Below are 137,374 nucleotides of genomic sequence, written 5' to 3'. Positions count from 1 at the left end.
GAAGATGGAATTACAGCCAGCAACAGACTCCTGAGCCTGTGACTACTACTGAGAGCCTGGTCTTGAACCAGAAGTGAAGAACAGGAGCCTCTTCCCTCTGGGGTGAGGGCTGTAATCCCCCCCCAGCTACAGTATCATTCTCTCCATTAGTAAAGCAAGGTCTGGTGGGCTCCCTTTCATTCAGATTTATTATCATTATTTCTCCATGTGAGGAAAGGGATTTATCTCTCATCTAGCCTAGGGCTGTAGCAAGGTTCCCATGGTGTGGGGGTTCTGTTGGGTTATTCGGGCGGGTGGGGGATGCTGGTGGTTTGTTTCTTTCTGGAAGGCACACAACAGTTTGCATAATAGTTCACCTGCTCTTCTGAGCTTCCAGAGCAACATCCTCTCCAGTTCCCCAGCTGGTTGTTGCTGCTCACGTTGTAAGCCCTTTCTAGAGCAATGGGACTTGAACCAGGCTGGTCCCCAGATGTTCTCTGGGAATTTCACATGCCAGGAGTCCACATCTGAAGGTCCTTTTTTTTTTTAGAAGCCTGGACTCTTGTGAGATGTAAGGCAGACATCAGCACTGACAGCTCCCACAGAAGTGCTTCCTCTTAACCAGTTTCACAGGTGACTCACATTTATAAAGTAAGCGGCACCCCTTCAGTTTCCAACACAGAACAAGGTTAAAACAAATAAACTAGTTGCCGGAAGTAACTTGCAAGAGATTTGTTGCTTTGTCAGTCACCCCTTGCTGTTGCCATTTCTTTCCCATGTGCAGTTCCTTGGAGCCTGGCCTTTGCCTGAGGAGCTCTCAGCTATGGGTGCTCTCCTGAGATTCCAGGTCCCTCCAAAGGGGCATCCCACAAAAGGTGAGTGATGTCACTTTGCCAGAAGGGGAGATGTGTGGCCTCCCACTGACCTTGGGATCCTCGTGTTCCCCAGCTCTCTATTTTTGAACTGATTGCTGACTTTCTGGTGCTTTCATCCTCACAGTATGCTCTGTCTATCATGGCATCAAAAGCAATATCTCTGGGAAGCACTGACACTACTGCACGTGTTTCAGTGTAACACCTAAATCAGTCAGTTCTTGTGAATTTTGAATGAGTGGTATCTCTGATCATTTGACATATGGCAAGAGCTGGTACAATACCAGCATGTGACCTCCTTTTTCTCACTGTAGTTTTGATGACTCTTGACTCCCTGGAACTGGGGGCCTCAAGTGGGCATTAAATTCCAGGTTTATCCTAACAAGTCCTGAGTAGCTGTGGCCTGATCAGTATGTTCATGCAGATACTGGAATAAAAGGATAAAAAAAAATTCTAAAATTCAACTTCGATACACAGAATTATTTTTTTTCCATACCAAAACAAGTTTAGAAACAGAGATTAACTCTCTCTTATTGCAAGGTTCTTATACAAAGATGAGACCTCAAAAAAAAAAAAAAGGACAGTAAAGCAGTGAATAATTAGTTCAAATAATATAAGAAATCCCAATATTCAAAGTGTAATAAAATTCTGTAAAAGACAAAATTAATGGACATTCTGAGGAAAAAATTCTCCCTATCTCTTCTTAAATTCCTTGTGGTTGAATGATAGAGTCAGTGTACTAAAGTATTTATTTATCTATTTTATGTTTGCATTGCCTAATGTACAGGAGATCCTGGAGGCAGAGGGAAGCCTGGATGTGCACTAATGAGCTGGTGTTTGTAATTAATGCCTTGAGTGCTGAACTGTGTCCAGCCTGATTCTAAAGCAGATTTTTAGTGGGCTAAAGGTGCTGCAAGCCAAGCTAAGAATGAAACCCTTATGATGATACTTGTCCATTCTCTCTTAAAGGAGAAGGGAATCCTGAGAATAGAAAATTAGAAGCAGAAGGAAGGAAGGACACAGGGAATGATTCAACAGGTGATGGAAATTCAACTGAGATTGCATATGTGCAACATGATCTTGTTGGAAAAATAATTAGTTGAGCTGGGAGCAAAGTGAACCTCTAGTGGAAGAAGCTGGCTCAGTCAGTCAGGAGATAAAAATCTGATGCTGGGGTGAGTCTGAAGCTGAGCCTGATCAATCTGATTTGATTTTTTCAAAATACAAATTCCTCCTGCTCAGGGGGGCATCTTTTAGTTAACAGAGCATACTTTGGGTTAAAATAACTCCACTTGACTTGGTCTTCAAAGTGAGAGTTTGTCTCAAGCAGTAGCTGAGCTCTTGAGAGTGTGAGATTCTGCAAACCAAGCAGAAGGATCTCCTGCAATTCAACATTCAGCAGCTGTCAAAGCTTTTCAGTTCCTCATGTGAAAGAGGCAGTCATGGAAAACAGTCAGGGGAAAAGAGGTTTCAGAAACACAGTCACTGAATTGCAGGTGTCGACATCCACAGGAGGTGGAGGTACAGGGGAACTGGCAGGGACAGCCTGGGAGAAACAAGGGGAAGCTGCTCAGAAAATCATGTTTCAGCACTGCCAGGACTGTCAGTGTGTCTATTAAAGATGGCAAGAATGAAAAATTAAATACTAGATTAATGTAACCCAACGAGTTGAAATAACCTTGATCTGGATATGAAGAGAAGCTGGGGAATGATCAGCAGCCACAGCAGGGATGGATGGATGGATGGATGGATGGATGGATGGATGGATGGATGGATGGATGGATGGATGGATGGATGGATGGATGTGGAAGTGTTATATCTACAGATGCATCCCAACTACAAAACAAACACTTCAGTGTCCAGACTTTGGGAATCTGGGGTAGAGCTTCAGCTGCCAGACTTGTCTGAGAATCTGGGAGATGCACGTGAAGCTCTCTGGCAAAAGGTAGAAACTGAGGCATCTAAAATATGAGAAAATTCTGTTTAAGAAAGTCCCTAAAGAAGCAGTATAAATCATAAAGAACAACATTGAAACATTAGCTGTGACTTACAAACCCCCAGTATGATTCTGCCTTAACATCTTCCTTCCTCTCTTCCTACTAATTTAACAAGTTTTCCATGTACAAAATGCCTTTTTACAACGTTTCAATTCTTTTGCAGCAAGTGTTACTGACCTAATGTAAAGATGTTCTTGGATAGAAGTTACTTTCCCTTTCAGCACTTCTAAATAGTTCTGGTTTGACTTTGTGCTCCTTTCCCCCCAAAATCTGAGTTACAAAACTACTTCCTTCAGTCCCCAGTGGAGGCTCGTTTGTATTGGCTTTGATGTGAGCAGTTTAGCTGCTTGGTTTAGTCCTTTAGTTTTGTCCTTTCAGGTTTAATTTTAACCCTTTAAAAGTTTATTCAAAAATAATTACACAGCATGAAATCTTAAAAGGCACAGTGAGATGCTCATGGTAAAAATGTATCACAGGTCTGGTTGGGGAAAAATGTTACAGAACTGATGTTCTCCTTGTCTAAAAAAGGAAAGTACAGGTGGTATCGTTGTCAGTCTCCCCAGTGGAAATAATAGGCAAGATTTTAAAAGCTGATTAACTCCTGCAGCTAAAGAGACAGTCTTACAGTCACACCAAAATCAAAAAGACCAAAATACTCTTCATTAAGAGCTGTATGCCTTCTAAAATTATAAAAATTAACATCATTTGGCTTCCCAAGAAGTAATTACAGGTGATAGAGACTTGAGATAAAATCTCTGTGGCATCTACAGTGTCTGGGTAAATTAGGAAGCCCAGATGTAATGTTCAGAAATGAGATGGATAGGCAAAGCCCCTGGCCAGCTGGCTGCCACTGATCAGAAATGTCCTAAGCAGCAAGGAAGTACAAAAAAACTCAACTGCTTTGGCTCATACCAACAGAGAGGAACTGCAGCAGCAAGGAACTTGCAAAAGGAAATTAAAAGCTGTCAAGATTCCTTTACAGGATCCATCCAGTATTTCAAATTTTCTTTTAATTTGGCTACAGATGTCAGTGTTTATAGACCCCAAAATTACTGCCATAAGAAAGAGTGGAAGGCCATTACTATAAAAATCTAAATTTTCTAGAAGCACAGCATCAGTTGAGACTGAAGAATGATCTTGCTGCTCTTGCTTTGGGAACAATAAACTACAATGCACCTCAAACATAAAGAGTTGGAGTGGGAATAGGAAAGATGGAAGCAATTGCTTTACCTCAAAATAGCTAAAAAAGGCAAGTATTAGCTGTAGAGGAAAATGTCTTATTTCAGCATATAAGCAAAAGCCTGCCCTGAAGTTATAATCCCTGCCTTGCTACCAGCCAGATGTTCCCCATAAAGGAAAATTCACTAACTTTTCAAGTACCACAGGTAGATGAAAACCACTAATTTTGTACTGGCTGATCAAGTTAAAATCATTCCACAAAGTCACTGTAATTTAACTCATCAATGCTCTAAAATGGCTGGGATGAGTAGGAGTACCAGTGCCAGATAAAACCCAGGAAGAAGGATGGAGACATGGAGTTTCTGTGCTTGTAAACCCAGCCCCAGCCCACCAGATGCTGGCAGGAGAAGCTTCTGGGGTTGGTGGCCACGTACAGCGTTTTTGACTCTCCCTTATACAGTGCAGAGCAACAGGTGATGGTGTTTTAGGTTTCACTGGAGGGATTTATGGAGAGAAATTATATTGGGACTGAACATAACAATGAAAAACAGCACAATGTCTCCACGGGTCAGAGCACGTGGAAGAAAGTACAATTTGTTGAAGTGCAGAAACATGTCGGCTTTTTCTGGGAAGGCTGCAAAGATATGTAAGATGCAAACAATAAGGACAGTATAATTAATTTGCTTAACTGACAACATAAAGCCACTCGAGACAAGCAACCCAGAAAGGCTGATTGAGTGCGAGGAGGGAGATCTGACAGCCTGTGCAGGAAGGAGTCTCTCAAATTGTGGTGGGTTTTTTTTTTTTTTTGTGAAAAGCTGTGCAGGGAGGAGGTTCTCAGAAGTGGCTGAATCAAAGGATTCGGAAATTTGTCTCTGAGGGGATGCCCCTTTGGCCTGAGTGCACAAGGGAAAGCCTGTGGTGTGGGCAGCTGGCTCAAGGGCTGCCTCCCCTGGTCCCACGTAGTGTTTTGAGATGTGGGTGAGATCATTTCTGTGTCTCTCAGCGGGGCACATGTGTGTGCTCTACCCACCCTGCAGGCTTTGGGGCTGCTGGTGACAGGAAGCTCAAACCCCTCTGGGCTCACACCACCTCTTTGTACACCCCTAGAAAACCCCAAATACTCCTGCAGCTGCAAGGATTGCTCAGTGTTACCTTGCCAGTAACACACATGGCGCATCCTCATTGACTTAGACTTGTGCTCCAACCAGGATAAACATTTGTTCATCCGGGACCCTTCCAGAGCTGTGTTACAGCTTTCCCCGTGATTCTCATTGGGCAGAACTGCAGTTGGTATCTCAGTAACGTCTGAACCCCTCATTTTCCTGGAACATCTGTTTCCAGCTGGACAGGAGGGCGGGAGAAGAACACTTACTGACATTACTGTGCAGCTAAAACACCCTTCTGGCCTGAGTGTCAGGGAAATGACAGTCCCGTGCCAGCCCATGGCCTCTGGACTATGGGGCATGGCCTTTATCACACGCTGCAGTCAGCTGCAAATTAATAGAGAAAATAATACTTTTTGTCCTGTGAACCACATTAGCCACAGAATTACACCATTATTTCTTTCTTCAGCTGCTTTTCTGGTTCAGTTCCAGTTCAGCTCTGCCTCAGCAGAATCTCAGCCAGGCTGAATATGGATTTCAGCTGAACCAGAATCTCTGCTGGTTCAATGTTCCTTTCTTGTTATGATACACAAATTAACTAGGAACCAGAATGCAATTAAGATTGATGAGTACAAGGATTATTCCTTTACTCTCACAGCCGTATCTGTTCCAGCTTCTGTCTTCCTGTCTATAGCAGCAAGAATGAGGGATGAGCAGAACATGTATTCTATGTCAGCAAGTTACAAAAGCAGAAAGAGAGTAAAGAACCCCTGCAAGCACCTCCTACAAATCTGGGAAATGGATATTACCCATACCAGAGGCCTGTGTAGAGACAAACAAGAGTAGACACTATCAACTTTGGATGTTTTAAAGCCAGAACACTACAATCTGACTGAAGCTTTGTGACTCAAATCTTCTTCCACCAAAGACAGGATTCGTTTTGAAAATCTAACATGAGCTGAACCCCAATTTCAATTTGCAAAAAGTGAATTTTGTTTTTCATCCACCATCCTGTCACACCAATAAAACTGGGAACAAATTAGCAATTACTAAAACACAAAATGAAGTATCTTTTGAACAGGAAGAGGTCAACTTACGTTTTCCCAAGGGTCATTATACACCTTTATGGCACCAGGCTATATACGACTTGAAAACTGTATTTGTAAATGAAATAGTTTTGGAGTTCTCACATTTTATGTGGCTGTTTTTCTGCAAGAGAAAATGAACTGTAATGCTGGTTTCCTCTCAGCTCTCTCAGTTTTCCATACACACACACACACCTGTACATATATACACAGCGTGGTGTTAGTTCTTGGTATGTTAATGAAATGCCTAAGTCGTAACAGCCTATTTTAGTAAATTTGACCCGCAAGTCTACATTGGAGGATCTCTTCCCCGTAACTTTCCTTGGCATTTAACACTACCTGCAAAGTTAATAAATAAATTCTGACAAAATCCTGTGGTGCAGAGGCAGGTATTGTTACTACTGCTATTACTGACCTTTCTGGAATAAGGCAGAAGGAATTGACTTCAGTCGACCTGTACTACAGAGTTACAGCACAGAAAGATTTGGGCCCACATTCTCCCCCTCTCCCCCATCCTTTGGACCCTGAAACCTTTCTGCATGTAGTAATTTAGCAAAGGTTGTGATTCTGTGCTGTCGTCTGACTTCTGGGTCACCTGTGCCTGGACACAGCCAGCACGTGGCTGGATGAGAGCCAGGCAGCCAACAGTGCCACAGTGTTCCTGGTGTAAATCCTCAGGCAGGGCATCGCTGCTCCTCGGGGAGGATGGCAGAGTATCTTGGACTGGGGTAAATTACAACCATGAGCTTTGCCTGTGCCAACTAAAACAGCACCAAAAAAATAAAACTCCCCCCCAACGCCCAGCAGTGGCGAGGCTCTCACCAGAGCGAGCACAGCCATCCAACTATAAATAGCAACTTCCCTAAAATTAGATGGAACTGGCAGGCTCTGGGCCATGAATGGGAGCACTGTTAATATGCTCATCAGGTACTGGAAGGGCTCCAAATCTGACAAGGCCTGCTACGGCACAAGCGTTCTGTGCCTGGAAAAATGAGCAGGAATGGCTGAATGAATGGGGCCAGGGATGTTTTCCTAACTGGATAATAATGTCACAGGCTGCCTGACGACGCTGGTTACATTTAAAGGAGTACTGCAAGTCAGGATAGTTCTCCATATTTCTTACTGCTTTGCTTATGCTAACAGAAAATGCTGTTAAATCTAATGAATAAAGAAAGGTGGGAAGTCATTTAGGGGGAAATTAATACCGAGATACTCAGTGGAGTTAAACCAAGCTGGGTAACAGTGTAAATTTTAGTATGTAGCTGCTTTTGGCTGATTTCATTCAGAAATGGCTAGGGCTTCTCTGCCCTCCTCCATGGTGATTTTCTGAACAGTGAATAAAAATATGAGTTGATGGTGCACCAGGTACTTGGTACTAATTGGCTGTTCCCCTGCTATGGAAACATCAAAAATGCTGTTTGGCTTTCTGCAGTTCAAAACAGACCCCACAGCATAGAAGGTGCCATTGTGGTCCCAAAATGGCAGAGAAACTTCTACTGCACAGATGATGTATGCTGACCTTTCCTCTAGCGTAGCACCACTGAAATCCAATCACTTCTGCACCTGCCATCAATCACCCACACTTCCATATATAGTCTTTTTTTCCCCCTAAAAAAATTAAGTTACCTCATACAAAGGCACCTTGAGGGCACGTTGCATTTCCACAAGGGAAGTCAGAGCACAGCAGCTGATGAATTGTGAATTTACACCGAGCTTATTGTACAGTGTCTCTCCCATGTTGATAAACCATTCGTTCACTTCAGTTTAATTCATTTTGAGCGTGAATTAAGGTAAGGTAATTATGGCCAGCTGACTCCGAAATGAGTGTCCATAGAGAAATTGTGTATGTTCGAGTTATACTCACTTTAAATTCACATCTTTTTTTGTTAATTCACATTGACATCCTGTGCAGGACAAGCCATTGGGTATCTTGGGCTTGTGCCAGGGCACCTTGAAGGTAAGAAAGGAGATTTTGAACTAGTCTCAACAGAGGGCAGAAAAATCAGATTCTCAGAGATTAAAAATATTGCAAAATTTTTTTTACTGGATAGAAAACATATAAATGGCTGAAACATAAAAATTTTTTTGCACATAACTATGATAATTTAATGGTTTTTATGAGAAACATTAAAATTAAACAGCATAGCACTGTTTCTATGCCCTTCTCAAGTCAGTACTTGTCGGCCATAAGGAAACCCCAAATTTACCCCACCATGCCCCAATTAGTGTGATCATTTAAATGGGCTAAAATATTTGCACAGCTTGGTTTTTTGGGGTTTTTTTTGTCTGAAATCATCTCTTCATATGGCCCTATCAACTTGTTTCTTATGTACAGAGTTCTTTGAGTCATACGTAGATTCATTTTCACCATGGCTTCAGGAAATAAGAGTGAGTTATTCTAACTCCAGCTGGAAAATAATGATGCCATTGCTCCAGTCCTCCTGCAGCTTTGCCACTGTCACATTAACAGACTGCATTGGTGGTCTGAAGGCCTCACACAGCTGCAATGAAAAGTAGGTTTAACCACAGCTTCCAGACAATGGTTTTTGCTTTGGAGAAATTTTGTGTAAAGCCAGCACTTTGAAATTTAATCCTGCAGGGGTTAAAAACAAGACTGTTTTTTCTCCATGAGGGGATTTAATATTTGGGTTAACCACTTGATTAGCAAGGTTATGACCTTTGTTTATGGAATAGCTACTGTATTTTTAGCCCAATGGGAAGGAAAGCTTTGATGTGCAGACTGCTGATAGTGAAGTATGAATTTTCACAGGGGAAATGTTCTGTGTCAGTGAGGAGCAGGAATGAAGTCTAATGAGGACTCAAATGGGCTTCTTGAATAATTGTGTGTGCATGGGGGGGGGGGGGGGGGGGGGGAACAACCAAAGAGACAAACCTACCAAAAGCTTTCTGTATGAAGATGTAAAACCTGTTAGGATATTGCTGTAATTCTTTTGGAAAACTGTGCACACACTTCTTAAACATAGTGATAAACGTGAAGAGAAGTTTGAGAAAGAGAAATGCCCTGGATTCTGAACTGAGATTTCAGTAGAAAAGATAATTAAACAAAAACTGACAAGGCAAGTTCAGGCTCTCCTTCATAGTTCCAGCTTACTCCATAATCCCTTTTTTCCTCACATTTCCAGCTCTCTCCCTTCCCACCGAGCCCGGAGAGCTGCCACTAGAGGTCAGGTATTTATCGCTCTCCTCACTGCCATCAATCCCCTCTCGTGCTGCTTGGTTAGAAACGAGCTTGCCTGAAGACAAATTAGAAATCAGAGCAAGGATGAACTGTGAATTTACACCACGGTTATGTGTTCTTCACCAATCACAACGTTTAAAATCTAGTTATGATTTCATGTGAGAAATCTGCGGTACAAAGATGGGATTTCCCAACAGGCAAAGAAAACATTCATTGATTCAGGTGCTGCACCAAAACCAATTGAGAAGCTATCAGTAATGGTGATGAAAATAATGGTTAGGTACAGTACATGCAGGTTTGGAATGGTATAGGGCAGGTTCTGCTGTGATTTTTACCAGTAATGATTATTCTTCTCACACAATTAATGTTTGTCTGACCAATTTTTTTGGTCTCTGAAAAAGTGAGTGCCAGCTGGACAGGCAGCATGAGCTGGGGGGCAAATCAGCTACTTTGCCCCAAAACAAAGGATGCTGGGGGATATCTAGGGCTGGGTGCTGTTTTCAGTCTAGGGCTGAAAACAAAGGATATGGGGCTAAAGGAACCGGGGGAGAGGATGTGGCCAGCTGAAGTTCCCATCACACAAAATGCTTGGGAAATCAGGCTTTGCTTGTTTCCTGGCACACGTGCAATGTGTGCATGGCTAGGAATAGTTCTATAGTAAAGACACAGTCAATATTGCTGCCTCGTGCAAAAATACAAATGTAAAATTTTATGAGGTTGGGTCTTTCCCAGTGAATGCAGTGAATAGTCATAGAAACTGACACACGTAGAGCAATCATTCCAGGTCCAAATGTAGGCCCATTTCATCAATTTTTATGTATTTTATGGAGGATGATGATGATTTGCTGAGCAAGAGCCTAAGAAACAAGAGCCTAAGAAAAACCAAGAATTTAATTGCTTAAAATGAGGTGTTATTTACATTAACTGAGCCAGCACAAGGTGGTGACATCAGAGAACCCCACTTAAACTATTGCCTCCCAACTCTACATCCCCATAGGGAGATGCATTAAATGAATTTATGGGGATGGATCCACAAGCCAAAGGCATGTGCAAGGGTATTTAGCAAGCAGCAGTTGCAGTCTCCTGAAAACACAGCTCAAGAAACTCCAGCTCATTCTGAAAGGCCCAAACCCAGTCCAGCATGAGGAAGGAAACTTCTCCCTGATACTTCTCTTTCACAGAGGTGTTCCCATGACATGCCCCTGTTCCACAGATCCAGGCAAGAGCAGGGATTTTGCTTTCTGCAGAAGAGATAAAAAATTATCTGCTATCCTTCCTTTGTTAAATAAAAGAGTTGGGTTCAGTCTTCTTTCAGAAACCATTCCGTAGCAAAGGAAGAGCTCTAGGCTGTGTGGATGCAGCCCTGATCATCCCCAAGCATCACTGCCATTCCAGCACTTGAAACTTCTGGTCTTGTAAGCTTTTCACTTGAGACATCTCCACAGAAAAACCTGGAGAGTATCCAGCTTCACTTTAAAATGTATTTCACCTGACATACAGAAAGTCGTGTGTAAACCACACTGAGGTGATCTTCAAAGCCTGTTCTTTCCTTCACTGCCTCTTTCAGAGTGCAGCAAATTCTCTTACAGAGATTTCTCTGGTGGTACAAGCAATCATTAAACATGCCCCAGAGCACAGTCTTTTATTCATTGGCATCACTATGTTTTCAAAATATTTTCAAGGTGTGTTTGAAATAGCTAATTGGAATTTGATATTTAATCTGTACCTCCGTGCCAAATTGCAGGGGACCTTCAGTGCAATGTCTTAGAACTGTGACAGGGTGAGAGGTGGTATAAAATTTCATCGTTGAAAAATTCAAAGCACATCAATTCCAAATTTTTGGAGAGATTTAACTTTATCAACAACTGGAAAAACAAAATAATCTAAGAGTAAAAAGCTTGAAGTACCAATCGTACACATTAGGAATAAGGAAGAACTATGTTTATTTAGGTTTGGGAGGGTAGGCTTTGGGGTTTTTTGGTAGAAGAAGTAATCTTTTTATCTTTGTTCAAAGGGTGAGTGGCTACTGTTCTAAGCAGCAATATGGAAAGGGAACAAGCAGTTTTGTCTCGGGTGTTTTCTATTCTCTCCTCCTTGTTTTTTACACAGTGCACTCACCGGTACAGAAGTCCACAGTTACTCAATGTCCATTTACTGCATGCAAATATTTTTGTTGTGATAGAAACATTATTTTAGAGGATGGCACAATGGCCGTGTTACTATTTTAAACCAGCTGCTGGTAATATGAAACTACTTCCAGAGTACTTTAAACTGCTACTGTATGGTTTGCTAAAACTGCATTTAGGGTTTGTTTCGTGGCTTTGATGACTACGTAGCTCAGATCCTGCTGTGCCTTATGCTTTGTCTGCTCAGAAGAGGGACTACAGCTTTTCTTTTCAACCAGAGAGAAATTTAAACAGCAAATATTTAATTTTTAGGCTTAAGTAATTTCCAGGGGATAGTCTTTGTTATTTGTAGATACAAAGTTTTATAAGGATTTAAAAAATAGTTTATGGGAAACGACCTATTTGTGTTCTTGTAATGCCATAAGACAAATGCAAGGAGAAACATTCTTAAATGAGAGAGGACTGGTTCTATCAAGCAAATGTGAAAATAAATTCAATAAGTAGGTATTCATCCTCGTTTTGCAGGGGAGTCATGTATATACCTTGAGTGTTAAGAGGTCAGTCTAAAAGATCACCTGTTATATCAGACTTTCACTAATTTGAGGGCAAAAGATCTGCACTCATGGTTGCAGCTGTTTTCTGCAGGGCTGAATTCTTAGCAAATCTGATGATTCTACAGGGCCTGCACAGTTCTGAATGCAGCCCTGCAACCTTTCTGTGCCCGCTGACAAATAGGAAGAATAACTTTGTTAACACTGAGTGACTGCACTTTGTAAAGCCGAGCCACTGCAGGTGGTTATGAGGCCTTTCTTTTCTGAAAAGCAGTGCTTTTAAAATGCATTCAGTGCTGGAAGAGGTAGCATGCAGCAAGGTGCTCTCTGCTGCTGCCTTCATCTCTTTGTAAGTTCTGGCCCAGGTGTTTGGAGACACATCAGTCAAGGGTGAATATATACAGGGAATAAATGCATCCATCTACTCCTGACAAAGGGATAATGTGACTGGTATATGTGGAGTGCAGGAGAACTGGTCTCTTATCAGCTGCAGTCTTGCTGTGTTGACCACTTATACTTTTTGTAGTGATACAAGAGGAAAGCAAGAATGCAATTTTGCTGTTTGTTAAGATTTTATAAAATAACTTTCTGGCTGTGTCTCTCTCCTACACCAGTGACTCTGGCAAGGCAAAAATAACGACGTTATTCTCTCACAGCACACCCCAAAAATAGGTAACAACGTGCTCACAAGGTATGGGGTGGACAGGGTGCAGGGTACTGATAGAGACAAAAAGGTGGAAACGTCAGTAGCCATTCTGCCTCCCAGCTCTCAGAGTTCTTCACTGTCAAAAAAGTACAATTTGAAGGCCTCTGTTTCTTTCCTCCTCAATGTCTCTGCATTTGATACGTCTCAGCAGTCCATTACTTTCCTTTTTTTAATACCAGCTTCCCACTCCTGAGCCTCAGTCTGAGTACCATCCATAAAAATTGATGGAGGTGCCAAGTCCAGCGTGGCATTTACAGAAGAGAGATGCCACATCAGGCTTTCATTGTGACCTTTATTGTGACCCGTGTGTCCTCAGGCTCTCCCTGGCAGTTTGCTGCTGCTGTAGCACAAGCCCCTGTGGGAGGAGCTGCCCCTTTTTTTTGCTGCAGAGCACTCTGCTCTCCGTGAGGAACGAAAAATAACAGTGGTGGGTTCCAGTATGCACGGCATGAAGGATGTGGCTGCCAAGAACAAAGGCTTGATCCTCGTGCTCCACAAAAAGAACGGCTCAGTATACTTAGCACATTGCTCTAAGTGATTAATCCGGGGAATAAAGGTGGGTTTTTTTCCTGAAGCACATGAATATTTTTTAAAAGTACAATTTTATTCTCTTGGAGCAGCAAAGCTTTAGAATTGAATAGCATAATTTCTACTAGTGCTATCATGACTTGTGATAAGGAATGGAAAAACAATATAAAATAGTAGCCTACTGTATCAAACATATTCGTTCAATAATCTTTTTGATATCCAGGAGCTTATCAGAAACCTTGTATCAGGTACAGACTGCACTGGGTACAACCTGCTGTTCTGCTGGAGCAGGTGAAGGCAGAGCAGCTATGCAAATTCAGAAAACTGCACGTATTGCAGGAAGCATTAGGTATTTTCATACATTTGTATTATCAACCTTTTCTTTTAATGTAGGGTTTGTCCCTTCACTCCGAAGTAACTCTACCTAGAGGCTATTTAGTGAAGAGCCTTGCTGGATTCAGGCCCACTGGAAACTATTTATCACTGTTTACAGAAGAGAAAAGCAGGGCTGCCAGAGTAGCAACCAAATCTAAAACTGACTTCAAAGTACATACTCCGATAGCACAGCACACATCTCTCAAATTTATGGACGTGAGTGGATAGCTGAGAAAAACATGAAATCATCATTTATCCAAAGACAGCCTGACTCTCATGAACCATGGGTACAAATAAAATGTGCATACCCTCCAGAAGCAAACACTGTAGCCAGGTCTCAAAGGTAACTCAAATCTGACTAGATTAATTTAACATCTGTTAGTTGTATTTCTAAATCAAAGCATCATTAGTGTAATATACATACCAGCTGCAAAGTTTTTATTTCTGGAGTGAAAAAACCAACATAAGAGCTAGAGACAGAAAAAACAACAAAAATTGGTTGGTTTTTCCACTTGGACTCTCCAAGGATTTACAGGGTTTAGGGAGAAAAAAAATCAGCATTGTATTTTATTTTTAATCAGAGATTCACTGGATCTGGATTAAGTGCATTTTGATACCAGTTTTTGATTGTCTAGTTCACCTTTATTTGTGTAATAAATCATATTTTTCTGCATATAGCTAATGGGATTGATAGTGGGGTAATGACTAACTTGAGTCTTTCCTCTAAGAGCAAATAAAAGTTGCTAAAATGTCTTGGGATCTTTAGCTATGCATAGGCAAAGAGAATTTTACAAAATTGAGAGAATTGGTAAGATTTAGCCCCAAAGAATTGAATAGTCAGGTAAACAGGAGCAAGAATTTAGTATAATAATGTTAGAAGTAGTCAATGAAGAGTTTGCCAATTGGAAAAACAAAGTTTGCAAAAGAAATAGGGCTTGAAGGACTGATACAAAGAGAGCAGGCAAGGACAGAGTGTGCTTGTGAAGAGGGACATTGGTCCAATCAAGGAGTTTGAAGATGGGGGAAAGAAAAGAGGAATAAAACTAATACTGGTGCAATGGGAAACCAAACAACCCACCAGGGATTTCAACCACTCTTTGATCTGGTTTTTAATATCCAGAGAAAGTGGATATGGCCTTTACCACCTTCTTCCAAGGTATGGTTTAACAAACAAGTGAATTGATGTAACACCTTACAGCTGCCAGGGGGAAGATCTCTCTTCCTTCTGCCCTCTCCCAGTGTCCTCTCCTCGCCCTTGTGCCTCCTCTGGTGTTCCATGGCTCCCAGCTGAGGCAACGCAAGTCCTTAACCTACAGACAACTAGCCAGTCTTTTAAGGGGGTTGAAAAATGCCACGAATACTAGAGCCCAAAGAGGGTAAATGGTGGAGCCTGTGCCTGAAAGAAGGGGTAGGAGAAGGGAATGTGGTTTTCCGTTTTCAGCAGCACTACACTGATATTACCCCAGAAGGCTCCTCTGCTGCCAGAACACCGTGAAGTGCAGTTGTGTGACACCTGGCTTTGAGGTTTTCTTCCTGACTCCGTTTCCACTCCGAACACTAGCCTATGGCATTGCCCTTGATAAGAAAAAAGAAATTCACTTTTTCACTTTGTGTTGTAATTAGAGTTTTACTGGGTCAAAAAAAAAAAAAAAAAAAGGAGGCTTGTGTTTGTTTTTACTTACAGCTCGTGCTGGAGCACAGTCAGAGGTAATAGCTAATCTAACTGTAAAATCTGAGTGGAGACACAGCTCCTGTAATTGCAGCGCCAAGCAATCAGGTGATGTCAGCGCACTCACACCCTCGGTTCGCCTCCCCTCACTTACCCTGTGATAACATAACAGTGCCTTGCCTTCCCCGTTCGCAGTGCCACGCGTGCCTCGCTCTGTGCGGGGCATCTGAGGCTTTCTGTGCGTGTCCGCGTGCCGTGACAAACCTGCTGACATGTGGGACAGTGACAGGGCACTTTACCTGCTGCACAGCTCCGAAAGGCAAACTCCCAGAATGTAAACATGAATGAGATGTACAGGGCAGGTATATTGACAAGATCTTTTTTCTTTCCAGATTAAAGAGAAATAAATTTGAGATACACTGAGATATCAGAAACATTTGAAAATCCCAGCCTGGACATTAAACAAACATTTGTAATGCTGAACCTCAGGATAAACAGCAAATATTTTGTGTTCTCTAACAAATATTTGCAGAGTTGCACACAGATGAATTAGGTAATCAGGGCAACTGCTGTCAGACAGCAACTCAAAATGGGTGCAAAACTCTATGATACAGCTCTAATTAACCACTCTTGTGTGATGGTTCTTGTTCTTGGAGGCTCCCAGAATGCCATCCATGATCTGCCTGTCCTGTTGTCAGCATTTTCCAGTGGCTTGGGAATTTCTGGGGTCTCCAGCTATGGCTGTAGAAAGGGCGAAGCCAGACAACCAGTCTGTGTGCACCCTGAAAGACAGGCAGCTGGCAGGAGACCAGCTTTGGTGTATTTGCTGCTCTGCCTTATGGATTTTGTCTGCCAATTCCTAGAGACAAATGTACCTCAAGACATAAACAAGAGGTAAAAAGGGAGAAAGGGAGAGAATTATATTAATGCAAAAGATAGTTACAATTTTTTTAATGGGGTAAGACCTGTAAAATAATTCCGTTAAAAAATAAATATCTGATAACACCAGTACACAAAAAAGCAGACTTCACAGGCTGCTCCTTAGACAAGTTCTTGTTCTTGCCGATTTTAAACCATACACCCAAATTTTTCTTTTGGCTCTTGCTGCATTTGGAGTGAATGAACTGATATGAGAAAGACAGTTTCTTCACATTTTTGGGTTTTTTAACTGGAAAGACATTAGCTGAGGGACTATTATGAGAAAAAAACTGTTTGGAAAATATGCTGAATATTGCAAATGTATAGCTTAGAAAACATGCTGGATTTAAATCTAGTTCTGAACACAATTTCTATTTCTTGCAGCTTCAGCATCAAATCGTTTCCACAAGGTCATGAGGTTTTCAGAAGCAAATGGAGCATTTCAGGCTCGGTTTCACTAAAGAGAGATGGGTCTTGCTACACAAGGATCTGTCATGTGCAATTTTGTTTACTTGGGACTGTTTGCTAACCTCCAGCTTCAATGAGTCACGGTATTTTTACTACCATACTGTCCATTCCATAGGCTTTAACACACTCCTCCACTTAATTATTAACAAAGTCCAAAGGTATCCACCCCTCTCCCACACAGATCTTCCAGCTAAACACAGCTTTCAAACCTCTTCTTATTTAAAATTGTTCTTTACGGTTTGGATAAATACAGTGTTAGCAGTTGATGCTTTCGTGTTGCTGCAATGACGTCCTTCCCCACGAAGGCTCCTGCTGCTGTTTACATTCCTTATGTCCAAACAAGCCAGACTTGCCCACACTCCAACAGATATCCTCTGGCTTGGCTCCTCGTGATCCAGCTGAAAATCACCTCCTTTCCCAGGGTTCCCTGTAGTCACTGAAAGAAGCTCTTCCCTCTATTTTCTTATCCCACAGGTTCCCTGCCACAGTCACCTTTTCCATGTCTTTGGTGAGGCTGGACCAGGGTTTGATGCCAGGCTGATTTCCAGGGTAGTGCAGAGGGCAGGAATTCAGCCAGTGCTCCTCCCAGACATGAGGCACATGCCATGAATTTGATCATGAAATTATTCTTATTTTATGCTGCTATTTTCTATTATTTTTCAGTGGAACACGTTCCCTGATCTGGTTCACAGCACAGCCCTGCAAAAAGCTGGAAAGATTGAGGAGTGATGCAGCATGGCATGAGGACAAATAAGGTGGTACTGGATGTTGGGATGTTTCTGAGGCCACAGTATCACAGAAAATTGTGACCTTTCTTTTGCTGGCCTGGGGTAAGCCTCAATTTCTAGCCAATAATGAGCTTGTTAATCTGTCTTATAAAAATGTGTTTTCAAGTCTCGTCTGACCTCCCTCTCCTGTTTTTTAACAGTTTGTTTACAAATTATTTTATCAAACAATTTAAACAATTTTAGAAGTACAGTCTTGCTTTAAAAAAACCTCTCTAGGACTTAGTTATGAGCAGCTCCTATTCACACAGCAAAGCTGGTCAGTGTGAAGAACAGTGAGTACTTGAGCAAGAACACGCACAGCCAAAGTTTAAAGGAAAAACTGGTACCTACAAAGCAGCGGCCCCATTGTATGTGCTTTTTGTTTTGAAGTCTGACTTTTAGCTGTGCAATGATTGAGCAGAGAGTCCCGAAATGAGCTGTGTGATTGTTCATCCCAAGGCGGCTGTGGCTGAGGCTCGGTGTATCAGTTGTGAGTGCTGGAAAAGGCTGGGTGTGTATCACATCGGGTGTTAATCATGGTCTGGAAACAGGGTAGGAAAACAATTTAAGCTCAATGGTTACTCAGCTAATTGCTTTGACTAAGTCTCACATTTACACACCCAAAGCACCCAAACTCAATTTTTACTTGACATCACAGTAGAAATACTTCCCCTTCCTCCGGGGGAGATAAGTACAAGCAGTACAAGGGAAAGAAACTGCTTGCATTAAGGACCCTGGAGAACTGCAAATCTGTGATTAGATGAGCTCTGGGAAACGCACTGGTGTGGACACACAGCACCGCTGCAACCCGGGAAACATCCTACCGTGTGCCACATGCTGCCAACTCCGGCAACGGCAGCAGCCTGTACTTTCCCTTTAATTGTCTCAGCTAAAAGCAAACAAACCCAAATCGGCTTAGCTTTGAGCTCCCCTCCAGGAGCCACCGGACTTTGCACCAAAACAAGCACACATGCACGATTGGCACTGCATCTCCTCAGGTGCTCTGGAAGTCGTACAATGTGTGCACAACCACCGCACCTCCTTGGGCGCTCTGGCAGCAGTACAACCTGTAGAACCACTGCATCTCCTTGCTAAAGGTGTGCTTACACCTCTGGTGCATGAGGTGTCCAGGGTATGGAGGCAAACAGAAGCTGCAACTTCAGTTTTAATTCCTGCACTTGGACTGAATTATTTACAAAGCAAAATTATTTAGGGCAAGCTGATATTTTCACATCAATTCCTTCTTGAAATCCGCATAAAACACGAGTGAAGGCCCAGGAACTTCTGCAATTTACATTGAGGCTACAACTAAAGCTAGACAAGGATAGATAAGCATTGGTGCTGGGAAAATTGACCAGTGACAGCATAAGCTGATTGAGGCAAGCAAGGGAATAAATACACACTGCAGAGGTGCATAGGAATACACATTAAAAAGAAATTGCTAATAATTGTGTTAGGAAACACAATCCACTGAACATTCTGTCTTGCTTTGATGTGCTGTGTCATGCTCACGTACAGGCTGTGCAGGGAAGGAGCAGGTTTCCTGCAGCATTGGTAAAGGACAGTAGAGAGTGCACCGGAGGTTACCGGAAAGAAGAGTTGGGAATTGGAAGCAGACATCAAAGGGGGTACAGAGTTGACGTAAATAGAAAAGAGACTTGAGAGGGGACAGTGAAAGTTAGCTTTAGCTGGAGACAGGGGAGAACGAGGGCCAAAAGATGTGTTGCAACAGCCACTCATGAGTAAGATTTGAATCACAGTTATGGAGGGGACAACAGGGACAGATTTTAAGTGTATCACCCAAGAAGAGAATCTCAGTGACATAGATAAAACACCAGCTGGGAAAGTGAGACTGGGGAAAAGGGGGCAAAAAAGGCTTCACTGAGCCAACAAAAGTAGGAACAAGTGGGAAACCTGGATCAGAAAGAAACTCTTTCTTTGAAACAGGAAACATTCAAATAGTATTCAGTTCAGAGGACTGGAAATACAGGGATAAATAAATTACAATGCATTAAACAATTAAATTAAGAGAACATTTCTTTCCAGGGATTATAGGGAAAAATCTGCCAAAAAAGGAGGAAACTTTTTCCCTCAGTTACACTATGGCAAGTACTACATTCATCAAAGAGAGGAAGGAGCAATCCACCCCAGAAAGAGAATAAAAAAACTTCTCCCCAGTCCAAGATATCAAGCAGTGATCTGTTTTCTAAAGATGTATACATTTATTATATTAAGCTTAACTGATTTTTAGCAGTTCTCAGGGACCAAAAACAAAATGCACAAATAAATCTGCTAAATCCTGCTGAATCTGGTAATGCAGTGTCCCGCACAAAAAGAAATGCATAGAAGAGGAATATTACACTGGAGAAAGAAATTATTCAGATGAGAAGACAGGGCAAATTTGGGAAAGAATAGCCACACTGAGTTTTAAGAGTAATTGCTTATTGCCATAAGGTGTTTTCAAGTCAGTAATTTTCCCTCTTCTTCCTCCCCATCCAGCATGGGCTCCCCCTCAGAATAAAGATTTGGGGCATTCCGCTTTACTGTAAGAAAGGTGCTTGCTCTGCTAATAGTTTTCTTTAAAGAACTTTTTTTATTAAATCAAAGAAATGAAACACACTGGCTGTAATAATGACGAGGGGGTAAACACTAAAACAAAATTAATTCACCAGTTCTCAACCTGGCTGGCAATCATGTGGTGAAAACCCATAGCAACGATGACAGCACCAGCATAAAGAGTAATGAGAGGAATTCTAAACATTTTGGCTTAAGAAGGGTTAATAAGTTTAAAGCACCATGATCTTACATGCAACTGTTCTGAAGTCTTTTTGACACAGGAAGAGATGTATGGACACCTGCAATGTTTGATCTTGACGCTCTGACAAGTTATGAATTGTTTCAGTAAGTGAAGAGTAACGAGTAAAGTATCTTTCAAACATGAAAAGAAATTATCTGAGTGACCAAGGTTATACCTTATATAGATGGGGTGGCATGGTAAACATCTCTAACAGAAATTAAATGTAACTAACAGCTTCATTGCTTATTTTGTTGGGAAATATAATCTCATCTTAGATTTTTTTTTTAATTGAATGTCTACATAGTTTTGTGGAAGAGTAGGCTTGTGTAAACCTGTAAGTTGCATCCTGCTTCCATCCAAAACCTGTCATAGTAAAATGAGGCAGATGAGTCTCATGTGACTTATCTAAATGTTTTCATTTATCACCTTTAGCCTTAGAGCTTTGTTCTAATCCAGGAGAGAGACATGCATCTAAAAACAACCAGCCTCAAATCCAGCCTGACCTAAAACCAACAGCAAAACAAAGCAGCGCAGATATTTCTGTACCCAGACTGCTATGCTGAGAGAAAGCTTCATAAGGAAAGCTCAGGGTGGACACACCTCACTGTCTCCTCTGCTTCACCAGTTTTCTTGGCTGCTGTTTGGGGTTTTTTAAGGGGCTTGATTTAATGAGAGAGGATCGTGCTTCTAACAATGATTTGCATACTGTGTATATTAAATAAATCAGATTTAATCCTCTCCTGTTCATTATCACATGGGACTTTTGGCTTTGACATATTTTGACCAGGCACAAAGGGGCAGGATCCAGCATGCACAGAGAATCAAGTTACACTCTGACAGTTTTCTAGACTTCTGCTAGTAACCTCTGCTTATAAAACTTGTTGCTTTGTGATCATCCAGCCTCTTCTATTCTTTTAATAAGATTGATTCAAAGATTAATGTGATTCATTTTCCATTAGTACATGTTAGTTCTGTAAAGCTTCAGTAGGCACTCATAGAGGAACAGAAACCTATGTGTGCTATTTCAGCTGATAAAGTGCTGGCTACGATACCGGGTCTCTGCAGTTCCCACTTCAAATAAATACTCAAATGGGAAGGCTCTAGGGCTCTATCGACTTTGTAGTGGAAGTATTTCATGATGACCCAGCAAAAACAAGGCCCATTGTCTGTTAAAATCTCTATCATCAAATCAGCAAGAGAAACCACAGCAAATATTTGAGCGCAGGGTCAGCCCACTTCCTGCATTCTACCCGTAGCTGGAGGAGCTGGCGAAGGCGCTGCCAATTTTTCCCTGGTGTGGTCTGTCCTCCCAGACTTGTGAATGAGTCTGTGCTGACTTGGAGCTGCTCATCTGCTCCCACAGACTTGTCATGAGAGAATCCATAACTGGCCTTTAAATAAATGAAAAAGCCTTTCTCTTTTGCAAATTAAAATGTTTTGTGATAGAAATGCTGTGCGTGGCTGTGCAGGCCTTTGACAAAGCCAGATGGCTACTGGAAAGATGGAAGATCAACAACTGCCCAAATCTGGCTGCTTCTTCCACAACTGTCGAGATGTTAGGCAATTGTAATAAGGTTATTGCATATTAATAGAATATAACACTAATTGAAGGTTATTCCAGCTAAAAACCTAGTAAATAATCTAACTCCTGATTTCTAAAAGCTTGCACATTTAAATAGCTAATGGACTTTTATATTTAGTATGGGATTAAGATTTGAACTGTGATACAAATTTACACAATCCATTCAGTAATCTACATTTCAAAAGCTCTTTCAGTACAAAAGGAATTGCTACACTCTCCTGTGCAAGTATTTTAAGCATGCAATAGATTCTCCTCCTTTACCACTTTTTGCAACACCAGTCATTTTTGTGGACAAAATGTTCCCAAGTTCTTCAGAAGAATCACTTCCAGAACAGGGGTTAAGAGAGCTCTCCTCCACGCCTGGAGTAACACAGCCCTCCTTGCTGCAGAGGGAGCTTGCTACATGTTTGGTGTGGGCTGAGGAGCCCACAGCTCATAAACAGGAAACAACCCACAACTCATTTTGAATTCCAATAAATATTTTGTGCTTTACTGCCTTTGGGACAGCGCTTGTGCGTGAGTCAGGACAAGATGAGGTGTGGATAAAAAGCTGAGTCAGCCTGGCATGCCTCTCACTGGCAGCTGTGGCAAGTCCCTCAAAACGTGCAACATTCTCCAGGCAAAAGCCTGCATCCATTCCAACATCTTACTCTAGAAAATTGTACTGCAGCACTTTGCATCATGTCACCTCCCCTGTGGTGAAATATGTAGGTGTTAAACCTTGGAATTAACCTGCTAAATCAACTGATTCTTGTGGCATTGGGTGTTGGCCCAGCTTGGGACAGACGTGGAACAGCTTCCGTGGATGAGAAGTCGAACAGTGACCAGAACCAGTTTGAAACAGTCTGAAATGCTTGAAATCAATATAAGGCTTTTAGTTGGCTTCTGTTTTGCATGGTCAGTATTGCCTTTTGCTGGCTGGTCCTGAGCCATGCCTTTGGGGACTTTTCAGCCTCTGCCGTTACTGCTGTTTCTGCACCGAGTGCTCTGGTGTCCAGGGCCATGTGCTAAACCCAAATTTATGAGAAATTTATGGAATTAAGTGTAGTGCTCTCTGTGGTATGGACCAAACCCCCAAAACACTGCTCTCTTCCCTTTCTAGGCTTCATTTAACTTCCCATTGGAAACATCTGAAGTGAGTCTTCTTTTATCATCCCGGTACTGTGCCATTGACTACTCAGCTCACTAATTAAGTGGGGTTCCTGATTAAATTTTGGTTTTGGTTGGTTCGTTGGTTGGTTGCGTTTTTTTTCTTCCCCACACGGAATGCAAACGTGAAGGCAAACACGCATTTATATGATTTGGGGAAGCGTTTCGTAGAGCGACGGATGGGCACAGCCACGGCCCCTCCTCAGGCAGGCGGCGCTCACCGCGCCCGCGGCCGCCCCTCAGGCTCGAAGCCTCAGCCCCGTGTCCCGGTGAAAATGCGGGGGCACGGAGGGAACCGGGGCCAGGGGACTGAGGGGTCTCAGGGGAGCGAGAGATGTGAGGGCAGTGAGGGGTGTGAAGCGTGTGAAGGGAGTGAGGGCACTGAGGAGTTTAAGGGCAGTAGAGGGAAGTGAGGGCAGTGTAGGCAGTGAGGGATGGGAGGGATGCGAGAGCAGTGGAGGGGTGGGAGGGGTGTGAAGGGAGCGAGGGCAATGAGGAGTGTGAGGGCAGTGAACGGAGCGAAGGCAATGAAGAGCGCGAAGGAAATGAGGAGTGTGGGGGGTGTGAGGGCAGTGAACGGAGCGAAGGCAGTGAGGAGTGTGAGGGCAGTGAGGGGTGTGAGGGCAGTGAACGGAGCGAAGGCAATGAAGAGTGTGAGGGGTGTGAGGGCAGTGAACGGAGCGAAGGCAGTGAAGAGCGCGAAGGAAATGAGGAGTGTGGGGGGTGTGAGGGCAGTGAGGGGTGTGAGGGGAGCGGGGCCGCCCCCGCCCCGCCAATGGCGCGCGGCCGCGGCGGGAGGTGTGTGCCGACCTCACTTCCGGGACCTGTCACCGGCCGCTCCCGCCCCGCTCCCGCTCCCGTTCCCTCCCCGCTCCTTCCCCGCTCCCGCTTCTTCCCCGCCGGCAGCCGGGGAGGCGGCCCGGCCCGACCCCGCCCTGAGCAGCCCGTGGCAGCGATGCACGGTACTGCCTTAGGGGCGGCCTCTGCCCGCGCGGTGCCCGTGTCCCGGCCGGGGCGCCGGCAGGAGGCGGGAGCGCCCGCCCGGGGTTGGGTGACGCCCCCGGCTCGCTAACGCGGCGGCGGCTGTGCTAATGACCTGTCCTTTCTTCTCCTCCCCTCCCTTGCTATTCGCTATTACTTATCTCTCCGGCCCCGCGGTGCGAAGCCCTCGGCGGAGCGGCGGCGGACGGCAGGAGGAGGTAGCCGGCCCGCGGAGATGCTGTAGCGGCTCCCGCTGCTCGCTCGGAGCGGCGCCCGCCCCCGGCTGCGGGAACGGGGCCGAGGGGCTGCGGGACGGGCAGAGCCGGCCCAGCGCAGGTAAAGAGCCGGCCGGGAAGCCCCGGGGGAGCGGGATTTCGGGGCGCTGGAGGTGGGAACAGGGAAAGGGGTAGTGCGAGGGGCTGTCACACGAGGGGCTGGTTGGCAACTGTCGTGTCTCCTAAATGGAACATCTGGATTGCCCTTAACCTGGAATGAACTCGGGCACTAGGCGGAAAGTGCGTGCTCGGAGGTTCCCGCTGCTGGCTGGGCTCAGTCTGGCGGGTTGTGCTGTTCCCGGCCGGCTGGGCAGAGGAGGGTGCTCTGTCCTGAGAGCGAGGAGCGGGTCAGTGGGAACGCCTCCGGGGCTCGCTTTTGTGGTTTGCCGCTTTCTTGGTTGTCCCTGTGGGGCTGGATACTTGCTTTTCAAAAAGCATTCCAGAAGTAACAAAGGAAAGGAGTGCGAAAAGGTGTTGCCTTGTATTCATATTAAGATTGGCCCAGTCTCACTCAATGACACGGGAAGCTAAGCTCTCTGATGGAAGTAGTATGAGCACAGGATTCGTCACACAGGATTATCTGGAATGATAATGTTTGGCACTTCTGGCATTGGGTGTCTTAGTAGTACTGCACTAATAAAGGTGTTGCATAAGTTTTGTTGTGAAGGAAAATCGTGGTCAAACTCCTTGTATTACAGAACATGCACAGACTTTCTCATTGGCATCTGGCACTGCTCACCTATTAAAATTTGCTTTGCAGGCAGCAAAATGGATCAGCTGTAAAAACTATTTCCTTTGTAAATCCTGAATCACTGACTTAGCATTGAGGCTGCTACCTGGTCTCGTGCTGGAACTGAGGCACTCGTGGTTCACGTGATGTGGTCACACGTCTGCTGAACCTAAACCAGCACCATCACTTTTTTTGTTGGCTGCCATGAACTACCGAGCAGCCATTGGCTCCTAGTGACTTTGAGTGGCAACTTTGGGAATTTCAAGTAATACAGTGTAGTGTATTGGAAGGATGAGAGTATGCAGACCTTAGCAGAGGTTTGTGGAACTCCCCAGACTGCATGCTTGCTGTCTTTTCCCATGTTTGGAAGGAACTCTTAGCATGGTCCAAAAAAACATTCTTATCAAGCTGTTGGTTCTTTATATTGACTGTCATCCTCTACAGTCAGGTGCATAGAGAGTTTTGGCTACCTATTGGAAACACCTTGCGGGTTTGTCACTTGCTTTTCAGTAGGTCTTTAATGTCTTCATTTTCTGTTAATACCGTAGTCTTCATAAAGGGTATCATGAATTTTAAACCATGGAGAGAGTGTTACACTTCAGTTGTGATTTTGTCTTGTTATGCTTTTAATATTTAACGTGCAGAGTGTTATGAAAATATAAGGGACAATAATGCCCTACAGGAGAGTAGGATATATGGCCTAAGATACTAATCTTGTTCTTAAAAATGGATTATAATGCTCACTGTTGTCCCAAAGCGGGAAAGGAAACATAACTTTTCTTATTATTTTTTCAGAGGCAGCTTGTACTTCAAAATTGCAAGCAGCTCTATTCTTGTCCTTACTTTTCTATAGCTTTCCTGATGAGATTTGGGTTCTGACTTCTGCTTCTATTGCACATGTCATATTTTTGCAAGGGGGAAAAAACAGAGAACACCATACTTATATTGGAAAATAAATGAAGTTGAATTCATATTTATTAAATGTACGACCATATTTTCTTACATAATTTTGGGATTTAAACTTTTTTTTTTAAATCTACTTTTTCAAAATCTCTCTGCATCTATAATTTGTTTGATATTTTTTAGCTATGTGTGGGGTTTTTTTATATATATAGGCCTTATAAGCTGTATAAAACCAAAATCTCTACCTTTGGGATGTAAATCCTCAAAATAAAGGTCAATTGCAAAGACATCTCATGGGGCTGTGTGTGCACCTTGCAAACTATAACTACTCTAAATGTGTCCACAGAAAGGCTGTGTGAGAATGCTCTTTAGGAGTAAAAGTATTTCACTCTCTAACAGATAATTAAAATAGTACAGGGCTGTCACTGTAGTGTTCTCAGTTTAATGGTTTTGAATTCTTTTAGTATGAAGGAAAAAAGATCCAAATTATATTGGGATATACCAGTTACATTCCCTAGTTAGCTAGATGTCAGTGTGGTCCTGCTGTAAAACTAGGGACATATTAAAAAACTCAGTCATATAAAAATTATCTTATCCCAAGTGAAATGAAAGCTTTTTTTTTTTTTTCCAGAAGAAGCATAAAGAAATATTTTTCTTTAGTTATATTACATCATAGCTATGTAAAATCAGCATTATAAGCCCTGGGAAATTTTATTGACTTTTTTTTTTTTTTTTAAGAATGTCAGCAGCTTTTCATTGATGAAGAACTGCTTGTTATCAGCAATCTGCACATGAAATGGAACGGGAAAAGATTCTGGAAAATAACTTCTGTTTCAGCCTTGCAAGATGCTGCTTGAAGGGGTGAGTACATACATGGACTGGGCATAGAATCTCTGTAAAGAGTGATTAATGTACAGTCAAGTGACAAGGAAAGAAATCAGAGCATGTAGTGGCAATAAATAATTGATAAACAGAAAATAGTTGCACAATCAGGAGAACCAAGTAAAACTTCCTTATAGTCTGATATCTACTGCTGTCTTAGGTGCTAGTCAGTAGAATTCTGAATTCTTAATATTTTAGGAGTGCTCAGCATTTCAAAGGACCAGGTCTGTTAAATTAAATATTGAATGACATTTTATTAAGTAGAAGGCTGAATTTTTCACTGAAGTAGAAAACCTGGTAAGGATAGGCTCTTAATCATCACAATCCTCAAAACAAAAATCTCTCCAAGAGTGTGATATTTGACATGTTGTAAAGATACTCAAGTAATACGAGACTGTTGTGTGACCAGATTGCATGTGGCATTGAGATGTTGCCAAATCTGACTCCACTTCCTCATACCACTTCTCATACTTTCTGCTTATGAAACAATATTTATTTATAAGTGCATTGCATGTGTCTTTAAATATCTGAGAAGTGTAATTTCTGTGTCCAGTGAAGGACTTCTCGTGCACAGGTTACTAGAAATTATAAACCACAACTCCTTGGCACTCTAATCCTGACAGGGGCTTGAGTGGTTATGTGACTGGTTTGTGTGCATCTTTGCTAAGTCTTAAAATGTGTGTATGGTGTTAAAATTTTTTACACTTTGGAAAGACGTAAGCTACCAAAGAGGCATAGTTTGCTCTGTGGTGCTGTATTCATCTAAATTTATTGGTTTAAGTTCAAGTTGTCTCATGCCTGTGGAATCACTAAGAGCAGGAGAGATTGGAAAGCATTTGGCAAATTACCTGTCCCTTTCTAAAAATGCAGATACACTGTCATGTCTGTTAAAAGATGTATAAACTGAGAAATTATTCACTAAATCTTTCCAAATAGTAGAAGAAACTTGTTCCAAAATGTGTCTGCCTTGAGGAACTCAGAGCAGTGAGCTGAAGTTGTACTGGGGTAGTACAGCTCTTTGGCATGTTTCCAGGCAGCTGAAATACATGCAAACGCAAGTTAGTCCAATATTTTCATATTTCATATTTTTGTATCTCATTAGTTTGTTTTCATTTTGTTGAGAAGTAGGTAGAAGGAAACCAGAGCTGCTGTTTGGTGTGCTGGTTGAGCAAATCCTTACTCATTTTTGAGTGTATAACATCCTGGAGCTGAGAGAACTTATCATGGTGAATGGTTTGAGTTTGATGTATTTTAAATGGAAAAATAATACTGCAATGACTTAATATTACTTACATTTAACAACAACAAAAAATCATCAAAGTGGATCATTTGAAACTATTCTACAGCCTGTGATTAAGATCTGGAGGCAGGTTTTACTGTTCTGTTGTGTATATCCACGCGTCCAGCGCTGTTGTGCTAAGTTCTATTACCTGAATACAGGCTTGTATTGCCATTCTTTGTTTTGTTTTGTTTTGTTGCACAAGTAAGTGCTACATGCCTGTTTTGTTTTAAAAAATTATTTACAGGAAATGATTGATATAACAAATCACAGAACAAACCACTGAACATGAATGTTCAGAAGGTAAGAACAGCTCATGTTTTATTTGCAAAACCTTACTTGAAAGTGAAGACTTGAATTGGTGATGGTGTTTGCTAACTTGCTGTCAGTGTTACTGCTTCAGGAAGAAAGTACAAAGTACCTGACACTGGAGTCATGGGGCAGGCTCCCATTAAACAAAACCAAACAAAACCAATCCAAACTCTCTGGCATCTTTATTCAACACATCCCTGGTGTAGTAAGGCTGAAGAGTATACTGTGGAACCAATTGGATCTGTGGGGGAGGAGGAGGGAGAAGGTGGATGTTGTGTTAGGAGATTGCTCTGGAGCTCTTGTTTATTAGTGCCTGGTGGCATTCTGTCCAACAGAGCAGAAGAGTCCTCCAGTACAGCTGCCAATTAATTCCTACACTCTGATATTAAAATACAATTAATTGCAGCCACGGGACTGTTGGCTTGTTGGCAATTTTCAGTGGAAGATTACAAAATAGCTATAAATATGTTTATATATATATAAAACAAGTGGAGTTTATACATTCTTGCCCACCTCTGGATGAAGGACGTGCTGTGTGCAGTTAAGCAGGCCAGGGTGATCAAATCAGGTAGCAGCTTTGGTACCGATGTAAGTGAGAGACAAGCTTTAGTACCTAGATAAGTAAGAGACAAGCAGCACAGGGTTACTGCCTCTGAACAAAGCAGCAGCTCTGCCTGTTCTGTGCTGGAGATGTACAGACGGAACAGTGCATAAACAGGCCAGTATTTTCAAACAGCTGTCAAATTTTCACAATAAATGTGTGTTCTGGGCACCTGATTTTCAGCCTACTGAGCTGCTGTCATTCTAAGCAAATTTACAAGGAGTTGCATTTTCTCAACATTATAAATCCTGTAATGAATCCCATGGAAATGTAATAGTGATTATCCTCTAAGAACATAGAATTGTTCCATTTGCAACTATCATTCATTTTGTTTCTCTTTTACATGGCAAGGGGTGGGGTGTGTGTATGGATGAACTCATAAATGCAAAAAAGAATGGGATGTCCTCTGTCAGCGGTTCCTGACAGCCCTGCAAAGACAGGCTACAGCAAGAAGCGTGGCTACAGCATGGCAGGATCTGATCTGGGCTCCTTCTTCCCCTCTCCCATCCCTACGCCTCTATCCATCATGTTTGCTGCCCCGCGGTGGGTTTGTTCAGCTCTTTGTAGCTGTCCGTGGTTTTCCTGTGTTGCCTATTCAGTGAATGGAATTGTTTCGCCGAGGCTGTGTCTGCGCTGGGGAATAAAACTGGCCAGGGACTGTTCCCGGGAGCTGGCTCGGAGTGTCGGGATGGCAGGGAGGCAGAGCGGCGTGCAGTGCCCTGGGCTGGGCGCTCTCCTGGGAGCCTGTCAGGCTGCTCCGGGACAGGCGTCGGGGAGGCTCCGGGTCAGCTCTGGCCAGGGTCATTCACGGTGCCAGAGGTGGCCACGGGATCCGGCAGCTCCAGGGAGGCACCGGGGAGCAGCGTGGCTGGAAGGACAGAGGGAGAGGGAAGGTGCGGGGCCGGCAGTGCCAAGGAGCTACTGAAGGGACTTGCTTTTGATGTGTGTTACTTAAGCTGACTTGTCTAGGTACCCTTAAGGTAACTTTATTTTGCAACCGGTAACTCAGCTGTGTGCTGTGTCCTCCATAACTGCTCTTTCAATGTCTGATTCAAGGCAGCTGAAATGCCTTAGAAAGTGAAGTAAAACTGGAATGCGAAAATACATACATGGCTTTTTTAAGAGGTTTTCTTTTCCTGGTTGTTTCACTGGACTCGTATTCTTCCTCCACCTTTCTGCAGTTCAGGTGCTTGCGTGGTTAAAAGGAGTGGGGTGGCGGATGTAGAGCAGTGCTGGTATTGCTGTTAAACTGGGCACAAGACACCCTTCACGTCATAGAGGATGAGCAGGGAAAACATGGCAGGAAAAGAATTGGTTATAGTCTGCCACTTTTTGATCACGCAGGAGTGTGAGGCTTGTGATCTATATACTGTAGTGAGTGACCTGATTTAGAGCTGTGAAGTCATGTGTCCCAAGTATATCCCCTATCTGACACGTCAGGAGCTTGCAAGTACAAGTACTTGATGTCCATTTGCCAAAAAATGTAGATTAATTGCATTCATGCCTGTTGCCAAGGCTTCTGTTAGTAACACCAACTCACCAACTCAGTGTAAACTTTGTTTTTGTGTGATACATTTATCACAAAGAAAAACTTTTAAAGGTAGGGATGTCTGAATTGACAGAATAAAACTGAAGGCCTTTTTCTTACCAAAAAAAACCCCAACAAAACCAAACCAAAACCAACAAAAAAACCCAGCAAGAAAAAGTGAAAGAATTTTGTTTCACATTCCACTCTGAGCTGTGGTATGACATTAAATTGAAGTTAGTTTATTTTTAGCAGGTTTCATTTGTTTATTTACTTAAACGTAATAGCTGAGCAACAAGAGTAAAAGTATTTCTAATGAATGAGTAAAATTGTAGCACAATAAAGAATAAGCAAACTGCACAACTTCAGGTGCCAGTTACAAAAGACACCGGATTTTTATGTGCAGGTAGAAGAGTATAAGAGTTGGCCCATTGGAATGACTCAGTTTTCAAAAAGACACTTGCAAGCAGAAGAGGCCTAAATCTGTAATATTTTGTCTGAGGGTCATTATTTTTTAAAGGATATAAATCCCCCTGTTAAGCTGAATTTAATTTATCAAATAAGTCATGTTATTATGTCTACACAAGGGAATAAAGTTTATCAGTGAAATAAAACCACTGAAAATACACAGTGGTGGTGTTCTCTGCTCAGAAGGCGAATTCAGGCTTCTTGAATGTCTTCCAGAAATAGATGTAAATTCCACTGTAGCTTTTCAAACAGTGAATAATCCTGGTCTGTTATGTTTGGTGATGAATCATGCGAGGAATTGCAGATGGTGAGGCGGGTGCAGCTGTGCAGATGCTGGAGGAGCTGAGATAGGAGACTGGAGGACCAAGGGGGTGAAGGAGCTGATTTGGGGATGGGTTGATATGGGTGATTGAGGAGAGGGATAAGACAGCTGAAAGAATATTGAAAAGGACTGTAACCTGAGATTTGGGATAGGGAGTGAGCTGGTGACTGAAAGGAGGTATTCATGAGGAAGAAACATATTTTTTGTTGTTATTGATCTTGGAAGCAAAAATTGCAGTGTCAGATACCAAAGCAACTGGTCTTTTGTCCTGAGACAAAACAATAAGAAGCCCAAGCCAGAAGTTTAAGCTATAAATGGAAAGAGAAAACTAAGAGACTTCATGTCTCTTTTAAAGGAATACTGGTCTTAAGTAGGAGAGCTTTTGTAGGAAAAGGTACAGATGCAAAGTTGTGGGCTTTTTTTTAATTTCTATTTTTCTGAGCAGGACATGTGTAATGAGATCAGTGTGGCAAAATTTGGGAGTTTGTCAGATGGAGAAGTTGCATGGGTCTAAGTCAACTAAAAATGGGGGGTTGCAAGGCCTAATCATTAAATGTAAGACTCAAATGTATCTTCTCACAATCTTAAATCAATATGCTAAACACACCTTTCAAATTTTTGCATTAAGTAATTTTAATTTTTTTTTCCTTCTCCTTTTAGATTGAAAGTTTTATTCTAAAACAATAGCTCTTTATTCAGGAAGAATGTTGCCATTTAGATGTCTGCAGGCAAATGTCCAGATCAGTCTTAGAAGAGAGTTTTGCTCCAAAACTGAGAGCAATTTTCAGGGTTGTTTTCTCACCTCTTCTGGTCTAGTTACCTGTCAGGTACATGCAGTTTGGTCTGCTGTCCTGTGACCCCAGCCAAATAATTCTGAGCCTGAAAATGTTCCCAAATTAGAGAGAGCAGTGATGGCTACAAAGGCATTAAAGTCCTGACATTTTCATGGAAGTTGGTGGCTGGGAAGAGGAAAGGAAACTACATTATTGACCCTGCTGAGGAAGTGGTGCAATATGAATTCAGCAACTGTCTGTTCTGTTTGGCCTGTCAGTTTGCAGCCAGCACAGGGGGAACAGTGAGCTCAGGCTGAAGCAGCCACAGTGTGTTGGTGATGCTTTGGGGGTGCCATCTGGGCAGGGAGCAATGGTAAACACCTGTGTGAATGGTAGTTCTCAAATCTGGGTGCTGCCTCAGTGCTCCCAAACTTTTATCGTGCTATTTTAACTCACAAAACCATATGCAGCTGAAAAAATTTCACTGCCAGCCAATAAACTCAAAATTAATTGGCATCTGTCAAATATAATGCATGGCCTTGAATGAGGTTGTGTGCAATTGAAGTATTTCTGTCACAGGAACAATCCTTTGCTCTTCTCTTGAAGAATAAGCAAGGTTGAAATAATACAGGAAGGTTAAATATGCTCATAAAACAAAAGATTATGTAATTATTTCTTATCTTTCTTTTATGACATTTCAGCTAAAGACAAGTATTTTTTATTTATGACACAGCAAGGATTCTAGTTTCTAAAGAGTATATTACTGCTATATGTTATGTTATTATATATATTATATATATATTATGATAACATACTAAAGAATATGTTATTATCAAGAACATATACCACTTGCTATCACACATAAAGGTCTGCAGATAAAAAACAAAAGGGATTCCTATATCCTGTTTTGTAAGAACACATTTGGAGTTGTCTGTACTTACACATGAACCCTAAATATTGTTGAAATACCATCAGTTTCAGAAAGTGCATCCAAGTGTTTTTTTTGATTTTAAGTTAGTGGCAATTGGCTTTTTCTTTTCATAAATATAGTATGTCTGAATTTTCACATTTGTAAGGAAGAGTTACTAGACAGTTATGCTTGTAAAAATTACGATGTTTTCCTTGACAAAACAGTCATGTATATTATGTTTTTGTGGGTTTATTTGGTTCTGGATATTTTTTATCAAGCATGTGAGCAAGTAAATCTTTGGAGTGAGAGGTTTATGTAGCAGCACCATCAATATGCCAAAAAATTTGCCTTGCACTGCATCTGCGTGTATTAGATTATAATTTTAATTGACAATTTCAGTTGCACAGATGTCTTTAATTTGTTACCTTATGAAGTTTATTTCTACCATATGCAGTGAAAATGTATTCTGCAAGAGACTTAGCAAGGGGCTTACGTTTTATTTACTTCAGGAATTGATTATATTGGAGATAATCATTTAGGCACCACTCTAAAATGCAATTTCTATTTGCCTGTTACCCTCTGATGTCTGTGTCCTTCAACAAATGAGGTCTCTGTAGAATATCAGGGTATAGTTAGAAAACTGTGGAGCACGCGCTTTTCATAATCTGAGATGCACTAATCACATGTATAAGGAAACCATTGCAGCATTCCAATTTAGTCTTAAGGATCTGGCTCCCAGTGAGCAGCATGTTGGGGCAAATGCGTGGGCTGTTTGTAAATGCTGTACATGTTGTAATCAACTTTGACTTCACCACTCAAACTTACTGTTACGTATTAATTTTAGAGAAAAAAACCACCTGACAATGGCTTAGGACATCTAATCTATGCCTGCAGTTCATAACATGCAGTTTTTGTGGGATTTTTGGTTTGTTCCTTTTTCTTAATTCTCTCAATTCCAGCCATACCATGCGACCAGATTTAGCCTCAATCTGAGCTCTGATCTCTGAAATTAAGGTGTCCCTAACTGTTAATCAATTCAAAACCTTGGCTAATGTAATTAGCTCATCAGATGTTTATACAGTGTTGCAAAACTTAGAAAAACCTGGCGACTTCCAAGTAAATGGGCAAGGAGTTTTTGGGACGCACCAAATAAGTGGGTAAGGAGTTTTTGGGACACATGAGGAAAGTAAAATAAGTTCATCAACGGGGTAATAAAAATAAAGCAAATACTCAGATGACACATTTGTGCGAACGTGACCTTGGCTCTTGGATCAAATAGCAAATATATGTATGTCGTGTTTGTCTGAATGTGACCTCTCCTTGGTTCAAATATCAATCATAAATCAAACCCCAGCTTTTGATGTACGTGCAGCAGGAGCAGCCTTTTAGATGATGCACCAGATCTCCATTTCTCAGCAGTTGTGCTCTCCACATGTCAGTGTTCAGCACACACACCCAGCATGTGTGTCAGCGTGTTCTGTCAGCTTCATGGCCTGCCAGGTGTTGTCACAGAGGCTTTAGAATCTGTAGAACTTTGAAGCACAAACTGTTGTGATTAGCACCTGTAATCTTTTGAATCTTCCTCGAGCATGGAATAATTTGACTGGAATATAGCAGCGACTTGAAGAGAAACTGACATTGAAATGGCTTGGATGAAGAGCAAAACCTGGGGGTTCATTTGGGAGAGGAAAGGAAAAGGGGTAGTGTGTTGCGAGTGCAAAGTTGTAAATGTAACAATGCAGAGGGGTTTCCATTAGAAGTTCTGGTGAGCTGTGAGCAGTATTGGGGGAACTGTACTGAACCTGGGAGGCAGCACATGGCCGAGAACACAGACTGCTCTGTAACACAGAGGTTATTAAGCTGATGCCATGGCTTAGTTTCTTGCAGAAAATAAATTTGTATTGTCCTTTTGAATCTCTTGTTAATAAAATATACTTTCTTCAGTGGTTATGCCTCAAAAATACTGGATATTATGAACTGCAATATGAATATTTATGTGCATTAACAACAATGCAATAAACTGAATAATCTTCCCTCATACTGCTTCACAGACTGATTTTTTAAAAACCATATTAACAATAGTGTCTTCAGTCTATAGATTAGGCTGATAGTCAGTTTGATTATAAAAATGGGAACAGACACAATTACAAACTGAGAGGTTTTTTAGGCCTTCCATGTATCTGAAGTATAAAAGTTGAAGCAAGACAAAAGACATTTTTAATGCAAGGTTTTTCACTTAAGTCTTTGGCAGTGCTTGCTTCAGCTTGGTACTATCTAAATTTCAGGTTGGCTTATAATGTAGTTAAAAATACAAAAACCTAGGAACTCAAAATACGCAAAGCAACCAACAAAAAAAAAATCTCCAAAGCCCCACAAACAAACAAAAGCCCCAAAGCAACAAAAACCCCTCCAAAAACACTTCTTGAAGAAAACAGTAAATTGGAGGAAAATATTGCAGGTTTTTCAACAACCCTAAGTATAGCATCTTATAGTTTGTTAATTTATATTACTCTTGACTTATTCTGAAGTCCTGAGTAGACGGCTCTTTAAAGGATTCAGCAGGCACAGATTTAAAAGAGATTTGGAAGCTTTACTTTGACATACAGCTGTTTCTGACTTTAGTTTCAGTTCAGCATTCACTAGACAGAAAAGTCAAGTCTGCCTATTCCCAGTTACAGAACCCTCCAAAGCATTTACTTTTTGGATATGAAAACTCACATTTAGAGGAGAAAAAAACAAACCAAACAACCAAAAAAACCTCAGTCATGCTGGCATTCTATGCAGACTTGAATCTATTTGAGCTTGAAGGCAGTTCAAACAACACCTCAATCTCCACTCTTTACAATATGGGATTTTCCTTTTATCAGAAGGGCCTTGATGCAAATTTGATTAATGCCATGTTTGATACATCCATTTATGTGGAAGAAAGCAAGCATGATTGCTGATAGGTGTAAACTTGAGGTGATAGACCTGTAAGTCTTGTCTTTGGAGCCTGGAGGCAAAGGTTGCAAAACCTTCCTGTCCTGTTGCTGATGAAACCAAATTTGGCTCCTGCTGCCAAAGGGATTGCAGGGGCTCCTTTAAACACAGGCTTCGGATCTTACTGCGCCCATACCCGGGAGCTGCGGTCTTTCGTTACGTCTGCAGCTGAGCTGTCTGGTACAGGCTGACTGGTCTAATGGTGTGGATGAAATATGGTGAAATCTGTTTTCTTGTCTAATCTGAAGTCAGTGTAAATATGAAGTGTTCTGAGCGGAGTTCCTAGTTACCAGGATCTTGAGGGGCTTGTTGAACTCAAAATTCTCCTTTAGGAAGCCACTTGATGCTAGGATGTTGCTTTATTCTTTACAGGCAGCTGAAGGCTTTCTTTGAGCTAGATTCTACTCCCAGCTTGAGTTTCCAGCATTGGAACTTTAGTTTCATTTTTGTTATTTATTTATTGGAGCATGTTGTGTCACCTCAGGGTAAATGCCTGGGTCTTCAGGCATTACTGGATTTCAGTGGCAATTTTCCTGCTGGAAGGTGAGTATCTATGGGATATGCACATAGCAGCCTGCATGACAGCTCCATAGCCCTACCAAAAGGTGGTAATACCCCTTAATCTAATAGAGGTGCTGTCTGATCTGTAAAGCAGTTTTCACCTCCCACAGGAGACCAAAGAGGCATTGGCTCCTTCACCTCATGCAGTGCAAGTGCCTGGTTTGCAGACCCAGCCTGTCCACACAGTCACCGGATTCTGCAGAGGAGATTCAGGCTGCATGTACAATTATATTTTGGCCATGCAGCACGTGTATGCCTCTTCCCAGCTGCTTATTTGTACTCTCGCCATTGAGCCAGCACTAATATTTGTAAGGCTTTGCAGTGAACTGGATCAGGGAAGTGGTTGGATTGAAAAGTACCACGTTTTTAGTGTGTAATCATGGCCTCAAAGATCAGTCATGGCTCTGGAAATTCCATTGAGTTCCACTCAACCCAAACATGTTAAGTGAGCTGTTTGACATTAGGTGAGATGAATTACCTCTCTTATTTCTGTTTGCTGAAAATTAATTTCCTCTTTGTAGTTTTTTCTCCATTAGTAACTGCATTTGTTGTGTGAAAGTGAGAGGGTATGATATTTGAAAGAAATAGTTTCATTATCTCCTGAATAATTTTGTTGCTACCCTGTTATTAGTTACTTCTTAAACAGTAATCTTGGCAAAACAAATTTTTAAAACTATTTAGTGCATAATAAATGTGTTACATAAGTGAAAAAGCATTGGGGGAAATAGTGGATATCTAGTCTTGAAGGTCTAGAAAGCAGCTGAATTGTCTGAAGTGGGAAGGTCAGTCACATTTAAAAGGAGGGTTGAGTGGTCCTGGTCAGAGACACTGATCTGTAACATACACTAGCCAATGTAATTTAAAATCCACTGGGACAGAAAATCCTGGGTCCAAAGAAACACAGCTTCCTAGCTCAGTAAGTTCTCATTGAGTTTGGCTGATCAATATAAACCAAAAAAAAATACCATTTTGTGTTATTTTTGTCATTTTGTCTGGGCTTAACCCCAGGAGGCAACCAAGCCCCACTTGCTCACTCACCTGCCATGGGGCTGGGGAGAAAATTCAAATCAAGGTTGCATAGAATTTTTCCTTATGTGACTTTTAAGATCCTGACTTTACAGCTTTGCTGTCATTTTTCAATATTAGGGTATGTAAATTTTGATTTCTTTTAAAGACAAAGGATACCTATAAGTTCCATATGGTATCTTGGAGCACAGCTGAGTAAAGGGAAGAAAGATGACATTTTTCTGGGTGGGGTTTTTTGGAGAGGGGGTGTGCAATTGGCAGTCTTGATGAAGGGGTAGCTTACGAAAATTTTTCATCACGTCCATAGAAAATGTTCTCTGACTTGTGTTATTAATACTTTTAAAATAAAAAATCGTACAAGTATGTAAAGTTACAAACTATGAAAATTGAATCAATTGTCACATGATAAATTAGAAAATATGCATCCTTTGCCAGGTGGAAGTCTGAGTGTCACACTGTAGGTACCAAATCCCGTTTTCTGTTATTTTTTGTGTTGAATCAGGATATTGGAAATATTCTTCAGCTTGCATATTCAAGGATCTTCCTATTCAGTGAAGTTTTCTAAAAATATCTATTGCAATCACGAGTTTACATGTGCTGTTTTCAGCCCCAGCATTCTCAAAATGACCTAGAGGTAATGAGTGTTTCAACTTTAACCCTGGTATTTGCAAGCAAGCCCTTTACACGATCAATTTGTTTATGCAGTAAGATCAGACTTTGTTACTGCTTCCCAGAGACCTTTGCATCTCAGAGACCTGTTTCCTTACAGAAATTATCCCTGGTGTGGCAAGTATTAAATGTGGAAGGGCTGGAGGTTTAGTGTCCCTCCATCACTTGCCAAAAATGGAGCGAGTAACTGATAGCTGCATGTTGAGGTGTTTTTCTTTAATAAACTGACTGATTTCTTTGGGACTGGTTTCAAGTTTGTAGGTAAGTTACTCAGTGAGTATTCACAGTGAAGTGGTGGGAAAAGACTTCTTGTGAAAACAGACGTATTTCAGAGATAACAGGATGTGAGAGAGTAAAATCTGTTTAACCTTAAAACCATAATTACATGAAATAGGGTCCTTATTCTTCTCTGTTCTTGAAATGGGGTCCTTATTCTTCTATGTTCTATTCTCTTGTTTTCTGTTTGTGTGTGTTGGTACTTGGGGATAAGAAAGAGGGTTATGGAGACTGAAGTATTGTGTGGGAAACTGAGAAAATCCTCTGCCAATGTCTTTGTGGCACAGAATTTTGTCAATACTTAGAAGACACAGATCTTTGAGTGGAACCATCATGCTGCATCTGCTACATCTACTGTTGTAACGTGCACAGAGCTTTTTGTAAAGCAAAATTCCCTCTGTGAATATTAAATGAGCTTCATACTCATTACCCTTTTTATTTTAGGAGCTTTTTTTCATTCAAGCAAGGATCAATGCATATTATGTGAATCCTGCCAGTGAAAGCAGATGCATGTGTAAACATGCACTGAACACAAGAGAAGCCAGAAGGCAGTTTGCTGCATAAATACTAGGCATATCACTTATAGATTTTCTGTGCTTATAAAAAAAATTAATTGTCAGTATGGTGAATATTAGTATATTTTGAGTCTTCAGAAATTGTTATTTTGTTGCCATGCTTGCTTAAGTGCCAGTTAATCATTGACAAGAGTGCTAATGATTAAGCAGCTGTAATTTAATTGTAGTGTTTGAAAGTACAAAAGGGTATGTAATTAAATAGTTAAAACAAGAAGCTCTCCATTTATGTTTCACTAGCTATTAGGTTGTTTTTACAGAAATTTAGCTAAAAAGGTTGCTGAATTTTACATTTGATTGTAAACGTGGAAAGGTATGGTGCGGTTTGGGTGATACCATGTTCAGAGGTCAGCTCTCAAGCCTTTCCTTTGCTTTCCTGACAGATAATACCTATTTTAGTTGAGGGTAAACTTCAGTTTTCACTTAATCTTTTAAAAATAAGTGTGCTGAATGATGAAAGGGTACTTGGAGAGATGCTCAGCAGGGAGCACTGGGTACAAGAAGACTGCTGCCTACTGGAACCTCCCCAGCTATCCTGGGGCTGAGTGTCTGCAGAGGAATACAATCATTCTGTGCTGTGAACAACTGGTTTAGCCCAGGAGAGCTTCTTGGAGAGCACGCTGGAGGAGCAGTGCCAATCATATGCTCTGCCATTCCTCCCTTCTTTTTGCTAATGGCTCCTTTGGGAGAGAAATTTGGAGGTTGAGAAATTTCTCAACCCAACTCCTTTGGGTTGCTGGAAGTTTCTCTATACTTTTCCCCCATCACCAAATAGCTATATCACACAGATAGGAATTTAACTTTATTTTGACAAATTACATACAAGGGATTTCTCTTTTCTGAGTCTGAGTATGTTCTGGTTATGTCAGGGACATGAGTAGATTACTAAGAGCAAACAGCACAGTTAGTTCCAGGTGTTACTGGGCTTATCCCTGCTGTGTGTTCAGCTCTCAGCCACCAGCACAGTGGGTAAAGTAATGTTCCTGTTGTCTCTAACTGGAAATCATGGACAAATTCCCATACTTACTCTCCTACATATTCCTGCTTGCTGCACTATGTGACATAGAAATTATTTTCCTTTTCTGGTTAAAACTATCCTGTTTCAAAGAAATTGGGCAAATAGATCTGTGCTAATGGTATTTGTAGAATGAGTTGGCAACTTAGTAATAGTGACAGCATCGCCTTTATTTTTTCTGCTCAAGAAGAGTGAGTAGAATATTGATGTTTGTTATAAGTTTTGGTGGGAAGTGCATAATGCCTGCAAAATAGAAACACTTTTCTCAGAAACGGAGAGAAAACAACCATCTACAGATTGACTTTGTCATAGCTTTCATTCATCTTGAAGTCTTTTGGGGAATTTTCCCCACCCTGTGCTCTTGATGATTCATGTTGCATAAAGCTTCCTGAGCAATAGAATGTTGTATAATATTTCACTTTTGGATTGGAAATCCTGTATTCAGTGTGCTGCAACTGGTTCAAATACTTTTTTTTAAATATCTGATTTTTCAAAAATTATTATTTCAGTATAAAGAAGTTTAAGTGACTGCTCTACTTGATCAAAATGGTGGACACTGAAAACCAGCTCTATCCTCTCACTCCCTTGGAGGAGGAGGATATAGACAGCCCTTTATCTGGAGAGTTCCTACAAGATATGGAGAACATTCAAGACCTGTCCCAGTCTCTAGGTGATGATAGTTCTGGAGCTTTAAGTTTAACAGAATTCCAGTCACTGGGAAATGGTCCAGGATCTGATGGATCAGTTATAACAGGTAAGAGTTTGGTTTAACATAAAACTTATTTTTATAAATAGAATGGTAGAAATTAATAACTACTTTAATGCAATAATTATTGTTTATGATGAAGTGACACTAGAAATATATAAGCTGATTATGACATGGTCTTAAAATGCTTAAGGCTAAAGTTAATATATTAGACAAATGTCAGTGAAGAATGACTAACATAGAGTTACATAGCCTTTAGTCAGAGGCTTTGGGAGATCAGAATGGGAATCACTGCAGTGCTGTGGGACACTGTGGAGATCTCAGTAAGGTTTTCCTGTTGAATCTGGGTGTTTGCAAGTCTTTTAGCAGGACAGCCATTTGAAGTAGTTTAGTGTTAACCTTTTGGTTGGTTTGCATTATGCTTTGATTTTGATACTTTAGACCAATTCCCAGCTTGTGATTCCTATTTCACCTTGGAATAATAGAACCGAGGCAGTTGAAATGAACAGTGTGGGTTTGAAGGGAGTGGGGAGAGCTGCCTTCTGGCCCTATGGACTGAAGGAATGTTTCTGCAACTATGATTTTGTTCTCTTTTGGTTGCAGACCTTCTCATGAGAGAGATGCCTTGTACAGGAAAAGTTATGATGTGCTTTATGTATGTGTGTATTTATTTATAACGTGGTCCTTCAGAGGCAGGAGGCTTTACAATTATTTGAGTGTAGATGTGTACAAGGCCTGCAATAATTTAGCTCAGCTTCCACTCTCACCTTCTCATGGAGTGCTCACTGCAAAATGTACTGGTTTTGTGGTCAGAGAACATGCAAAATGTAAACTTGCATGGCTCAAATTCCATGAGGCAAGTAAAATGAAATAGCACTTTTAAAAAATCCTGGGGTTTAGGCTGTTCTTGATGACTCTGATGCCTGTGGGCTTGGCAGCGCTGGCAATGGAGACTCTGAGCTCCGTGCCAAGGTTTTTTTTCAACGTAATACTTGCTGACCTACATTCATGAGTGTTTCTTAATCTGTCTGTTAAAATAACACACCCATTAATTTGCTGAAGTCTTGTGGTGCAAGTTGCAAGATGGAAGATAAAAGAAATTCTGGCCTCAGAAAATATTTTCCTCAAACAAGGTGGAAATATTAATTGAAATAATTAAGGTTGGAACGTGTTAGTTTTGTAATGTGTTCATCTACTGGTGGCACGTCTGGCGAGTTTATTTCATTGTACGGTTCAGAAGGGCTTTGCCCATCAGAAGAAAAACACAAAATACCTGAGCCAGGCTATTTTAGAAGCAGGCATTTGTGTTACCTTCCTTTTAACGTCTGTTTCTACTGATGTGCAGGTCTCATCCATCTGCTTTTCAGCCCTCAGTTTAGATTATTTAAAATTATGAGTAGCTTTTCAAAGGTCAGGGGTCCTTACGTGTATCTGAAGTGTATCTGTGTGAAGTAAGAATGTGTTTCTTGTGGTACTGCAACAAGAGATGCCCTGCTCATCCCTGCAGCACAAGAGATGGAAGGTGCAAAGCCAAGATGAGCTGTTCACAACCTTTCTGCAAAGAACAGAGGTGTGGTGTGTATTTGTTGGGCCCATTATCACCCAAATAGTTCTTGTTGCCAGAGTCACTTCAGTAAGGCCTTTTCCTTCTTGACATCCCATGTCACATCAAAATTAGCAAGGTACACTGTGTATTTGGTGTGTGTTTGCACTGGAAATAGGAATTATTTTTCAAAGAATTATGATCAAACTGTTAGTTCACTTAATGACTATTAACACAAGATTATTTTTTAGAATTTGCTCATTTTTTGTGTGGTTGCTAGTATAGAGACTGTATCAATCTTGATAGTATAGTATTTATGAAGTGTTCCTTTTTTTTTTTTTTTTAGACACCCTTTCACCAGCATCCAGTCCTTCATCCATTAATTTTGCCACAGCTCCAGGTAGCATAGATGAATCACCCAGTGGAGCACTAAACATTGAATGTAGAATTTGTGGGGATAAAGCCTCAGGCTACCATTACGGAGTACATGCTTGTGAAGGTTGTAAGGTACAGTCATAATTTTCTTTTTAAGAACCTAAATCGTGTTACTTTATTTTTAGGGTAATATGAAGATAAACATTTGGTGCGTAAATGTTTCATTACTCTAGCTCTAGCCATTACAATTCCTATCTGTGGTCTTTTTCTGAAGTGAGTCATCCAGATACCATAACTCAGACCTTCATCGAGCAGGAGCAATTCACAGTGATAATTTTAATACTGCTTTTCTGCGTGTAGTTAGTGAAATGCTAAAACAAAACTCTAAACTGTGACCAAAAAAAAAAAAAAAAAAAGTCAAAGCTTTCTTACTCCACTAGCATTTTATTTGTGTTGGGAGTATGGCTAGGAGGAGTATGCCACATTCCTGTTATAACAGCAACAAATCCTGAATTTCTCACCTCCACCACATGCCTAAATCCCTTAGTCTTGTACCTCTTGTGGTTTTGGGGCCAGGGCATGTCTCTAGCACAAATTACTCTTATCACTAATGCATAGTTCTTGAGACTATATGACCCATGAACTATAAGATTCTTTTCTTTTTCCTCTAATGTTTTAGATTTCCATCTTCTTTTCTATATCAGAAGGTAACAGAAGAGAAATAACAGTCTTTGTGTACAGCTTTCTTTCATGCATCATGTCAGTATGATCATTTGAATGTAAATCTTATGGAATAATGCAGAATATCTATTAGAGATGGGGAACCAGTTCCTAGCCAGATGTGTCCCACAGCCTAAATGACATGTTGCTCTGTGATGTGACACAAAATGTTGAGATGGCTCTGGATTTGCTGTCCTTGTGGTTGGGCAGTGTGTGAGCAGCCTTGCATTGCAGACTGGAGACATCCTGGAAAGAGCAGTTTGAAGTAGAGGCTGTTCTACAATAAATGGAAAAAGAAAAAAGAATAATTACCTGTATGATTGAAGCTTAGTAGTCAACATTCATTAACGTTACATATTGTTTTTTTCAAACTTTTTATAGGGCTTTTTCAGAAGAACAATTCGTTTAAAACTCATCTATGATAAATGTGATCGCAACTGCAAAATTCAGAAAAAAAATCGTAATAAGTGCCAATACTGTCGTTTTCAAAAGTGCCTTTCAGTTGGAATGTCACATAATGGTAGGTAAGAGTGCCCTTAATTTGTTTGTTTCTACCCAGAGTCTGCTGCTGGAGGCAGGCACTTGGGTAGCATTTTTACTCACACACATGAATTGCACCTCAGATTTTTTGCAGGATAGGTTGCTGTGGGGGATGCCAGTTTGCCTGGTGGGTTCATGTGGTTGATACAGAGCTGCCAAATGTGCTGTCATGAGCTTTACACGGTTGTGCTACATTTGTCCGTATGAATGTTCATTTATTTGCTTTCTTCACCCCAGAACTTTGGCACCAGTACTCCCATTGAAACAAATTTCAATACTGGAAGAATTCTGATCGAGAGTTTTGTAGAGTAGGAGGAGAACAACTGCTTTCATTGTGAGGGGGAGTAATGCAGGATAGAAATCTGTAGGAACGCAGCCTTCATTATTTTTCAGGTTACAGTGCAACAGCTCTTGGGCAGATGATTCAGAAAGTGGGGAGGGAGGGCAAAGGTCTATGCTGACTGTGCAACAGGAATCTGGTAGGTTGTTTGTTAAACAGAATGGTTTAAAATTCAGAGCATTTAGATATCCAGTTTAAAAGTTCTGTTGCTGTTTGTGCTAGTGATTTCAGATAAGGGTGGCAAGCTTGTGGCTTACAGACCAATTTCAGCCCACGAGGCAGCTCTCTGTTCAGGACATAGCTTGCTGAGTGGCACCAGTGAAGAGGGAGAGGCCAAGCCATGAGAAAGCACATCTCACCTGGCCAGATGACAGTAGTTTTCCCTGTTTGGCTCTGATATTGTCCAGGCTGAACCTGGGGGCAGGTGCAATGTGAAAGTAGGTAAAAATGCTGGGGTGGGTGAAAAGCTGTGGGTTAGGAGACAGATTTCCTAAGGAAACTATGCAGTTGGGATAAGTGAGATGGGAACATGACTGGGGAAGCTGCTTGTGACATTGTAGTCTAGAGTCCCAGCAGGAAGCATTGTGAGAGTTTACCTTCTGGTTCTGCAGAAGCCTGGCTCTCTTGCAGTGAGCCTTGACTGAGATTGAGGTGCGTTGGGAGAGGGTTGGTAGTCTCTGCAAGACTGGAGATAACCATCCTCCAAAAGTGTGCTGAACAACAAAGTGACATCTCAGGTTGGGAGCTGAGCAGGGAGCCGTGCTGGTTGGCAGGAACTGACATCCGTGTGAAGCTGTTTCATCCTTCTAGAAACACTGTGGACACCTGTGCTCCAGTTGAAGGGATTTGACAGTTTTGTTGCAGCAAACATGTGGGAGGCAGGAGGGGAAAGGGATGACTGCTAACTTACTGGCAACACTTCTCAGGAAAAGCACTACAACTAAATTTACACCCATGATATTAAAACTGTAAGTTTTAGTTTAGAGCAGGTATTCTTCCACTTTTTCAACAGGTTGGTGTGACCACTCACCCTTAAGGGGAAGGAAGCACCTAAGCAAGATTCCAAACAGACTTTCCTTGTTGGGCTTCCATTGAAGTCCACAGCTGTATTTCAGATCATGCCTAGAGTCACCTCCTTGTGTCATGAGAAGACCCCCTGGGCACGTTGAAGGGCTGACGGCATTCATGCCTTGAATTGCTCAGTGCAGGCAGTGAGGTCCTGTCCTCACTGGCTGCATGCTGAAATGCAGTCCAGGCAACTCACTGTATGAGCCATCTCAAGCCCTTGCACACCTCCCGGGGTAAAATGGGCTGCCTTAGCTTGAAACTGAAACTGAAGAAGGATGTGTCCATGAATGGCAAGACCACTTGCCCAAAAACCAGGAGACCTCCATACCCAGAGGCTTTTCAGACTTACATCTGCTGCCTCTCAGAATATCCTAATGGTTAGACTGGGTATTCAGACTGCTCTCCTCTCCAGTCTTGAAGGGTTAGTCTGTTAATGAAGCAGTATGCAGTGTTGGAGGTTGTAGAGATTATGTTGCTTGTAGCCTTTGAGCTGTAAATGCAGGTCTTTGGGCTGGGGCTCCCACTGGCAGGACAGATGTGTTGAATGAAGCACTGGATGCCCCTGCAGGTTCTGAGCCAGCAGTGGGATTCAGGCCTGACCCCGTTGCAGCTCTCCAGCTCGTGTGTGTGCTTTCTGCCCAGCTCCTGTCATGAGTTTACTTAGTGTTTTAAAAGGCCCCAAGGTGGACTTTGAGTTTCACATTGGGAGCTGTAGAACTCAGTAAGGAGAAAACAAAATACAAGTGTATTTAGGTAATGTAGAAGGGAAAAGGAATGTGTTCTAGCCCATTGCAGGTAGCACTTTGTGTTCTGAAAACACCTGATTTCCTTCAGTTTAGCATATTAGTCCCTGACTGTGTTGGGAAGGGGGCAATGTCTTCAACTCTACCTCAATTTTTCCACACATAAAAATCTTACTGCTCTGATCAGCAATGGTAAAAAGCTTAAGTTCTTGTATAATTTGTGTTTGTTTTACAATTATGTCTTCCCATCAGCAATACGTTTTGGACGAATGCCGAGGTCTGAGAAGGCCAAGCTGAAAGCAGAAATTCTAACAGGTGAAAATTATGTAGAAGATTCAGAAATGGCAGATCTCAAATCACTTGCCAAAAGAATTCATGATGCCTACCTGAAAAACTTCAATATGAACAAGGTTAAAGCCAGAATCATCCTTGCAGGGAAAACCAATAACAATCCAGTAAGTACTTTTTCTGTTACTTTAAAATAAAACTGACAGGTATGTAAGGTGATTGTAGTAATTTGGTAAATGCTTTAGCAAATCTTTTAGAAAATAAATATCATGGTAATACAGATGTGAAATATTCAAAGCAAATATCTGTAGTAAATATGGTTGCTTTCAATCACTATCAGAATAGTAAGAAGCTTTAGGAAAATCAGGTGATTACCTTGTAAATGGAAACTCATAACCCTAAATTATTGTTCTTAATCAAATTGAAGTGATATCTGAATGTGAATACCTCTTGATATGGGAAGAATGGTTCAAAATTATTTTCCTATTATGACAGTGAAAAAATATATGTTTTTCTGTCACAAATGCCAGGATAAGTACTATTAGCTTGTAGGGTGTACAGGTGCTCTGCATGACTTTTCCTTTAATCAGAATAATATTTATAGCAGGAGGGGAAAGAAAACTTGAGTTTGTAATTTTTTGTTCACAGTGCTGGCCATTTCCTCCATTTCCTCACCCAGCCTTCCTGGTCTTTTCTGTATGGTTCCTTTGAAAGGCAGAAGCAAGCAAGGTTGTGAAGACACATTTGCTGTAGAAGTTATTTTTTCTTTCAGGGTAATTTACCCAAGGTCTACCTAATTTGATCAATTGCTTTTTGCTTAGTAGCACATGGGGGAGCATAATCGATATAAGGGCTTGCTTGTTTCACTTTATGCATATTTATTTAAGCTCCACTGTGATTTTTGTTACTGTTGTGTAGAAGATAAGTATCTTATTTTATCAGCAACTTCAGGTTCAGTAAAAATTTGCAGGGAAGAAACTTTACACATGCCATAATGAAAACCATGTATGTGTGGGGATGAGTGTTATCAAAATGGTAAGCAAGCTGTCTTATGCGTTATGGAGTTTGGCATATAATAGTCTAGTCTGGTCTAGCCTACAGCTTTCTGCATTAGAAAAGAGACACATGAATTATCTCAGTCCTTTTCATTGCACTGAAGAGGTGTGTAAAATGAGGCACAGGCTTAAACATTTTAGGGGTACAGGCTGACGTGAGCCTACAGTAAATAGCACTTTTAGCTTCTCAGTGAGTGGGCTTCTGCAGAAAATCAATGTTGTGCTTGTTACCCTGTGTCAGAACCATAAGCCACAGCATGTGTCACACGTGCAGGGATGGATCCTAGAGCACTTAATCCCAGTTCTTGTGTTTGAATGTGTCCCACAGCCACGGGACTGACCAGCCAACAGTGACCAGCACGCGTGTGCCAGGGTGAATATGCACATAAAAATTAATGAAGAATCAGCCCTAGGATGTTGCAAACAGGCTGCTATCAATTTTTTTCCGTAGGCAGGGAAGAGCAAAGGGGTTTTAGGCTATTTCACAATCTCTTAAGAAAATAAACATTTTCATTTTCTTTTGACTTTTCAGCAGAAAAGCGAATTTTGAAAGAAGGGGTTCTTTTTTAATGTAATTAGCAGCCCACCTGTTTCAGAACAGCTAATTTCGGTGAATCCTAATTTTTGGCACCACTACAATTAATTTCAGAATGAATGAGCATTTTTCATGATGACAGGGTTTAATTTTTTAATTTCGCTCCCAAGTCCTTAGCCATACCTCTTTTTGCATACTGAAATGATGTTAAATTTTCAAAGAAAGTGTATTAGATAGTGTGCATTTTTTAAAGGTTTAGAGATGTGCTGTGTTTCTTGCTTTGCCACTTTCCACTCATATCCACCTTCCCGTGGAAAGTTCTGCTCTGTGTAACTGTGCTGGAGCGAGATGGAATGTGCAGTAGCCATAAACATTTCAAAATGGAAAACCATAGGAACCTGACCTGTTGGACAGTCTTCTGAAGGAAACAAGTGAGTCCCAAGAGTTCCTGACAGAACACTATGTGCTCCCCATGCTATTTAATCTGAGCTGAGCAAAGCAGCACAAGGAAGGTGCTTGGTGTGTATGGAACTAAGTTTCTGTTCAAGGTCAGTTGCTGTGAGTTTGCTAGGCTGGGAAGCACTGGGGTTTGTTGTTTTTCTTTAGTGGATTGTACTTCATTTTGGTTGTTGCCCTGCAGATCTGTGTCAAAATATTTTTGAGTTCTGATTGTTCATAAGAAAGTCTGAATGCTGCTTTTGATAATGGCATTTTAAGAGAGTGGCTCATCTGTTTGTAAAGCATGTACCTTTCAAAACAAATGGGATTATGGAAAAGACCAAACTTTGTGCACTTTGTGCTTGGCATTCTTGTGGGATTCTCTGTTTAGAGATGACTCGGCACCAACTGCAGCTAGAAAGTTGGGACAACTGGGACATTGTCTATGAGAATCTGGTAATAAAACACAAGAGAAGAGCAGGGTTCACATTCTTATGCAAATATGCTGCCCTGTATTGAAATTACTGTCTGTATCCCCCCTAGGGTACTTGAGGAAAACATCAAGTGTAGTTAGTTTAGGAATCGGTAGGAGTGTAGGCAGAGTAACCTGGACTTCTGGAGAAGGTAATACAAGTCTTTTGTGAACCCTCTGGAACTGGCTCTGAGATGGATTTGTTCATCCCAGGCACAGGAGTGCTGGAGTTTTGCTGTAACTATTAGACAAAACTAAATTAAAGATATGCCATGCATCTTTGCATTTGACTATTTGCATTGCTGTTTGCAGAGCAGACTTGTTAGGTGTTGCAGTTTGTCATACACTGTTTGTCTTGATGAGAAGTGTAAAAGAACTCAGGGTTTATTGATAGTTGAGGACTGATTAGCGTGGAAGTTAAAGTTTAGCAAAATTCTTATTTTTTAGGAAGAGAACGATTAATAACCGTTATTTAGTGACTGAACTAGTGGGGTTTTTTTCCTCTGTAGCCATTTGTTATACATGATATGGATACATTATGTATGGCAGAGAAGACCCTGGTGGCAAAACTGGTAGCCAATGGGATTCAGAACAAGGAGGCAGAGGTTCGAATCTTCCACTGCTGCCAGTGCACGTCTGTGGAGACTGTGACAGAGCTCACGGAATTTGCCAAATCCATCCCTGGCTTCTCCAACCTGGACTTGAACGATCAGGTGACGCTGTTGAAGTATGGGGTGTATGAAGCCATATTTGCCATGTTGGCCTCTGTGATGAACAAGGACGGGATGCTGGTGGCTTATGGGAATGGATTTATAACCCGGGAGTTCCTGAAAAGCCTGAGAAAGCCATTCTGTGATATAATGGAGCCAAAATTTGATTTTGCAATGAAATTCAATGCACTGGATTTGGATGATAGCGATATATCCCTTTTTGTTGCTGCCATTATTTGCTGTGGAGGTAAGCATTACCCATTTGTTCTCTAAGGTAGTAAATCTTATTTCCCTCTCACGAGTTAAAAATTTTAATGGAAAAGCTTCTATCCTCTGGAAGATTCAGTTCTACCACTAACTACACTTTGAGGAATCATTATAAAATTATGACATGTATTCTTTTGCTTGTTTTGAGAACAGATCGTCCTGGTCTTGTAAATGTAGGACACATTGAAAAAATGCAGGAGAGCATTGTGCATGTACTGAAACTTCACTTGCAAAACAACCATCCTGATGACACCTTCCTCTTCCCAAAACTTCTCCAAAAAATGGCTGACCTCCGACAGCTGGTCACAGAGCATGCTCAGCTTGTTCAGATAATCAAGAAGACTGAATCTGATGCACATTTACACCCTTTACTACAGGAAATCTACAGGGATATGTATTAAGGACTTTTAGTATTTTTTTTCCACAATATTTAAAGACAGAGAAATACAGATGGGAGCAAAACTACTTGTACAGTTATGGGCTGTTCACTCAGCCCAGAGCAGGAAAAATCTAAAACTGGGAAACTGGAGTGTTACACTTCTTTTGGTTTGGGATCTTTTGCCTTCTTTTGAAAAAGTGCTGCAGAAAAATACTGGTCAGAGTGCTCAATGAAGTGTCTTACAATGGTTCTTTTATTGGAAATTTGAAGATTGGTAAGGAATACGTATTTGTATAATAAATCAGATTGTTAAGTAACAGAAATGAACAAAATTGTATTTCCTCTTGGCTTAGTCGTTTTAGTATTAATATAACAAATTCAGCACCTTCCTTCCACGTATCTGCACAGTCAGAAAGACAATGCACTTTTGCCTAATGGTAACTACTGAGAGCCAGCTAACACTTTTTCTTAAAGCATTCATCTAGGTGTAGCAAATGGCTGGATATTACTGTCCATACACTTCTGAAAATGTGGAGAGATCTTTGATCCATTGTTGCTTTAATTCCATGAAATGATGTACAGCTTCATCTATTGTTATGTTGGCAAACTTAGGATTAGCAGGTTTAAAAGACAGTTCTCTTATGAAATTAAACAAAATCCAAAGAGTTATCTAAAACACTGCAGAGATGCTCCAACAGGTGTGTCTTGAAGAGTAAACATGATAAACTGATGGGACCTTTTTGTTTCAAAAGCCTGTTAAGGAAATGTGAAAATATCACTGAGGAAAAGATATTGTATACCCTGTATTTTTGTAGAACTTGTAATGGCTCAGGGTGCAGTTTTGACATAAAAATACTACTTTGAATTAGCAAGAGTTTTGGAGAGACTGAAAAATTAATCCTACCCTAGGGAAAAAAAAAAAGAATTTTAACTTTCCATCAAGGATACTGCACTCTTCTGCAGTGATAGATGACTCCAAAGGAATGGTTGGATAGGAAAGGCACCAGCTTCCTCTAAGTGTCTTGGCAGTATAGTTTGGACCTGTTGGTTTTTCTGATGAATACACTGCTTCATTTTTTACCCACCTGGATATATTTCTATTCCTTCTTCGGCCTCATGGATAGAAGTATTTGGTACTTGTTTTCACCAGATGTTGTCCTTGTGGTTCAGGTGACAGTAATACCAGGAGCAGTGTTCGTAGGTGTCAGGCTGTGTCATAGAATGGAAGGCAGCACAGCTGAGAGTGAGTTTATTGTGTTCCTGGGAGTAAACTGATTTTTACAACAGCACTTGCTGCACTCCTGCTGCGAGAGAAGCCACAATGAAATGGCTTCCTGACTTTGCCACTTCATGGGCTCTTTTCTCAGAGAGCTGCCCAGAAGTGCCAGCTGCCTGCAAGGCACTCTGCTGTTTCTCTTTTGTTTCTTTGATACAGTAACTTCACATTATTACCTCTTAATTTTACTTTCTGTTTCACAACAACGAGGTCTCAGGAGCAATCCCAGCGTTTTCACTACAGTTAAGCTTCCAGTGGCACAGGAGGACACTTTGTACTTGTTTTATTGTAGCACATTTGAAGGCACCAGAATTTTCACCAGGATTGAGTGATGAAGTGAGAACATCACGTTGTCATTCCTATTTCAGTGGCAATGCTTGTTTCTGTCCAGGCCCACAGGCACAGCTGGATGCTGGAAAAATTACAGGTTTAAAGGCAACTTGGGCTTTATCTGGGCAATGATTGTGGCAGAAGTTATAGATAACTACAGATATATTTAGTGTAAAATACTGAAGCACAGGCCTCAAATTTGGTGAGCATCTAGGGCAGGATAGAAATAGTAACTGCATGTGCACAAAACTTCCTCCCCTTCCCTTTGCCAGCGGGAAGAACACTCAAACACTCAGAGAGGAATGTTGGTCTTGCCAGGAACCCTCAGATGAGAAATGGGCTGCCTTTTGTGTCCCAGAGCAGCACACAGTGTGCCCTCAGAAACAGAGGATTTTAGGAATGCTGGCGCTTTATTCTTCCAGCCAAGCCTGTTTCACTGAGGAGCTGTGGGGTTTGGGCCACGGAAATAATTGATCTGTGATATTGCTGATGCAAGAAGTTGTCAAAATATCAGCCATTCTGGGATGCTGTTCTGAAACTGTAGGAGCCAGTTCATTTATCCTCTAAAAAAAAAGGATAACTTGAAATTTTTTTCCCCCAAAGGACAGATTTTTTGCAAAGGACAAATTCAAAGTTGTATTTCAAAGTTGTATTCCATAGTCTAGGTGTACTGTAGGTTCTCAGGAAAAATCAGCCACGGTCAGTGTGCATAACTATTTTTCCAGCTCTTGTTCTCAAAAGTGGCTAAAACACTTTAGTAACGCTTAAAAACATGGAAAAATAATAATAAATACTTAAATTCTCAGCAAAGCTATAAAGAATTGCAAATAGAGTAACTCAGTGAAAGACATAATATTTAGCTGTTTTAGCAGCTGCTTGTAACAAAGTCCTGTTGTAAGCATGAGAAATAATTTTTTTGTTATTTGAAAACCAGCGAGAAATTTTCAACTACTTCCTTAGACACTAAAGGTTTGATTTCTGTGTTAAATTAAATTGCAGACCCATAATGAAAAAAAAAAAAAAAGAAAAGGAAAAAAGAGAACACATCTCTGAATTACAGAAATAAGAACAAGATGTTAACACAGCCTAAAATTCTGGATGGATTCCACTGCCCACACTGCTGTCCTGTGCACATTCCCACAGTCACTTCAATGAGTGGCACAGGGCAGACAATTCACCTCCCAAGAATTAATGGGCAAAAGAATTTCTCATTTCTACATTATACTTTTAAGGAATTGCATTTGCTCCTTCAGGAGATGACTACAGCAGGTTTTGGCCAAGGAAATTTTAAAGTTATTCAGTTTATGTCCTTTTTTTTTTTTTAATTTGGAATCCAAACTAGTCTCAGATCTATTTCTGATTGATTACTTCAGCATCTCCCCTATGTGCAGATAAACTCATACTTTAAAATACCTCATCTGTGGAGGGAAGCAAAGTGATCAGATTTTAGGATTAAGATGATATTAAAGATTTACTGGCTCATCAGGTACAGTTTGGATCTGATTCTTGCCAACAGAACTCATTTTACTGTCGTAGCATGGAAGAGCTTTGGTTGCAACCAGACCCCACAAAGAGCTTAAGGCAAGAGGCAGCAGATGGATAGAGAAATATCCTGGGAAACAATGGTATGACTTAAGTTTTCAGCAAACCTACAAATTACTCATTTTTGAGCATTGTTTGGGGGGAAAATATTTATTTATTTATATATTTTGCTGGCCTAGGTACTTTTTGTCAAAGGGGAAGGGGGGAAGAAAAGGAAGGTTTTGTGCCAAGTATTAGGGAAATCTGAGGTTCATTCTTCTCTCCTCCTTAAATATGTCCTTTAAAGCTGCTGTTTAAAAAAAATTAGTTACTTTGTACCTTTCAAAATTTCTGATCCCACTTTTGCTTTAAACCCAAACTGACATCTAATAGGAAAGTTTCCACTTACAGAAGCTACATCTTCCATTGCATTGAAAGAAACCACATTTTGTGTTAACTGCCATTTCCATGTGCCTTTGTGCTTTGGTTCCAGCAGCTGCTGCAGAGCTGAAGTGCTGCCAGCCAGCAGAGTTTTGCATTATTCCTGCCCCGCGCGGATCTCGGAAATACCAGCAGTTGCCCTAAGCCCGTTCTCATGAGAGAGCTGGCACAAGGCTGCACATCAAAGAGCTTATAATAAGCATCTAAACATTTGTTTGTTTATTCAAACTGCTGAAACTTGGGGAGATTTATTCATCACGAGAGCTGGGGCACATACGATTGAGTTTGAATTTCCTCATTTCTGACGGAAAGCCTGGACAAACTTGGGCCCCATCTGAGGCAGAGCAGCTGGGGGATATCCTGCTGTGGCTGCAGAGGAACACTTTCAGTCTCTCCTAAAAAGCTCCCTGTGACTCTACTGAAAATCTGCAACTGCATTTGACAAATGCACTTGCAGCTGTCATGGTACTGTTTCAGCATAAGGTCTGCAAATAATGGTCCCTCTCAGAAATGCCTCGTCCTTTAGGAAGTGCTGGAATGTAAGGTGGAGCGTGGTATCTGTGCTTGCTTATGTCCCAAGTGCTTTCCTGATAATCAGTTGCATATAATTTTTGTATTTAGGTTTAATCAGCTTTATTATCCTTCTTTTACTGGAGATTTAAATAATATGTGGGTTTGATCTAAGATTATTGATATTGTTATGTGTTGTGGGATTTTTTAATTTAATGTAATACCATTTCTTCATGTTTCAATTTATAAAGTACAAGAATATAAATGCAAGGTATAAACTTTCACTAAATTAATTACAGAGGTGCTTAAAGAAAAATCTGTAAATTATTTAATTTAAATATTTGTTACACACTTTATCTTGTGAACCCTTTGTACAGTGAGGAAGTACTTCCTTTTATGGGTTAAGGATGAAGGGGCTGATGTCAAAGACAATTTGCTATTTATTCCTGTCTGGTCTTTATTGCTGTATCATCTGTGAAGAACTATCACAAATTCTTCAAAGTTATCAGTGTTTGGTGTTGAGGATTATAACAAAACTTTAAAATATATTTTCACATAGAACACAGACTTCCTTTTATTTAATTTTAATAAAAGCAAGTCTAGTTGAGGAATAGCTGCAATCCCAAAATCGAGTTTTTAACTCAAGTTCACCAATAGGAAAAATAGTGTGCAGACCTGAGCTCATCTTTGTTTTGCAGCATGGCAGCTCATTTTCCTTTGAAAAGAACTAAAAAGAAGCTGCATTTTGTTCATGCACCGGTGCTGGTGTTTGCTGCGGAACTGACCTGTGGCTCACTGGGAATAACAACGTGTACTCAGGATTATTCCCTGCCATCTGCCCTGAGGGCAACCTGCTGCTTTTATAGATGTATTTCAAACATGATTTGGCAGTGCAAAACAAAACGTTGAAATGGCATTATTGGCTTCCCTACAGGAGGGATTTGAAATAGAATTCAGAGTCTGCTCGTAGGGATGCTGAGTCTGGTGCATGCAGGTGCGACAGTCTGTGCCCACAGCATCCTTCTAAGGAAATCTGATATAGGAAAAAAGGTACCTTTCAAAGGTATCTACCTTTTCTTTTGCTGTGTGAATCACCAAACACTGTAGGTATCACAAGCACAATCTTTTACAAATGTTCTAGCTGTCATTTGTACTTGCTGCTTTTTATTTGTAACATATACACTATTTCCTCAAATTGCTGCAGCTTGCCATTTTCACTTCATCAGTGTCACCACACAGGTATGTTGTCTCCCAGGGAGGTTGTGTCATGTTTGCAAAAGCTCTGCTGGACTTCTCTGTGCTGACCTGCAGCCACTTCCTTTACCCCGTCCCTTCATATGACACAAACCCGCTGTGTAACTGAGCCCACCCTAAGGAAGGCTGTTTCCTCCTTTCTTTTTTCTATTGTGCTCACAGGTTTGGTTTTTTTTTAATCTTTTTCTTCTTCTGAAGCTGGGCTGTGTTTTTTTTCTTGAGCTCCTTTATTGCGTCAATCTTGTCGGATTCCATTGCTGTGGATGTTTCGAAACAGAATTCCTGTTGCAAGGACCTCAATTTCAGAGGAGCTGCCTCTGCCAGGGGATAGGCAGCACGCACAAGAGACTGATCTGATTACAGGCTGGACCTTAAATAAGGACTGCAAGATCAAGCATGAGGTACTTGAAGTAGTTCCACTGCTTGAAGTAGTAGTGATATTTTGGTGTATTTTCTCGCATTGGGCATGCAGGTGATCCCTGTTGTGGTAAAGACACCAGCCTTGTGCTCAGTGCCAGGAGTTTCACGGCATTCTTTCCACTTGAAAGAAAAAAAGTTTGGCAGGATGGGGCAGTCCTGAGGCGCTGAAATCCCGGTGGCACAGCAGTCCTGCGTTGTACTCACCTGTGGGTGTGTAGGAGTGCAGTGTCACCAGGCAGCCTGCGTGGGCCGTGCTGCAGAGCTGCGAGCAGGTCACTGCCCCTCACTCCCAAGCAGCCCCCCTGCTCAGCCCGGCCCATGCAGGGGCTCCCAGGGCTCATTCCCGCACACACAGCAGCTCTCCCCATGGAATCACAGTGCCTTGGCCCTTCGGCGGGGCAGAAACGTGCACGGTTCAGTTCCTTCTTTAGTAGAAACGAACCTGACCAACGTTTCAGCTCTATCAGTGTGCTCCAGAACCCCCTCTGAGTGGTTTGACAAGTCTGGTTTAGCAGCTCCTCGGGGGCCCTGCCTGCTGAGCAGCTCCTGCTGTTCCTCAGCTCTTACAAACAGTTGCTCAGAATTTTCTCTAGGAATGCAGCACCACAGCTTAAGTGCCCCGGGATGTTGAAGCCCTCCCTCAGGTTTTAAATGGTCTGTTATCTGCTAGGACACAAAAAAAGGACAGTGTTGTTAATGTTGCCAAACCCTAATCAATGGAGCCAACAAGTGTTTCATTAAATCAAGACGTCAATATTAAAGAGAAAACAAAATAGCTTATTGTTTCCAGACAGCTGTTTTGGGTACATTTTACTTCAGTAAATGCAGAACATGGAAAGAGCACATTTCTTGCAAAGAGTAGTCAAACCTAATTCTCATGGAATGCTTGTTTCCCAGTAAAAACCACCAATTCCAGCCAAGTTCCCGAGTTTCTTTCTGTTAGAACAATGCAAATGACACTTCCAAGGATGAATGGATGCCCTGGTCTTGCAGGGATTTTTAGGAAGGACAACTAATCTTGCACTTGTGAATGTTAAAGTCACATCTAGCTACACACGATGACACATTCTCAGATGTTACCAGCCTACTGATCTAGGATGAAAAAACTTGAACTTAACATTTTTTTTTTCTTTTTCACATTCTGATTTTTCTGCCTTCTTTAAAAACAAGAGGTTGAATTCACAGTGTTTGTATAGAGACTGTAGGAACCTATGTGCTTTAATCCTTTCAGACTGAATGTAAACCAACTTAATTTGAAACACAGTTTTGCCTTAATGGTTTTAAAAAAATAAAATATTTTTAAAAGTGAATTTAATGACATGTGATGATCTTTTGTCTCAAGGAAAGGAGTTCACTGCAATGTGACATTCAAAAGGCAGCCTATTTGAAGCACCTTCAAGTACTGATGCTTCCCTGTGTACTGTTAGATGCCTTTTGAAGCAGGAATAGGTGTGTAACACACCCAGAGACATTGCCTATACATTTGTTTACATATATTACCAAAGTTTGGTGCTGACCCACCATCCAGCTGTGATCTTTCGTATTCTCATGGGTTGTATGGCTGGTTTGAGACATCCATGGAATTCAACAAGTGCACTTCTGTGTGAAATGCAGCACTGACTGATTCAATGAGCACATCTTCAATTAAATCAGGGAAGTATGTCACAGGTAGCTGTTTTCCTTCCGGAATCTGGGGATATTTTAATATCTGGGGATATTTTAAGCTGGTAACAGAGTGCTGAAGTGAAAATTACAGCAGAGGAAAAAGACTCCGGTTTCTTCATCAGCTGTGCTCAGGAGCATGGAAGACCTGATGTTGAGCAGCAGAAAGTACTTGAAGACCCCAATGAAAACAACCAGTAAAGGCTGTGCATCCATGAAGAGCAGGGAAGGCTGGCCATGGTATCATTCAGGCTGTGAGATCACATATATACCAAAATATTATGATACTGGGACCATAATGCTCATGTTCAGTGGGAATAAAAGAATGTGGAATAACTAAGGTCTAACATCTGGACACAGATTATAATCCATTGTCATTCCAGGAAATACCAAGTGGCACGTGGGGCAGTCTCCTTTCCCTAAAGCATAGACCAGAGATGCCAGCACACATCTGCTGTCCCTCTGTGGTACCTGCTGGCTTTTCTGCCTATCAGGTCTTCACAGCCAGCTAACTATGAAGCAGAGGCATCCCTGACTTGGTTTTTCCTGCTGTACAATAAATAACTGAGCTGTACCAAGCCAAATTAAATATTAGGTAGTTTTGCTCTGAGGTTCTGCTCCCTTTTAATACTGAGTCTTTTCCCCCTTCAGTTCAACGTTACAAGTACTTAAAGGCATGGAAATTTCTGAGGGCACTAAATGACTCCTCAGTCATATCGTAAAGGCAAAGATAATGGTTATGAATAAATGAGATAACTGCTTTTGTCTTAAAAGGGCACAGAGGAAGCTGAGCAGGAGGGAAAACAGGTCAGAGAGATGAGATCCCGATCTCACTGACATCGGAACTGCACTAGGCAGGCTTTTAAAACCTGCTTTTAAGAGTACAGCCTGTCATGAACAATGGGAAATCCAGGAAAAAACATATTTCAAGGTATGTCTGCTGGTGTAAACATATCCTGTGATCTCACATAACCATGCTGATTATAAGACTACAATTCCAAGGTGGGAAAGTGCTCTCTTCAGTTGCGGGTTTAGCACAGGACATGGCTCTGGTGTTTATGTGGAGCAGACACAGACACACCACAGCTTTTAAACAGTGTTCCTAATGTGAAACTGAAATATAATACCATCCATCTTACATAAGTTTAGAATCACTTTCCCTGAAAGTGTAATCTTTTGTAACTGCAAAAAGGAATCTGAAATGTTGCCTCATAACGTGGATCTTTTTTTCCACATTTAAAGACATATATATACTTTATTTATTAAAGCACTTAGGGCTTGAAAAGGCTACTAATAGGTCCATTATTGCTTTTGTCTTTTAGGTCCATTTTTGGTCCATTTTAGGTCCATTTTTAGGTCTTTTTTGTCTAATAGGTCCATTATTGCCTCCAGTCACTGCAGAAATTTCAGTCCTGAACGGAGGGCACCAATATAGTAAGCTCAGAAAAAAGAAAGATTTTAGGATACTTCAATGTCCTAAACAATTCATTGAAATAATGTTGATTTCTTTTAACAAACACAGGTTCATTCTACTAAAATGATTGATTTTTGATGTTGTCCTATTACAAATTATATGGATGGAAGTGTTGGAAAAAAAGAGATGTTCACCAAAGCATTAACAGGTTCTGAAGCAATAACCAGCAGGAACTTGAGTAAAAAAATGTGAATTTGTGATTAGGGAGCATTCTAGACGTATCCTTAAGGCATGTGACTTGGGTTTTACATAAAAGCCACCTAAATCTTAAGACAGTCAAAACAGGTAACTGAAGAAGCTAATTTTTGAATTAAACAAACTGCTGTTTCCATAGAACTTTTAACCTTTTTTACCTGAAACTGTGTTTCTGACATCCCTATTACAGCTGCAGTTTATTTGTCTGGTTCAGGAAAGAATTGAGTGTATTAATGGAACTTTTCTATTTCCAGATAAACTGCTTTGAAAGTGAAAAAGAAGTCACCTTTACTGTAAAGCATAAATCAAATGTATTCAGGGTCCTCTCCAGCTGCTGTGCTGACACAGACTGGAAGGTTAAGTGAAAAGTGGCTGCAAGTGCAAGGGACTTGTAAATACTTTTATTGATTGCAGAAGCACCAGCCTTCAAAGTCTCAAGTCTCAGTGCTGTGATAGCATTAAGATTACAATATTGAGAAACTTAGGTATTATTTTTATGACATGTTCTCACAGCACTTTTATTTTAGACTTAGAAATAAATCTTTAAATTCCCTGCCTTATGTAATCTTACAGGACAGCACTGCCAGATTAACAATTGGTGTACACTGACTTTCTTGGGTATATGCTGAATTAAGCCAGATCAATCTGTTTTGGAATTTCATAACACTGTAGGGAGTGTCAAGAACAACACAAAGCACTAAAATAGCAAATGTGGAAATCTGGACACGGTTCCTATGCTCTGGGCTGTTTGGTTTCTTACTTTCTTACATTTCACATGGTGACAGCAGGCTCATCTGCCTTCTCTTCTGGCTCCTCAGCACCTTGGAGCCGCTCCCTGGCGCGGCCGGCGCTGCACGGGGATGTCTGAAGCCAAGCCAAGGGCAAGGAAATCTGCTGCTCTCTCCGGTAGTAGTGAGCTGATGAAGGTCACTTCTTTAAAAGGAGCAACATGATAGTCTCCAAGCAGAGAGAGGAGAAACCCCAGCCAAAGAACTGTCGCTCCTGGACCTTCAAGATTTATGCTTTGTATCCGTTTTTTTGCAGGATTTCTGCTGGGGCTTCCTTTTATCCATGTCTTCTTGTATTTCCAAAGGAAAGGCCTTTAGGTTTTCCTTCACACAGGGGAGGCAGAAACTTTTGGAGAGAACTGCAAAGAAATAACATTACTAGCAGGATACACAAAATGGAAATGCTTACATTCCAGTCTCATTAAACTACATTTATATTTTGAATTCTTCTAAAATGAATTATTCTTCTTCTAGGCTGAAATATTCCAGCAATTTAACTTTTTCTTACTCAATAATTCTAACATCTGGTTAGAGCCAACTGGGTGAAAAACAAAACGCCCAAATCAACTGTCCCACTGCTCCTATTAAAGTGACCTTCACCAGCTCCCTGCTACAGGGAAGAGCAACACCCCTTTGGCTGCCTTCTCCTTCCTGCACCATGCATGGCTTTCCTGGCCTGCTCACCGAATTCCAAATAGGATTTCATGGGTAAGCTGCAGCTGGTGTTGCTGATGGATTATACCTGGAGAGTGAATAAAGGTGTAAGAGATTCCATGGGTTTTACTGAAACAGCAAAGTTTTCCTCTAAGCCTTGCTTGATGAAGATTTCTACCTCCTGGGTGGATCTTCCAAATTCCTGCAATGGCGTGTGAGAGCCTCAGCACACTCTGTCTCACCAATCTCCACAAAAATGGCCTAAAGGCCCACAGAAGTACCAAGTACTGGAGGCACTCACAACAGACCATCTTTTCCATAACTCCCAAAGAAACTATTCTTACTTCCATTAACCCATGCACTTGTATTGTCCTAGGAGACTACTAAAAAGTATCACTGTTATATCAATATCACAGAGGTGTCCAGTAACCAGAGTAGTTAAATTAACTCCATTCATCTGAGGCAATCCAAATGAGATTTCATCCCTTACCCTCAATAAATGTACTCAACTGGTTAAAACCTAGAACCACACCTGGTACTAAAGCTTGAGCTAATGGCTCTCCTCTGAACTCTTGATGGCAAAGCATAAAAGCTGTTGTGCACAAAAAAGGTATTTTTGCTATCCCTGTTCTGTTCACAGCTCATACAGACCCAATATTTGTTTTCTCCTCAGGAGCTGTAACCAGATGTTAGTAATTGAATAGAAAGAAGCAAAAGTGATGGAGCATTTTAATGTATTTGTAATATAGAGTTTGAACAACTGGAAGAGAAACTAATGAATGTATTATTCCTTTGCTCTGCGGCGAGACTTGACATCCCTGGCTCTCTTGATGTGCTGATCACCAAATTCCAAATAGGATTTCATGGGTAAGCTGGAATTGGTGTTGCTGATGGATTATTCTTGGGGATTTTAGAATGAATAAAGACATCAGTTTAGACAGAACTGGACAAATGGATTCCCTGGGTCTTACCTAAATAGCAAAGTTTTCCCCTGTCATGGTCATTTGCAGCTGGCCTTTCTCTGGGAGCTAGGCTTGGCTATTCCTGTGTTCCTCTCCTTGTTTTTGTTTCTTATGTCACTATCTGGGCTTTAGCAGCAGATTCAGATGATAATTATATCAAAATCACAATCAGCCTGCTTCCATATGACTTAGAAGCTTGGGGAACAACTCATCTTCATCTATTGTCCTTTTCTGCACTGACTGCCAGGCCCCTTCATGCTCAGGAATGAGTGTGAGGCCTTAGTCTCTGAAAAGCCCTGAAAGTGGATTTCAGTTGCACAACCTCCAGAGCCTATTGTTTTTTGTCTCTTGGTATCCTTAGTACGTTAAGCTGCCAGCTTAAAAGGGGAGATTAGAGTTTCAGTTGGCCTGGCTATTGTTGCTTGCATTGCCAAATGGCACACAGCCCCCCAGCTCCAGGGCTCAGTGCTCCCAAAGGTGGCCACTGGGCCACGGCAAAGGAGAGGCTGTTCCTGCAGGTGGGATCCCCAATGTCAAGATGCAGCTCTCACAGGTAAAACAGGTGTTCAACTTGCATTCTTTTGGCTGAAATGAGTAGCCAGCTAGTGCAGATTTTGGCCAACGGGAACTGGGGAAATCATGACTATGAACCACTCCACCCCTGAGCATGTACCCGTAGTCCTGCTCTCTCAGTCCTGGGATTTTCAGCATAACTCTTCTTTCAATGCCCTACAAATTAAACTTACTACGTGAAGTTGAGCCCTTCTTTTAAACCCTTATCCTGATACAGTTCTGTGTTTAATCGGATGATTCTTTAATGTGTTTTCTCCCTTCCATGACCAAGGCAGGAGGGGGCCATTTCAATTCCAAATTTAATAGTCCAATTCAGGCAAAACAGCTGCCAAAGCATGCTGCCATGGTTTATTTCTGTTTTGACATGAATCATGTCTGAAAGTAATATATATATAGGGATGGTATCTTTACCACAATACGTAAAGGAAAGGCTCTATCCAGGACTGACCCGGCATGACTGGAAGTTGAGTGGGAAGCAGCTGTAGTATTACATTTATCACTTAATGCCTACAATCATGTCCGAGGTCAGTGCTCAGTCACCTTCTGCTGAGGTGAGCAATAAGGGATGAAACCTGCTCCCTTTCCTCCTTTCTTTTCCAAAAGTCACCTTTTTTCCATGTCTTTAGAAAGTGCTGCAATAAAACAGAAGTAACTATTTTAAATTACTTATATAGTCAGATTATATAATTTCCTCTCCCCTTTTCTGAAAGGGTAATAGGAAGAAGGGCACTCAACCTGCCCAAAGACTTTTAAAAGCAATTATATTACCTTCCTTTTTGTGTGGTTTTGACATGTTTTAAGACATTACAGATAATCATTAGAATTATTCCCAGTTGGATCAGAACTAATGGCACTTACCAAGGCACTCTGATAAAAGACTTGAGCAGGGTGATACAGGCTACAAAATGATTGAAGTAAATGAACTGAGAGAAACTTCAGAGGATATTTGGAGATATTTAAGTTTATGAACGCTATAAAGAACAGCTCTAAGTCATGACTTTTATTGGCACAATAAGAGGAAATACACTTCAGTTAGCATGGGTTGTCTCATGAAAACCCTAAAATCTGATCTGTCTCTCAAGTCCCCTTAGGTACAAAAGCTACCTAAAATCCCTTTGCCAAGTTCAAGGTAAGAAAAGTCTTAATTTTGCCACACATTAGCCTAATACTATTCTGAATTACCACAACTTAAAAAGCAACTGGTCACTAAGACTTTTCCAATTGGTCCAGCTTCTTTGCAAAGAGGCCCAAGAAGGTACAATTTTCTTCAGCTTCAATTCCTATTTCAATTCAGCTTCAATTCAATTCCTTCAATTCCTGTTTTAACATTTAACTCAGCTCAGGAGTGAATTGACGTACTTAGGTCAAGCACAAGGAGGAACCACAGCCAATAGAGAGATATTATTCTACCTTTGTCTCTCTCTATTGCCTTGGATAAGTTTTTACTTCTCTGGACTTTTAATTTTCCCTACATGAAGAGGAATAGTATGTGTTTACTTACTTTGTGGTGTGGGTGTTTAAAGCACTAATTATCATTTCTGCAGATCTCTTTCAGTGTTACCTAAGCAGTATTGCTAAATTCATTTTGAAACCATAGTCATATGTGTGATTCACTATCTGGCCTGGCCAGTTTCGTAAGAAATTTATGCTCAATTATTTACAATCAATGTTTTAGTTAGAGTGATACCATCAGGGGAATCTTGAAAACTCAGATAACAAGCAGTAAGTGACTGACAAATTTCCACAACAGGCAAAATAACCAGGACTTTCAAAAAGATTAGGAGCTCCCATTAGCTCTCTGCAAGTATCTTCTACTCATTGCCAGTGCCTGGGTTAACTGAAACAACACATCTTTTCAAAGAAAAAGCCCCACCTTCATTCAGAAAAGCACAATGTGTGCAAGGACCCTGAGAGGCTGAAATGCTCTATTTCTGACAGCTCAAACTGCCACACTTGGAAATACCTGCTGAATCCTTCCTAAATTCAAGACACTTGACTTGGGAATGAAAATAGTTAAATGTGCTCAAGTTTGTCCCAAATGTGCCTGTGTTGCCAATCCTGTGCTGTTAAAAAGGAAGGACAGACCTGGCGTGTCAGGGCAGGAATCAAGCCCCTAAGCCCAAACCCTCTGAGTAGCTGCTCTTGGCTCCTCCTTGGGCTGTGTGGGAGGGAGTCAGCCCCTGCCACAGCAGGGACAGCAGGGAAGATCCTGCTCATGTCAGCTTTGCCTCCACACAACTGCCCTGAGCAACCTGGCTCTGGAAACTTGAGCCCAGCACCACAGCCAGAACCAGAAAGTGCTGGCACTTCACCTAGTCAGAGCCTACTTGTAGCTTCAGAATGGAAAAAAAACCCAAACCAAACCCTCTGAGCTGCAATCACTTTTGGTGACTTTCAGTCATTTAAAGGTCAGAAGAGGCTTCAGAGATAGGATGCTGAGAAATACTCCCAGTGCAGGTAGCTGGGTGTGCAAGCTCCCATGCCAGCTGCACATTGTACCATGGATGGTAGGAAACAACTGGAACCCCCAGCAACAAGCCAGGAATGGGCACACATCCTTTCCCTAACAAAGGGCTCGGGGCCCTGCATCACAGTCTGGGAGAGGACTGGTCACCCTGAGATTCTGCAGGAGCCAGTGAACAGCAGGAAGACCCCAGACCCAAAATTCCCCTTGGGAACAGGTGCACAGACTGTAGGGGTATAAAAGCCCAGGGGTTCCTTTGTTCAAGGCTCCTCCCAAAGAAAGCAGCCTGAGCTGTTCCTGCTGCTGCACAATTCAATTATTAAACCTTTTTTCCTGGAATCGGATCCCTGACAAACCTGAGTAATAAGTTTCTTTAACAAGGAAATAAATCCAATCAGGAGAAAGGTGTTATTGCATGCTCCTCTTAGCCTATCCTTGGTGCTGACTGCCACAAGTCAGAGCAACTAAACTGAGCCAAGTGTGCCAGTATCCTTCTGGCTGTGTCTGCCCAACTCCCAAAATCTGAGACTCACAGCAAACAAAGGGGCCAGTTCTGCACTCAGAAGAAGGAATTAAGACAAGTAATTTTACACCACCTTTCTGGACTGCACTCAGATTTCACAGTTTAAGGTTGCCTTCCAGCTGCTACTTAAATTCATTCTTCCTCAGAGAGCAAGCAAGGCATGATGCAACTCTCTTCCCAGCTCACTTTAAACATTAACTTTTGCAAATAGGATGACAGCCCTGTGCTGCGAATGCAAACCTAACAATCCATGGACATTTATATTCCCTTTACAGAAAAAAAAAACAACCCAATCTACTATTGTGCATGATCTATATTGCCCTTGCATTTCCTGGTGCTAAGAAAGTAGAAAAGAGCTCTCCTTGTGCTTGAGAGCTTGACTGTGCTTATCTGTAAGCACAACACTCACAGTTGCTGATCATTTTAATTTAATCCTGAGAGCTTCATCTAGTGGAATCCACAAGAACATACAATTATGTACAATTAACATACATGTAGTGGTAGGGGGAATGGTTTGCTTTAAAAATGGATTGTTTGGGATTTTGCTGCTTGATCTTTCTCTGACAGGTCACCAGGACTGGAGCAAAAAGAAATTATTGAAGCAGCTTGTTTTTTTGTTACCTACTGAACCAACACACACTGCTCTGCTACACAAACTGCAATAAGACCTAATGAACTTGTCCTTGTCAGGGGTGAAAGGATCCCTCATGACATAGGCTTCTTCCAAAAGCCTGCAAAAGAATAATTTCAGGCTTTTAAGTGTATACTTCACACTTGTACTTGATTTGCTCCTCTTGCTGTTGTACATGAGGCAATGCAGCAGCTCTGCAGCTCCTTTTCTCTTCAAAACCTTCAACTCTGCAGCTGCCTTCAGTCCTATACTGTACTTCCTATCTCTCTCCCAAAAGCAGAGCAACTGGTGAGTCTCTCAGTGTCATCTTACTTTCTCAATGCTCTACCTTAACTATCTTCCATTTTTTATAACAGGCACTCCTTAGCAGGGCCAACCTCAGTGCCTTCAGTACCTTGTCAAGTCACCATTTCAATTGCACAGCTTTTAATCAGAAGTTCTCTTTCAAATCTGTGTGCATGTGAGTATGAAATACAAAGGTTTTACTGCTCTTGGTCACGTTGTTGCTGTAAATCTGAGGTGCCCAGCTCTCAAAAGCAGGAGCTACCAGCAGAGAGCCTTGCAGTTACCTTCAGTGTGCTTACTTTATGTCACAGACTGCACTGCTTGCTCCAGGGTGTTGAGGGAGTGCATTTAATAATAATTTGGCAATCTGCTTGGGAAAAACTAAAGCTTTATTTTTTCTGGGAGCTCCAGGCAAAATAATACAGAAGCCAGCTGAGCATCTGTCTGCAAAGGGCATGCAGCAAGGGCACCTGGCTTACTCCTGGGCTTAAGTAAAACTTGGATTATGGGAATAATATGGATAAAAGGTATTCTGTCAACTAGTACTGCCTTCTCCTTGCCTCCACACACAAAAAAAGTGTGTGCAGGAGTGTGTCCAGCACTGTGTTCCTCTCTCCTTTTTCTGTCCACTCAAACAGAAAATGGTTTGGCCAGAGCCTTCCACTGTCAGGAAAGCTCAGGCATCTTATCATGGCAGATCACCCTGTCAACAAGTCCCTGGGATACAAAGGCAGGATTGTGTTTGCAAAGCTCCCCTTGCAGGATTCCCAGCCCTCATCAGTGCAGAGCCATTTGACAAGGCCCCCTGTCCAGCACATTTCCTGCAGCACTGCATTTGGGACATGTGAGCAAGCCAAGAAAGATGGGGTGTGAAGCTGTTTCTCAAAAGCATCTATAGAAGTGTGATGCTTCAGCATTATTCTTTTGCTTTTGGCACCTGAGCAATCCAAATAAAGCTGGAGTCTTAACTCTGAGAATGGAAAACCTAAAAATTAAGATTCACTTTCAGACTCTTCAGGAATGGACCTGATCAAAGGTGAGCCATTGCTCTGCTGAGTGGAAGAGGGAAAACCAGTAGCACTGCGGGGTTTGGAATGATAAAAAGACAGCTGCCCAAGGACAACAGCCCCAGCAGGTGGTGATCAACAGCTGCTTCCATTCTTTAAGAAACTGAGCAGTCTTATTGGGGTGAAATGCTGAGTACACGCCTGACTTCCAGCTCCAGAGAGTTCCTGAACATGTCTGCCTGACGAATTTGTTGACCGTGATGGCCTCCACCAAGCTACTCTTGCATTTAAAGCAGAGTGCTTTATTTTACGGGGAGTTTAATGTCTGCAGACAAAGCTGTAACTGCATAATTCCTGGTCAAACTATCCCTACTTAGCAGAGAGAGAAAAGGCTTTGGTCCCTGAAAATATAAATACATAGCGAGCATCCACACGCCCTGATGTCACATGGTCTGACAAAGGATTGTCCAATCCACACATAAAAGCACCGCTGTTCAAAACTCCACATCATGCCAGATAGCTCCTAAGAAGTGGTTTTGCCATATATATTTCATTCATGCTGTTTGTATGTATTGCTCAGCTGAGGGAGGCTACAGTGAGGGAAGGGCCATTCCCAGAAATACCAGGCTGGCAGTCAGCAGCATTCCAGCAAGAAAATATTGGTACAGTAGAACTGTCAGTGGGGCTAGGAAATAGGTTAAATACAGATTTTTGCATGGTATTGAAGCAGGGCACAAAAACTTATTGTTGTTTTTCCTATCAGCACTGACAATTTTTAACATTCCTTCCCCTTGGAAAAAAGGAGATCACTTTAAGCACCGAGCCTCATGTTCAGGGTCAGTAGAGCACATTATTGGGCTCATGCAGTGCACACTACAAGGATTCTCATGCTCATAGCAGAAATGAAGTCTGTGATCTCAGAGGGCACATGCACAATCGAGTGTGAGTTTGGTGATGTCCGCCCATAATATGTGTACGGGGCTGATAATTCACACAGCTCACATCTGAACTCTCCTGGTGTCTGAACTTCTTTGGGAGCATCCATTTTTAAGCTACCTGCAAGAAACACACCCAAAACAATCTTTTAGCTTCAAAATGCAATGCTGGGAACATATCTGCAAGAAAATAGGACCTGAGACATCTGGCTTTGCAAATTAAAACCCAAAAGAAAACTGACAATTGCAGACCTTGATTAGTAAATATTTTCCCCCAAATCAAATTCATTTCCCATTTCCCAGTTAAATTTTCAAATTCCTTAGACAAGTCTATAAACTGCAGACTGGGAGCCTAACTATAAAGTTCATCTATTAATTTGGAAGATCCATGAAATAACTCAGGTGACAAAGCACATGGCTGTGATCTTGAAAACCCTCTGCTCAGCTGAGGTCTATACTCCCTAAGTGCTTCCCAGGACACTGTTCCCTATCTGCTGCCATGCAGAATTCCAACCCAGTTCTGCAGTGCTCATCTCCTCCCTCAAACTGGAGCCATGAAAGGGCTTTGGACCTCACTTAGGAGGCAGGTACCAGGAAGGTAAGTGTTGCAAAGAAAAGACTGTGTCTTTTTCTTTGCTTCTGGTTCACCTTGGAATAGAGTTTTGGAAGCTTACCCCTGACTCCCTGTTCCCATCTAGCTTTCTATGGAAATGAGGCCAATGGAATCACCCTATACCTTGTTAAAGTGTTGGCCCATTCCAGCCACATGGGACAAAGGAGCAGACACCTTTAAAAAAGTTTAGGCTCTATAACTTTTATGAGAATAGGCAGAAGGGGAAGAGTCTGCTTTATCCTCCTGGAGAGGATATCCTCCATGTATTTCTACAAATAAAAGAATCTGCATATAAGTAAGTTAGTGTACATCCTTCTGACAGACTTCAGGCCTCACTAGAAAGGAATGGCTATCAGTCCCAAGATACAACACATAGGAAGTCATGTTGCATCAGCTTTGGTGCTAACAGATTACTTGTTTAAAATCCTGGCCGTTGATTTATATTTTGGGAGCTTACTCTTAACTAATACCACTAATATTAGTTGAGAGTCACACCCTCAGTTTTTTCCAAAAGTATGGTGTGGCAAGTAAGCTTTTAGGATTGATTTTAGTCTGTATCAACAATCCTATCAAGCACAGCTAACCATGTGCATGCCCAAAAATTGCACCAATCCATGAAAGAAAAGTGGTTGCTTGTTTGCAAACTGGGTATCTTCGCTTACCTGCACCATTTTCTTGTACAGACAATTCACCTTGCAATTATCAAAACTACAGCTTTTAGCTAACAACCCTCATGCTTTCATGGTAGAGTGTTCTGCTGCAAACCAGTCAGTTTCTGGAAGAGACGCAGGGCTGGTGTCAGGCTGTGAAAAGGTGAGCACCAGGAACCTGGGTTTGGGTGGTATCTCAGCAGGTAGGTTGTGTGTGCTCCCAGCTGAGCACATCCACAGCCTGCCAAAGGACAGCAGGGCATTCCCACTCTTCCAGCTCTGCAGCCAGACCCTGTCCCTGCACAGCTGATTCAGTTCACTAAAGCCATGTACCTAATTATGCTTCAGCCTCAAGGGTTTTCTTTGGGAACTGTCTGTCTGACTGTCCCTCCTTATAATACAGGTTTGCACCACAGAGCAGTCTCACAGCACACAAACCAGAGGGTTTCAGAAAAAATAATCCAAAGGTTGTGCTCCAGAAGCATGTAACACACTCCAACCTGACCAAGCTGGTGGCCATGCACCTACAGGCTGGCACCAGAGGTGATTGAAAACATCCCAGAACACAGAGAACGGGCAGCTGGTACCAAACACCCAACACCTTGGTCCATGGTTTCTGTCTTACTAAATCACACTAGTTACTAATGCAGTAACAAAAAAACCCCAATCTTTTAAACTTTCTTCTTCCAATATTTTTTCCTTATTGCTTTTAATGCACTCAATTGGCTTGCAGAGGAATCCAACAGCTGCTAACAGTAGCACAAGGTAAGAGGAGGAACTGCAGCACCAGCAGAAAGGCAGGGCTGAGATGAGGGACCTGCACATCCCTCCTTTGGTGACAGTAAGCTGCTATTTCTGCTTGCCCGACAGAGTGAAACTGAATCCTCAGAGACATCTGCTGACAAGGTGAACTAGGGGCAAGGTGAAGCAGAGCTGGGACTACTTGTCATCTAATGTTCCAGAAGAACAGGGAGATCCTCAGAGGCTACAGAGGCTTCATGACAGACATCCAATTCAGAAAGTCCTAGCCTGTTAAACCCTGAAACCTAATTTTGGAAATAATCTCCCTTACCTCATCACTCCTTGACCACCAGCCTTTCCACAGCCATTCCTGGCATTTCAGTAGCACAGAGTTCTTCAGATGTAACATAAATGGGGCTGGACACTGGATTTATAAATAATTCACCTTGAGAACACCTTAGGAAGCTATTTTTTTCACAAATTATATGACCCTTGGATATGATGTGTTTTCCCTACCTCACAGAGATGATTGAGAGCATTTAATTAACTTGAGTGCTTTCAGACTTGTCAGTTAGTTGTATGGCATGTACATGCTACCCTTTTCTCCCTGTAATTTGGATTCTTCACACTATGCACTTACTCAGATAAGAAGTCTACATTTTGAACCCTAAATTTTAGGATTGCCAGCTAGGTGTCCCTGACATGTCTGACTTTATCTTTTCTGCAGGTACCCAGCAGCAATACCAACACACCCACTTGACTGAATGAGATTCAGATCAACACTTGTATGCAATTTTTTGTAATCAGTCTTCCTTAAAAAGGAAGTATGGAAAGAGTATGGAAAGTCACTTGAATCAAATTGAGAAGACTATAATGCTGACTTTTTCTTTAAAATAGTGCAAACCACCAAGAACCACAACAACAAAAAAAAGAAGTATTTATGGCAGTGAGGGTCATAGACTTTGGAATGAATATGTCCTGATCCCAAGTTAAAATAACAGCCCTGGGTTCAGAGCTGAAGTACGTTAGATATAGAAACACCTGCTCTCTCACAGACCATCGGCATGTAGAACAGAATCTGTTCGATGCCTACCACTGGGAAGGAATGATATCTATGTACAAACACATTTTTGGCTATGCCAGTTGAAAAGCATATGATCCTGCCTGCAAGGCACAGATGAATTTATGAAGCTTTCCATCTTACTCCCAGCTTACAAGTCACTGGTAGCAGCTGTACCAAGTTTTATTTCACTAGGGACATCATTTGTCCCGAGAGCTTGTCTATGCATCAGCACTTGGGAAAGTGAAGGTTCCTAACTGAAGGTGTGAGGTCAATGAATGCACAGATTTCAGAGTGAACGCTCCCATTCAGAAGTAAAGTTTGCTATACAGTGAAGTAAAGCCATTTGCTTCTGAAGAAAGATATTTAATGTCAAGTTTATGCATGTGCTTCAGTCTAAATTGCCAAGCAGACAAGTCCTGAGATGCACTTTCTCACAAAGAGTCGCTTCCAAAAAGTTCATTTGCTTGGAATAGCCATGGCTTTATGCCATAAACCCAGCGGAGCCAGACAAAGGTTTATCACACTGGTCAGCTCACTGGTTTGGCACTGCACGCCATCTTAGCAGGATGTGACAGTGTGCCAGGTGTTTGTCTGCCCTCCAGACATGTGCAGCAGAGTGAGAACTCATTTCTCTCTAGCAAACCAGCAGCAGGATAAAGGACCTCTTGAGGACAATGTCGAGGGCGCTAATCCCTTCTTAATAATGACAGGCAAATTTGTGGCCACGAGCAGCCTAAACCATCACCAGGTGCTACCACTATGGGGTTTTTTTACCTTGGAATGTTCTGAAACAGCACCACTTCCCAGTAACACATCACAAGTCTGTCTGGCTGACACACGCTGAACAGGTATTTGACAACAGCTTGTCTAGAACTGAATTCTGCCCAAGCATTTTCCATTCTGACTGGAAGCCACAAGGTATTTTAACACATCTTTACTTGACACACATGCCCAGCTCTTCTGGAAAGAACACAGATATCCACATGCTTGGGTAACCACTGAACTAACACGCTCTACAGAAGCCTGCTAGGTCAAGCCTGGAGTGCTACAGGACGTGTGTGAGGCTGGCTCACATGTCCTTGGCAATAGGTGAAGCACACAGATTTCAGTGCCACAGTGAGGAAATAACTGCAGTAAAAGAAAGGCACAGGTTAGGTAGTGCTGAAAGAGTGTTTCTCCATGCTGTCTGCAACTGATACCTGATACAGACATGGGGAAATGGCTCTCAGTCCAGTTCTCTTGAGACTCCTAAAGACTTCAGGGCAATTCTGATTGGAACACTCTGCTAAGAGGCCTGGAAGGCATGCCAGAAATCATAAATCACCCTTAAATTGTCAGGGTCAGTGGCAAAGTAGTAGCACAGATAAGTAATCTGATTTTCTTTGCTTCAAACCTCATTAGCACAAGTATTTACAATGCATAGGTCAAGCCCCTCTTAATACTCCACAGGAGACTCCTGTATTTCTGAGTCACTGATAAACTAGAGAAGCCATACAAGAAACAAAGTACCTATAAACAGATGCAGACTTTGATTTGAAAGGCTGTCAGATAAAACCAACATTGACACACCCTTAATCCTCTCCTACGAAACCCTTGCTTCTTTTACCTGCCAGGATTTTTCTGCAGTATTCACTGGTGATGACAATAATCTATTGAGATATCCACAACTCGATTTTCTACAGGTAAGAGTGCTCTCTAGTAGAAGGGCAGTTCATACCCTGGCATGTGCCAGTGTTGGCTGTGACAGATATTTAAACACACTTCAGCACCAGCAACTTGCCTTCTTCAGAAAAGCAATCTGCTGCTAATTGCTCAGGCAGTAGATAAAACAGCAGAACCTTCTGACTTGCTAGTTAATCCCCAGGCGAACAACTTTCTTCCTCCTGTTCCTTCGTGCTGCAGCCCCGAAGGCATGTTTAGGTCACCTGTGGCTGCGTCCCTGTGCTCTTCCTTTGAGGTGACTTACCTTGGGTCCAGCATGAATTAGCCCAGGACTGCAATTTCACAAAGCGTGAACAATCAGAACTTTCATCCTTACTCACTCTCCCGAAGATCACTTGATTGAATTAAACCTTGATTTGTTGCAGCACCCTTTCCCCCCAGGCTGGGGGGTTGTGCTGGCTTTCTCTGCTCGGAAGGAACGGTGATCTCTGCAGGCTCCCTTCTAGTCGCGGGTCACAGAGCAGGGCCCGAGCCCTGCTCCTGAACTACAGCTTCCATGGATTCCCCATGGCAGCAGCAGGATAAACAGTCTAGGTGGTCACAGATGTGAAAGCCAGTGTGCTTTCTGAACAGTTGTAGGGAAAGAGGAGTAACACAGACAGGCAAATCAAACCCCTTCCTTAGGTAAAAAGGCTTTCCGAACACACGATGAATCTCAAAAAGTCATCTATACCTAAGATCCATGATTTAACAAAGCTGAGAAACCAACACTCAACAAAAACTCAGCCCAAGTGCTCCTTACTCAGAGACGCCAGCTCTAAATTAGGCAGCATTTAGTAGGAATCTTAAATTAGGTGGGAATGTAAAGGTTCACACGGGAAGGCTGCACAAGGCATCATCTACCCATAACACAAGAGATCCAAACACTGACGTGTTGCAGAAGTGATCATCAGTTCTGGATCACAGAACTGTTACTCTTTGCCAAAATGGAAAACACAGACCTGAGGTCAGATTTCATTAAATCTCCTTCTGGTTCAACCACAATAAAAAAATCAACCTACAGCAATAGTAACCCTCTGTTCCGAACTCATTTTGTCTCCCTTCCAAACTGCAGTTCCCTATTAGAAATTTGTTACATTAACAGCCATAGTGGGGAAGAGCAAGTTGCTCTATTAATATATGTGATGACCATTACTTTTGAAGGTGTCCTTAAAGTGCAGGGCCGCACATGTACCACTGAAAGTATCAGCTTGGTTGAGCACAACCTAAACTTAATGCAATCCTTCCAACAGAGTCTAAAAATAGGACCACCAAGATTTTGTGGAAATACAGGAGGAGAGGCTAACACAGTATTTCAGGAAATATGACACTGCCATTTGACATAATCCTGAAAGGAACAAATACAGCTCCAGTGATTAATCTCCCTACAGAAAGCAAAGTTGGGACTATAAGGAAAGACTCAGCCCCATGACATGGGGTTGCATGTGACAGTGTCCATGCTGTGTAGCTGGTGCCCACTTTCTCCTGTGACCAGGAAGATGTCCAGCATTAACACACCTGGGAAAGGGAATTTCTTCCAATAAAGTGTGACTGCAGCTCTCAGTTTGTTAGGACTGAGCTTGAGTTGGGGACTGCAGAATGAAGTAAAAAACAAAAACAAAACCAAAAACACCATCCAGAAGGAAAAGCAAACAAAACTACCAGAGATGTGAGGAGTATGGGGTGAAGAGTGCCAGCTTCAAGAAAGCCTGGGAATAAAGACAGGCATGTCCCTGCCTAAAACTTCTGCATGTACATGGCCCAGCACACCTTCTGCAGCCATGCTCATTTCCTCTGGGACATACTCCTCGAGGTTTGTTATCCCATCTGGTGTGAACAGTAAGCACAGAAAAGCAGCAGAGAGATCCTCTGGCAGCACATCTGATGGAGCAAAGCCCATCGTCACCCAACCCTTAAAAAGTTCTTTTCTGGGGCACTTGCTGGGAATTGTCACAAAAAATTGCAATTTTCTTTATTTCACACCTTCACACCAAGGTCACTTCATTGGTTTCAGTTTACAGTGGAGATTATTAAGCCTTTTAGTCAGGGGTTAGGAGCTTCCAAATCTCCTGACATACACCTATGTCAAATTCCTGTCTTCTAGCCAAGTAGCAATATGGAACAAGGTGGAATTCAGGCAGGCACAAGACTTCCTGAATTTTCAGCAATGTTTTCAGGTTAGTCTGTTCACCCCTGTCAGAAAGACTTGGCTTCCCAACTAGTACTTGGATTACTTTGCCTAAAAAATATGCAGGTACTGAGGCTGCACTTCTTTCAACACCTGATGCATCAAACAGGTATCAAGGCACATATACAAGAACCACTTCCATAATTCTCTGTAGGACACAGAGAAATATTTGTTCTTAGACAGCTGGAGACCTATTTTATCACTGAGTGCCAGGCCATTCCTTTTGTGCATGCTCTGTACCCTGCACAGTCTGTTCTCCAGAGGGTCTATACTTACGCTCTTTCCTTCCAGAAGTTCTTTTGGACAAAATTACTTCTCTGCTCATCACAGGTAAAACAGAAGAAAAATGGCTTTTCCTCATATGACAAATGTAATCATAGCTGGAGATGTGTGGATCCTAGAATTCACTATAACCAGAGTAGACTGCTCCTCCTGGGTCATATGCTAGGAAGGCAGACATATAAAATTTTCACAGTTCTGACTTTTTACCCATGTGGCTCAAAATCCACTTAAGAAATGGCAGCATCCTCAACATGTCACAGATATTTAATAAACTTTTCTTTGGCTTTTGACCTCCATCTGTCCAGTACACACAGACAGGTCCGACTAAGATTTCACTGAGGTCCAAAAAGAAAGTGTGGGCTCAGAGTAGTGCTAAATAAGCAGCAAAGCTGATGGGGTCTTGACAGAAATTGTATGTTGCCCACGTTTTTCAAAGTTTTTGAAAGAGCTGGCTATAGGTCTAGGTAGATAAGACTTAAAAACACTGTGATGTTTCATGCCACATTTAAATGTGCGCTTCCTTTCTGCACATACACATGGCTCCAAGCACGGTTAATGAGTAATTACTTCACTCATGTTGGGAAAATTATGACAAAATTAATGAACAGCTGGGGGAGAAGACGTGGTGCAAAGTTATTATGGCCTGTAGTTAAAAGCAGGCTTCAAAGGAGGAGCATGGTTCAGGTGTTAGATGGGCAGTAAAAAAGAAAACAGAAAGAGCAGGTGAGGATGTCTTCACCAGGCTCTGACAAAAGGAGCAAAAAACACTTGCCAATCCTTGCTTTTTCCAGGCCTGGACTAAAGAACAAAGAAGCCCAAACCATTGCAACCACACAGATAACCCTTTCCTATCTTAATCCAAATCTCCGGTTTTGCCTCTCTATTTGGGAATTCTCTGGCTTTTTACACCTTTTTTGGTGTAGTGATTTTTGTAGTAGTAAAAATACTGATTTAGTCAACAGATCAGTGCAAAAGTGATGCATGGGCTAGAGAGCTTGGTATCTCAACCAGCCTGGGGAGCACATCTCCATTACAAGTCCCTTTACCAGCAGAATCCAAGTATTTTCCTACAACTCTCACCAAACAGAAACCACCTTTGGTCTGAACAACCTCAGACTGCTTCATCTGGGCAGAACAAAACTTTCAGGGGAGCCTTCGTCGGGCTCTTGACATAACCTCGTCATATTTGTAGAGATCACAGACTCTGTTTGAGGCAAGACACAAAGCGAGACAAGGTATCACTAATGCTTTCATTGTAACAGCTTCTTCGACTGCAATTTACACGGGAAGTTAAGGCAGGAGGAAAATATTTCTGGTACGGGACACAGAAGCATGAAGGTCTTAAATTTTGTTTACATGAAGCATGCCATTCCAGCTGTAAGAATATAGTTATATATCTTTACTAACGACTAGTGCACAGATCCACTTCTTTGGCTCTAAGGTGCCTGGAGCTGGAAGACAGTGGCCTCCAGCTCGGGAACCGTGAGTGTCTCCCGCCGGCAGTGCCCGGCCAGCAGCTCCGGCCTCCGCTGTCCTCCCCCACTCCCGGTTCCCCGCCCGGATCGCGGTTCTCTGCCCGGCTCCCCTGTGCCCCACCGTTCCCGGTTCCCAGATCCCCCAGGCTCTCCCCAGATCCCCTTTTCCACCCACACGCGGAGCTCCCAGGTTCTTTCCCCACCCCGTTCCTCGGTCCCCTCCTCAGCTCCCTCTGCTCCCGATTCCCGGTTCCGTGACTCTGCGTCCCCCACACCCTCAACCCCATTCCCCGTTCTGTGCCGAGCTCCCGTTTGCCTCCCGATCCCGTTTCCCGCCGGCTCCAGTTCCCTCCAGCGCCCACTTTCCACTCAGTTCCCGGGGCTACCCCTGTCCCCGCTCCCGTTCCCGTTCCCGTTCCCCGTTACCGTTCCCGTTCCCGCTCCCTTTCCCGTTCCCGTTCCCGTTCCCCGTTACCGTTCCCGTTCCCGGTTCCTAGTTCCCGTTCCCGGTTCCCGCTCCCTTTCCCCGTTCCCGGTTCCCGGTTCCCGGTTCCCGGTTCCCGGTTCCCGTTCCCTGTTCCTGGTTCCCGTTCCCCGTTCCCGTTCCCGTTCCCGGTTCCCGGTTCCCAGTTCCCGTTCCCGGTTCCCGTTCCCGTTCCCGTTCCCGCTCCCGCTCCCGCTCCCGTTCCCGTTCCCCCACACGCGGTGTCCCCCGAGTCCCTTCTGGGCTCGCGCGCGGACGCGGCGGCTCCGGGGCCTCCCTGAGAGGGGCAGGGGCGGCGGGCGGCCGGCAGGGGGCGCTGTGCGCCCGACAACGCGTCCCGCCTGCCCTCACTGCCTGCTGCGGCCTCGCGGGACACGCCGCGTCCCCAGCCCTCGGGACGGACACCCAGGCCTTCCCAGCGTGTCCCCAGCCCTCGGGACGGACACCCAGGCCTTCCCAGCGTGTCCCCAGCCCTCGGGACGGACACCCAGGCCTTCCCAGCGTGTCCCCAGCCCTCGGGATGGACACCCAGGCCTTCCCAGCGTGTCCCCAGCCCTCAGGATGGACACCCAGGCGTTCCCGGTCCCGGGACGGACATGCCGGCGTTGCCGGTCCTCGGGATGGACACGCTGGTGTTTCCAGCCCTCAGGGATGTTTTGCTCTTACATCCACATGTGCTCAGCCAGAGGTGAGAGCCATGCTCAGCACGCCGCTGGCTCCTTGGGCATCACCTCTGCGAGCTGGGCAGAGGAGCTGATACTGCTGTGAGATGCAAGGTCAGGCTTAGCCACAAAACTTGGGTGGGAGAAGTATTTTGAAAGCAGCTTCTACTCAGGGACTGGCTGTAGCGGAAACTGTTGGCATTCTCAGTGGAATATGCAAAATTTAATAGCAGTGATAAAAAGACAAGGTGATGGATGAACCTTCTCAGCATGTTTTCTTTCATCAGCTTCCAAATGCTGATATTGCTCGGTGCCTCTGACATCAGCAAGTTTCAGGTTTCATCTCTCTGAGTTTCTTCAGCTGAGTTAATCTCCACATCCTTTTCCTGAGTTACCTGTTTGGTATCTTCAGATTTTCTTGGACGAATTCTGCTGTGAGTTTCTTCAGCTGAGTTAATCTCCACATGCTTTTCCTGAGTTACCCATCTGATATCTTCAAAGTATCTTGGACGGATTGTGCTCATGGCTGAGAAAAGTAAGGATTTCAGAATTGAATTGAAACACACGTTCTGAAGAAAGGAGGTTCCAGACGCTATGAGCCACTCTCGGGAAGTCTGGTAGCCATAGGACAAACCATAGAGCACAATGAAGAAGGATGAGAGCACGGTTATGGTCAGAACCAGGCCCCAGGCCACAGGCACACACCACCACCACAGCAAGGGCTCAGTGTCCGGGATCTTGCGAAGCTGCCTGATGGTAGTGCTTAGCCTCCTTACTTTGGAAAAGATGCCCCCTTCCATGACATTGGAACTTGACTTCTGGGACCTTCTACCCATCTGAGGGGAATTCACAGGTGTCATCTGCTCTGGTGTTTCAATTACATTTGCATCTTTTTCAGATATTATGCAATTATTCCAGTACCTAGAATCTACCTTTGGGTACATCTTAGTCACAACAGGAGGAGGATCCTTCTGGGAATACTTAAACAAGGCAATTAGTAACATTTCCACAGGGAGGGTAAGCAAAGCACATTCAATTCCTACTGCTATTGATCTCAAATACCTCAGGTATACTGGAGCTTCGTCATTCTTGTCAGCATTGAAGAACATAATGTTAACAAGCAAGGTGAATAATATTACTGCTAAAAATGTAGACAACCTTTGGAACCTGGTGAAACCCCCAGCGATAACAGGAGCAAAAATTGAGAGCCATAGATGGTACTCTGTCAGTCTCCTGTTAAAATTAATAAGAAAATAGTCGAATTTAGGTAGAGGTATCTGGGGGTCTGTGACAGAAAATTTCCAGGCATGTGAGGGATTGTTCTTGTCAAGGAAAAGCCATTTTCTGCACAGAAAGAACCAGACCTTTCTGGTGGACATATCCTCAATTTCAGCTCTGCTTAAGAACCAGGTTGGAGATATGCTATCATTATTGAGCCTGATCTTGAAGGAACGAATATCTCCCAGATTTTTCGTAGTAGTTATCAGAAAGCAATCGATGCTTCCCCGTTGGAAAGCTGGAGAAGGCTGGTGCCATAAACAACGGAATTTACTCCTGCCGTACTGGCCGATGAGCTGCAGAAAGACCTCTGCTTTGGTCCCAGCGTTCCAGCGACTGCCTGTGTACAAAGTGACCAGAAAGCTCCCTTCATCAGAGGCCTCGTTGTCTGGCAGAACGATAATGTACTTGATCTCCTTCTCAATCCTGTCTCTTCTTATAGCCCAGCAGCACAAAAGCAAGTAGATGACAAAAATACAGAGCACTGTGATGAGGGTCAGTGGGTTTTTAGGTATGTCTGCTATCAGGTTTCTCCCCAGATCTACTGCGTTGGGAAGAACTACTACTTTGGCTGCCAGGAACTTGATGCTGGGTGCAGGAAGGGCTGCCACACTCCTGCGACGCCGCATAGAGACACAGATGCAGTGCACCTTCTCCCAGTTGGTCAAAGGGCCAATCACGCATGGGTCTTTGCTCCACTCACTTCCAACCCCATTCAGAAATAGGCATTGGTCATTAAAAATATATATGCTCACCACTCTCTGGTTTGGGTACCTTAAGATATAGTCTGTCTGCAAAACAACAGAGATGTTCTGAGCGTCTACACCACTTTGCTGCACTATGATTGTCAGCAGGGATTTTGGGAGACAGACTATATAGGGACCTTCAACGCTACACTCCTCAATGATTGTCTTATTTCCAGTTGCAACTGTTGGCATGTTGTGAAAAGCAGCAAATGAGGCCACGAGCTGAGCATCAGTAAGATTGGTACCTGTAAATATCAGCACCTTGAAAGTAACTTTTAATTTTGTCATGATCTGGAAGTACATGCTCGTGGCAGTTTCATTGATCTCAAAATGAAATCCTCCAGTTGTGTAGGTTTCTGTTTTATCGGGTCCCATTACTAAATAAAAAGTTGCAACTCCACCTTTCCTGGCAAGAAAAAAGTCTGCTCTTTCAGGTGTGATTGGAACTAGATCCCCATTAGTTTTACTCTCTGCAATTTTAAACCCCATGACCATTGATATAATATCTGATGTGTAACCTAACCATGGGAAGGGGCTCTCATCAAATTCAAAAATGGCAGTGGAAAACACAGTATCCGGCGCCACTCCTCCACCATTTCCTTTTCCCACCATTGGATAAAAACAATTGTGGCAGGTGTCTGTGGCAGGAAAATAATTTTTAATGTCCCAGGCTTCATTTTTCTTCAGAGTGATATTCCAGTGTCCTGTTTCTATTAGAGTTTCTATTTCTTCAGGGACTTTTCCCCAGAAAATTACATCTGTTACACCTTCCATGATGGAGAAAACATGTTGAATACCATCTGCACTGACATTCTTGAGATGCAGAAGATCAGCTCTTAGGACATTGGACAAGCACCTTAGTATTCCAGTGGTCTGAATTTCTGCTCCCTCAGACCAATGGATCTGACTCCTCTGTCTCTTCAGAATTCCTGTTACTTCTGTCAGTTTCCCAATGGCAAGGTCTTGTGACCTAACATTCATTTTCTCAACTGATTCTGTGACTTCAGAAATAACAGCCACTACTTGGTTGACTTCCATGATGCTATTTACTGAAATATTCAAGGCTGTTTTAACCACAGTTTCCCGAAGCTGAGCCTGAGGGAGCTGGACAATTGGTGTGTTTTTAATGTAGTTTAAAAGTGAGGCCGCAAGATAAACCAAATAACCAGCTCGAAGACGATCCCCAATCTGCTCAGCAGATGTTGACATGCTTAAACGGCCTGCCGAAACCAGCAGTTCATGAAACACACCTGAAAGGGACTGCGTTCTAGGTGGCCTCCTCACATAAGCACGTAAACTCACCTGGGTAAATGACCCGAATGAATCACGGATTTGAACATAAAGTGTCAAACGGTACCAACGGGAGGGCAGTCCAAGTGGGAGTAAAGATGGAGGAGTTTTAGGCTCAGAACCAAAGTACAGAATTGTGCCAAATGTGTTTTCCACCACAGAAGTTACTGTGGTAGTTTGGGGTACGTTGGAAGCTACTATCACTTTATATGTCAGAGGTAAATGGCTGTCAGAAAATCCTCTACACCTAACAACAAATTTTGTCTGAAAGGCAAAGCCGTAGCGGGGTCTGATGTTACACCTGCCGGCCTGAGGTGGCGTGTTTACCGAAAAGGGTTTTCTGAAGGATGAGGACCTACCATCCCAGGTAGTTACGCTTAAGTGAAGTACGTAGGATTGATATGCAGGCTTTGTGAAAGTCAGAGCATGTATAGACAGGTAAGCCCCAGACCTCCCCGTTGATGTTTTGGAAGACCAATCAAAATTAATTTCTTGAGAGGTGTCTGAAAAAAGGGACCAGTAATATAGTGGCTTGTTGCTGGGTTTACAGTTTGAGCATTTTCCAGATAGGGCAAACCTCTCTGTTGGAATTAAACTGCTACCACAGTTTTCAAGGCATTTCACATCCAGAATAAGTGGAGGGCCAGGATCTATCTCTACAACTTGATCAGCATACGCCGTCCTTCTGCCCTTTTGAATCACCAGGCGAAAGTAGTATAAGGTGTTTCCTGGGAGGGATTCTGGAGGTATTGTTTGAATGGGACCTGAGGGTGTTATCCATCTCAAATCCTTCTGGGATGGATGGCATCTGTTTTTCCATTTGAATTTCATGGTTCGGTAGTCTGCCGGGTCTTTAGTGCAGTACCAAGTATATATCAGTTGTCCTTCCTGTGAATCAGGATCAGAGGATCCAGAGCCATCAAGAGTCCATCTCTCAGAAAAACCCACTGTGCGGACCGAGCCTCCTAAGATATTTACCAATAGATCAGCTCTCTCAATCTGAACATAAATCATATCATACTCCTTGAGGACTATTGAGGTTCTAATTGGGACTACCTCAACAGCGAAATAAAACAAATACAACCCATAATCTAAATAATTAGCAGGAACAGTTAAATGTATCATTTTTACGCCAAACATTCCAGAAGTGTTTACTGGCTTTGACCAGTCTGGCTCAGTTTTTAAGTCCTTAGCAGGATAGACATGCCATAAAGGCTTGATAGATATGCCAACGTGGCAGTCTACATCCAACCTGACAAAGAGGAAAAATTCTAATGCCCTTTTCTTGTACAAGACACGGGTTCTGTCATCAGGTCTGTCAATCCAACATGTTGATATCCTACATTCTTTTTTCTCACAAACCACTGGTGCTTCTATGGTTTTTGCAGTACTGTTGTTGACCCTGACACTTAAAAGAGCCGGTGTAGGTGCACTGCTGGTGCAGTTCACTTTTGCCACAAACCCTGTGTATTTCTCTGCATCAAAGGGTAAAGCAGAGCGACGGACAAAACGCGTGGCATTTTTTACATGGTCATTGTATGTGTACGTGCTAGTCTGGACAATATGGTCTTTTTTCGTGCCAAAAAGCTGCAGATAGAAGGTCCACTCACACTGTAGCATCGGATGTTGTGCAGGGATAAACCACACTAAATAACTAAATTTCTGCAGAAAAGAAGGACGGCCACTGCTGAAAACATGAATGTCAAGGTCTCTTTCTGCCAGTGACCTAATCAAAGCCCTCTTCTGATTCATGTAAAGGTACATTTTGAACTTGTACCACTGTAAGGCCAGAAACTCTATGGTGAGTAAGTAGGAGAGCTCCTTGTATTGGTAGAACACAGTGTGTGTGTTAGGGCGATCTGTGGAGAAAGTGCTGTTGTTGTCTTTAGATGTGTAAAATGTTCCCTGGTTGTACCTGAAAATGTGAGTGCTGCTGTTGGTCTTCCCTGGAGAAAGGTTGACATGTATGGGAGTTTCTTTGCCAGCAGTTAAGCTCAGGGTACCATTGAGCAGGTGTAGTTCCCCCATCAATTCCTCAAACCTCTTTCCATCAACATGGAAGTAAACGCTGGCCACCACTATCTCATCTAAGCTCTGAGGTGTAGAAATGGCGCAGAAGTTGCTTGGCAGTGTAAATGGACTGTAGGAGCAGAGCCAACCTCCTATAGCTTGTGTGTCCACCAGTCTGTAGGCAAGTGTACTCAGTGTAAGGGGCTGAAGCCACCAGGATAAGCTGAGGGGCTGCTGAGGAACACTAAGCAGCTTGGAGCTGATACTGAGGACACGCACCAAGTCAGGCTCCACCTTGAGAGAGAGGTTGAGGCTTATGTGAGGCATCTGCTCAACACTGACCAAAGCAACGTGGATCCCGGGGTGCCTGTAGCGCACAGTCAAGCGGTAGCTGTAGTAGGTGGCACAGGTCTGTTGCAACTCAGCTGCCGGATAGACAGCAGGTGATGCTGTGTCCTGGTGCTCGCTGCTGGGAAGGAGAAGGGTCGAGGGGACACCTCCCCGGCTGCTGAAGCGATACTGCCAGCCAGCACTCTTGAGGCGTGCACACCAGCCCAGCTCCACCGGCTGCCACACTTGGATAACGCGTGTCTGCGGCCAAAGCACGAACAGCCGCATATCCTGCTCCGCGATCTCGACGCTCACGTTGCGGTGAAAGCACCCGGGTGCAGCGCAGGAGGCAGACGAGCACTGCACTGTAAGGAGGCTGGAGGCCCCGGGTGAGGGAGCCTCTGTCTGCAGTACCACCTGGCCTGACCAGCGTGAGATGTTCCTCAGAGAGGCCGCGTTCAGGTACCAGAGGCAGCAAGGCGGGGAGGGTGGCTGCCCCTCCTCCCCCTCTACCTCCAGCCCTGCTCCTGGGGCGGGCTGGTAATGCAGGGTCACGGTGCTGTTCCACAGGCACGACACCCTGTGCTCGTCGTCCTGCCGCTGGAAGACTTGGCCGTGAGGGCCCGGGCAGCTGACCCGCAGGGGTGACGGCTGGAGACGGACAGGAGACGCTGCCGAGCTCCGGCGGCAGCAGGCGAGCAGCTGCAGCAGGAGGAGGAGGAGCGCGGCCATCACGGCCAGAGGGGACGGGGCGGAGAACGCGCGGCCTCCGGGGGCTGCTCGTTGGGGTGGCGCAACGGCTGGGACAGCAGCCCGAGGGCACCAGAGCCCCTGCGGAGGGCAGCTGGTGTGAACTCTATTTAACCTGGGACACCGCGGGCCGCAGGTCGGGCCGGAGGAAGGAACAAAGATTTGGGGGCCAATAATCGCCACCGAGCTCCTGCCGGCGTCCCTCAGCGGCGGCGCGGAGGCTCCGCGCGCACCCGGCACGCACCGCCCGCCGCTCGCGCCGCCGGCGGCCCCGCCCCGCTCGCGTCGGAGCGGCGAGAGCATGGCTGCGCTGAGGGACTGCAAGGTGAGGGCACGGCTGCGGGGCTGCGAGCGGCGGGCAGCCTGACGGGCGGACGGGGCTGGGGGGCTGCGGGGGGACGGCAGCGCTGAGGCGCTGAGCTGCGCCCAGGGGCGGCGGGTGGCCTCCGGGGGCGTCCCGGGAGCTGCCGACGGGCTTCGGGCTGTGGCGGGCGGGGAGCCGAGCCGGGCTCGCTGTGGCCGGAGCTCAGCCTCATACACTCGGGTGGAGCTGGAGCTCAGCCTCGTACACGCAGGTGGGTTTCGGAGGAGGGAAGCTGCTGTTGGGATCTGGAAAAGGGGAAGCGGTCGCTGCATCCGTCTCTTCTGCTGGGGAAGCAGACCCGCGGCTGAGCATCTCTGGGTCTTGTTCCTCACGGCACCCACCTGCCCTTTCCGTGGGCCTCAGGAGTGGGTCAGGCCTTTGGTTAACTCTAAATCAGCCTCGGGTCAAAGGGTGCAACCTACAGGAGCTGCTTACTGATTAAGTAACTTGCATGCTCTCTTTCTGATAAACTCCTTTTATGGTTGTGTTTTGGTTAATTAGGGCAGTGGCCGGTTAAAACAAAGTCTTGAGAATTGTGTGAGACGAGTGCATGGTTGACAGAGCTTTGGGGATCTGTCACGCAAGGAATTCAAGAGGTGCCAACTGCAGCCCACAGAGAGCACAATTCTCAGAGCCAGCTAAGATTCTAGCAGAGGAGAAAATACAAATAAACAGTCACCAGGTCTCATGACTGAACTCTAATCTTAGAGCAGGGCAAAGGGCAAGGCTTTGGTCTCACCAAGAAGCAGTGAGAAGAGCAAAGGCCATGACTGTCTAATACAAGAGGCAAGACTCTCTCCTGGAGTTAGAGAGGGGGCTGTGGGAGATCAGTTAAGGAGAACCCAAAGGCAGCCTCTGTGCGAAGGGGAACTGATGAGCCTCACAGACTCTTGAGGCTGATTTTTGCCCACTCACACTCCCGCCTGGATTTCTTCAGTCACAGTCTGATACGTCACTAGAGAGAAGCCCCAGGACCTGAGTGTCCTGAGTGGTCTGGGCAGGACCCTTTATGTATGTCCTAGAGAACAAGGGGTGCTGCCTTTTCTGTGGTCCCAGTAGTTCTTTAGTTCTCAGTTGGCAAGGACAGATTATGTTTGGAGTGCATCTTGTACATCTCTTAGGAGCCAGAAGCTGCTGTGGGGTGGTTCTTCACCTGTAGCCCAATGTTCTGATGTGCTAGTAGTGGCACAGAGTAGTGCCAGAGTGCTGGCATCCCTGATGTGACACAGTCTTGCTGCCATTCTCCTGTTGCCAGAGTGGGAGTTTTCCAGTGAGGAGTGAGTCAGGTGGGCTGTAGCCCTAGCAGGACAGAGGCTTTCCAGAGTGGCTGGAAATAGCACATACCTCAGCTACATCAGCAGTGTCCTTAGAGATAGGTGCAGACACATTTTCCACTGACCCTTGTTCTGCTGGTTTGTTCTGGTGCTCACAAACAGACTTTTCCGTTCTTGTCAATCAGCATCAAGTCCCCTCAGAATGGGACATCATTTGCTGCTTGGCAAGCACCTGAAGCTGTTGTGTAAAACAGTAAAACAGGCAGTGATGCAGAGACCTGCTCCAAACAAAGCTTGTTTGTGATGACTGATGCTGAGGGTGGCTCCTGGCCTGCTTTGCAGGGCACCATGGAAGACAGCCAGTAAGTAGCAAGCCTGACCTTGCTACCTGCTTGGCTTTTCTCTTTATTCTTTTTCTGGATGATAAATGAGAATATGAATGTCACAGAGAATAAAAATGTTCAGCTCCCCTGAGGTTGCTAAATAGAGCTTAAAGAGTAACTGGCAAAAAATGAAAAAAAGATAAAGAGGTGTATATGTATATATATATATATATATATATATATATATATATATATATAAAAATATGTATATAAAAGAGAAAGGTTTATACAGGTATATATAAACCTATAAAGGTGTATATAAATAAATAAATAAATATATATATATATATATATATATATAAAGGTTTAAAGGTATGCACAGAGGATTATTATAAACATGGCTGGAACCAGTGGAGAAACAGATAAGAAGGACTACAGTGTTTTTTTGGCAAGTTACCTAACACAGAAACAACAACACATGCCCAAAGAAAAAGTTCAAGAAAAGGTCACCTTTAATATCGAAGCTTTCCGTGATTATGACCACCAGAGACTCCTTTTTCTGACTCTCCAGGACCATAAAAGAACTTCCAATAGGAGAAGGATGCATGCAAATTCATTCTAGGAATTAGTTCTGTGTATTAGATAAGGAGCATGTATTAATGAATGTGTATGATTATGGTGGATACAGACCTTGTTGCAAAGTCTCACCACACCCACAGAACAGGGAGAGTGTGTCCTGTGCAGATAACAAATGCCGGCTTCCTAGTGCTTCAAATTGTGTTAGGAAGTTTATTCCAGCCAATTTCAGTATCATGGATATAATATGAAGTGTAAAGAAAATGTGTAATTTTAGATTCAGGTCTAGTCTTTCGGGTGTGTAATTTGAAGACTCAATTGCTTTAGCTGTTGGAATGTGAGCCTTTAATCCAATCACAGTGGGAAAGCTTTAGGATGTATTAACAAAGTTGTCTTTGCCTGGTTACTTAAAAATTTGGACAGATTATTATAGCTAGGAAATGCTTTAAACTGTAAAATGAGAGGAGCTGAATTCTTGCAGCATCAGGAAGGACTAAGCCCCATTAGAAGTCTGAATTAGCTTGCCCCAGGTCTGTTTTTATAAATGTTGTCTATCTTCCATATTCTGTGTACTGTATTAAAGTAATGCTGACGTGATTGGGGCAGCTTCTCAAATGAACTCTGCTCATTTGCCAGCCGCCAGCCAGGAGATGTTGTGCCTCAGTCATGTTATGTTGCTAGAAGCTGTGGCAGCTCAATTCTGTTTTGCTTTTTAGCTTTATCCATTTCCCGTGTTCTTATTGTTGTCAGGCTTGTGTATGAATCTGTGATCCAAATTTTCAGTTGGTTAACTCCAGAGACTTTGTGGATTTGCTCTGCCAGGCTGTTTGGTGTGCAAGTTGATTCAGAAGAATGTTATTGTTTGAAGAAGATTACAGATTTATAGATTATAGGAGAACAGGGTTTTATTTTACCATGTCTCTACTTCACACGAGGTGTGCCTGTAGCAGAGGAACTCACCAGCAGCTCTAATGACTTCAGAATGGTGCTGTCATTGAGAGCTGGGCAACCTGTTGAGATCTTCTGATACACTTGGTAATTACTGGCTTCTTTAGTTTCACTACTAGCTCCGGCTAATTGAGTGTTAATGTAACTGCAGCTGAACAAAAGGTTTGTTTCTGCCTCGCTGTACTTCCAACTTTCCTTTTTAAAAGTGCACAGCTGATGAAAATACCAGAACAGCATCAACGTGAACATCTGTCAGTGTAGCCTGACAGATGAGGGTGTAAAAGGAGCACGTTTGTGTTTGTTTGTTGTGCAGGCCTGGCAGGATGCTGGACTTGTCCTGTCCACGACCAGCAATGAAGCCTGTAAGCTCTTTGATGCTGTGCTGACACAGGTATGACCGAAAAGCACAAGAAAATGTGATTTGGAGGGACTCGTGCGTGGAACGTTCTTTACTGTAGCTGATATTTAAATTTCTTATCAGCTGGGAGAGCCTCAAAATCAGGCCACCTGAGGAGTTCAGCCTTTAGCTGGCAGCAGGAAACCCTTTTAGCAGAGGGCTGTACCAGATGCTGCAGCTGTGGTGAAAACCTCAGCCAGTGTGCTCATTCCACTTGATACCAAAAAATCAGCCAAAAACCCTATAGAAATCCAGGGTAATTGGTTCTGCTGGTGGCTGAATTTTATGAAACCCCAGTTTCTCTGGTTTTCTATCACACTAAACCTTCCCAAATGCAACATTTGTCTTTTAGTCAGTTGCCTTGCTTTTGAATTTTAAGTGTCTGTGAGAACAAAAAGAAAAAAATCTTCCTTATCATAGAGGATTTCTAGACCCTCTCTTGCTCTGTCTCTCTTACAGTATGCAACTTGGACCAATAATGAGAGCCTTGGAGGTATTGACGGATGTCTCTCCAAGCTAAAAGCAGCAGATCCAAACTTTAGTGAGTATAACCTTTGGTTGTGAGCATGGAAAGTGCTGGGTTAATCCTGTTGTCTTGGTATTTAACTGACTTGGTTTATGCAAGGGCAAGGTGATAATTTATAGAATTCTGTAAATCTTCCTTGAAATGTGGAGCAGGCAGAGTGCTTTTGAATGGCGTTTTTTACTTTTCTTTTCACATAATATTTGAGTGGCTGTCATGAAAACCTTCTGAGAACTTTAGGCTTGGGAGTCTTCCTGGACCCCTGTGTCCACAAGTGAGTTTTATTGAAAATGCTCAGCTCCTCTGGTGTTTTATGGAGCTGAAGACTCTGCTGTGAGCTCAAGTGGTGCTGTGCTGTTTCCTGCAGCAATGGGACATGTCATTGCCAATGGCTTAGAGCTGATTGGCACTGGAAGGACCGTGAGGCTCGACAAGGAGCTGGACAGCGCCGTGAGAGCCATGGTGGCACTCTCCAAGTCACAGCCACTGACAGAGCGGGAGAGGCTTCATGTGTCAGCATTGGACGTGTTTGCCAGGGGGTGAGTCCTCTGTCACCCTGCTCGAGGGACTCTGAAGGGTTCCTTTGTGTGCTCCAGGCAGAAGTGAAGGTTGGCAGTAGTGGTGTGTCATGTTAGCTGACATCTAGCAAAGGATCAGGGTGAGATGTCACAGATTGTCCCTGAATTTCTCTCTCCATCCTAAGTGCCATGTCTAGCTGGTGAGCAGCACTGTAGGAAGTAAAGCACTCTATTGCCACCACTTCCTTGTGTTAAGCACTCCCAAGTTTAAAATGTGCCACAGATGCATCAGTGTGGTTTAGAACTAGGAAATGAAGTGTTTCACTACAGTAGGGTCCAGACTCAGATGCACAGAAGGAAAGTTACAGACTTCTGTCTCTTGTCTCCCTGTGTCAAAACCTATTTTCCCTGTAAAACAGGGACATAAGAGTGTCACACGTGCTGTAGAGGCACACTGCTTCATTCCATATGATAAATCTGTATGAACTGCAGAACATATGGGCTAATGATTCACTTTCATTATTTGTTTGCCAAACAATTGGGCAAGCATAGATTTGCCTCACATCTCAGCAAAGGAAGTGAGTAAGCTACTGAAGCCCTGCCACTGGGTTTGAGTCCCACAAAAGGAGAGGGAAGGCGTCTTTGTACATAGAACGTTCCATTAATTATAGTGGGTCTCTCTAGGAACTATTCAGCCCTGGAGGAAAATTTTTAGATTTATGGTTTAAGCTTGTTTCGTTTTCCTTGTGTGTTACAGTGATTTGGTGTAACCCAACACGATTTCTTTCATAAGATTTCTCAGAAGGTGCCAAATGAAGATAATCCCATTATTATCTTAGAAAAGACTAAAGAATTCCTTCAAGGAAGACAATAAGTCATTTGGTGAATTTTCTATTTTCTAGAAATAATTTTCAGAAATTCAGAAAAAAAAATTTCTGAATTTTCTATTTTCAGCATAATTTGAGTTCAGGACTAACAGTAGGGGCAGGCATGTATGCCTTCTTTTGGTGATGGAAATATTTTTTTATTTCTAGCCAACTTCCAAAAGCTTGTGATCTATGGGAGCAGATTCTGCAGAGCCACCCAACTGACCTGCTAGCCCTCAAATTTTCCCATGACACTTATTTCTACCTGGGATATCAACGTCAGATGCGAGATTCTGTTGCCCGTGTTTATCCTTTCTGGACACGTGATGTTCCACTGAGCAGGTGAGTCATGCTTCATTTGGAAATTGCTCTTTACCTGGTGTGCAAGGACGACGTGGTTTTTGAGTTCAGACTTACAAGTTCAGGATCTTTTGGAAGCAAGACATGTAGACAAAAATCAAGAGTCTAGAAGTTAATCAAACTTGACCACTGATAGAACGTGTTTCCCAATATCCCTCTTGAAAATGTTGGTGAGGGATTTTTCTTAAGTGAGCTGTGTCTCACTGCTGTTGAATATAGCACATGGTGTGTAACACAAAGGATAAAATCATGTCCTCACCCAGGGCAGTGGCAAAATTTCTTCATTTCTTCCAAAAAAATACTATTCATCTTGTCCATTAAATAAAGCAGGTGCACATAACGTCCCTAATTTTTTTTTAATGGCTTAATGGGGATGATTTACAATCAGTTTTAAAGGGCCGCTTCATGTCAAAGTACCCTCCTGTGGTTTTGTGGGCGCTGGGGAAAATGTAAAAGATTGCCTTTGAGATGCTCAGATGGCTTTGGTGACAGCAGTGTCTCACTTCTAGCCTTTTAATTCTGCATCTTGCAGCTGTTATGGAGATCAGCAGCTGGTTCTGTGTAGCTGGTGATTCCATTTCATCCAGAGATGGAAATGTCCATTCTGATGTGCATCTTGTCACTGTTTGCCATACTGGTGTCTCAGGGTCATTCATTTCCCCTGAGAATTAGCTTAGTAGTTCTGTATCCTGTGAGCTTGGACCCTTGTGGTAAGTTGCTCTGCAAGGACTTTTTTGAGTAAAATGCTCTTTCTAGTGTGTTTTTTCAGTCCTGGACTAAACCTTGTTATAAATGGATGATGTGTTCTTTTTCCCCCTTCTGTTAGCTATGTGAAGGGCTACTACTCTTTTGGACTGGTGGAAACAAACCTTTTTGACCGTGCTGAGAAGGTTGCCCATGAGGTAAACTGCCTGCTGTTGGTGCTAAAAGGCTTGAGAATTCTCAGGCAGGATGTTGGTTTCTGCCAGTTTTTAGTCAAAGCAGCAAGGAGATCCAGCTCAGCATGGAAATGCTCACAGATCTTTGTGAGACTAGTTAATGACTCTTCTCACATCTCCGCCCCACCAAGGCAGTTTCACTGGACTGTATTCCCCTCACTTGCTTATGAGCATGTCAGATGGGGTCAGAGCACCCCTATAAAATCCATCTATCAGCCCATCTGCTGCTTCCCACGTGTGTAATTGGCTGTTTACTCTTGTTAAAGAATGTTGGATTGTTTTGACATAGTCTGCTCTTGACAATCAGTCCTGTTTGGCTTCCTGCTCCCTTTTTTTTTCCTAGATGCTTGTTCCTTGACTATTGAACAATTAACTGTAACAATGTTCCTGGGGATCAGTATTAGCCAGCCTGTTTCCTTTCTATGAAGATACTAATTATACTTGACTTTCTCCAGTCCTCAGGATTATCCCTGTCCTCCAGGAGTCTCAGACACAATTAATCTCTAATGGGTGTTCTTGGCAAAACTTCTGTTAGATCAAATTGCTGAAAGTGACAAGCGAGACTAAACCCTAAAACTTAACCTTTACTAGGTTCATGTCTAACTTTGCAACATGCCAAAAGCCTAGTGGGAGTTCTTGGGCCAAGGAAGAGGAATTGGCTGATGACTCAGAGCTGGCCATTTTTTGGAAAAGAAATAATTATCTGCAAGGCAGTATATCATGGAATATATTGTGCCTGTGCCTGCAGTTCCTTCATTGATGCACGTCTGTGAAATAGATGTCATTTCACAGTCGTCATCAAAGCCTGTGTTTTAAAGTGTTTTGCAGGTGTTCATCTCCCTGCAGCAGAAGCTGGGAAGTGAAGTCAGCCAAGAAACATTCTCTTCCTTTTCTGTCCAAATCAGACTTCTGGGCTGTGGTTAGTTGGAGTGGTGCAAGGATGTACTTAACATGCAGCAAGTAAAAGTAGTCTCTTGTTTCTAGATAAGCAGTGATAAATGTCTGCATTGCAAGTTTGTAAGGCTCATCGTGTTTTCCTGTTTTTCCCTCACAGGCTTTGGCTATAAATCAGACAGATGCATGGTCTGTCCATACTATAGCTCATGTAAATGAAATGAAAGCAGAGGTGGAGAAAGGCTTAAAATTCATGAAGGAAACGGAAAAGAACTGGAAGGTAAACGTTCTTGTGGCATTTCTGAGGAAGCTATTTTTAGGTTTTCTTTTAATTCCTGCAGCCAAGTTCTTGAGTCCTCTGCCTGCAGTTCCTTCCAATCTGCAGACCTGTTACAATCAATGCAGAGTTTGCATTTAGAGGAAATCCTCCTTGGAGGTGCTGCTACTCTCCATGCAGCTTTTAAGCAAGAGGCAGGAAGAAGTGGCATGTTATGAGGGACATGACTGTTCCTATTTGTGATCTGTTGTGTGGTTATAAAAATAAAGTGACCACTGATTCTTTCACAAGCTTTTTACTGAGGCTGATGTATGCGCAGTCAGTTGAAGGACCTGGCTAAATCCCCTCATGGGACCCAAGATGAGATGGAAAATGACACAGTCAAATCAACCGTTTCAAAACACTAAAATACTTGTTTCCTTCTGGATGGGGAGGGGATTTTAGGAACAGAGAAATTATGCTCTTACAGATTGTCTAGTGTACTAATTACTTTCTAGTGTCTCAGTTACCTTATATATCCAACATGTTTGATACCATCTTTCAGAGTATTGAACAGGTAAATTAATCTGTTTTGTGGTCCTTTGCTGTAAATTAAGTTTTATTTTGTGTTTGATAGCATTTACCCAGTGATTAAGTCTGTTCTATTCAGAGCTGAGAGCTGTGAGGTTTGCCTTTGCTAGAGCCTACAAGAGTCTATTTTAGAGTCATCTGAGCTGACTATCCCACCTCACACCAAGAGCAGGACTGGATAGTGAGACTAGAAAGGCTGGTTTTGTGCTTGTTTTATTTTTTAAGTTAAGCATTCAGATACTGGGCTTGGAAGAGCAAAACTCTTGCTTGAAGATCATACCTGTCACTTCCCAGAAAGCATTTTGTCTTTTAATACGTTAGTTTTAATGAAACAGTAATTGACAGTTTGGGTGATACCTTAAAAACCTCAGTCAATGAGTTTTGGGTGATTTTTTTTTTTTAAACTCTTGGTTCCTAAAATAGTTGCATGTCTCTGTGATTCATACCTTTTATCCAAATAAAATCAAGTGGAAGCCCACTTCTCTCTAGCAGTTTAATCTTTTTCGGAGCTCAAATTTAGCAGCAGGGAAAAGGTTTTGCTTTATTTAGTCAGGTAATTCCATGATCTTGTTTGTATGACATTTGGAATGGCAGTACGATCTTCAGCTTGGTATTATCAGTGTTTATGCCAAGCACGTAACTGCTTCTGTTGCTTGGGTTTGGTTTGTGATTTAATATTAAACAAGCAAAGATTACCAGAATGTTTATCTTAGAGGCCCTGACATTTATTGGGAACCTTTGCCTTTGTGCTTCCTGAAAGTGGTTGTTACAGTTGTCAGTATGACAATAAAGATGATTTTTCCACTTGTGAGACCATTAACTTTAACTACAGAACCAGGAGAGAGTGGGAGGAGAGGAGTGAACCTTTCTGATATTTTAATTTTCACCAAAAGATTATGGAACTACGTTTGTCTATTATTAATGCATTCACAAAAATGAACTGTAGTTGCCTTGAACTGCAGGTTGGGGAAGAGGATTTGAAGTTCTGGTGCCAGCTGGAAAGGACAGTGCGAAATTGGTGCAGTTCAGCAAAAATTCATCTCACCTGATGAGCTGCCAGTGTGTTTGGCATTTCTTACAGCTTCTGTAGCCTGTAGTAAAACTTGTTTAAAAAGTGATTCCTCTTTGTCTGGGGTAGGCTCTAGATGGCCCTCACAAGGCCTCCATATCCTCCTCTCTCCACTGTCTGGCCAGGTAACTTCATACAAGATGCTTAAATTTTAGATGAGACAAATCTTACTCTTCCTATAGATGTGGATTAAATTTCTTTTTTAAAAAGGGTGCTGAAGAAAGGTGAATTCTGAGGCATCCAAGTGAAACTCTTATCTGGAAAATGATGTGGGGGGAACCTTGGGTTTGAGGTGTTGCCCTGAATAGCTGCAAGGACAAGTGTACCAAATGAGAAGGTGTCCTGGCAGCTGATTTAAATTTCTTGTCTCTTTTGTGTCTCCTGAAGTACTCAGTTTTGCTGAGGGAGGAAACAGAAATCTGACTAGATAACTTGAAAAGGGGAGTTATTTTGTAATTTATTTATTTTTTTCTCTCTCCAGAGCAGTGATATGCTTGCTTGCCATAATTACTGGCACTGGGCTTTATACTACATTGAAAAGGTATGAGATATTTTCATACATGTGCTTTATGGTCCAGATAGGTTATCTAAAGCTCTTTAAAAGGCAGAACTAACATTTACCTGGTGGGGGGGAGGGGGGAGGTGTCACCTATTTGAAGGAATATTTTTATAAAATAGCACAATTCTAGATTTACAAAGTGGCATAGTCCTTTATTACTGTAATTTTGAGAATTTTAATTGCATTAGTCAGCACTTTCAGGATCTTTCTAAGAAAGTTGAAATATTTCTGTGAGATTATTGCATATTTGAAGATCCAATAGTCTCACTAATTACATTTAGCACAGTTATTTGATAGCAAGATGAACTTAGATCTCTAATTTTGACACAAAAATTAACAAAATTCTTTGCAAATTCAGTACTCATTTTCTGGCCCAAACATTTGCTGACTATAAAAAAAGAGGCCATAAACTCTAAATTGGGTTGCCAATGCTATTAATTGTTGTTAGTAATTCTTACTATCGAAAGCCTTTAAAAATGGTTGAAATTTTACCCAGCCTGTCAGAATTTCCTTGGATTTAATGCTTAGCACTCATGGGGTTCTGCTTAATAGGGAGATAAATGTGGCATCCTTGAGAAGGCTGCATCCTTTGGCCAGACAGCAGAGTGACACAGAAGGAACATAATTCTCATCAGGAGTCCAATAGTTTGTTTATTTTGTCACTTCCTATCTACATAACTTTTTTGAAGGCTACTTAAAACTGGTTTTTTTCCCCATCTCTTTGCATACACCATGGGGATGCACTGATTCTTGCAAACATCTGTGAAAGGAACATTAGAATGAGAGGCAATACCTTCATGTTTCTCCTTCTTGCTTAACTTGTGCCAGTATTGGTACTTCTTCTTAGATGAAACCTCAACATACTGATCATTTTGCCTGTTAAATCCAGTTTTTTCTGCTTTGAATACCTCAAGGTTTCTTTGACTCGGTTTGTTTTGATCAGGCAGTCCTGAAGAGCTGTTATGATGTCTGTGAATGTGTTTGTCTCTGGTTGCTGTGTCAGCAAGTTAACCACGCAGTCCTCCTTTGCTTTTCCAGGGGGAATATGAAGCTGCTTTGACAATTTATGACCAGCATGTGAGTAGGGGTCTTTTTATCTTTACTGAGATCATGCAAGATCATGATGTGATGATGATGTGTGCTTTCTTCCTTCTGTGTGACATTGGGACCTATCACAGTGCGTGATCTGCGTATAAATATTGTTTACATCTGTTACCACAGTCTTCCAGGGAAACAACTTCTCAGCCCTTCTGGGGAAAATGCCCCAAGGACTGAGTATTACATAGTTGGAGTGCTTGAAAGAGCTACAGTGGTACTGATTTCCATTCTGTCCATGTTTCTTATTCATACCTTTCAAAGGATGTAAACTAGTCAAGTCACCTCTACAAAGAACTGGTTTTGCATGTTAGGTACAAAGTCAACTGTCTGGATTTCAAAACAACCTTTTTAAATAAGCAGTATCAATTTAGATAACATAGCACATCTTTGTAAGGATTGTAAAAATACTGCAAGCATTTAGAAAGCTGCTGGGCAGATTTCTATCTACTAACATTGATCCAGTGAAGTAATATTTATGGCAGAATTTTGGAAAAAAATAAAAATACTGTGGTGACTCTCCATATTTACTGAGAAAAACAACGCATCTAAACCATATAAGTTTCTGTCATTGCAAATTCCTTTATCCAAGAAAAATGCAGTTAGGACTATTACAAAACAAGTAATTTTGAATTAATAGAAGGATAAAATTAATTTAATGCTGTGAAAATAAGTTTGATAATCTGAGGAAGTCTCCACTAGTGCATCACTTGGCCAGCCTATGAGTACTTGTGATTACAGATTGCTCCCGTGTGCCTGGCAAGTGGAAGCATCCTGGATATAGTTGATAACAGTTCAATGCTGTACAGGCTTCATCTGGAAGGTAGGATATCCTCTGGCCATTCTTTTTTATAAGTTTTTCTTTTTCCCTTCCCCTGCCATTCATGTTGGGGAAGTATTTCAGTATAATTACACAGGAAGCTCGATCAGTGTTTCAGAAGAAACTTGAGAAAAGCATCAATGTGAACTTCCTGCTAATGTCCATAAGCTTCATTCTTCCCAAGAGCTTCCATTTTCCATGCCAGTGTGGCATAGCAGTCAGCTCCAGCTAGCATAGGTCACATGCTTTTTCTCTGACGACTTCACTTCTATTGTTCTTGGAGGTCTGAGGCTGAGCAAACAAATGCATAAGCCTCTAAAACCCCATAGCACTTTCTGGCTATAAATTTCCAGTCACATCCCTTTTTTTCTGTTTTGATCCTGATTGGAATAGTTAGTGTGGGCATATCAGCCTCTGGCTTTTTGTACTCCCCTCACTCAGTGGCCTTTCCCCTTGTCAAGTCAGTGTTTATGCACTGGGGTTCATGGCAGGGGACATGATGGGCAGACTATTTCACACTTTTCTGCTAAAACACTAATGATGTATTGGGGTTTTTATTAAATCCATCTTCTCACTCTGTCTTGGGATTCCCACAGATGGCTCCTGGTGAACAGCACCTCCAAAACATTGAGCAATCTCATAATAAAGCCAGAAGCTCACCCAATGCAGACTAAAATAATGCCCTTAAACTCCTGACAATCAAGAAACTCTTGGCCCACAAAAGGCAGGCTGCAGCTGAGCATTGTTGCTGCATACATTTTGCTACATCAGGAAATGTTCTCTTGAGTTCAGCAGAAATGCATTTTATGCTGAGTGGCTGACAGTAATTGCAAAGTTGTGCTTTCTCATGTGGCAATGTTACTGACAAAAGTGTTTTTTACTCTTAGGTGTAAAGCTTGGCAACAGGTGGAATGATCTGCTTGGGGTTACGAAGAAGCACAGCAAGGATCACATTCTTCTGTTCAATGATGTGCACTTCTTGATGTCTTTCCTTGGAGCCAAAGACCACAAAACTACTGAGGAGCTTTTAACAACTCTGCAGGAGCTTGCCAGGTAAGCAATGGAATTCCTGCACTGGGTTCAGTGAATAGCCCTCTGAACTTCAGGCAGTGATGTCTCTGGCTTGCAGAGGCTCCAACACACTCCTCCCTGCCTTAGCATGTCACTGGGACACATCTGGTTTAAGCAGGGCAGCGTCCAGTTAGGAGATCCATATTATTATCCATTTATTGAGTTCATGTCTAGAGGGGTTCCTCATGTTGTTGAGCAGAAATCTTTTGTGTTTGAGGTCATGGACACCCCCTGTCTGTTTCCTTTCAGTGGGGTCGCACTAAGCTGTGTTACAGACAAGAAGTACATTAATAAGAACATTCTACAAGATATGTCAGCTGTCTGTGGTGGATCTTTTCTGCTTTAGTTTAAAAGGTTAATAACAGAACATTAGTTGGTAGTGATATTCTCATGGCTACTCTTTGATATGTTGTCAAGTCCATCTGCAGGAAACTAGGTTTCAAGTACTACTAAAGTAATCATCTAGAATATTTCACTTTCAAATTAAGTTATCTGAAAAAGTTGAATATTTAAGTACTACATCCCAACAATGAAGGTTTTGTGTTCCCTTAGGTATTAAATGACTGTGAATTGCCTTGGGGTTTTTTTAAGGCGTTGATATATAGATGCTTTAAATTCAATTTCTTCCCCCCACTACACCCTTTTTTCCCTCTGTTTAAGCATCTCTTGCTTCCTTTGTCTTGAAAAAGACAGAAGGAAGGAGAACCTGAAATTGTCACTATTTGATCCTGATTATATGTGGTTTTGAGGAATACTGTAATTTTTAAACATACTTACCAAACCAAATAACTTTCAAATCAAGCCTAAGTATGTCTCGTTTAACTAAAGTAGAAAACAGCAAATATCTTTTGTTACTAATTCTATTGTTTATATAAGTATGTCAGGATATATAAAGTATAGAAAACTGTTCACCACAGAGGCTTTAATGAACATGTGTTCATATATGCTACTTATTCTTTCACCCAGTACTTCCTTTCACCTACTTTCAGCCTTAATAATGCATGTGTACATTTTTAGCTGTAGTTTGAAATATTATAAAGCTTCACTTCATTATTTGAGAAAGCAGGCTGTGAGCTGAAGGGACTGTGTTAATGATTGGATTCGTTTAGGTCTATCACAAATATGTAATATATAAATAATACCCCAGAGGCGTTTTGTATGTGTTAAGAAAGCAGTTGTGCAACCTGGGGACAAACATCTGGCATTGCCAGTGGCATTTTTCCCTGGCCTTAGGCATGGAAAGTTGCTGGGAATTTGTCGGGTGTCCCATGGCGCTCTCTGGTGGTTGGTGTCACAAGCTCCTTTCCATGGGAATGCTGGACAAAACGTGGAAATGAGGAATTGTTCCTTCATTTTCACTACTGGCTGTCTCAAGCTGCTTCAGTTGAACATCCGTTGTGCACTTTTATCTTTCTAGGATGCCACAGTTTGTGTAAGGAATGATAAACACACAGGGCAGTGTTGCCTGCTGGAAAATGAAGGCTGGCCCAGTGAAAGGAGCAGGAAGTTTTGTAACGCTGACATGAGAAGGAGCTGGCTGTCAAGGTCACTGGGAGCTGTATGCAAGGACTGGTGCCACATGTGGCCGGACAAAGGACTAGCAGTAGGATGTTCTGGTGGGGCCAGCGGAGGAGAAACTGCCGTTTTCGTACTGTCCCAGCCCAAACTGTTCATTGCAGAGCTAGGAGGGGTTGGGCTTGTGCCTTTTGTGGGTATATTCAGGAGGATAGAAACTGATTGCTGGATGAGTAACAGAAAGGTGAAGGTAGCATAACCACACTGAAAGATATGATTTAAGTACCTGAAACATCAGGCTTTGTGCAGTAAAACAAAAAACCAAAAAACAAAAAACCTGTCTGCAGGCAGGAGCAGACTGGCATTGAAATATGGCTATTTATGCTTTGGCTTATGGAAGTTAACCACTTTTTCTTTCTACAGAGCACCTTGTGAAGACCACCAGCTTTCCCTGGCTCCTCGTTTGGGGCTGCCACTGTGCCAGGCTTTTGTAGAGTTTGAAAATGGGAATTGTGACAAAGCTGTAGACCTGCTGTACCCAATCCGTTATGAACTGGTCCAAGTGGGAGGCAGCGATGCTCAGGTAAAGGAGATCCAGAAAAGACTTTTTGATGTGACTCAATCCCCTTTCAGTAGCCACCATGAAGCACTTACCTCATCAACAGCACTTCAGTGTCAGACAGTGGAAAGGGGAACTGTGCTTGTGACTGAATCCTATTTGCAAATGCTTACTAGCAGGGTTAGCTATTTATTTTTAATGTTGATTTGTTTCCTTGCTGTGAATTTAATAGTTTGGTAACCAAGACATTGTAACCAGCCATACATTATAAATTACTTATTAGTTTGTATTTTGCTGACTTTTTTCCAGAGAGATGTTTTCAGCCAGTTATTGATTCACGCTGCTTTAAATTCTAAATCAAAGGCCAAACGAAACCTTGCAAGGTGAGTATTTCCCCTGATAAACATTTGTGGAAGTAGCACTGTTGCTAAAGGTAAGGAGTAATGAATATACTCTAAAAGTAAGAAATAATGAATATATTCAAACCAATAAATTTAAGGCCAAAATTACATGCAAGCATCTGTGTTAAATGTAGCAACATTTAACCAGGATAAAAAGTACAATAGCTTCCAATTCCAGAAGTCCTCTCTTTCAGCCTGGATGGATGATCTGTGTATGTTCAAGGGTAGTTGATTTTCAAATGGTTGTCTTCAGATATAGCCTGTTGACCGTGTGTGTTATGGACTGCTAAGCCTCTGTGAACTGCTGCAACGCCAATCAGTGCCACTGCTGACATCTGCTCTGCTGGGAAGTCAGAGGTGTGCTCTGCCACGTGTCAGCACAGCCCGTTTGGCAGAACAGTTTATCCGCGTTTATCACCCGCTCCTCACCCTCCTGCTCCTCCTTTCACAGGTGTCTCCTGCATGAACGGGATATGATGAGACCCAGGTCACCAATGACTGAGCGACTGATCAGGAAGGCAGCAGCTGTGCATTCCATGGCATAGGAATGCACAGCTGGAAGAGCCAGGAGGAGCTTTCCACAAAGTCTGGGTGCAGGGAGTGCAGGGGTGCTGTGAATGAATTCGGGGAGGTACTCAAGGTTGAAAGATCTGAGAATTATTTCCTTAAAAAAACGACAGAGCTGTTGCATTTCTGGAGGTTGTGTCTTAGATGACTCCACAAGGAAAGAAGAAAACTTGCTGATAATGCAAGCAGAACTTGCTGACAGAGCTTTCTGGAGCATCCCAAAGGCACTGCTGCTCTGGTATGTTTTCCTGAACATTCCCTCTTACCCTGATTATACACCGTGCAGTAACAGTGCCTGGATTTCAGTCCTTCTTTGGCCCAGTTTGTTACTTGGCCTGCATGTGAAGTGAACTGCTCAGGAAATTCAAAGGGAGCTTTGAAATAAAGCTGATAGGAAGATGTAGGGCCAGAGCCAATACAGGCATGAACTGAATTCCATATTGAGCTTCCAGCCCATTCAGGCAGGAGTCACAGATCTGTCTGCATTCAGATCTCTTTCCAGGTGTACATTTTTAAACTCCGTCTCATAAAATGTTAAATTTTTCCTCCCAATCCAGCACATCAGAGCTTTCTGGCTTTACTGGGTAAACGAAACCAGACAAGAACCAGACAAGAATAATGAGTATTCTGACATGGTGCTCCCTCAGCACTTCTAAATCTTTCAGAAAAAGGGAAAAGCCTGGGTTTCAGCTGAACAGTACCCTTTCTGAGGGGTTGTTGGACTGGGTCTTTGTGCTTCCCTGAGCTTTTGGATAGTCAGGCCTTACTACCATCTCATTCCAGAGAGGCCCTGCATGTTGGCAAAGTGGGGTTTAAACCAGGGTTAAAGCACACACTTCGGAGAGGTGAAGACCAGGAGTGAACTTCTGCCCTGGAAAAGAGGGCTCAGGGGGACAGGCACAGCTCGCTCCCAGCACATGTGATGGGATAAACTTCGGTGCTGCAAGTCAGGCACCTTGTGAGCCACGGGCCTCGAAGGAGCTCTGGTGCCTCTGGATTCCTGCAGCATCCCAGAGCTAACACATTGTCTTGCAAAAGTATTCCAGAAATCCCTAATGACAGGGAAGATTGTATTTCAGACCAAAATTGAACTCATGCCTCCTTTTCTGGAATAAAGTCCCACACTCTGCAACTGCCCAAGCTCTGGCTTTGCTTCCACATCTGCAAGCTCTCCTGGTCTCGCAGGCCTGCCCCTCCTTCCTGTCCAGCTCAGGCTCTTCCCCATGTCCCACGGCAGTCTTCTCCTACAGTTTCCTTTTGACCTAAGAAAGCACTTCCATAGCTGGCCCTGCACTGCCCCTGGAGTTTCTGCATCATGGAACAAGAAGTGGAAGTGTTTCGCTGACATTTTGCTTTACCTAGTCCTCCCCTGATGCAGAACTAACTTATTTTTAAAGGAAGAATAACAAAACCATGTAGGGAATTGCGCTCCTTGCCTTCAGGTCTTCCGATTTATGAGCGTGCTGTTCTTCAGCAGCCAGCTTGTCTGTTCAGCCGTGGTGGGGGTGACTCACTTGGGACACTTTACACTGGATTTTTACTATTATTTTTAATAAGTGCACTTCAAGCAATGACTTTAGACAGGTAACTTTTTACTCGAGGAATGTAACAAACTAAGGGAACAAAAGCCTGAGAAGGCTCTGGCTGGCTGTGCAGGGTGTAATCAAGGTAATCAATGACAGCTCTGCTTTTGATGGAACATGATTGAGACTTTTGTCTGCTTTGCCTTAATAAATTCAAAGATTGTTAAGCAAGCAAGTACATGACTTCTTTGCACGTGTGAAGCTTTTGAATGTGTTATTCAGCCTAATTTCATAGATGTGTAGCAGTGTGCACCCATTTGTTTCCATCACAGTGGCCAGAAGCACCCAGCAGTGGAGAGCAGCAGTATCTGTGCTCACACACGTCACAGCCCAAGTGTGGCACAGCCTCCCAGGGGTTTTCCTGAGGTGCCACAAGGTGGGAGAACTGTTGTTTCTTTCTCATTTCCTGCAGTCAGAGTATGCATTTTCCAGCTTTCCTTCCCCTTCAGCTCAGCTATCCAGACTGCAGCTCTCACCCCCAGTCCAGCCAAAGCCTTGTGCACCAGAGAGCCGCATCCCTGCCGCAGGGTGGGCTGGACCACGGAACAGCTCTGCAGTTCCTGTAGTGCTGTGTCCTTCCTCTGTGTGTGTGGTGCTCTGGACTGATCCTCAGCTGTCAGCATCCCTGGCACCCGCCCCATACAGGCCTGCCTTGTGCCTCGCAGGCGTGGGGCTTTCTGCAGGTGCCTAATTTAGAGTCTTTAAAAGTTACTCATCTGCATATTAAAGAAGTACATCCTTAGAACCTCTCAGTATCTCACTTTGAGATTTAAAACCAACAGTTCTGCCACTACCTCACTTAATTCTTTCACCTTTTCTTAGGACTTAATCATTAGCTGCTCAAAGCAGCTGTTTAATTACATGAAATCTAACCAAACTACCTCACCACTTCAATATTAAACATCTCCTAGTTAGGAAGTTAATTTACAGGAATATTCTCTCCTTAGTAATTAGCTGAACACCTACCCTGCAATGGCAGTCCATGTGTGCAGTTCCCTGGTTTAGAAACACTGAAGGAAGGCAGGGAACACAGGCAGGGGCTGGTTCACTCAGCATATTTAGTTTTGCCATGTTTATGTAAAGACAAACTGCACACTGAAAGTGCCTGAAAACGACTTTTATTTGCAAATACAGCAAGCTCAGTAATTCAGGAATTCTACAGGCAAACAAGAGAAAGAGAGATTTTTAAACTGTTAAAGTCTTCACATGCTTTCATGAAGTTCTAAATAATTTTAGTAAGATTTTCTGGATTTATCTTTTCTGTTCTTCTTGGGAAGAACTTGCTATCTTTGAGCGGTTGACAGATTTCTATCACTGATGCAAACACCTTAGAGGATATTGGTGTTTCTGTAAAGCTTATCTGAAGGTAAAAATTACTGCTCCTCTGTCCTCATTCCCAGTTTCTCTCTGAACAGCTAAACTGCCTGAATATGGCATTTTGTACAGAGGGCCTTCAGTCTGATCCACTTACAGACTCCCTGCTAACATCCAGTAGAAATTGCAGAGGTTTCTGACCCAGGATCACCCCCAAAACAAAAAGAGGATCCTCACTCGTCAGCACCCTGCCCCATGCAGCAGAGCATGCGGATGGTGCCTTAGGACAGCAGTTCTATCACTGGCCTCAAGAGAACCTAACTGGTCTCTTCTGGTCCCATTCTTATCTGGAAAAACGAAAATTATTGCACAAACAGGACAGAACATCTCTGTGATCCTTAAGAAGCTTCTCCTGTCCTATTGCGCTACGTGGCCACATCCACTGGAAAGCCTGGCTCGTTGGGACACGGCCTTTGTGTCCTTACAGCCATTAATTGCAGCCAAACCACCAAATTTTGGTATCTGCCTACTCACATGTGGTGGCTTTCACAGTTTCAGTTGAGCTCTGCTTTTGTGTAGGTTACAGCAAGTTACTGCTCATTTCCACAAAGAATCTGATCCAACAGCTTTCTGATCCATCTGCCATTGTACAGATGAAAATTCTCGAGAGCTAACAACATGGATTTAAAATATGCTTTTTCTTTTTTTTATCATTTTAACTCAAAACATGTACCAGCATTAACAAGCAGTGCTTTGAAAACAAACTCAAGTCATTACCCACACTGAATTGTTTATAATAATGACAGATGAGAGGATCGAGAACAGATGAATTCTGCACTGAAAAGAATCTCTGGCTACTAAAAACCTGACAGCTTCCTTTAAAACTACTGTAGTGTTAATTTTAACTGTTTGTGAAGAGAAGCCCTCTGTATTTTTTTTTTTAGACTATGCATTTACAATTATTTGCCCACAGCAGTCATAACATTCAATTTCCCAGCCCACAGTTCTGATTTTTCTGCTATGGTTATCGAAATGTCTGTTAAGACATTAAGAGAGGAAGAGAAGAAGATAAGGCAGTCACAACAAATCTAAGATCTGCTTTGCCAGCCCTCCTCAATGCAAAAATTGGATTACCATTCTGAAGAACTGTATTAAAAAGAAAGGAATCACCAAGTAGGAGAACACCTGCAATACGAAAAACAAGATGAGGGACACAAACTGCCATGTTCCTCTAAGATATAACACATTTTTTTTCCCCCTCCTTAGACGCTTTTGTTCCTGTCTCTTTCTGCTCTCTTATTCTCTCCTCTTTATACTCTATTATGTACTCCGGGTAAATCTGGTGTTTTTCAAAGACAACAAAAACAGAAGGATTTAACTCATCATCCACGCAGCTGTCATACAACCACAGCTTGCCAGCACACTTCATTGGGGGACGGACATAGGCGGCGTTGCCTTTCACGTAGTCTCCAACCAGAACACGAGCCACGAACATGAAGTGTCCCTGCAGCGTGGCCTGACAGTAGGCGTGGGAATAGCAAGCATCTCTGGCAAAGTAACTTCCTAGAAAATGAGATGGAAACGTGGTTGTGAGGAGAATCTATACAGTGACAGCAAAATCTCAGCAAGCCATGGGTTTTTAGGAGGTATCTGACTCAACTTTCAGGACTTCTTTTACTCAGTTTACAGTATACCACCAAAACTTTTGCAGGAGAGGGGATTGCACTATGTCATTTCCATTCACTATTTGCTATTTTAGGAGTACTACAGGTCTGTGTGTTGTGATGAGAGGGACAGACAAGAAAACATGAGGACCTTCCATGATCACACGGGACATTCTGTGGACATTCCCCCACACACAGAGGGCATACACACCCCTCTGCTCCCTGCCTACAAATGATTTTTAAGTTCAAATTATGACCTCAGCCATCAGAAAATGCCACCTACAGCAAATTCCTGCACTAATGCTCCTGACACCTTGTGAGAAGACTTACCCCCAACCCAAAGCAAATCCTGGCCCTCTTCAGAAGGATCATAATACCAATTCTTATCTTTTTTTCTCCTCCTTCTATAGTTAAAGACTTCAGAACCTTTGCTCCACCATCAGGGGAGTCTCAGCAGACATCTCACTTTCTACATACCCTTCCCATAGTTAGTTCCATTGCTTCCACAAATTCTCCAGTCAAAGTTCTGACTGCAGATCGTTTCCATGGAGATGACGTCAATTCCGTGGAACAGAAGTTTTTCTTGGACGTCCTTTCCTCCATTTTCCTTTTTCATCTTCTCTTTTTGCCTGACAAAAATGAAGGGGAGGAGAATGTGAGCCATGGAAGAAAAGGGAAAAAAGTGGTTTTTTAAACAATTCAAAACAACTATGCGACATCCATGTAAAGGTCAGCTGGATGAGGTTTCCAGCCTGCTCTCACCTCTCAGAAGATGAGACACACTAGCAGCATGATGAACAAGTATGAGATGAGCACAGCACTGACACCACTGCTCAGCAATTCTAGATAGTTCTGGCTTTACTCAGGGAATTTAGGCATTTAAAACTATTCTAGTCACCACTGTGCCAGCCTGCTGCTCCTCTGTAGGGCCCTGGTTGTGCTGTCAAGTCCCTTCCCACTCAAGCTCTCAGTGGAGTGGAGGCACCATTAACCACAGAGGCTCTGTGCTTCCACAGTGGCTCAAAGCTGGAGGCAGCTTGTGCTCCATGCCACAGCCCCAGCTCCTGCCCCTGAGAGGTCAGTGCTGCTGAGGAGATGGGGCCAGGACACAAACCCAGCCTGCTTTGGCCACCGCTCACCTCGCTGGCTGAGGCCAGAGTCAGAGTGAGCTGTGAACAGGGTCAAAAGGGAAACACAACAAAAGGCTCAGCTCGTATTTCCCATCATTATTCCACAGCATGCAGACACCTCTCAGTTTTTCAGAAGCTTCTGAAGTGGACAAGACAGTAATATATATCCTCCAGAAAGTCATCAGCCACAAATAAAGCAGATCCAGCGGGAGGGAAGAATCCTTCCAACTTGTAAATTAGTAAATGCAAAGTTAAGAGCAATGCACTGGAACTTGTTCATTGACAACCTACTGTGAGGGTGGTGAGGCCCTGGCACAGGGTGCCCAGAGCAGCTGTGGCTGCCTCATCCCTCAAAGTGTTCCAGGCCAGCTTGGACAGGACTTGGAGCAACTTGGGATAGTGGAAGATGTCCCTGTCCATGGCAGATCGGACGAGCTTTAAGGTCTCTTCCAACCCAAATTACTCCATCATCCTCTGGACTTGGCCATGTTAAACTCTGCCTGCTTAGCTTAATTAAATTACCTCACTGGAGGAGGATAAAAAATATGCACTATTACCTGTTTTGAAGTCTCTTATGTTTTGCTAGATTAAAAGGTTTAATGAATCGGTAGCTGATAACTTTCTGGATTCCATCATTTTGCAGGTGAAAGCATTTATTTGAGCAGTATTTTTCTACTCCACTACCATTCCATACAGTCCTTGAATACTTACTCTTGTTTTAAACTGGACAACTGTTCTAAGCAACAGCTTAATCCTACATCAAAATAACGTGAACATGGTTGAACCCCAGCTCTAATCTGCTGGTATCCAGCTTGGCCTAACTACCTAGAGTTCAGTATCACTGATGCAGATGTTGGAAATCAGAAAGGAGCTCTGGAACTCAGAGATCATCAAGTTAAAACACAAGGATTCTTTCTCAGTGAACACTGACTTTGTTCAGCAAAAACACTGAAATAAATCTGACTGGAACAAAAAGGCCCAAGCAGCTTTTACTCTTTTTAGCTTTTCATACACTCTAATGGATAAAGATTTGTAACAGACAGAACATGTGTGCAGCAGGCAGTTATTGCTCCATCCCCAAGACAATCACTGTTCCACATCCCTGTAGGTATCCTCATCCCAGTTCAGCATCATGCATGTCTTTCACTCCAAGCTCCTCTCTCCCCCTCTTCCATGGAGCCATGCAAGGGGGAACCTCCCCACAGAGCATGGCATTCTGTGAAAGGCCTCAGACACCAATCTCACTCCTGAAATTCTAATAACAAAACATAAGTCATGTTAAGGCACGGGGGGCAACATCCTTTCTTTCCTAGAATGCACATACAGGACAACCTGTTCTTGAAGACTGCCTCCTCATAAGGACAGGGAAACAAATACTAACCACTGAAACACCTTCCAGAGGGATGGATTCTGAATCCTCTGTATTTTAAGGATGCTGTAATTTTTCATAGTCTGATGAAACAGCTGCTTTATTTCATTGTATTCAGAGCTTGTGTTGCTGATCACCACTGCCTATAAAATACAAACCAGAGCAAAAAAAGGCATGAGGCTGCAGTGAGTCTGGAACATAAGGAAGCCTAATTCCAGCAGATACACTTTCAGAAGGGTCTCCAAACAATGCTTATGAAGGATAATTAAAGGCTTTAGATCATGACTATGTGAATAACCAAATACCAAGTAAATCAGTCTGTCACTCCTGCTTTGCAAGGACACCTCACCTCTCTTCAGGAAGGTTGTTGAAAGGTTTATCATCTCCAAGAGTTGATACCTGCAACTTCCAATCTCAGTGGAACAGAAATTCAAAAAGAAAATTTGACAGATTATTCCAGAGAGTATCAGTTTTATATCTAAAGCTGATTAAGAACAAAAGATCTTAGACAACAGCATCATTTGTAATTAGACATTTATGGGAGCTTCAGCTATTAAAGATTAAACAAACAAAACATAAATACCCTCCTGACATTGTAGTGTCTTACCTTTTCCAAGTTAGAAAGCTTCATTTAAATATGGACTTCAGAAAAAAACCCTACATTTCTAAACAAATGTGACACTGAATACCTGCTTAAACAAATACATTTCCTTTCCCAAAGGAAACAAAGTCTATTTAGCCATTATCCTTTTATTTATTCATCCATACATTTTGTGTTTAAAAATCCATTAAGAAATGCTCATTTTTCCCAAAGAGAATTTAATGCAAAACATAATTAAAACATTACTCGAGCTCTTCTGCTTGTTTATGTCACGCATGAATTTTCCATTTTTTCTCCAAAGTAACTCATGTCTTTTATCTTCTAGAATCAACATTTATCTCCATAAACTGCAAAAGTGTGATGCTGGCAGGCTGATGTCACCTGGAGACATCAGGTGTAATGCCTTCCACTTTACCACAACTTATGCCAAGTGGGGCCTCAAGATTACAGAGTGAGATCCCAACATCCCATGTTCCAAAGTGCTTTAAGCAGGAAAGCTGTGGCCATCCTAAAAGGTAACAAGGAAACTAACATCCTACCCTACCAGGCAAAAAACTCCCCGTTTTAGAAGGCTGAGCTTAGAGAGAAAATAAAGTAGAATAAAACTTGTGTTTCACAGATACATTTAAGTACTTACTAATGAGGAGATCACCCACAGGGAAGTGTTCTAAAGATTAAGAATAAAGTCAGCTGCACAATAAAGAACTATTTTTTAAAATTTATTTAAAAGCCTTTATAAAAATGAGTGAAATTTCCCATGTCTCAATACAGGAGCATTTTCCAAAGCTTTACAGCACAGCAGATAATCAGGATGTGCAAGTACTGTCTGTACAGTCTGTGGCACCACAGCCCAAGTCACTCACCATCACCTACAGGATGAAGATCATGTCACTGTATTTCAGTACTATATCTTTTATTTAGAATCACAGAATGGTTTGGGTTGGAAGGGACCTTAAAGCCCATCGAGTGCCACCCCCTGCCACTGGCAGGGACACCTTCCACTATGCCAGGTTACTCCAAGCCCCATTCAGCCTGGCCTTGAACACTTCCAGGGATGGCACAGCCACAGGGCACCCTGTGCCAGGGCCTCACCAGCCTCACAGGGAAGAATTTCTTCCTAATACCCAGTCTAAATCTACTCTCTGTCAGTTTGAAGCCATCCTCCCTTGACTTGTCACTCCAGGCCCTTGTAAATGATCAGCTCAGCACAAGGGGGGTTCAGGGGCAGGCCATGTCCAGCACCTGCAAGTCCTTCTCCCAGGGCTGCTCCATCTGCTTATCCCCAGCCTGAATGGACCCCAGGGATTGTCCTGGCCCAGGTGCAGCACCAGTACTTGTTGAACCTCATGGGATTCCCATGGACCACTTCTTGAGTTTGTCCACACCCCTGTGGATGGCCCTTTCCTATACGTGTGTCACCTACAGTGTTCAGCTTGGTGTCATCTGCAAATTTATTTATACATTAACAATTCCCACTTAAACTACAGATGTACTTTTGCTCTGCTGCATCCTTCAGGCTCACGGTGTGATTCTTGGGGTGTCCTGTGCAGTGTTGGACTTGATGATCCCAATGGCTCCCTTCCAACTCAGCCTGTCCTATGATTCTGTGATCTCTTCCTGAGGAACTGAAACCTTTCTGGGTAAAACAGAGGGTCAGCCATGTTACACAAGGCCAATCCTGTAAGAAAAGCACTTCCATTATTTTACCATATGATGGCCCCTGACAACAAAGCTGTTCTCCTTTCCATGATAACTTTGTGGGTTTGTCCTTATTTTCCCAAGGATGCTTCTAGTGCTAATAAAGGAGCACAGCATCACATTGCTGTTGAAGGCTGATATGGCCTAACTACACAACTTCTTCAGCATTTTTCACCTTCAGGCCTGAAAAGGAAATCCCGCTGAGTGAGAGCATTTGCTACCCTGTTATCAAGGAGCAGAGTTCCCAAGGCACAGAAGAAATCACTGCTCTGGCAGCAATCCCCAGCAGTGTATGACTGCACAAGAGCAGTACTCTGTGACTCACACCCTGGGCTCTGCTTCACTGGGGTGTTGGAAGGAGCAGGGTTGGTACTGGTGGCAGTGACCCCACCAGAACTGACATCTGTAAAAGCACAGACACTCTTCACGTTGCATCCTGTGCCTGGTGCATTGCAGCAATCCTTGGCCTGCGTGTGGCCAGGATTCAGCAGCACATCAGCCACACAAAGACTGACAGGAAACCACACATCCAATGCACACTTTTCTCAGTTATACATTAAAGAGACAATTTTAAACCCAGCAAGAAGTTTCAGGATATAATAAATTCTTTTTTTTTTTTCCTTTAAAACATTTAAAAACGACTAATTCCACTTTGTGAAAACAAAGACAGGAGAAATTCACACCAACTTTCCAATCAGTGTTACCAATTTCCATTGTGCATTTTACACTTTTTTCTACAGAACTGTTCTCAATGACTTACAGATTAACACACAGCAATACTCAAAAAATAAGCAATGTTACCAAAACACAGTTTCTCATTTTAAGCCAAGATGACTTTCTGCCTATCTCACAGGTTCCTTTTTAAAATGGATCACTTCCAGCGCAGCAGATAATGCCAGGATTATTTGTCAATGTCTGAAGAGAAGGCAGTTCATCGAGTTGTAGCTGTCAGCTCTTACAATGGTCACCACAAGCATGCAGATTCCCAGCCATTCCCAATATTACCTACTGCAAAAAAACAAGCTTAGGGTCCCACAGAAAGATTTAATCTAGCCCAGGCTTTCACTTTCAGTGCCAACAGGTATCATGGCACTGTCACTTTTCCTTTCCTGCGAAAGGCACTCACAAATTAAAAAGATATTTTCTTAGGTGCCAACTGAGCAAGCAAACTGAGCTCCTTCTACTCACACATCCCCAGATGTACAACCAAAAGATACCATTGATCTTTGGAATGCAGTGCATTCCAAAGCTTCCCACATTCACCCCAGTGACTCCAGAAACACCTCAACAAATGTACTCAAGTAAAATTCAGACAAGTTTTCAGAGCAAGTATGGGAAGCAATTCAGTACACACAGCTCAAGAGACCTGAAAAGAACAGAGCTACCTGTCTTTCTGGCATTCTTTGGAAAATTTTATGCTTGTTAGTTAAGATGCTGATAAACCCAGGAAGAGCATATTCCTTTGTTACTTCCTCCGGGCTCCAAATATCACAGGCAAACTTTCAAATGGGCTGCCTGCCAAATTCCCACACACTGTCATAATTATGTCATCTTTTCTTTATGAAAGTCATGACTCAACAGGAGGGTCCCTCTGGCAGTTTTGTCTGATTCTGTCTATGCAGTAAATAATCAAGTGTGCTTTGCTATCAAATCTTGTTAAACCACTGTCTCCTTCACTATCAAATTTTGTTACTGGTGATTTTATATCAACATAGCACTCCTTCTCTCTTGTAAGTGCCACCCATGACACTGACACACAGCCACACCCTGGTGTTCCTCAGCCCCCAGGGCAGCATCACACAGGATTCTGTGACACAGTCAACAAGGAAAACCTCTAACGCTGCTCCTCAAACAGGGTCAAAGCCACCACACAAAGGGCCCGTGTAACATGAAAAAGCCTCTTTTTTCTAGAGTCCTGCAGTACTTCCACAAACTGTGCTGCTCTTCCAGGACTGCAGGACCTAGAAATCTAAAAAACACCCACACATTTTGGTCTCAGTAGACCAAATAAGAACACAGACTTTGGGCTGACAGGGGTTGGGTTTGTTTTGTGGAAGACATCACTGCAATGGTTTTTTATTTTATTTTATGGTTGTAGAGCTTTATTTCTGCCATTTCCTGAGGCCAAGGTCTGTGCTCAGATCCATGATGTATGTGACAGTACTGGAGGATACAAGTATTTCCCTTTCTAGATCTCCAATCCAAATTTACCCCTCCTGTCTCAAACTTGGTGAGTTTTGGGTTTGTTGTTGTTTAGAGTTTTTGGTATGTAGATAAATGCCTAAAATGCAATTGAAGTTCAAGGCAATTTGGCACCTGTTTCATGAGCCCTTGGGAGATCACCTAGATCTTTAGCACACCCACCCAAGAAATTACTCCTGTCCCTTCTTAGCATCCACACAGTTACAATTGATTCAGTTAAACTCTGAACTGTGCCTTCCCATCAGAATTACAAGAAGGGGAGAAAAAGATACCTTGTATCCGAAGTCAGGCAGTGCAGATGCATCCCAGTGACTAGGACAGGTCTGACTTGGAATAGAAGAATCCCTTTGGCTGCTTGCAAACAGACAGAAAATGAAGTGTTAGCAATTTTAGTACTGCTCCAATTGAAGCATCCTCTTTGGCCAATTCCTTTATTTAAAAATTAACAAAATAAACCACAAAGAAACTGGGAAATAGCCTCAGTCTGTAGGCTGGGCTCTGCATGCTGCCGCTCAACCATCACAGGCCTCTTGCACTTGCTTTTGTAAGTATCAGCTGTGGCTAGAGTACCTGGAGTAGTGTGTACCCCAGGCAGCAGGGGAGGCACCAAGACTGCAGTTTGTGATACAGCTTCTGTTCTTCAGTCCCATGGACAGGCTTTCTCCAGCAGCACCTGTGTTCTTTGTGCAACTACTGAAGCACTGAGACCCATTTTGCCTTACGATTACTTTTAAAATATGAAAAAACAACCTAAAGAGCACTTACCCTGTCTTTATCTTCTGCACGTCTTCAGAAGACACAAATTTTGGTCGCCTGCAAACCTGTCTTCGAGTTTTAAAATGAATGTTTGTCTGAGTCATTTCTTAAAGGGGAAAAAAAGAGAAGAAAAAAAGAAAGTAATGAATAAGACTACAAGACAGGGTCATCTTGTCCCCATCAGTCATTCTTTAATGAGAACTGCATATTCACTGTCAATTCTACCTGCTGAGGAGTAGTTGCACAAAGGCTGCATAAGATTCCTGTCTTTCCTGTAACTCTGATTGAACCTGTGCCTATCCTGCTTGCTCCCTCAAGCTGCTCCATGCTCTTTAAACATTGCTACAGCAGTACGAAGATGCCTAACTTGTATTTTTTACCATCCACAGTGTTAATTTACTTTCCTTAAAGTTTACTATGACTTTATGTGAAGACTATGAACTTTTATAATTCTGGTCAGATGTGAGTCTGGAGAATGTCAAGGAATAAGGGGGGAAGGTTACTTTTGTGAGGAATTTGCTCTGGGCCACCACTACCTCACTTCCAGTAAGTGTAACTGGTGGTGTCAGGAAAGGAAGTCATACCTTCTAAAAGCTGGGAGACTTTGCAAGAGTCTATAAAGCACTGCATAGTTATAGACGAGAACCCTTAAAATTACTACCTTTAAAATTGAGTTCATACTGATGTTGGCCAACCTGGAAAGGTACAATGGCACATGGGTCTGCTTGATACAAATTCTCAATAACAGCAGAAGATGGTGAGGTCGTGCTGCTCCCTTTTTCCTTTGTAGGGAGAAGAGAAAAAAATAAACAGAATGAGAATTATCACAGTCAGGACTAAACCCTGGATAACTAGCTGGGGTAGAGGGAAAGAAGAGGCCAAGTGTAGGATGACAAGGAATCTACCCAGAACTATGGTACCGTGAGGCTGAGTACAGAATATTTGTAACATAAACATAAATAACATAATTAGTAATTTTAAATTCCTGGAATGAGTTGTGCTGGTTCTGGCTGGGGTAGAGTTAAATTTCTTCCCAGCGGCTGGTAGTGGCTGTGTTTTGCATTTGTGCTGGAACAGTGCTGATAACACAGGGATGTTTCAGTTATTATTTAGTTCAGGCATGCACAGAGCCAAGGCCTTTTCTCCTCTCCCACCTCACCAGTGACAGGACTGGGGTGCACAAGGCCTTGGGAGGACACACATCCAGGAGAGCTGAGCCCAACTGGCCACAGGGACATCCCAAACCATAAGGTGTCACTCCTGTATACAAAGCAGCAGGGAGGAGGAAGGGAGAGACATTTGGAGTGATGGTGTTTGTATTCCCAAGAGACTGTGACCTGTGATGGAGCCCAGCTTTCCTGGGATGGCTGAGCACCTGCCCATCCAAGGGAAGAGGGGAACAAATGCCTTGCTTTGCCTTGCTGGTGCACACACTTTTGCAGTATCTTTTAGTCTTTATCTCATCCCACCAGTTTTCTCACTCTCTGCCCTGTTCCACAGGGGCAGAGGAGGGGGCGAGGCTGAGCTGAACCAGCTGTGATGGGTACACTCAACTCCTTACCAAACCAGAGTTAGTTTGGCTCAGGCTCCAAAGGAAGCAAAGGCCTAGGCCCAGAGCTTTTCTAGTTCCATCCTGCTATCTGAAAACCCACAAAGGAACAGGGTGACATGGTGAGCATTGATGCATATGAGCTTGGAAACAAACACTGATGATGTGAGTAATGCATGAATAGCAGGTGGTTCTTCCAAGACTAATCTGCCAGGGAAAAGAAAAAAAGTTGCCAGCGTAAGGAGTCTCACTCTTACCTTTTACTTTGTGATTTAACTATGAGCCAACCACTTCATTCCACAGATAGGAAAGCCTGAGTGAGCTCCTTGCAACCTCTCCCTGCTCAAGAGCAGCTGGACAGCTGTGATCTCTCCTGGACCCGGGTGAATCCTTGAGGTTGAGTACTCTTTGAGGTTACTCTGAGTCTTTTAAACTGCACTCTGTCCAGCACCTTTCTCTGTGTACTTTTCCAAGTCCCTGGATCACCTCTGCGTTCTACCATTTGTGCTGCCATACTGTAAACCATATGGGATAAACTCATCTGCCTTGGGGGAAGGTGAGATTCTCTATATTTTTCTTTTCCTGCATTTTTCAGATAGATTACTTTCTCATCAGAGGACTTGGACATACATGGAAAAAGACTGCATTTGATCTGAAAAAGCAGAGCAATCCTTGCCTGTCCAAGGAAGCAGGGCACTGCTTAGAAAAGAGGCAATTTCTTCCCATGTATCTTAAGAGCAGTGTCTGTATGTTCAATCTCTGTAGGAGCCAGGGACGACTCCAAAAGGGAGCTCTCTTTCCTCCAGTCTGTCAGCATTTTATCACATCTGTTATGAACAGATGTAGCTTCACTGTCCTTCCCAATGCTGTAAAATCCAACAAGGACTCACTTAATTGTTCTTGTTGAGAAAAGGGGAAAGGATGCAGAGGCTATTCCTGTAGGAGTGACTCAAAGCACAGGATGTGAACTCACCTGTTCTCCATATTCAATCCACTTGTCTTGGTTATCCTTCCAGTACCAAATCCACTGTGTGGTCAGTAGGAATGTGGGTTTTGTGACTGATGATGGTGTAGAGAGGCGTCGAACCAAAGAAGAAGAGCAGGTCATTGTCTGGAAATTAATGTTCTTACTTGGCAAGCTGTAAGGACAAATTCAGGTTTACTATAGTTAGCAGTGCATATTTTATCCTCTCATCCCCAGTTTAAGCTGGTGCCATTTTCTTGAAAGTAACCAAACTTAATTAGATCTGAAATAGAAGGTATTTATTTCCCACAGCACATGGCAGCTCTGAAAGCCATTTCCAAGCTTCAGAAGTGACCTCTGGCCTGTGAGACACCAAATGCCACCTCAATCACACGTGGCACTGCCAGCTTTACAGATAATGTCAGGCTCCAAGTACAGTGTGGCAAAAGGAACTTCTGTGATAAAGAAGCGTGGTTGCAGTCTTTCTCAGTACAAAAGCAGAATGTGCAAAGTGTGTGACTGAATTTGCCAGCCAACACCTGCAGCCTAGCAAGTTTGTTCATTTTCTATGGTTGCAAAAGATGCAAGCACAGCAACCACAGCTGTGAGTTCTGCAAACTACATTCATCACTGGAGCCACCTGGGGTCTTACTCCTGCAAGTCTTGAAAAGTTAATTCCCAGGCAGGAAGACTTTGATGGCAGCCTCCTCTTGGGAATATTGCTTGTGATCTCCAGAAAACTGCCAATCAAAATCATCTGGTGCCTTAAGAGGCATGGGCCAAAACTAGAATACTATTTTGTGAAGCCAAACTTGGGGTGCCCTATGAATGCAGGTTGCTTTGAGTGGGACTCTTCAGAAAGGAGCTAAAAAAACCCCACACTCTTAAAATACAAATAAAAAAGAAGAAAAAAATAAACGGGCTGCTTACACAAAGGACATTTCATATAATGTCTCTCAGTAGCTAACAGATTACTATTATTGTTAGTACAGATACTAGCTGTAGTAGGAAAGAAATAGCTATAGAGAAGGACCAGCTCTGAAATGTTGTCGAAAGGCCCAACTTCATTACTGTAAATAAACTGATTAATGACCTGAAATCCTAGTATTTTAAACACTGGCTTTTTACCTTGTACAGAGTTTTACATGCAAGATATAGTTTTGTTATTTTTAGAAGACAAAACTGGAGTGGGATTTTCATGCAATCATTCTTTCTTTGCTTTTTTAAAAGGAAAAATTCTTATTTTTAAATCCTCCCAGCTTCTGAGAGGATCGGTAACCAGAAGCTGAGAAGTCAGACGTCTTTAGGAAGAAAACACAAGTTTTCCTACACAGGCTCCATCACAATACTCCAAGCAAGGAGTCCAGCATTACTACACCTGGTGTTCTTTGGGTCACAATAGGCCTTTTCAATTTCCTCCATCATGGAAAGTTCATTCCACTTCAACCCATCATGTACCTCCCATTTATACGGCAAATGGTAATGAACAGATTTGCATCTATCTGTAACGAAATCAGACATAGTCAAGAATTCTGCAATCATTAACACAGAGAGCAAGACAAGAAAAAAACAAAATAGAACCAGCATATTTTATACTTTGAGGCTTTCTCTCCTGGGCTTTGGTATAAGCAATGAAGACAGTGCTGAGGACACTGAAAACACAGAAGGGGAGTCTTATCAAGAAAGGCAACATATATAAATATATATATATATATGTATATGTATATATACACACACACACTGCCAAATTTATTTGAAAGACACCTGTAGTGGTTTTGGTTTCCTAATTTGAGATTTTTTGGTTAATGTACTAATTAGTGCGGTGGGTTTAGTGTTGGTTAATTACTAGTGCACTTACGAGAATGTATTGATTTATTTTTTGTTCAAAGACAGAATTAGGAGAAAAGTAAAACAGGCTCAAAACTTTAAAAGGGTATAAAGAAAAATTTATTAATAGTAACTAAAGAAAGAGTATAAGAATCAGAACACAATTTTTAGGACACTTCTCTTCCCTTTACAACTTTTTTTTTCTCTCATTGATAATGTACAGAGACAAAACATAAATTTTTTAGTTAGTTTACTACTTCTAGAATAGTCTTTCTTTAGTTTACTTACGGAGAGAAGTCCTTCTTGTAAATATTATGGAGACTTCTCTGCAAGAAAACAGTTCTCTTGTGGCTCTTAATTTCTACAAATAGCATCTGTTTGGGGAAATTCGTAATCATGAAATCTTTCTCATTTTCTGTCAGTTTTTCTCATAGTTGTGTTTATGGGCCATGTCAATTTATGGGGTATCAGTTTTAAGATGAGTTGTTTAAAAGCAAAAGTTGTTAATATCTATCTCTAGGAATACACATATTTCCTTTTTTGGGGGTATAGGATCTTTATCACTCTTTTTCTGTTCAAACTTCTTACAGGATTATAGCTACTTTAACACCTGTTTACTTTAGTATGGAGGTTTTTGCTCAATATCTACAATTTGCACACTTTCATTTCCACATACTTTTAAATGTTATAGGGGAAAAAAAGACTCCTTCTCTATAGATTTACAAGAGAATTTTAGCCTAAAACTAAAGGCATTTCTTCATCTTTCTTATTTGGGACTTGACTACTTCTTCATCGCCTTTGTTGTTTTTGCTTGTTTCTTTATGTGTCTGTACTTCTGTCTTGTTCTCTCACTCGAGGGAGGACTGAAGTATTGGAAGAGTTAATATTTTGCCCGGGGCCTGCAGATGGTTAGGTTTACCCCGGTGGTACTGTGGCTGGGGGGAAGTGGTTAGCATTTCAGCAGCAAGTACAGTGATGGCTCCTCCTCTGCCCCTGCCTGGCAGCCATGGGGGGCCCGGCAGGGGCCACCCCGCCCAGCCTGGCTGAGATGAGCTGAGCTGGCTGTGTCCCCTCTTTACCAGCCGGAAGGGAAAAGATAAAGTTTTTGAGGTTTTTTTCATCTTTAACACGTGTTTTTCACAGAGGCGTGTACAGCTTCCAGTGGTTTAACAGACTGTCAATTCCCAAAGTTAACCACTGATTGGTTTCCCATCAGACACAGAGGAAATCGCTAGCAGCCTCTCCTAAAACATCACTCCTGTGATGCAAAACCAGCGCATTACCCGAACCTTTCCTTTGCTGAGACACAACACTGGCAGCTGGGAGAGCAGTGCCACTGGCAGCTGGGAGAGCAGTGCCACTGGCAGCTGGGAGAGCAGTGCCACTGGCAAGAAGTGCATGTTCTGTCTCACACAAGCGTGTGTCTCAGCTGTAAAAAGTCTAGCCTACACAACACATAAACACTCCGATATATTTGGTTGTCTATTCCTTAATGCCTTGGAAATCATGGGTAGGTTGCCAAGGCCTGAAGGGTTTTCTTCTGACTGACACTCCACATCCAAGTATGGATCAAACATCTTACAACTTTCTGGCCCAATGCAGCAAATAAAGCACACTAACACTCCAACAGTGACTCGAATTCAGTTATCTGGTGCTCACAGTACAGCTGCTTCGAGCCTGACCTTCACAGGTTCACCCAGGTACACCGTTCACATTACACAGGGTCTTTTGTCAAGACTAGGTGGTCAGAGGAGTAGGAGTCCTTTAGAAACTGACTGGACAAGATCAAGGAAAGAAAATGTCATGGTATTCCTCATAATAAAGGAAGAGCGAAACCAGGGGGGTTAATTGACTGTTCAGGACAGCTCCCAAATACAATTACTTATATTCATCCCTCAGACCTCTGTTCTGGCCACTACCAAAAAGACAACAGACTAGATTTATCTTTAGCTTAGCTGGTACAACTAAGTGGCTTTTTAAAGATGTTTTAACACCTCAGATCACCTTTTAAATGACTTAATGAGGGAGAATATGGCTATTATCTGATGTACATAGGATAGATACAGCAGGAATAAAGGGTAGCATACATTTATGAGCTGTCAATAATGACAGCACAAAGTCAACTCGTAACTTCCATCTTCTAGCAACAGAAAGGGTAATGCTTCACACTGAAAGGGCTTCGCCACAGAAACGTACCCAAAGCCTGCCCCCATCAAAAGGGCTGAAATAGGCTGCATTATCCAGAGGACAAAAGGTTCGAGTATACCATTTAGCTTTTTTCTGATTATGTCTGTAATTCTGACAGTGTTTAATAATGACTTGGAAAGAAAAGAAATTACTGAGGAGGCAGAATTGTCACCACTAGCCCAAGCCACTGAGCAGGGGTCCCTCTGCAGACAAGTCTTCAACAACAACATTACTTTTCATAAAGCTTACCCTTGTTTTTGCAGTACTTCCAGACATAGAACAAACAGATCTCATCACAGTTATCTTTTTTGTTGTCCTTTGAAGCTTCATCAGAGGAACTGTCCTTTTTACCTACAGCAAAGAACATCACAATCCATATTTGCTTTAAGAGAAAGATCCTGCATTTGGTACTTCATCCCAGAAATAACAAGGATGTCAAATCCTTACAGTAGCAAAGTCAAGCATTTTAAGGATCTGACTATCTCCCATATAGCCAAACACAGAAGTCAGGACTTTTTGACTGAACAATAAATCCTGACACTGGAAGGAGTCTCAGTGAGGAAGGGCAAGGGCAGTGTCAGGAAGCTCAGGATAACACAGGGTGTGACTGATCATGATTCTTGCAAAGAAACTTGACTTTGTCTCCACACCAAGGGGACCAGAAGGTGCATAAAAGGCAATGGCAGCTGAGCAGACTGACTGGGAGTAGAAATGTTTCTCTCAGAGTCAGCCAGACCAGCCTGGGGGTAGTGAACACAGAGCTCAGCCCCATGCAGAAATATTAAACCTAGCCAACCAACCAAAGAATTTTGAAAACAGCAACTGGCTTGAGCTGGCTTCAATTTCCCCAGGGAGTGGGGACACCCATGAGTATATATTGAGACAGGAGTATATTATACAGATCTGCAATGGGAATCCCATTATTATTGTGATTAAACTGTGCACTGTAATTGCCATGTTTTAAAAGTCAACATGTGTATTTTGTATCCAGTGGACTTTGCATCACTTTGCTACATCAGAAATGTCACTGTACTGAACATGGGTAGAATAAGATGTAATTTTCTTCAGAGCAACCCTATGATGCTGTTTTAACTTTTTTTGACCAAAACAGTGATGTTCAAACACTCATGCCCCAGCTTCTGCAGAACAGTGATATACACCAAGGCCTCAGTTTTTCCACCTGCCCCCAGACTGAACAAAACAGGGTCTGCACAATAGCTTGGGAGGGCATACAAGTGGGCAAAGGACACAAACATTCCATACCATACAGCATAAAGCTCAGTAATAAAAGGGAAAAAAGGAAGTTTTGGGAGGGTTAGCTACCTTTTCTAGGAAACTGGCTAGGCACCAGCCTGTGTGTGGGAGGTGGTGAATGACTGTGTCGTTATCACTTCTTTTGCTTGGTTTTCCTCTTCCACATATTATTTGGGGGATTTTTCCCTCCCCCCTCTTGACTCTCAAGTTTTTTTGCCTTTATTCTTTCTTTTCTATTCCCTCTGGTGATGGGGGAAAGTGAGCAAGTGACTGTGTGATGCTCACTGAGCCACAATACCTGTGTGGCATCAACTCTCTTTAGATGAGCTCATCTCAAGACTGGAGGGTTGGAAACAATCCATACATTCATCTTTATTTCCCACTCCTGTTGGCAACTGGTCTTGGCACTGAGCAGGTACAATGCTACTGGGAAGGTATGAGACAACACCTCTACTGACAAAGCTGTATTCATTCCCTATGGACAGAAGGCAAGGAAAGATACTGCATGCACACATACAATTCTGTCACCTTTCCAGGAAGGAAAAAACATGTCCAGGACAGTAGAGAGTGCTGCACAATGCTTGGGCAGAAATTCCAACACTGCCCGCTGGCCATCCAGTACCATGGATTTCAGCACACAGCAAGGCACACACATAAGCTGCTGCACTCTACCACGGGGAGCTGTCAGGCTGTGTGAAATCAAGGCCCAATGAAAACCACTGGTCTCAAGACTGGAGAGCTGGAAACAGTCCATACCTTTATCTTTATCTGCCACTCCTGTTGGCAACTGGTCTCGGCTCTGGGCAGGTACGGTGCCACTGGGACCTGCGTGAGAAGACTGAGTGAGCAGCACTGCTGGGCCACAAGCTCAGCTAGCTGATATCCCAGTCTCTGTGGAGAATTATGTCCTTACACATGTGATTTGATATGAAACATTACACCATCCATGTAAGGAATATCTAAAAGAACCTGTCCAGAGAGTAGTGGACTCTGACAAGCCTTAAAGCCAAAGTCCTTTTGCCCAGAAGAACAAGAGATGTACAAGCTGCTATGCAGCTACTGGGAAGGTTTATCAAGACAACACCTCTACTGACAAAGCTGTATTCATTGCCTAGAAACAGAAGGCAAGCAAAGATACCACATGCACAGATACAATTCTGTCACCTTCTTAGGAAGGAAAAAACATGTCCAGGACAGTAGAGAGTGCTGCACAATGCTTGGGCAGAAATTCCAACACTGCCCCACTGGCCATCCAGTACCATGGATTTCAGCACACAGCAAGGCACACACATAAGCTGCTGCACTCAGCTACCACGGGGAGCTGTCAGGCTGTGTGAAATCAAGGCCCAATGAAAACCACTGGTCTCAAGACTGGAGAGCTGGAAACAGTCCATACCTTTATCTCCTGCTCCTGTTGGCAGCTGGTCTTGGCTCTGGGCAGGTACGGTGCCACTGGGACCTGCGTGAGAAGACTGAATGAGCAGCACTGCTGGGCCACAAGCTCAGCTAGCTGATATCCCAGTCTCTGTGGAGAATTATGTCCTTACACGTGTGATTTGATATGAAACATTACACCATCCATGTAAGGAATATCTAAAAGAACCTGTCCAGAGAGTACTGGAATCTGACAAGCTTTAAAGCCAAAGCCCTATTGCCCAGAAGAATAAGAGATTCACAAGCTGCTATGCAGCTACTGGGAAGGTACGTCGAGACAACACCTCTACTGACAAAGCTGTATTAATTCCCTATGGACAGAAGGCAAGCAAAGATACTGCATGCACAGATACAATTCTGTCACCTTCCCAGGAAGGAAAAAACATGTCCAGGACAGTAGAGAGTGCTGCACAATGCTTGGGCAGAAATTCCAACACTGCCCTGCTGGTCATCCAGTACCATGGATTTCAGCACACAGCAAGGCACACACGTAAGCAGCTGCACTCAGCTACCACAGGGAGCTGTCAGGCTGTGTGAAATCAAGGCCCAATGAAAACCACTGGTCTCAAGACTGGAGAGCTGGAAACAGTCCATACCTTTATCTTTATCTCCCGCTCCTGCTGGCAGCTGGTCTCGGCTCTGGGCAGGTACGGTGCCACTGGGACCTGCGTGAGAAGACTGAATGAGCAGCACTGCTGGGCCACAAGCTCAGCTAGCTGATATCCCAGTCTCTGTGGAGAATTGTCCTTACACGTGTGATTTTCCACTAGCAGTCCACTGCTGATACAACAGAGGTGCCATTACAGTTACAAACCCTAGCTAGTCAGAGTTATTGCCAGCCACTCAATTGCTGTTTTGAATGAAGTACTTCAGGCAATAAAAGTGCAGTTCTCCCTGCCACATGATTGTGCCATGACTTACTCCATTCTAGCAAGTGCATAATAGCAGAGAGAGAGAAAATGTGTATATATTGCAAGAAGAGAAATACAAAAGCTGATTCCACAAGGAAACAGTTGGTACTATTATCTAGGTATTTACCTTCTGAAGGTGGCACATCCATCATGCATTGCACTGTTTCCAAAGTTGTCCTCTGTTCTTCACTCCTTCTAACTGCTGGCTTTTTCCAATTATCATTTCTGTAGTTGTGTACTGAAAGCATCAAAAGGATGGTGGCATTTAGCTGGGAGGTAAGGCAAGAACGGTTTCTACCTCTATCAAACTCAAAATCATGATTAAGACCACTATTTCTTGCAACTTACCATACACCTTCTTCTGTTCCCTGTTGAATTCCATATGCTTGTAATCATATATAGCCTGGAAGTTTGAAGCTGTCTTCTCATCAATGCCTACAGTTTCCAACAGTCTCAATGCATGGCCATCCAAGAGCTTATGGGATATTTTGCATTGAGGAAATTTACATCTCCCCTTGAGAAAATGTTGACAAACATGAAGCTTGTTGCAGTTGTTTTGCTGCATACAGTGACAACCTTTTTTGTTGTATAACTGGCAGGTCTAAAAGTGGAGAGGATACAATAAGAAATGGAAAAGCAAAGTTAGAATTTTTCTTTGTCCTACAGGCATGCAGCTTTAACAGCAGAAAAATGGTGATTAAAAGTCATGTGTTTACTGGGACTTCTTTAATCCAGACAGATTTCTTGCACAGAGGAGCAGGTATTTTAAGCTGACTCATGCATTTTCAGTTTTGAAGTCGTACACGTTTGTTTCCAAGGAAAACCAACCCAACAAGCTTAGGAGTGCCAAAAATGGATGCAAGATGGTTGCATAAAACCAGACTGGTTACCAGTTATTCTATTTTAAAAACCCCTACAGCATAATGAACAACAAAGAACAAATATCTCCATAAAAACATGTACACTGTGTCAAATGAGTTATCCTTTCATGGAGCTGAAACTGAATTTGCACTTCTTATTTGTAAAGCTTATCCTGCGTTGAAGATTTGAGCTCATAAAATGGTAAGAAGAGTGCTTCAAGATGAGAGTACGTATTGAAAAAGCAACACACTTCTTTATTCCTCTATCCACTAAAAAAGAGGTACACGGAGAACCAGACCAGGGAACAGATCACAGACCAAAAGTTCCTTCACATTGACTACTAAGCACCACAGTAACGGTGTTGCTCCCAGAACAGCCTGTAGTAAGAATGCTTCTTTGAAGGGGACACACAGCTGTCTGGCAGAGAGCCCCAGTATCACACTGGGACTCTCACAGGTCCCCTCCAAAACCCTCTTCCCAGGAGCAACCAACCACTGCTGAGGGATGATGGGTTGGGCATCAGTCAGTGGGTGGAGAGCAACTGTACTGGGAATTACTTGTATCTCTTGGGTTTTATTAATTTCTGTCTCTCCTTCTCATTACAGTGATTACATTTTATTCTGTTTCAATTATTTTAGTACCCTTATCTCAACCCACAAGTTTTACCTCTTTTCCAATTCTCCTCCCCATCCCAGCAGGGTAGGAGAGAGCAAGTGGCTGCATGGTACTTATCTGGGCTTAAACCATGACAATAGGGAATCCACTACTTAGCTACATCAAGAAAGCACACTGTGCCCTTGCACCTGCCAAGAAACAAAAACAAAAACCAACCAAAAACAAACCAACCAAACAAACAAAACAGGAGAGCCAGAGAGGTGAGCAAAAGTGTGAAAACCCCTGATGTTGTGGTGCTGTTGTGTTTTTCTTACTCTGAACCCCAGTTCAAGTCACAGAATTCCAAAGTGTCCTCTTTCTTGAGAGCTTCCTACATGCCATGTCTTCACACACACAACCAGTCAGCATTTCTAAGCAGGAAACAGCCAAATTGGCTTTTACATCCAACCTCCAAAATCTCAGGTTTATGAATGGCCTGCATCGATCCCAGTTTTCTCTTGGTTTTGCTGTTTTACTGCATGATAGAAATGCTCAATTACAAGTAATTAATGATGCCTGCCAGGCATGAGGGCTGAACAGATTTCTAGTAAGCACTTAAGGGTAATACCAACCAAGAACAGTTGCTACTATTTGCTCACTACTGGGAACAATGAGTATTTTCCTTGGGTACCACCACGCTCCTTCAGTCTGCCAGTAAAACATACTTTAGAACACTACACAATTAAAAAAAAATCTGCTCTGTCAAAGTCTAGCACTTTCACAGCAAGAACAAAGAAACAATAGATCTGTTGTGTCAACAAATCTGTGGAGATTATAGCCTGCAAAAGACAAGGGCAGTACTTTGGTAATTTCTTAACCAGGAGCAGCTGTAGCCAGAACAGGGTATGAGTGACTTTCAAACAGCCATACCTTGAAGACAGTATTGCCCTTATACACACATGCTGAATCAGAATGGAATGTTCAACCACATTTAACAAAATCAACGAGTGGCATACAAACTGGGCAAAGATTCCTTTGTAGAAAGTCAGTGTACAAAAACTCCATGCACTTTGGAAGAGCCAGATTTGACACGAAACTGACTGTAGTCATTTGGTCATTTTCTCACAGATTCTTCTCATCTCTTATACCCTGGAGCACCAAAATGTGTGCAGGCCTACGTGGACTGCAAAAGGAAAGGGGCACTCACTTCCTAGTCATCATCTCATAGGGAAGAAGCAACAGACTGGGTTTTGGTCATGCCTTTTACCCTGTAAGCATGTACAGTTATTGTGATCTTTCAACTCTCTCTTGCTTATCTCACCCTCTGTAAAGGTCTGGTGAAGTTGCTGACATTTCTGTTTGCTTGTTTTGAGCAGCTTTATGGCCACCCTGTTGGGATAACAGAACTGACACGCAAGACAGGCTGTAGCCTTGCTGCCCACCCCCTGCTATCAGAGGGCAGCTCTGCTCCTGACACATCACAGATGACAGGGCTTTCTCCAGATGCGTACTCTGGGTACTTATTGAGCAGTTTTACTGCTGTGGGGGTGGTTTTTTTATTATTTTAAGTACACAGCCCTTTCACAGATCTGCCTTTATGTTGTTTCACATTGCCATTCCCATTCCTCCTTCATTCTGACTAATCCTGTTTCATATCTTAACAGCTGGACATTGAGATCAGAACTCCACATTCTCTCTTGCCCTCTCCCATTCCTAATGAACTAAAACTTTCTCTTAAGAAATCAGTACAACTTACATCAGGGAGGAAGAATGCATCGTTTTGGAGAAGCAGGACTTGCAGCTCATTCTCACTGAGGCCAGACAAATCATGTTTTTTTAGAACTTTCTTGTTCTCTGCATTCAGGATGTCATGTGAGTACTTACAAGAGCTGCAAGGAAATACACAGAAAGATCAATCTTTAATCCTTTAGTCAAGTTGAATTAAAGAAGAACCTCAGATAATGTAGAACTTGGGAAAAGCCATGAGAGAAAGGTGACTTGGTGAGAGTCTCTGAATATTTAGATGGTGTGTGTAATTAGCCAGAGAACAAACAGCCAGAGGGGAAGTTAATTTTAAAGGAGTACACCAACAATGCCAGAAGTTGCAACAGCCTTCATTTTGTCAACATAAAAGGTTGTTGTCCTAGGGATGGCAAGTAAAGAAGCACGCAAGAGTCTGCACGAAACGAAAGCAACCGTGAAGCTGAAAACAACACATTTTGTTATCTTCAGTGGCTGTGAAGTTTTATTTAAAAAATCAAAAACAGGTAAGAAAGTTTAACTTGGGAGTTTTGATTAAGGAAGCAATTAAGCTACAATAATGAAGTCAGTGCTGACACTTACAACGCCAAAAGTCAGATGAGTATGAATTAGAGAGGGAGATTGCAGATTTTTTTTCACCTATTTGAAATGGTAATGCAAATCAGTAACAGAGAGGAGATACATACATAGTCAGCCTGTGCATTAACTTAATGCAGCAAAATACAGCTTCCTCATGTCCTGCTCTTCAACACATGATCTGCTACAGCTTTAGGATTAGAAATACTCAACCAGTAAAAGCACCTGTTAATTTACCAGATTCAAGTCTATTCCTTTACTCTTTCAGGCTGTAGTTAACTCCTGAAGCTCTCCTCATGACAGTTTTACCTCAAGGTGTGTCTGGTCCTAGGTGTGTCTGTGTTTACTGATTTTTAATGCACACCAAAGTAACTTTAAATACTTTGTGTTATTGAGAGGACAGAATGGCTTATCCTTATGAAGGGAATGGCCTCATTGCAAACTTTAATTCACACAAAGTCATCCATCCTGAGAGTCTGCAAGCGTCAAGGCATAAACCCCACGGGAGCTTACTCTATTGTCTGTAATGTAACAAAAAATAAGAAAATCTTATAATCCTAATGATGAGAGAGAGAGATGGCTTTTCCCCTCCATGCTATCCAGATCTTAGAGCACAGTGATCCATTTTGTTGGGGCAGAAGAGGAAGGATCCAGTGTGATCATGCACGTTCCTAACTCTGCATCAGCACAAGACCTGGGGCCTGGGAGCTGAAACTACAAAGTTCTTCCATCAGTAACTGTACTGGCAAAGCTGGGTTGCTCTTCTGCATTTGCCTTTGGTTTCCTTTATGTTTTTTTAAACCAGGCACCACCTTTGGCCACCTGTGGCTAGAAGAGGCTGCCAGGCCTGCCCATCCCATGAGTCCTCCATATTCCAGAAACTGGGACTGATGCACCTGGGTGATCAAACAGTGCCTCTCAAAGAAAGGGCCATAAGCCAAGCAATGACTTACAGCAAAACTCAACTTTTGTAACTCTCTCGAGCGAAACCAGAGGGCATGTCAGCACTTTGCTTTTCCCTTCTCGGAAATAGGTGTAAACTATTCCACCCAGATGCCGGGGGGGCTGAGCGACGCGTGCGGACACCAACAGATTTAAACAAACAACCAGAAAGGAAAGAAACAAAAAAAAACCCAAATCGTCGGCTTCTACCGACACAGCGGGGACAGGACACGAGTCCCCCCGGAGCAAGGATCCCCCGCGGCTGATCCGAGGGCATTCCTGCCCGCTCCTCCGGGGCACCAGGGCGGGAGCGGCGCATCCAGCGGGGCGCGGGATGCGAGGGGGCTGTGGGGGAGTTTGGGGGGTGTGGGGGGTCTGGGGGGCATGAGCGAGGTTGTGAGGGGCTTGGGGCGTGTGAGGGAGTTTGGGGGCATGGGGGGGTTGGAGGGTGTAAGGGAGTTTGGGGGGGATGTGAAGGCGTTCAGGGGGGTGTGAGGGGTTTGGGGGGTTGTGAGGGGTGTGTTTGGGGCTGAGGGCATTGGGGGCTGCCCGCGCCCCCGCGCTCACCTGGGCCCCAGGTGGCACCTGCCCATGAGGTGCAGCTTGCAGAGGTGCAGCCGCTCGCAGCCGTCGCACTCCTTGCGGACGCAGACCCGCACGTCCGTCACGGCCAGGACCACCTGGCCGCCCTCAATCAGCAGGAACCGCTGGGGGCCCGCCGCCGACAGCGTGTCCTTCAGCTGCAGCGCCGACAGCCCGATGTTCTCCTGCAGCTCCCGCAGCCCCAGCCGCCCGCCATGGGCGCACAGAGTCTGGGTGAGGAAACTGGAGACGGCCGGATCGCACATGCTGCTGCTGCTGCTGCTGCTGCTGCTGCGCCCGGGACGGGACCGCGAGCGGGCTGCGGCGGGAGCGGGCCGGGAGCGGGAGCGGGAGCGGGAGCGAGGCGGGGACTCGTCACCGCCTCTCGGCCGCGCTCGACGGGAATCGAAACCGAAGGCACGGGCGGGGCCAGCGGCTCTGGTCGCGCTGGGGGCAGGGATCTGCCCAGCTTGGAGGCCTTCTTGGCTGAACGTCACACGGAAAATAAATAACGCAAGAAGTGATTGTAAAGGTCCGTGAGGTTTCCTTGTTATTATCACGGAATCACGGAGTGGTTTGGAAAGGTCTTAAAGATCATCTCGTTCCGCCCCCTACGTCAGGCAGAGTCCCCTTCCACTAGACGAGGTTGCTCCACGCCCATCCAACCTGGCCCAGAACACTTCCAAGATGAGGCAGCCACATTTCCTCACCTTGCTAACTTTGGCTCTCTCTCGACACCAACACGAATCTAGTGCAGAGCATTAAGCATATAATGCAGGATAAAACACATAACAAACACAAATGACTCTAGTATTTATGTAGCAATGCCATTACTTTCCCTTCTTCCCGACTGGCAGTGAGCTGCTGATGAGCTCTGGTTGCAGCAGAGTGTCCTGGCAGAGCTGTGCTGGTTTTGGCTGGGGTAGGGTTCATTCTCTCCAAGTGGCTGGTGTGGGGCTGTGCTTTGGATTTGTCCTGAACACAGGAATGATAACAGAGATGTTCTCATTATTACCGAGCAGCGCTTGCGCAGAGCCAAGGTCTTTTCTGCTCCTTTTCTGCCACGCTGGGGTGGGGCTGGGGTTCGTGGGAAGCTTGGAGGGGGTGGGAGGGCAGGAGGAGGAAGGCTGGGACATTTGGAGATACAGTATTTGTCTTCCCAGCACATGGTGACATGTGATGGGGCCCTGGTCTCCTGGAGATGGCTGCACACCTACCTGCCCTTAGGAAGCAGGCAATTAATTCCTTGATTTGCTTTGCTTGTGTGTGCAGCCTTTGCTTTCCCTGTTACTGTCTTTATCTCAATCCAGGAGTTTTCCAGCTTTTACCCTTCTGATTCTCTCCCCATTCCCACTGATGGGGAGTGAGTGAGTGGCTGCCTGGGGTGGGCTGCTGGCTGTGGTTAAACCAGGACAGAAGCAGAAGTGCCAGGTTCCTCTTAGTGTTGAAGTAGGGCTGGGAGTACCTGTGGGATGGGGAAGAAGCACAGCAAATACTGCCTCGAAAGAGAGTGGAGGATTAAATCCATTTGAGATTAAGTTTTATACTGAAATCCTTTGGAAGTGTAAGTTTCAGGGACATTATCAACTGCTTCCTCTCAATCAGGAAGTTAACCTTGAAAGTAAAGTGAGTGGCCTGTGTTGCCTGTTGCTGATGCCTGATTTGAAAGGCATGTGAAACTACAAAGTGACAGTCACTGATCAGGTAATGGAGAGGGAACCACCTCCAGGAATGAGGCCAAGGTGGTACTGCCTGTGGTATGCTGTTTCTTTGTTGTTGAAGGCTATGTGAGAACCTTTTCTTTGGGCGTATTTCCTCATATCTGTCCCTTTCCTGTGATAATCGAACCACTTAAATTATTTTTAGAAAGCGATAGAAAAGGAGAGGTAGGAGGAGTTTGCCACGTCATAGCTTTAGAGAATTAAATTGATAGTTCTGGGTTGGTTTATGCTCTAGGTGTGGATATTGCCATTCTCAGACTGTCAACAGATCATCAAGGATAATAAAACTCAGATCCACACTTGAGGCAGTTTCAGGACTGACTGATAAGGAAGAAAATGATTCAAACATTGAGTCAGCAATATATTGCCAGTTTTAAACAGTAGATAATGTTACATTTGCCCAATTGTCCCATTCAAAAAAACTCCAAAATTAAATGTAGCAGCAATTTTAATTAAGTAGGTGAATATATATAAAATTGAATACACTCAAAATATTGACAATATAATTTGGTTAAAATAAGGGATAATTTGGTTCTTAAAATAGCACAGAAGCAAAAAAAAAAAAAAAAAAAAAAAAAAACCAAAAAAAAAACTGTGTGAGCTACGCGCGGGGTACAGAGGGCAGGGCTTTTGGACCCCCACCATCTCACATACAAACTTGTGACGCTAAAATTCCCCTTTTATGCTGTATGTCATCACCATCTCCTCCCATTTTTGATGCGTCACACTTGTATCTCTACCCTCATCATCACCTTTACTACGCATGCTGCACCATCCTTTTAGGTGTTGCACCACTCTTTGGGGTTGTCTTGAAGAAGGCCTTCTCTTCTTCCTCAGTGTCCTTTATTTCACATTTTGGATTACACATACCCACCAAGCTGGTATAGTATAAGTCAAAGCTAACATAATATAAACCAATATGATGTTCCAACATTAAAGCAATAAATCTCATATACTTAACATTTTCCTGGTGTCCCACCAAATTTTTCTCTCTCCCAGATAAATTTAGTAATAGTTATCTCTTGCTTCTTCCTGTTCTGAACATCTGCAGGAGAAGGGGGGGACCCCTTCTCACCCTTCCTTTTTTTAGCATTTACCTTTTAACTGTTTTATTATTTCCAAATAGTAATTACTGTATCAATATTGATTACTGTTTCAATTTTGTCAGCACAAATCACACCTATTTATCACAATAATAATAACGAATCAGGCAAATTGTAAAGTAATTTGTTTACATTTATTTGTCTTTTGGTTTTTTCCATCCAGTTCCAGTAAAAACATACCTTTCTGCATTAGTGCACTCAGAAATCTGAACTACTGGCCTGAGGAGTTTTGCTGCATATTTTTTTGGAACAGTATTAACAGTATGGAGCAGTAAAGTGAAGCACTGCAAGCTGAAAGAAACCACAAATGCAGTCTTGGCAAGCAGGTTCTATTCTCCACTTGAATACATTCAAGAAGGGTTTTGGATCAGGCCTGAGTAAAAGCAAACAAAGAAACATTGCTGGATTTATCCTGTTTGTTACTGTGTTTTGCAAATACAAATGCCCAAATACTTCCTTAGCAACTTTTAACAGAACCAACTTACGTGAAACAACACAACTGGGTGAGGCAAAAGGGATCACTGTATGAAGGAGTCCCAAAATAGTGATATTTTCATGGTGATTCCAACCTCAAGTATCAAGCCCTTTGCTTAAAGTTAGAAACCAGTGTGACTGGATTGCTGTATCCTCTTGCCACCCTGTAAATCTTTCTCTCTGGTGTCCTCCACTTGCAGCTGTAGTATTTCCTTATTTGCCCTGACTCTGCTATTCAGCTGACTTTGTAGTAAACAAAATCAGCTTTCAGAGACTCGAAACTGAAATATTGATTGGTATGAGGAAGTATGAATGGAAGTGGCTGTGTGCAAGCACTAGAAGAAACAGCAGAACAAAGGTTAAAAGAATGACCTGTGTTAAATAACCAAAACCTCAGCTTCAGGCAGTAAAATCGAGAAATGGATTGTTTTTCTCAAAGCGGAAGTTTTGCATTCTGTAGCAGATAACTTGGTCACCAGAAAATCCTACCATCTGACATGCTAGACGTGGCAGGAAGACACAGCACATCACAAATAACATTTATTTCCTGTTGGTTCAACTGGGAGCAGACCATAGAACGTGGAAACACAGAAAAGGACCAAAGAAGTTCCATGATGTGCATGGAGGCAGCAGTAGCCAGACTGCGAAGCCACCACAGTCAGTGCTGGGTCCGGCAAGCTTTCACAGGCAGTTTTCCCCTGCCAGTGGAAAACAACACAAGTGATAACAAAAGGGTGTGATGGTTGGTGCCCATCTTCCCTTTTGTTACATGCAACATGGATCCTGGTGAAACCAGCACCCCTCCGGGGCTGTGAGTATGGGGATTTGACAGTGTGAAGAGAGTTGGATAAACTGAATGAATGTGAATGAAAGCTGGGGAACTGAGTGAAGTGAATGCATACCTAAATGCAACTTCTGCAGCTTGACTGGGTGCAGATGGATTTTGAAATAAACGTGCCTGGTCTGATGTATCTGCAGTCGAAGCGCAGGATGTGGTTACACACTGGATTCTGTGGAGCTGCCTGCTCTGTGTGAAGCAGAGGCTATTCCTGCTCTAAAGTTGGAGCAGCCCAGCTACCCTGGTGGCTCTGAGGGCATCAGCAGTTCTTCCCTGCGGGGGGGATCAATAAAGTGGAATGATGCTGTCAAACCGGCTTTCCCTCTTTTTTTCTGGCACTTGACCTGTTCAGTTTCTCTTATCCTCCATTCTACTTCTTGAAATGCCTCTTTCAGGTCTCAGCTTTGGCTCACCTTACAAGTTATTGTCCCACGTCCAACTCTTTTTCTTGCCTTGGATTCCCCAGACTGTTTCAAATAGCATTTTGCAGAACGCCCTGGCACAACTGTCTTCTTGTCCTCCCCCCCCCCCCCCATTTCTTAGACAGCCCTCCAGCAGTTCAGTACTGTTTGCTTACTTAGCTGATGGTATACAATTTGCCTGAGGCTTTCCAGATAATTTTGAGGCTTCTTTGTTCTGAGGGAACTGTTAAACTATGTGATAAAAGTTCAGCTGGTGGGAGGTGGGGGCTCTCTTCTCACCTGACACGTCTGCCCCACTCACACCCAAAAACTGCAATCGGTTCAGACTGTCTCATCCCCAGCACAGGCACTGGAAGAAGACACAATCTTCACTGTAAATTGTAACTGTGACTCTGCTCAGGTCACTTGCTGGAGAGGGTCGTGCTGTGGGGCTGGTTGGGCAGGGACATGCCTCCCAGGAACCAGTCCAGAGAGGAGGAAAAGGAGCATGAGCCAAAATGGGGAAAAGGCAATTTGGATCGTACAAGAAAGGATGAAATTATTGAGAAATTTAGGGGAAGAACAAGTGTGGGAAAATAAGAGGATAGTCAGCGACTGGAGTGCAGATGTGTGAGTATGTGATGGAGCAGCTGGTGTAACGGTGAAGGCCCTGGGTGCATCTCCAGGGACCAGCTCAGGATGTGAGGGGACCTGTTTGTCTCTGGGGCTAAACCACCGGGAGATCAGTTATGGGACCTGGAATGTCCTGGCTAGCTCTGTGTGACAGTCTGTCCTGGCAACTGGAGTATGGCTGTGCCTTGTGGGTCCCTCTGTGTCACCAGAGCATCAGACAGCTGCAGTGGGGGAGTGGGGTCGTGTGCCTTCATCTTATAAGAGATCTGAGACACTCTTGGTTCTCTTAGGCGGAGGACAGCCCAGCAGCTGGAATTACAGGAGAGGAAGGGAGGAGAGAAGGAGAAAGATGGACCTGGAATGGCAAATTGTCCCAGCAGTGCCAAGGAGAGCTGTAATGAGTACTCTGGGCTCTGTCTCCCCTCTTGTGTGTCCCAGGACACTCCCTGCCCCTCCACTGCCACCCTTCTGCCTCTTTCCCACAGCGCTGCAATTTTTTTTTTTGGCTCCCTTGTATCTCCTTTTTCCATCTTGCTCTGAGCAGTTCTCTGTCCCTGTATTTGCCCTATAGTCTCTGGTTTCTTCTTCCTTTGCTGTCTGTCTCTGTCTCCCAGGCAGTATTTTGGGATTTTTCCCTCTCTGTCCTGTAGCTTGTGGGTGTTTCTCCCATCTCTGTGTCTCTCTGTCCAGAGGCTTGTCCCTGTTCAAGGTTTTCCTGCTTGGCTCTGTAGCATGGAGTGAGTCTTTCTCCATCTCTCTTTGCTCTGCTCCCTTGCCCCTCATTTTGAAATCCTTGCTCTCTGTCCTGTACTGGGATGTGTTCTTTCTCTGTCTTTTTTATTTCTGGCTCCCTATTTATCAATTATTTCTTTCTTCATCTCTCAGTCTGGTGCTGGATCACAATCTTTAATTCCTCCTTTCCTTCCTTTAGGCCCATCTTTCTTTCTCCTGCCCACCTCAGGCAGGAGAAAGAAAGTCCCTGTTTTAATTCCTCATTCCCTAGCTGGTGCTGTTCTTCCTGTGCAGGTGGTGCTGTGTCAGGTTTTATATTTTCATTCCTTACTCTCCCTCTGTTAGCCCATTGCTATCATATTATTTTGCAATCTCTATGTTCAGCTCCATATCCCTCGTTTTTTCCTTCTCTCTCTGTGCCCTGTTGCCCCTGCCTGTTTTCAATTTCTCCATCTCTCTCTGCCTGGCACCAGCTCCAGCTTCCTGTTTTTCCATTCCTTCCTCTCTGTCTTGTAGCCCATCAATATTTTAAATTTCTCTGACTCTATTTGTCCTGCTCCCTGTGATTCAGTTTCTTCCTTTTCAGCCCTGAGGATGGTGTGATTCTGTTTCCTCTTCTGCCTCTCCTTTTCTATTTCCCTCCCTTGTGTGATAAATGAATATGATTTGTGCTAACAATTCTAAGTATATTGATATTTTACAAAGTATTTGTTAAAAAGTAATAGAGGAAAAGGATATGTAATCAGTGGCACAAAACAGATGTTTTCAGATGTTCATGAGAAAATAGGATACAGGATGTAGTTTGAGATAAGTAAAATCCCAAAACGGAATAGGCCTCGGGATAATTAAGGAATCAGCCTTGAAATGGACAAAATTTGGATTATTCCAGGTATCTATGAAATAATAAAGCTTATTTTTGGAATATAATGCTGGCTTCTATAACACAACACTTGGGGTGCATGTGCAGCCTGTGGGGTTGTTCAAAGGACAGTGACGATGATGAGAAGCCTTCGTCAGAAGCAACCACTGAAAAGCCAAAGAAGAACGTTTAGCAACAAGAGGAGCATGCACTATGCAGTGCAGTGACACAGATTTCAAGAATCAAAAATAGGAGGAGATTTACAGAAAATATTGATGAATATGTGTTAGCATACAGTATATAAGTTTAGCTGGGATTCTTTTGTTTTTGCATGTGAGGCAGGATGAAAAGCCCTCCCCATACCCCAATCCTGATAGATTTTGCTTATGCCTTATCAGAACCTTAATCAGACTTAATTAATCACTGCCAAATTTACTTTGTACATGCTTACTTGATTGTATTCATTTTATATAAAATTTATGCTCTATTAAAATTGCTGCTAAATTTTAATTTTGTGGTTTATTAAATTAGACATGTAGGACCTCAATCATAACACTTGCTTTGAATCTCATGCACCTCCTGCATCTTATTGCTTCCCATCCCTGTGTTTTAATTCCTCCCTTCCTGCTGCATAGTCTGCTGCTTTTTCCTTTTTACATCTCTCTCCATTCATCTTGCTGCGCCCACTTTTTATTCCTTCCTCTCTGCTCTGTACCCTGCTGCTCTTTTTCAGCCTTTTCCCTCTGTTTGCCCAGCTGCCTGTGGTTCATTCAACCAATGAATGAATTGGTTCATTCATTCATTGTCAGAGACTGAAATATTATAGTTTATGACATATACACTTTCATGAGTTTTGCCTGTTATGGCAAAGCTGTATTACAAAAGGTGCAGAGATGCCCACCACACCCTGATCACAGAATCACAGAATCACAGAATTTCTAGGTTGGAAGAGACCTTTAAGATCATCGAGTCCAACCCATGTTCCAAGACCTCCACTAGATCATGGCACCAAGTGCCACATCCAGTCTTTTTTAAACACATCCAGGGATGGTGACTCCACCACCTCCCTGGGCAGATGGTTCCAGTATTTGACCACTCTTTCTGTGAAAAACTTCCTCCTTAATTCCAGCCTGGATCTCCCTTGGCGCAGCTTGAGACTGTGAAAGAGACCGACCCCCAGCTCAGCACAGCCACCCTTCAGGAAGCTGCAGAGAGTGATAAGGTCACCTCTGAGTCTCCTTTTCTCCAGGCTGAACAACCCCAGCTCCCTCAGTCGTTCTTCATAGGACTTGTGTCCCAAGCCCCTCACCAGCCTCGTTGCTCTCCTTTGGACACGCTCAAGCATCTCAACGTCCCTCCTGAACTGAGGGGTCCAGAACTGGACACAATACTCAAGGTGTGGCCTCACCAGTGCCGAGTACAGGGGAAGAATGACCTCCCTGCTCCTGCTGGGGCTCTGAGAGGCCCTACACCCTTGCTGATGAAGATAAGATAAATTACAGCTCAAGCCTGGGGACATTCAGGAAGCTCAAGCCTAACACCTTCAGGGTGGAGACCACAGCCCCGGGGCTATCAGCTGCCAGGCTCCAAGAGGCCCTTGCACCTAAGGCTGGGGGGAAAAAGGCTTTGGGTGTGTGTTGGAAAGGTCTCAGAGGCACCGACTGCCCATCCTCTGGTGTGCAGAGGGGCCCGGCTGAGGGCCCTTCACCCAGTGTGAAAAACGCCAGTCACTTGTTTTTAAAATGTTAAAAGTATAATAGTAATAAAATGGTTATAAAAATAGAAATATAATTAGAGCAATAAAAATTTGGACAGTTAGGATTTAGGGCAATATGAGGCAAGAAGAACAAAGAGTTACGGACAGTCCGGGTACCTTTTCTGGGCAAAATAAGCCCGAAAAAGGACACTCGT

General features: G+C 42.9%; 5 protein-coding genes across 14 annotated transcripts; 2 read left to right on the top strand and 3 right to left on the bottom strand.

The window, feature by feature from the left end:
* The first annotated feature begins 23,866 nt into the window (after positions 1 to 23,866).
* On the top strand, positions 23,867 to 57,349 carry PPARA (peroxisome proliferator activated receptor alpha). Of its 6 annotated transcripts, none has more exons than XM_038152994.1 (9): positions 23,867 to 24,015; positions 24,219 to 24,370; positions 26,681 to 26,803; positions 40,622 to 40,866; positions 42,708 to 42,868; positions 43,838 to 43,976; positions 46,400 to 46,602; positions 49,445 to 49,892; positions 50,066 to 57,349. In XM_038152994.1, exons 4-9 carry the CDS (start codon positions 40,659 to 40,661, stop codon positions 50,311 to 50,313), a joined length of 1,407 nt encoding a protein of 468 aa, XP_038008922.1. In that variant the 5' UTR covers positions 23,867 to 24,015; positions 24,219 to 24,370; positions 26,681 to 26,803; positions 40,622 to 40,658; the 3' UTR covers positions 50,314 to 57,349. The 6 variants fall into 6 exon arrangements, with proteins under 6 accessions (XP_038008922.1, XP_038008923.1, XP_038008921.1 ...); XM_038152995.1 differs by lacking the exon at positions 23,867 to 24,015 and adding an exon at positions 28,351 to 28,406 and having other exon boundaries at positions 24,031 to 24,370; XM_038152993.1 differs by lacking the exon at positions 23,867 to 24,015 and having other exon boundaries at positions 24,032 to 24,370.
* CDPF1 (cysteine rich DPF motif domain containing 1) lies at positions 53,208 to 68,613 on the bottom strand. The gene is given in 3 exon segments (XM_038153001.1): positions 53,208 to 60,540; positions 65,964 to 66,069; positions 68,194 to 68,613. Coding segments are annotated over 3 exon segments (375 nt in total). The 5' UTR covers positions 68,307 to 68,613; the 3' UTR covers positions 53,208 to 60,384.
* A 9,716-nt stretch (positions 68,614 to 78,329) lies between these two features.
* PKDREJ (polycystin family receptor for egg jelly) lies at positions 78,330 to 84,782 on the bottom strand. The gene has a single exon (XM_038152987.1). It carries the CDS (start codon positions 84,760 to 84,762, stop codon positions 78,388 to 78,390), a length of 6,375 nt encoding a protein of 2,124 aa, XP_038008915.1. The 5' UTR covers positions 84,763 to 84,782; the 3' UTR covers positions 78,330 to 78,387.
* TTC38 (tetratricopeptide repeat domain 38) lies at positions 84,653 to 102,709 on the top strand. Its single transcript, XM_038153000.1, has 14 exons — positions 84,653 to 84,784; positions 88,258 to 88,335; positions 88,801 to 88,882; positions 89,232 to 89,403; positions 90,417 to 90,590; positions 91,435 to 91,510; positions 92,601 to 92,720; positions 94,838 to 94,897; positions 95,954 to 95,992; positions 96,752 to 96,833; positions 97,718 to 97,883; positions 99,840 to 99,999; positions 100,285 to 100,358; positions 100,828 to 102,709. Exons 1-14 carry the CDS (start codon positions 84,761 to 84,763, stop codon positions 100,919 to 100,921), a joined length of 1,401 nt encoding a protein of 466 aa, XP_038008928.1. The 5' UTR covers positions 84,653 to 84,760; the 3' UTR covers positions 100,922 to 102,709.
* A 919-nt stretch (positions 102,710 to 103,628) lies between these two features.
* LOC119707694 (zinc finger CCCH-type antiviral protein 1-like) lies at positions 103,629 to 128,979 on the bottom strand. 5 transcript variants are annotated; one of them, XM_038152988.1, is made up of 15 exons: positions 128,688 to 128,979; positions 126,598 to 126,730; positions 123,735 to 123,987; positions 123,514 to 123,624; positions 123,072 to 123,140; positions 121,798 to 121,866; positions 120,037 to 120,138; positions 117,152 to 117,275; positions 115,783 to 115,948; positions 113,922 to 114,042; positions 113,270 to 113,366; positions 112,777 to 112,858; positions 108,016 to 108,146; positions 105,982 to 106,133; positions 103,629 to 105,403 (listed from the first exon to the last, which is right to left on the bottom strand). In XM_038152988.1, the coding sequence occupies exons 1-15, from the start codon at positions 128,966 to 128,968 to the stop codon at positions 105,072 to 105,074; spliced, it is 2,223 nt and encodes a 740-aa protein (XP_038008916.1). In that variant the 5' UTR covers positions 128,969 to 128,979; the 3' UTR covers positions 103,629 to 105,071. The 5 variants fall into 5 exon arrangements, with proteins under 5 accessions (XP_038008916.1, XP_038008917.1, XP_038008918.1 ...); XM_038152989.1 differs by having other exon boundaries at positions 112,777 to 112,855; XM_038152990.1 differs by lacking the exon at positions 121,798 to 121,866.
* Positions 128,980 to 137,374: the final 8,395 nt, after the last annotated feature.

Source organism: Motacilla alba, chromosome 1A (assembly GCF_015832195.1).
Source record: "Motacilla alba alba isolate MOTALB_02 chromosome 1A, Motacilla_alba_V1.0_pri, whole genome shotgun sequence".
Taxonomy (NCBI): Eukaryota; Metazoa; Chordata; class Aves; order Passeriformes; family Motacillidae; genus Motacilla; species Motacilla alba.
Note: the sequence above shows the minus strand (reverse complement) of the source record. Positions and strands in the feature narration are given on the sequence as shown.

Excerpts from the sequence above, each read along its gene's own strand:
- PPARA (XM_038152994.1), top strand. The coding sequence starts at position 40,659 with ATGGTGGACACTGAAAACCAGCTCTATCCTCTCACTCCCTTGGAGGAG. Across the intron at positions 40,867-42,707 it reads TGATGGATCAGTTATAACAG|ACACCCTTTCACCAGCATCC; the intron begins GTAAGAGTTTGG and ends TTTTTTTTTTAG. Across the intron at positions 43,977-46,399 it reads AGTTGGAATGTCACATAATG|CAATACGTTTTGGACGAATG; the intron begins GTAGGTAAGAGT and ends TCTTCCCATCAG.
- TTC38 (XM_038153000.1), top strand. The coding sequence starts at position 84,761 with ATGGCTGCGCTGAGGGACTGCAAG. Across the intron at positions 88,883-89,231 it reads AGCAGCAGATCCAAACTTTA|CAATGGGACATGTCATTGCC; the intron begins GTGAGTATAACC and ends TGTTTCCTGCAG. Across the intron at positions 96,834-97,717 it reads GTACAGGCTTCATCTGGAAG|GTGTAAAGCTTGGCAACAGG; the intron begins GTAGGATATCCT and ends TTTTACTCTTAG.
- PKDREJ (XM_038152987.1), bottom strand. The coding sequence starts at position 84,762 with ATGCTCTCGCCGCTCCGACGCGAGCGGGGCGGGGCCGCCGGCGGCGCG.
- LOC119707694 (XM_038152988.1), bottom strand. The coding sequence starts at position 128,968 with ATGTGCGATCCGGCCGTCTCCAGTTTCCTCACCCAGACTCTGTGCGCC. Across the intron at positions 123,141-123,513 it reads GGATGTGCCACCTTCAGAAG|GTCCCAGTGGCACCGTACCT; the intron begins GTAAATACCTAG and ends CTTCTCACGCAG. Across the intron at positions 114,043-115,782 it reads GGATTGAATATGGAGAACAG|GAAAAAGGGAGCAGCACGAC; the intron begins GTGAGTTCACAT and ends CTCCCTACAAAG.